This window comes from Diorhabda carinulata, chromosome X (genome assembly GCF_026250575.1).
Source record: "Diorhabda carinulata isolate Delta chromosome X, icDioCari1.1, whole genome shotgun sequence".
NCBI classification, from domain to species: Eukaryota; Metazoa; Arthropoda; class Insecta; order Coleoptera; family Chrysomelidae; genus Diorhabda; species Diorhabda carinulata.
This window is the reverse complement of record NC_079472.1, coordinates 25,998,279-26,114,582: the sequence shown is the minus strand read 5'-3', so window position 1 is coordinate 26,114,582 and position 116,304 is coordinate 25,998,279. Positions and strand designations below refer to the sequence as shown.

The 116,304-nt window shown below is 31.0% G+C and overlaps 11 protein-coding genes across 15 annotated transcripts; 4 read left to right on the top strand and 7 right to left on the bottom strand.

The window, feature by feature from the left end:
* Positions 1-5,389: 5,389 nt before the first annotated feature.
* Positions 5,390-17,294, top strand: LOC130901935 (V-type proton ATPase subunit G-like). The gene is made up of 3 exons (XM_057813641.1): positions 5,390-5,579; positions 16,268-16,467; positions 16,952-17,294. The coding sequence occupies exons 1-3, from the start codon at positions 5,498-5,500 to the stop codon at positions 17,039-17,041; spliced, it is 372 nt and encodes a 123-aa protein (XP_057669624.1). The 5' UTR covers positions 5,390-5,497; the 3' UTR covers positions 17,042-17,294.
* A 3,377-nt stretch (positions 17,295-20,671) lies between these two features.
* LOC130901931 (probable enoyl-CoA hydratase, mitochondrial) lies at positions 20,672-23,526 on the bottom strand. The gene is made up of 4 exons (XM_057813632.1): positions 23,228-23,526; positions 22,114-22,436; positions 21,589-21,757; positions 20,672-21,045 (listed from the first exon to the last, which is right to left on the bottom strand). The coding sequence occupies exons 1-4, from the start codon at positions 23,346-23,348 to the stop codon at positions 20,756-20,758; spliced, it is 903 nt and encodes a 300-aa protein (XP_057669615.1). The 5' UTR covers positions 23,349-23,526; the 3' UTR covers positions 20,672-20,755.
* A 718-nt stretch (positions 23,527-24,244) lies between these two features.
* On the bottom strand, positions 24,245-27,426 carry LOC130901934 (uncharacterized). The gene is made up of 2 exons (XM_057813640.1): positions 27,126-27,426; positions 24,245-24,592 (listed from the first exon to the last, which is right to left on the bottom strand). Exons 1-2 carry the CDS (start codon positions 27,259-27,261, stop codon positions 24,348-24,350), a joined length of 381 nt encoding a protein of 126 aa, XP_057669623.1. The 5' UTR covers positions 27,262-27,426; the 3' UTR covers positions 24,245-24,347.
* A 3,899-nt stretch (positions 27,427-31,325) lies between these two features.
* Positions 31,326-43,597, bottom strand: LOC130901925 (pickpocket protein 28-like). 2 transcript variants are annotated; one of them, XM_057813624.1, is made up of 10 exons: positions 43,051-43,597; positions 39,039-39,272; positions 38,311-38,410; positions 37,010-37,161; positions 36,311-36,503; positions 35,478-35,748; positions 33,399-33,458; positions 31,861-32,029; positions 31,565-31,792; positions 31,326-31,489 (listed from the first exon to the last, which is right to left on the bottom strand). In XM_057813624.1, exons 1-9 carry the CDS (start codon positions 43,248-43,250, stop codon positions 31,567-31,569), a joined length of 1,605 nt encoding a protein of 534 aa, XP_057669607.1. In that variant the 5' UTR covers positions 43,251-43,597; the 3' UTR covers positions 31,326-31,489; positions 31,565-31,566. The 2 variants fall into 2 exon arrangements, with proteins under 2 accessions (XP_057669607.1, XP_057669606.1); XM_057813623.1 differs by having other exon boundaries at positions 31,326-31,792; positions 43,051-43,388.
* Positions 43,598-48,855: 5,258 nt separating this feature from the next.
* LOC130901927 (platelet-activating factor acetylhydrolase-like) lies at positions 48,856-62,462 on the bottom strand. Its single transcript, XM_057813627.1, has 7 exons — positions 62,233-62,462; positions 61,809-61,909; positions 60,593-60,707; positions 57,002-57,164; positions 54,164-54,517; positions 51,707-51,877; positions 48,856-49,176 (listed from the first exon to the last, which is right to left on the bottom strand). Exons 1-7 carry the CDS (start codon positions 62,258-62,260, stop codon positions 48,948-48,950), a joined length of 1,161 nt encoding a protein of 386 aa, XP_057669610.1. The 5' UTR covers positions 62,261-62,462; the 3' UTR covers positions 48,856-48,947.
* LOC130901930 (deoxynucleoside kinase-like) lies at positions 62,085-65,149 on the top strand. 2 transcript variants are annotated; one of them, XM_057813630.1, is made up of 5 exons: positions 62,085-62,244; positions 63,369-63,621; positions 63,718-64,024; positions 64,163-64,393; positions 64,869-65,149. In XM_057813630.1, exons 1-5 carry the CDS (start codon positions 62,180-62,182, stop codon positions 64,937-64,939), a joined length of 927 nt encoding a protein of 308 aa, XP_057669613.1. In that variant the 5' UTR covers positions 62,085-62,179; the 3' UTR covers positions 64,940-65,149. The 2 variants fall into 2 exon arrangements, with proteins under 2 accessions (XP_057669613.1, XP_057669614.1); XM_057813631.1 differs by lacking the exon at positions 62,085-62,244 and adding an exon at positions 62,541-62,676 and having other exon boundaries at positions 64,869-65,108.
* An 824-nt stretch (positions 65,150-65,973) lies between these two features.
* LOC130901924 (poly(A)-specific ribonuclease PARN-like) lies at positions 65,974-79,457 on the top strand. 2 transcript variants are annotated; one of them, XM_057813621.1, is made up of 12 exons: positions 65,974-66,189; positions 66,241-66,433; positions 66,491-66,814; positions 67,265-67,547; positions 67,601-67,722; positions 68,419-68,537; positions 69,612-69,722; positions 69,816-69,885; positions 70,959-71,014; positions 71,070-71,156; positions 74,755-75,004; positions 75,770-79,457. In XM_057813621.1, the coding sequence occupies exons 1-12, from the start codon at positions 66,171-66,173 to the stop codon at positions 75,864-75,866; spliced, it is 1,731 nt and encodes a 576-aa protein (XP_057669604.1). In that variant the 5' UTR covers positions 65,974-66,170; the 3' UTR covers positions 75,867-79,457. The 2 variants fall into 2 exon arrangements, with proteins under 2 accessions (XP_057669604.1, XP_057669605.1); XM_057813622.1 differs by having other exon boundaries at positions 65,991-66,189; positions 74,755-75,008; positions 75,770-75,972.
* On the bottom strand, positions 78,470-79,060 carry LOC130902416 (zinc finger MYM-type protein 1-like). Its single transcript, XM_057814556.1, has one exon. It carries the CDS (start codon positions 79,058-79,060, stop codon positions 78,470-78,472), a length of 591 nt encoding a protein of 196 aa, XP_057670539.1.
* Positions 79,345-87,079, bottom strand: LOC130901926 (autophagy-related protein 13). Its single transcript, XM_057813626.1, has 5 exons — positions 86,447-87,079; positions 86,056-86,380; positions 82,020-82,254; positions 80,122-80,503; positions 79,345-79,596 (listed from the first exon to the last, which is right to left on the bottom strand). Exons 1-5 carry the CDS (start codon positions 86,588-86,590, stop codon positions 79,402-79,404), a joined length of 1,281 nt encoding a protein of 426 aa, XP_057669609.1. The 5' UTR covers positions 86,591-87,079; the 3' UTR covers positions 79,345-79,401.
* A 1,148-nt stretch (positions 87,080-88,227) lies between these two features.
* Positions 88,228-90,778, top strand: LOC130901928 (uncharacterized). Its single transcript, XM_057813628.1, has 5 exons — positions 88,228-88,606; positions 88,707-88,840; positions 88,893-88,984; positions 89,235-89,451; positions 90,332-90,778. The coding sequence occupies exons 1-5, from the start codon at positions 88,470-88,472 to the stop codon at positions 90,736-90,738; spliced, it is 987 nt and encodes a 328-aa protein (XP_057669611.1). The 5' UTR covers positions 88,228-88,469; the 3' UTR covers positions 90,739-90,778.
* Positions 90,779-93,999: 3,221 nt separating this feature from the next.
* On the bottom strand, positions 94,000-116,052 carry LOC130901923 (sodium-dependent nutrient amino acid transporter 1-like). Of its 2 annotated transcripts, none has more exons than XM_057813619.1 (11): positions 115,976-116,052; positions 108,375-108,642; positions 108,068-108,305; positions 104,992-105,262; positions 103,402-103,505; positions 100,115-100,307; positions 99,534-99,710; positions 97,495-97,594; positions 97,267-97,446; positions 95,633-95,727; positions 94,000-94,210 (listed from the first exon to the last, which is right to left on the bottom strand). In XM_057813619.1, the coding sequence occupies exons 1-11, from the start codon at positions 116,021-116,023 to the stop codon at positions 94,055-94,057; spliced, it is 1,830 nt and encodes a 609-aa protein (XP_057669602.1). In that variant the 5' UTR covers positions 116,024-116,052; the 3' UTR covers positions 94,000-94,054. The 2 variants fall into 2 exon arrangements, with proteins under 2 accessions (XP_057669602.1, XP_057669603.1); XM_057813620.1 differs by lacking the exon at positions 115,976-116,052 and adding an exon at positions 114,130-114,217.
* Positions 116,053-116,304: the final 252 nt, after the last annotated feature.

Below are 116,304 nucleotides of genomic sequence, written 5' to 3'. Positions count from 1 at the left end.
TAACTATCTCTGTTTGAATTTCTAAATATTTGTTATTAAATTCATACACTCTGCAATTTCATTGTCTTCATTGAATGAGAAATTGAATTACTAATGTCAGGTAAGAATTATCTATTACCAAAATAATGAGTTTCCACTTTAGATGCATCCAATTTATCATTTTGTTTGCTCAAATTTTTATTATTAATATATTTCTTTGTCCCTATCCTTCAACTTTATAACTAATTTAAAAAGCTAGTTATTATTAGCCGGCAAGCACTAAAATAAAATTCCTCCTATTCAGAAATTTATACAAATGTTACTGATATTGTCGGAATCATCTCTTGGGTTTTGACAACAACATGGCATGTCAGTCGTTCCGAATATTCTGCTCGACTGCCTTTTATTAGTAATGAAATTATATGTCAACAATGTGAATGTTTGTATCAAGAGAATTTCGGAACTGAAAAATTTAGGCAATGGAATGTGTCACTTCTGGTTAACAAATAGTATAATAATAAAATAAAAGAAATTTTCTGAGTAACGTTATAAAAAATGTATCAGATGGAAAATATGCTGGGAAGTTTATTGATTATACAATTATTCGGTGGCAATATGATTGACTTAAAAGTAATTTTCTTCGGCACTAATATTCCAGTCGCAGAGCGATAGATCTGACGAATGGGGTGGCTGTGGTAAAACAGAAATCTACCTGGAAGTTAACACACTCAATTCGTTATGACAGAGTGCATTTTGGAAGCACCCAATAGTTTCAGATGTCTGTTGGCCTTTCGAAGTATTTATAATCCACCCTGCGATTGTCAAAAGAGCAGATCAGCTTCATTTTAACTTTCGCCTTACTCTTGCGAGCTTGATTAGATCCTGTGTCATTTTGTGATCTGTTGACTCTGCTGTTTGGTTTTGGCACGTATTGAAAAAACTAACTTTCTTCGCCCACAATAATGCGATTAAGCTGAATTAAATTGCTTGATGATTGACTGAATTTTGACGTTTCGACTGTTCTTTAAGTCTTTATCAAAATATGATATTGACACTGACAATTTGCTTATTTATATTGTCAGTGTCAATATCATATTTTGATAAAGACTTAAAGAACAGTCGAAACGTCAAAATTTATTTTTCTTTCAAAAACTATCAAAAAAAACTAATTTTGAAACAGAAGAGACCTAAAATCAAGAACATTTAGATGCATTAATATATCAAAATATATCAAATATATATATATATATATATATATATATATATATATATATATATATATATATATATATATTTATATAATTATCAAAGGTATCGATTACTTTCTTATTATAATTAAAGCATAAAATTACATAATTGCAAATGTTCATAAAGCTCTAAAGTGTTTACTGCTTAAAAATATATGTGATACAAATTTCTGATACCTATAAAATCCTTGAAATTTGTGTTCTCATAATGAACTATCAACTTGTCAGGTGAAAGATATTCTAACAGCTGAATCTAGTTCATCAAACGATTCTAATATAAGACATAACAGGTGTAGCAGTTAGAAATTAGTTAGAGTATCACTAAACTTTTTCAATTTAATATAATGTATAAGATATTGTTGCCAACTAAAACCTTAAATTAAAATGAACATGATTATTTTTTTATATTCACGATGAGTAAATATGGAATTTGTCTTGAATTTGAATCGTATTATATTACATATAAATAGGTAAGACCGACCATACATGAGCGACTAAAACGTGAAACCATGGGGCAAATATTTGAAAAGTTGAATCATGAATGAAATATTTCTGCTCTAGGATCTATTTTCTTGGGAAAAATATATTTTTGACATATCTTCACCCAAGATTTTTCCGTTCTGTAACCATATAATTTGCTTTTATGGTACACTTCTATTTTCATTCACTTAATAGAAAACATTAACGTCATAGGGCTTTCACTATAATATTTCAAACGTCTGCGACTGTTCAAAACCTTTAAGGTAAACTGCAAACTTGTGACTTGTGGATCACTTATACGGGGAACAATCAATAGTTCATAAATACTCACAGCACTCATAACAAATTAACTAACAAACCGTCAGACCACGTGGACCCATCATCTCCACTGTTTACTAATAGAAACATCGAATCCTAAACATAAATGCATTTCTATTGGCCGAAGCTGTCGATATACAATTTCTTCGAAATATTCCTGCCAGAAAGTCTGCGATAGGCATAGGCGTGGCTTGATGACATTAATTTAATTTAAAAACTTCTTTAAATAAATAGGAATAGGGCGATTTCGATTTTTATTATACTGAACAGAGCAACCACGGAAAGTTGTGTAAGATCGCTCTTATTACAGTCAAACTCTTTGATCAAAAGCATGTGAGAGATTCAGTGATCTCAAGATTTGATGGAAGATTTACTTTAGTATGCTTAAAGCGGCTTCAAATGACTGTCGCTTGAAAAAGTTCTTATTGAAAGTCGTTTTAAAATAGTAATCGCCGCAATTATTTCTCGCGAATCAGTTTTAAACTTCACACACTTCATGTTTTAACCTTCAAAAATAATATCTACCATTTCGATTTCATTTGATATAAAATATAAAAAAGTATTGATATGATTTGATAGCTTAAGATACATTATTCTCATAGTACCTTCTATTAACCTAACTTCAAAGTTACTTCACTTCAGAACAAAGTTGATTCTCTTGTAGATATAATATAAATGAAAGAGAATATTTTTATCTCTTCATTTTTAAAATACACTTCCAATCTTGTGAAACATATCAGTTGGCTCGTTTTCCATTGGTAATCTAATTTCATACGCAATCCCTGTGTTACATAATACAGCGGGGAAGAGCTAGCGTGACATTGTGTAATAAATGAATCCAAAGAGACAGATGTAATCTTTGGCTGAGTTATTTGGTTGTACTATTTTATAAATATACATACAAACAGAACGATATTTGTTGAATCAAAATTTTAGATGTACTTCTTTGAAACAAAATGCAGTCAATACTTGTGTAATATACAGTAGCATAGTTATTGTTTGAAAATTTTAATAAATTTTAGAGATTATGTATGTCATCAAATCGTGTTCCTTTTGTAAATTTATTGTAAAATGTCTCTTATTAACGTATCCATTGAATAAAATGGATACAGTTAATCGCAATTGATAACTAAGAGCTTTTAAACATTAACAGTCAACCGCCAGTTTGTTCAAAAATATTTATGGCTGCAAATTGAATATGGGTATCGAATCTAGTGACTTAATGGACAAAACGCGAAGGGCTCACCGCTATTGTTCTTATGAATCCCTTTACAACGTCAGTGGAAATTCAAATATTGCAAAGATATTAAGGCCAACTGGAGATAGAATATCGGTGCTTTTTGATAAGATTGATTGAGTTGTACTTGTTCGAAATGATAATTTAGTGTATACTCTTTTTTCTTTCCTCAATTCTTTTGGAACTTTCTCAAGTTTAACGTAATACTTAGATATATAGTCTTCTACTACTGCATAAAGAACATAACACATTAATAACCGATTAGAGCTAAGTAACCATTGCACAATATCTAGATCACTTTTGAAGGAACTTGATTACTTAAATACACACGTTTTTGAAAAATAATCATAGATGCGTTATTATATGACATCGTATTATAACAAAACAAGTTTCAACTTCACTAAATCTATATATTTTTCCTATACTTTTGTTGCTCAGAAAAAATCAATTTAGTACTGATTTAATACTAAAGTTTATTGTTATATAGTGCAATGAAAAATTTGAGGCAAATTTCTTCTTGAACAGGTTTTTATTCTAAAAGCTGGAATAACTGAAAAAATAAGGGACAGTAAATAAACTAAAGAACAGATATCGTCGCTCACACTCAGTGCGGGTAAAAAAGACTGTTGTTCCAGCTTAGAGACAAAGAGAATTTACATGAACGCTTTCAAAGAACTTTTAAATGCCTCTTACATTACTAAGCGTCTGACTTAAATTAAAATTCCTTCTTTCATTGGCCTCTTTGGTAAGATTAGATATTATTATATTCTCTCTATTTGGATAATGAACGGTATCATAATGTATATATGTATTTCTTGTTCATATGTATGTGCTATTGTTCAGATAAAAGTAAACTTTGATTGGTTGACTCTTAAATATAATCATTTCACAGAATCAATGAATTAAGAGCCACTTGGTGGCATAAAAGAGGGTTAGACCGACCAAACATGAGCGAAAGATTTTCCTATATATATATGACCATTTGAAAAGTTGAATCATAAATGAAATATTTCTACTCTAGGACCTATTTTTTGGGCTAAATATGTTTTTGACATATCTTACCCAGGTTTTTCCTGTTCTGTAACTATATAATATGCTTTTATGATACACATTTATTTTCTTAGATTACACTTATTGAGAACGTTAGTCATCGTGCTTGCACTACAATATTTCAACTTTGGTTGGTTCTCTTCAACATCATCATAACGCAGGAAATTTCTATCAATAAATTAAGAGCCCCTTGGTGTTGATTCATATTTAGATAATAAACTGTTCCACTGCCCTGCTTATTCCAATTTAATGTAGTGGAAAATTGAAGATATTCAATTCAATATATTTAATGCCTCTGGTCTATTTCTTGGGGGCCCATGTTATGGCTAATGTCTTCGGGGATAAGCCAGCAAAGATTGACGCACTGGGCTATCTAAAGCGGAGCGGCGGCCAACATGAAATCATCTTCAAACATTAAATTATAGTGATTGTTCTATCGATTCCAATAGAAGTTTTATCAATTTTTTAAAATTTTTTGTGGTTTTTTCAAAATCAAATACTATACCTCGTAAAATATCACTGATTACAAATAAAATTCAAAGGCACTGGAATGTGATTATTGACGTTGAAGATCTACGAAATATATTAGCAAATGACGGAAAATGGCAGATATATAACGAATACGGAGAAGAAAATGACGAAATTATATGACATACTAAACAAGACTATACTAGGACCTAGAGATATGGAAGTGGAAGTGAAACTGAAGATTCATATTACAGTAAAGATACAAGTAATAAAGCAATCAAAAGAGAATACTTGAAAAAAATAGGAAAGAAAACAAATGGGATAAATTAGGAATGAAGAGATAAGAATAATAACAGTACAAGAAATAAAAAAATAAAGAAACAACGGGTAAATTAGTGTAAACATATCTACAGAATTGAAACCTGAAATTCGCGTCCAACATCTGGAGAATAAGAAGAATAGAAGAAGAGTTTTGGTTAGTTTATTATTCTATTGCTCGTGTCTGAAATTTCGTGATACAGTTGGGCATTGATATAACTTTCGTATTTGAACTTCTGTGAATTATGCAACTAGCATTACGTTTCAAATTGGTCTATTTTAAAATTAAATATCCGTGGCGCGTTGTGACCGCGCTTTTTCACAACAATTTAGAGCAATTGAAACCATTTTTCATTAATTTAGTATCAAGAAGTACCTACTTAGGTTAACGCATCTTATTATGGCCAGTCAAAGTCAGGGTATACAGCAATTATTAGTTGCTGAAAAAAGGGCGGCAGAAAAAGTTTCCGAGGCTAGAAAACGTAAGTATAATATTTTTAAAGTAACTTTGCGTTAAATTTAGATTGCTAAGTGGTATTTCTGGAATTGAATTTTTTTGGGGACTTTTTAAAATAATTAGTTTTGTGTAGGCGAGTTAAATTATAATAGTTTTGTTTAAATACATTGACAATTTGTATAATGTAGACTATATGTTTAAGGATTACTTGGAAAATTACTGAATATTTGCCAAAAATTTTTATTTATAGAAATATATTGGTGCCAGAATAGCTTTGTTCGATAAAAAATAATCTTTTTACTTCCGTGACAACAAAATGTCTCCATTTTCAAATGTTTGTTGTATACTTCGTTTCATTTTTGTGAGTACGGACAAAACTCACGTGATACTTATTAACGATTAATTAGGTATATAGATATGATTAATTCAATTATTTGGAAAAAAAACTGAAACTATCATTATTACTAAAAAAGTGCTAAATATGACATGTTGACATAAAAAGTCATCACAATATAAATATCTTTGCAGACATTTCATCATAAAATATTAGTTCAGGATGCAACTGTAGTTGGAATAATTGCGTGAAGTTAGTTAGTTAGAAGTTTCTAAACCATTATTAGTGAATACGGGGGGTCGCCACTTAAGTTTTGAGATATGACAACTTAGATGTGAATATATCAAATTTCACATTTCCATCATAAATTTTGATGTTTTAAATAGAGAATGTACTCAGAACGTGTTGTCTACGAGTGCTATTTGAGTTAGTTACAGAGACTTTTATCCATCTTTGTCAAAAAATGGAATAAAATCGTGCAAAGATTTTCTATGACTTTCGACGAGGATTAAACCAACAGCAGTATGCCAATCAACTCGCTTCAACATTTTGTGATGAAGCGCCATCTCGAGCCACCGTGTTAAGCTGGTTTTACGAATTCAATTGTGATCGCACTTCGCTACAGGTTTTCCAAAATCGGATGTTGTGCCAGAAAACATCGATGCTTTGCGTAAACTGATATTGCTAGATCGTCATGTAACATACCATTAGATTGAGACATACTTAGACATTAGTTCTACTCACATACATTCAACATTTTTCTGTCAAAAAGATTTGTTTGTGTTGAGTACCGTATAATTTGACAATCGCTCAAAAAAAGCCGTTTGGTGCAAAGAAATGCGGAAAAAATTTAATCGGGGTGCTTCAAAAAACATCTATACGATCGGAAGAGGTGATAAATATGCATATTAACCTGAAACTTAGCAACAATCGATTGTATGGGTCTTTCAAGACGAGCCAAATCCATCAAAAGTTGTTCACACACGAAACATTTTGAAGCAAATGGTCGCCTGTTTTTTTGGCCACCGTTCCATCAGAGCAACGTAGAATGGTACATAAACATTTGATCTTCAGAAGCGGTCGAAAAGGGAAACCAATAGCAGAAGACGAATCATCCTCCACCACGACAATGCGATCAGTTCAAACAAAAACATTTTTTAACAATAAAAATAAAAAGTGATGGGTTATTCGCCGTACAACCTTATTTGGCACCCAATGATTCCTCCTTATTCCCGCAGATTAAAAATAAAAAAATAGACGTTGATGCGTTCAAATAACATTTTTTGGAAGTACCTCAATCGGAATGGGAAAAATGCTTCGACAATTAGTTCAAACGCATGCAAAAGTGAATTGTTTTTAATGGGTAATATTCTGAAAAAGAATAAAGCCATAACGAATTAAAAATATTTGTTTTTATTTTTATCAACTCAAAACTAAAGTGGCAATCCTCGTAAACTACAGGTTATATATTATACAGATTTATATTTGTGTGACACTTCAAGCTCTATATAAGAACTTTCTCTTTTGTAACTCAAAAACACTTTTGCATTCAAATTCACCTCACAAAAATATAGATAATCTAAAAATAATATGTGTCAAAAAGCTCAGTATGCTGAAGTACAATGCAAATCTAATCATTAAATGATATAACGATTCACGTCAAAACAGTTGTTGAAAATGATTGATTACAGAACTTCATCACTTTCACTTTAGCGATGGTAAGTTCAGTTAAAGATGCGGAAGACCAGTGAGAATTCAATCATAATTGAAGGCTTCCTAATACTTTCCATCACTATATGCAGTATGTTTCATGCAACATTTCTATTTACAAGGCAAATATAGAATATATTGCTTGTGTAATGTTTTTTTACTTTACTTTCTTCATTTTTTTGTTTGTGAGTGGATCCGCAATCTCCAGACATAATTTCGATTTGAATTTTGATGTAATTTTTTCTAGTTTTTAGTTTTAGTCACATATAATCAATTAAAATAAAAAAGCAGTATTTTTTGCACAAGAACATTACATACTTTTAAGGCTTAGTATTAAGTCTTTTATATTTGGCACTTGACATTATGTTTAGAAACAATTTTACATCCTTTTCCACTAAATTTAATTGATTTCCTTTTTACTACGAAAACGAACCGAAGTAGTTTGTTAATTTTTATATTGAATGTAATTGAATATAATTGCATGCTTATTACCTGATATTATTCTATGGATAGGAGATTAATTACTTTAACTGTCATTCTGTGTATACCGTTACCATGAGTTTCTGTTTAATAATTCAGAATTATCACTAAATATTCTACGAAAAAGGCGATCTTAATTCATTCAATTAACATATTAAAAGAGAAGAAATTTTTCAAAAATTTCTTTTTATATGATGTTATGATACAAAAAATAGTGAAATGAAGTACTATGAACAAAATGAATGAGATATCAGGGATTCTCGAGTTATGTTGGGCAAGATACCTGTTTTTCAAAATGATCTAATTCTATTTCTGCTTAACATGATGCAATAGAACGTGTAATGCAATGCAAAGAACAATATTCTTGATAAAAAGCAAACGCAGATGAAGTTCAGCTGATTGTTTCATGCAAGATCTTGCACTTGCAACATTATCAGATTGGTATCATGTTTATTGCGTGCTAGCTGTAATTCTAGGGAGAGATCTAGTTATTTTTTGCTTAGCAGCCAACATGTCAATCAGGCTCCAAAAGCAATGACCACTTTTTTTGTTTACTTTACTCGGCTATCTTATTTTCATTTTTAAACCGGTCACAAACTATTAAATAAAATTGTAGCTTAGGAATCTGTTTAATTTTACTAATGAAATTTTTGTGGTGTAGTGGCAGTAATGATGCAATAGCAAGAGACTCGCATAATGTCAAGCGACGTCTAATATTTTGACCTTGCATGAAATTACATACAATTTGTCTTACACCATGTCAAACGGCTTTAATTTGCTCGTATAAATACTAATCATTTTTAGTTTTAAGCTACAAATTTTTTCCTGATTTAGGTTTAAGAAACGCACGTAATTTCAAATCATTCTCGATGTTGAATCTAATATTTATGTTCAATATGCTTCTTTTAAAGACAGATGAAATTATAAAAGAAACTAATTTTAAATTAGAAAAGAACATTTAGCAGCATAAACATACAAAAGGTATAAGAAATAAGAAATTAATGAAATATCCTAGAAGTACATTATTTTCAAAGAATGACTAAATTTGATCTAGTGATTATTTTTATTTTTTTATGGGCATGTTCACAAGCAAAATCGTTACTGGACCGATGAGAATCCACTATTTTTAGAAGTCATACACCTTATGCAAAGAAAGTGAAAGTTTGGGCTGATAGTTTAAGAAATATTCGTTCATTCATTGAAAATAATGTAGCTATTGACTACTACTTTGATTTAGTCCAAGAACTCCAACTGGTGTGGAAAGTCAAATTGATGCGACGTACAATATGATTTTGCGTGACTATATTCACTTCCATCAAGATAGACTCACGCTATATTACTTTCTTTTAATTATAAAATGATAGATATTCTGGCAAAAGAATTGATTGAAAAAGAGCAAAAGAATGATCACTAAGATCTCTCAAGCCTTTAGATGCTTCATATAATAATTTATCGAAATGTTAGAAAGCAAAGTTTTTATCTATTTTGAGTTTGATGTACAACCTTTCAAAAATTTTTTGAGTATAAATTATAAAAATATAGAGATAACTCAATATTCTGTTCTTAAAAAATTACAAGTTATATTGTGTTTCTGTAGTGTTATTATATCTCATGTTATTCGTTTAAAATCAGTCCAAATTACAAGCAGATTGATATAGAAAAAATGGAAAGATGTTATGAAACGTTAATTGGATATTATATAATACCTGCTCGAAGTTCATCGGATTCAAATGTTTGGAATTACTACTAAGTAGTAAACAATTTTTCATATATTAAGAGTCGATAATCTCCAATACGAAAATAGTAGTATATCTAATATTCCTTAAAGCTCTTCCACCCTTCATATTGTCAGATGTCACCCACATCACTAAATCATATCATACACATTTTCCGGTTCATTGTCATTCTATTACTTTCATCGATTATTATTCCGCTTGTATTTTCCTGCACAAATATATCTGTCGTGTATATTAATATGCCTATAAAAGGTTTATTTTGCTATATATTGTTTCAGAATTGTCTGTTTGATCTAAAACGATGCGATTCAAATCATATATTTACAAACTTTTTCTGATATTGGTTTCCTTTTCTCGATTTTTTCTTATTTTACTTTGTTCATTTCCATTTGACCAAACATTGAAAATGTTTGTTTTCTATTACCAAATTCCTCACATTATCTACTCTTGAATGAGGACCTACACTTGAAGTAACTACAGATATTTGAGAAGAAATATTAAATTTTTTTCAGTCCTCAATCCACCTACTGAATACACTGTTTACACCCCCACTAAACCCACACTAACAATTATACTGTCTGAAGGTTTTGATAACCAAGTTATCGTCTTCAGAGACTGAAGATGAATAGTGTACCTTCAGTTTCTGGAGACGATAACTTGGATATCGAAACGCGGGTCATACAGTGTAATTGTGAGTGTTGTTGTAGTGGTGGTGTAAACAGTGTATTCGGTTTATCGGTCGGTGTATCACCAACGGTTCCAGAAATTCCAACTCACTCAATCCACAATTTCTCAATTACTTTTTAGAATCTACAGTCTTGTATAATGCTGATATATGTGTAACTATTATTCTATATTCAGAAAATCGACTAGCTTGATGGTATTCATGATCGAGTAGTTTTTTACGTTTATTTTCATCTTTTCGAATAATTTTAATTATAATTTTATCACACACCAGAGGACAAGGTTGTAAACTAAACGGATTCCTGTCCTCAGTAGCACGAAACAACTCCTCGAAGCCAAATTCTTCCATTCCACGCTCCTTCTACCCATGTAGAAATCGAAACAGGTGCCCTACATATAAACAGTGAAATTTGTCATCAATTTATTTTTAACACACCTTGGTTAGTCATTCTGGATGTCCGGGAAAAAAACCTCAGTTTTTTTGTTCTTTCACCCTTTGATGTCCAAGACCGAAGCATAGCAAGTCATGAATCGCAGTGTGGAAGACAAATCGAAGTTATAAATAAAATAAATATACATGTATGTACGAGAGTTGCCACTTAAGTTTAGAGATATGGCAACACTGATGTGAATAAATCAAATCCAGATTATGTAAGACTCTTGATAATCGGTATATGAATAAGGACTTCAACATTACTTATTATACGTTGAGCCTAGTGCGAATCATGAATTGATCATGCTTATTTCAATTCATAGACATACTTGATTATGATAATGATTACCCGTTTTTAGAATTTGGGAATCAGTTTATGTTGAAAATATTCTATTATATATTGCTTACCTGATACTAATCAGAATTAGTTTGAAAATCAAACAGATTTTGATGAATATTTAACTATATTGGAATGCAATTTGCTAATAAAGTCATGAATGATCATATTTTGGCGAAAAATACGTTGGATAATCATAGAGTTATATTTAAATACACGATTGCATTACGAAACAAAGAAAATGTGTGAAAAGGATGTTTCTTAGGCAAACATTGTATTATTTTAACATCAATAATTATTGTAATGTTTGTAATATTGTAATGTATGTATGTATAATATTTAATTACCGCGATCAGTTCTATCTTCACACCCGCTCTCCTCAGTACTTCTTCATTCGCCATGTGCGCAACAGCCACATTTCCATTGCTTTTATTCTGTTTAAGGATCTCACTTTCAGGGACCACGTCTCGACACAATACAAAAAGATTGGCCAAATAAAATATTTTATTACCCTCACTCTAAGGCTTAGGGGGACTTCTTGGCGGATTTGGAACTTATTAAACTCTTGCAAAAGTTGATTTTGCAATTGCTATCCAAGTTTTAACTTTCTCGTCACAAGGTATTTAATTTTATTGACTCTCTCTCTCTATGTTATTTCCATTGACAAGTAATTGAGCTTCGCCGTGTTGTTGTCTGATTATGACCATTGGTGTTATGTGCATTTATTGTGAGTCCGTATTTCCGTTTTAGATCCGTTTTAGATCTAAATTGTCAAAAACCTGTTTTTTGTTTGCGCCGCTCTTTGAAGTCAAATTTCTAATACAGATGAATGGACGTTGCAAACTATAAATCGTTATGTAGAGGACAAATCCAAGTTATAGAGAAATATTGACCTGTATGTCAAGGAAGAAAATCATTTCATTTTTATTGTTTCATGTATCTATTGGTCCTTACTTAATTCAGACCTATAACGTTACCTAAATATTTATACTTATTTTCTCTTCCGGCTGTTATTTATGTATTGTCCTCGGCCGCTCATGAAGATGGAGTAAAAATGTTATTTTGTCATTACTGAATTTTTTCAGTTTTGACTAGTCTCTGTATGTTTTTAGAAGCAAATAATACTCTTCTACCAGTGCATTCTTCGATCATTTAAAATATTTATAAATTAATGCACTAACATAGAGTTTTGAAGGATAAAATAATGTTTCTTAACAAGGTTTTATGTGACATTCTTAATTAACATTCATTCTAAGTAGTTTTGTGCCAAATTACAATTACAGACGCCTTGTCTTCGAAAAACTAACAAGCTACTTATTTATTGAAGAAAAACTGCAAATATTTACTTAGTTATTTAATTACTCGTTATGTGAGTAATTTACTTCAATCCTAGAATATTATGCATTATTTAACGAGTGGTAATGTCCTACTATTACCACAAGTTGAATATAATACTAAGAAGCAAGTAGGTACAGAAATTTATACAGGGTGTTTCGGAACAGCACTCCAATATCTCGGAAAATAATTCTATAGGTAAATATGAGAAAAAAAGTTGGTACAACAAAACTTCCAAAAACGCATTGTAAGCCAGTTATAGTGAGCGATAGATTTCGCCTGGATTCCTGATCCACCAATAATAGGAAGCCATATCGAATGTCTCAGATCTGAAATTTTTGGTCTATACGTAATTTGATCTGAAAAATTGAATAGAATAGTTCTCAGATCTGTAACTATTATAGTTTTTACGTTAATTGACGTTAAATACAAAAAACTCAACTCCAAAATACACTTTTTTACGTTTGGAATAAAATAACTTCGTTAATAGACTATTCAATGCAGAAAACTTTCAAATAAAACTTACAGAAAATTTAATTCTAAAGAGAATGATGTATATAATCTCAATAAAAAGTGAATGCTAGTTAAAAATATCTTCATTTGACTGAATGAAAATCAAAACAAAAATAAGCAAATTGTCTTAGTAACCTTACATTTAACGATATTGTTCTATGTGGCCATCATCTTGTTAAATACAGCATTTAGCACGACGATTCCATGCTTTTCTAACTCTTCTTAATATGTCGAGATTATTTCTGAGAGTTGCTCCAGCTTCAATAATTCGATTTTGTAGCTCCTCTTGTGTGTTTATTTGTGATGAATAAACCAAACTCTTCTTCATTTCAACTTTTTATTAAGTTTGTACACATATAGACCAAACAAATTTACATGACAATTTCAGACCCGAGACATTCGATATGGCTTCCCATTATTGGTATCAGGAATCCGGCAGAAATCTATCGCTTACTATAACTTGGTTACGAAGCGTTTTTGGAAGTTTATTATACCAATTTTTTTCCTTATATTTACCTATAGAATCATTTTCCGAGAATTTGGAGTGCTATTTCGAAACACCCTGTATAATTCATATACAAATTTTTATAATGCTAAGATCATTTTTTGGTTGTAATTACTATAAAATTTGAACAACCAGTAAACTGATTATTTAGGATTGAAATATGCAAGTTAATTGTTTCATTTTGTGTTTATTGAAATATTGTTGATGCACTAACTGGTTGAGGTCAGAACTTTATAATTCATTTGCAGTGTCTGTCTTAATATTTTCGAATCCCTTTTTTCGAATTTCAAAAGTTGATCGTCAACTGCAATGGTGTTTCAACGCAGGCATCTACTAATAAAGTTGCCGATTGTGATGGGAATATATAAATTACAGTTTAGAGATTTTAAAAACGTAGCAATGTCTTTTCCAATTGTCCTAAATTTATTAATGTCAATATTTTTGATTTACTTATATTGGTAGGACGAAAATTCAAATATTCTCAACTATATTTGTGTATCTGGTGCAGTAACCATAAAAATGAACATTTGATATTTTAAACCTATGATTTAACACAATGGAATTCTGCTTTATGACAAGCACCCATAATACTCGTTATTAAAGACACCTTAAATATGACTGGATGATAAAAGTGGTTGAATATTGTGGGATTTATCAGCTTTGTCGCCAGATATTATTCATCAGGAGCTTCGTTTTTAAAATTATTAAAACGCTATTTTACAAGTGAAACTTAAACTTCAATTTAAATCATAAATATGGACCGTTTCACGTTTTGTAGATGACGTTTACCGACAAACTTCATTTTAGACTTTACGACGGTCTCGAGGAAGTTTAACCATTAGTTTAAGACGAAACTGAGCTTTTTCAGATTGTTTACTTTTTTACTATAATACCTTAAGCAAAGAGTTTCAGTTTTCCTAAAATGACTGAAGATAAGCACTTGGTATTTATATGACTCACATCTATTTCCAATCTCTCACTGACCCAATGACCTCTTTGATATCCATTTCTATCGCAGTAATAAGGGAGAGACAAGGTGGTCCTATACCAATTTTATCAAAAATTGTAGTTTACAATTGGGAAATTTTTACAATTGTCCCACTTATTTGCTCAAATTGGTTCTGGTCATGTCGAAGACATTATATTATATTTTTATTCCCATAATTAAATCCTCTTCCCAGTTTCTCCCAATCGTTATCCTTTTCCTCCCAAGCTACAGCTTGAAATTTGTGAAAACCAATAACCAAGAAAAAGTTTGAGTTAAACTGTGATTTGTAAAATAGAGCAACTTTATTTATTAATAGATTTTAATCCATAGTTTAAACTTCAGTTTAATTTCCAGTTTTACCGAAAGTTGTAAAATTGTGCCTAGGTAAGTGCCTAAGGGCGGGTTGTAATACGCTAATTTAGCGAAGTGGTGTTAAAACCAGTGGTTAACTACAGAACTGTAACTCATCTCTTCTCACGATCTTATAAACGTCTTTTGAATTTGAAAGATTGAATGCGTGTTAGTAGAACTAATGCCTAAGTATGCATCAATAACACGTTATATCACATGACGATCTTGCAATATCAGATTACGCACAGCATCGATGTTTTCTGGCACAACAATCGATTTTGGATGACCTTAATCAAATTCATTCTGTAGCGAAGTGCGACCACGATTGAATTCTAAAAACCAACGAAACACGGTTGATCGTAGGTTCACCATTAAAAATGTCAATTTTTATAATGGCATTGTAAGATTTGACATATTCACATCAGTGTTGCCATATCTCAAAACTTCTCCTGGAATTATAAAATTGATGTGAACAAACAAACTTACTTCTGTTACGAAATCAATTTCTAGTATCAGGTTTTTTATTCGCTGGTTGAAACAGTAATATTATTCACCTAGGATACTAACGTTATGCCGATGGTCCTGCGCAATTCTCTAGTTCTCAAGAACGATTTGAAGTAAATAACAATATCCTATAATAGAGCTTTTTTGGTTTTGGAAATTGTGTGTAACTTTATAAATAATAAGAGGTTTTGTTAATATTGATACGTAGATTTTGAAATGAAAGATAAGCAATTACCACATGAAAATTCACTCACCGCCAAAAATGTTTATATTTATGATTTTACCAAAAAATACATTAGTTATATTGTTTCCCTGTTCACTTTTCTGTGGCAATAAAGTTTGGATTTAATCTTCAAAAGCCATATTTATACCATCATCGAATATGCGATATTAGGATCAATCAATATTATATTTTAGTTTAGATTTTGTTTATTGGTTAAATATATAGAGGTATAATAAATTGTGACGATAAATAAATATACAATGACAAAAATTATTAATTGTATTAAATTTTGGGGGGCATTTGAAGTGGCTCTCCACGGACATGATGGAAGTGAAACTTTTACATATTTCTTCCGGCACTTTTTTACAACAATATCACATGTTGAGCTGTATATAAATTAGGCCTCTTAAGTAGTAAGCAAATTCCAAAATGGACCTATCAATGGCCTCAACATAAAAATAAATTATACTTAGACAACATAGCTCTATTGAACGTTAATTTTGATATGCATAATTACTTTATGAGAAAAACATTCTCCATCGAAGTAGAAAGTTTTATTAGCGATTGTCATTCATTATAGGAAAAACAAGAAGAATAAAGCAAGCTAGAGAAGAAGCAGCAGCTGAGATAGAACTCTACAGAAAAGAAAGGGAAAGACAATTTAGAGAATATGAAATCAAATATATGGGTTCTAAAGAAGACGCAGCTGCTAAAATTGAGAAAGATACTGAACGTTATATGTTTCAGTTAGATGAGAGTGTCAAGCATAATAAGGAAGCTGTAAGTATTGAGAAAATAACAAAAATTTGGATAGGCAAACATAAATTTCATATAATTCAGTTTAGCAGTTTCTGTGCTTTTATTTTTTTTTTCTCTGAAATTTGTGATTTGATGGGATATGTTTTCTATAATCTCATTATTTACGGCTTATTAAGACAAATTTATATTGGGGTATCATATTTTTTTTAATAAAACAGAGGTAATTTGAGAAAACACAGAACTTTTATTGTGTATAGGTCAAGCAGTTACAAAGCAAACAGATACAAGATTTGGAGGAAAGTTTGTATAAAATTGAAAACCAATCATTCATTTATTACTTCAATTTTTCTTCTGCGTTATTGTTGTTATTGAAACCATTATAGTGACGATTGAAACGAAAAAATAAATATATATGACATTGTGAAATATATCAGCGAAATTTATGTATCTCTTGAATATTTAGACCTCAAATTATTTTACAGATATGGATAATTATTTTTTTCAGCTTATTTTGGATTTAATTGGTTTGGCCATTGACGTGAAGCCCGAGGTTCATCGTAATTATGCCATCATGAAAACATTCAACAAAATATAATCAGCTATTAAGTTGAACATTGTTATTTTTACTCTAATATATTATTGTGGAGTTCCAGTAGTTTGTAGGAATAAAATGTTATGTAGGTGCAGTTGATATATCGTTAAAAGAAACATATTACCATTTTTAAAACTCAATAGGTTAAGAAAATTTTTAGTTGATTACACAAAATAAGATGTCATAATTACTGTAATCTTATCTGAGACGTAAACGTCCTAATGTTACGTGCAAGTAAAAGATGGTTTTTTGGTTTTGTTTTATGTATCCTGTTAAATTCATAACGTGAGTCATACCTGAAACCTTTGAATCTTAAAATCAAATTTTGAGCAGGCACTGCCCATAATAACTGTAGAAAAAATTTTATTATATATATATATATATTAAATATTTACTTTACTTAAACAACAATCCTTATACGTATTTACTATCTACCTTTCAATTTCTTTTGGTCTATGGTTTATGGTAGTACCCCATGTAATTTCTTCCCTCTGTTCTCTATCGCTTTGTTGATTTCATCTTTCCAGATCTTCCTTGGTATTCCTTGTTTCTCGCTCTTACTGTTTTGGCTTCTTCTTGTAATCTTTTCCTTACTTATCCTTTTCAAATGTACGACCTATCTTGAATAAGCAAATTGTCAGTGTCAATATCATATTTTGATAAAAACTTAAAGAAAAGTCGAAACGTCAAAATTTATCTTTATACAACTGTCAATGCCGGATAATTTTACATTAAATAGTTCCAATATTTCAGTCATTTGAAATTAAAATTATTAAAAAAATATTTTTAATTGTCATTAGTGAAATCTATTTATTGTCATTAGAGACTTTAAACATTTAACTAATTACCGAACAGGAAATAATAACGATTCTTATGAGGAGAGGTTAAGGTAATCATAAAAGAACTTACAACTTATGATACGTATCCGAATCACAAACAAAATACTAAATCGACAGAATGAAAGGATTTTTCACTTTTTAAAGAAGAACAAAAAATTTCCCTAAAATAGGCCAACCAAATAATTGGAAATAATTTTATAGAAAATTATTTCACATGTATTCGGAAATCTTCCTTACAACAAGACATTAGAATAGAATTTTGGGAAAACATAATGCAAAAAGTATGAAATAGGGATAGGGTGATTATTCGTTTATTGGTAAGAGGTGATCCGATTCCGTGGTGCCAATCTGTCCAATCCATGTAAGGAATCACCGCTTTTTCTTGGTTGATTCCAAGGTCTCAATCTGCCTACTCCTTAGAATTTCACCGAGAAAATGAAAATCTGAAACAAAAATATAAAATGATTGAAATAGAAAATAAAAATATAATGCTTACCATTAAGAACACTAACACACTCACTGCTGGTCTTGAGCTAACTGGGGACCTAGTCGCCTATACCTTGTAATTATAGGGGACCTATAGGCGAGTTTTGGAGATTTGGCGTGATTGGGAAGTATATTATTGGCGGCAGATCGGCTTCCCGAGAGGTTTTAGAGGAAATGTTATTGTTGGCCGAAGTGGTATTGGAGCGAAGTGGATGAAGAAGGTGTTTCCAAGTTGCCGGCAATCTCTGGCTATCTCGCGTCTCTTGTATTCAGACAGTCTGGAAGTTTCTCTATTTCAATAGCTTCTCGATTAATCCTGGGCTTGAAGGAGCCGAGTGGGGGCGACAGTTTTGGTTCTATTGAAATCGATTGTATGTCCGGTATGAGCACGATGTTGGGCAAGGGTGGCGAAAACATCAGATTAGTGACAGACAACAGGTGTTCCTTGACTCTGACGGAGATACGCCGATCTAAGCAATGAGACTTCATACACTTTATGGTGTTTATTGGATATATTTTGTTTTTGACGAATCTGATTGGGTGAGGGAGTTTTTGATTGGGTTTGAAGATTGTGCGAATACCGTGGGGTTTGAAGATTCTGCAAATTTTGTCTGTTACACCTTTGATGTAAGAAAGGGATACCCTCAGTTGATCTTTAAAACCAGTGGAGGAGGATGGAGGAGTTCGAGATGAAAATTTCTGGATGCTCCTAGAAATTTGGGTTTCTTTGTAACCATTCCGTATAAATGTTTGTCTCAAAAAATTGATTTCAGATGATTCGTCAAAGAGATCGATCGTGATACGAGTGTATCAATGACAGAGTTAAATTCACCTCCATCATGAACTGTCTATAAGGATGTAAGCTATTCATACGGAGCCAACAATTTGGTCGGAGAGGGAGGAGGATAGTGCTTTATTTTCAAAATGTTACATTGCCAGTAGAAATTTCTTTGGAATATGAAGTAGGTGTTGAACAAATAATGTTTGATGAGCGATGGGTGGTAACTAGTGTCTAAGACAGGCAAAGTTTCATCGATGGGGATGTTGGTAAATAAAGAGATAATATCAAAACTGACAAGAATATCTGTGGTATTAATATGGAAAGATTTGAGTAGGTTCTAATTGCATATATGAAGGTAGGTAGTACAATGCTACTATACAGGGTCTTTATTGAGTTGAGAGCTGATATACCCGCTGGGTTTATATTTCTAAGAGTTGCTCCTTGGATAGTCTCGCTGTTTTAGGTTGTTTAGAAATATTCCATTGAATGTGAAGATGGTTCCCAAATATTCATAAGTATTCTAGAGCTCAATAGCAGCTTCTTTATAACGAAATTGTAGCTCAAGCCCCACACAAGCATTCCTAGGGAAAACTACTATTTTAGTTTTGCTGGGATTTACTTAATTTTCCACAGTAGGACTCTAAAATCTCCAGGTTTCTTTACAGCTCTATCTAAGACTGCAAATAAGACCATATCATCGACATAAAGTAGCATATTAATATTTTCATTGTAATCCAACATTACTCCTTTAGCACCATGATTTTGAAAGTAGGCTTCAAAGTCTAAGATGAAGAGAAAATAACAAAAGACTCAGGGTATCTCCTTTAAGAACACCTCAAGTTATTTTAATTTTTTTGGAGATTTCATCTTCTTGCTCAATGAACAATGAGGCCGAGTCATCGGTAAGTTTTACTATCCTAATAATTTTTTGCATATGTAGGTTGTATATTTGGGTCCTTTCTTATATCTATATTTGTTATTTTATCTTTTTCGTCACTCTTTCTTAGCTATTTCATTTGTGTCAACTGAATTTTACTTTTTTGTCGTTCTGTCAATACCAAATATTCACAACCGAATATTAGACTTGATCTATATATTTTTTTGAATATCCTTAGTTTGGTATCTCTGGATATTTCGTTTTTATTTATGAATTTAGTGTTCATGGCATAATATAGTTCATTGGTTTTTGGCAATAAATATGTTATTTATATATGCATCTTGTGTCCGGTTTTCGTCTATTATTGTTTCTAGGTATTTCCAGTATTTCTGTATCGATTCTTTCATTTATTTTGGTCTCTTCTTCCCTTATTACCAGTAATTTTGTTCTTGTTCATTTTCATACCAATCTCTATTACTGCTTTTTTCCACACCTCAATATTTTCTTGAAACTCTTTTTCATTCTTTGCTAATGTTCCTTCACTGATATTGATTCTTTGTAGTTGTGAATAGGTACTTATTCAACTTGTAATCAATTTACAAAAATTTCTTAAGCATTAGGCTGCTATATGATTCAAGAAATAATTGACGTTTCTATAGCATATATTTTTATTAAAGATATAAAATTCTCAATCATAAAAAATCTAACAAACAATTACTGAACAACATTAAACTTCATTCATGTTGGAAATTTGGCTTCCTTTTTTCAATAAACGCTTTCATTCCTTCCTTCTGGTCCTTGGTGGCAAAACAAGAATGGAAAAATCTCTTCTCAAAGTGCAGTCCTTCTTGTAAAGTTGTTTCCAATGCAGTGTTAACTGACTCCTTAGCAATAGCATTAGCTACTTGTGAATTATTTGCTATTTTCTCTGCAAGTTTTACAGTTTCGCTGAGCAATTGGTCTGCTGGTACAACTTTGCTTACTAAACCTATCTGATGAGCTTCTTGAGCAGTTATTTGATCGCCTACAAATTACAATTAGATTGAAGATTTGCACATTTAAATATCCAATTCGACTACATCTATGTCACTCATATTACAAATGCCAAAGATCTACCCCAGTGCTTTTTTTAATTTAACATTGAAAAATGCAAGTAGTAAGTGTAACTGAAATTTCTTTATTAAAACCTCTCATTTCATTTCATATCTTGGCAATAATTAACTTTTTATTGTAAACTGAAGCCTTATCAATGACCTTGCTGTGGTTTATACAGGTATAGTAGTTATGTTACAAAATTTTCAATTCCATCAAAGTCACATATGGGTTTACATCATGATCTAAGGCAATTTATATTTCTCCTGGCCAGGAAAATGGTTAAGGTAGGTAAACCAAGAAAAGCAGAAAGGAAAAAGATGAAAAGAACACAGTCTCAATACAATGCCGGAAGCGGAATAAGGATAAAACAAAAGGATTTTTGAAAATCAAGTACAATTACCCCATTTTATAAAACTGGAAATTATTAGAAATTGCTTAATTATAAAAAGTTTTTTTTTCAATATATGCTTACCAGTTAGAACAATTTCCATTGCTTTGGACTTTCCAACTGATCGTATAAGTCTTTGAGTGCCACCAGCTCCAGGAATGATTCCAATAAGGATTTCTGGCTGACCAAATTTAGCTTTGTCGCCGGCGTATATAATATCGCACATCATTGCTAATTCACAGCCTCCACCAAGCTAAATAAACAAAAGTAACTTATAATATAAAATAATTTTTGAGAAAGTATTAAAGAGGAAACTATATGCCACAGAATAAATTTTTAACACTTCAAATATGAAAACTTCTTAATTGAATACTGACTTTACAGAATGCATCTTTCTCTTCACAATGATTATAATAAACGGAAATATTAAAAAACAATAAGAGATATCAGATGCATAGAATTGCAAGGTGGATAGTCCAACTACATCACAATTCTAAGAAATATTAAAAAGCTATGTATTGTTATATCATATCTAAAGAAGTGTAAGAATGTGTATGATTGAAACCCCAAAAGTGAAAAATGCCAAAAGTAGTTGATAGTACCACTTACAGCATATCCATTCACTGCTGCTATCACAGGTTTCCTAACTCTTGATATTGAAGTCCAATTTCCAAGAAAGTCTTCAGTAATACACTGAGTAAATGTATTGTTAACCATTTCCTTTATATCAGCACCTGCAGCAAAGGCTTTTTCATTACCAGTCAAGATAATGGCACCTACTGATTTATCATTGTCAAAGGACTTCAGTGCTGTTCCAACTTCATTCATTAAATCTGTGCAAAGAGCGTTCAAAGCTTTTGGTCGATTAAGTTGAACGAGTCCAACATTTTGTTTTTCTCCAACTTTGGATACTTTGACAAATTCAAATGTTTCTGAAAATCAAAAGAAATTTTTAACACAAGCTAAGTTGTAATGAAAATTATCAATATCCATTAGAATCCAGCCTGCTTAGCTCATCTTTGTTCTATTCTACACAACACCTGCAAAGATACAAGAACAGGCATCATATCTCGAGACTAATGTAGTGAATAAACTAGAGCCTCTCTTGTTACAGACATTTGTTAGACCAAATAAGAAGAATAAGCTGAGTTACATGATTCTTTCAAGATATTATGAACACGTTCAAATTTAAAACAAATTTCATTTACTCATATTTACAAAATTAGAAAAAATAATAGAAATTTTCTGTGTAATTATCTTCAAATATTGTTCTGATAAGAAAAAAATTAAAATGAGTTTACCAAAGGTCAATATATATGTGATATGAAAGATAATTAACCTTGAATCCAACAGTGTTGCCAATTTATTGGAAACAGAATAGCATTAAAGGTTAAATATAATGTGTAACAGTATAACCCTTTCTGTTAGAAAAAAATGTGTTCTCAAAAAACAAAAGATTTGTTCATGTCTAAAACATTGTGAAATAGGTATGAGTTTTATTTCTTTTCATGAAAATATATACAAAAAACATCACATTATTGTGCGATGAGGGTATCTCATATTACATACTTTACTTGAAACTTAGCAACGCTGTCATGCACCAGATAAAAAGAATATTAATGAGAATGTTTAATACTTCTTGTTGGTAAAATATTTTAAATGCTTATTTGTAAGGAAACTATTCTTATAAATCATCTCAGTTGAAGATTCCGTAGGTACTTACCTTTTGCAGCTGCAGCTAAACTATATAACCTCACATTTTTAACAGCTTTATTACATTTTAAAGCGGAATTGTTAGTTAACAATTTCGAAACTATTAATCGGCTTATATTGGTGGCACTCATTCTTTCAAATTAAATATTTCGGGACAAATAGTAAGGTTCAATTAACGATAAAATAATGTGGAGCTGAATTAACAACACTAAAATATAGCCAAAGTAAATATGATAATAATATAGAGGTGAATAGTTGTAATACAAAATAACTGTTGCATTTGTTGCGCAGAGCTATGTGGTATCTTTCAATTTGAATGCATCACCTTTAAGATGGACTTTCATCCATTAAAAGTCAAGCCGGTTCACTACAGGGTCGGCTTAAATTATTTACAATTTACCTTAATCTATTATTATACTTTCTATTTGCTAAAATAACAAGAACAGTTTTCTTGGGATGGTTGCCCATTTCATTTTCGGAGAGGTCTTTCTTTCTGTACAATCAGTTGTTCAAATGCATAATTTTTCTCAATCAATGAGATTTTTCCATAGTTGTTTAAAAATATACAAAGTGGATTTTATTGGCATATAAAAATAGCTCTCTTATTGGAAATTTTATGTATTGTGATTTTTCAGACTGCTTTTTTCCAAAGTGAATCGGTTGGGTTCCCATTTCTGTTTTAGGAATATACATAACAGAAAAGGGTCCACCGAAATAAGGAAAATTCTCAAGTGGTCTGCAAAGAAAAAAGTTGGAGGACCTCTGCTTCAGAGGAATGTTGAAGGTGAAAATATGCAGATAAGGTAATTAAAGAAGATATCTGGAAACAAATTTGTATAATTTTCGTCACGAACATTTAAAAGGGATCATGATTACACAACAAAAACTTGAGATGATTTCAGAAATATTGAGTTATTTTATGGATTAGTATCTTAAAATCTAGTTCTTCTGTTAGTATCTAAGGTTAAAAGTGGAATAAAATTACAAATAATCAGTGTATCTTTTTCTGCATAAGTAATAAATCAGATCATTAATTAATCTTTATTTATTATTATGTTTTGATATATAACCAATATTCATAAAATATTGATAATATCTAACATTGTGAAAAGCATCTGCCACAAGATATCTTATAATCTAGAAAATCCTAGTCCTTTTATATTTGTTGGCTTACTTCTTGGGAACAAGAACCAGTAAGCAGGATGAAAGAATTTGCATACTTTATACGTAGTATGCAAAATCAGTAGAATTGCCCAGGGAAGAGGTAGAAACTGTAAAACAATTATTGCATCCATAACCATTGCTATAAAATCTCTTCTATTTAGGTCTCCTGGTAAACGAACCATAGCATTCATTTGATCAAACATGGAACGATCTGAAATAATAATAACAACATAATTTTGGTGATATTGAGAATTATTTTCGATGACCGGTCTTTTGCTTGTTATTTACTAACAGAGTAAGGTATTGTTAGTTGCATATAGTAGTTAGAGGAATACATATTCTGTTTTAAAAATTTTGAATTTGTACGTTTTATATTGAACTGATATTAGATATTCATGTGCCAAGATACACCTAGACATAACGATCAAGATAAATGAAATACATAAACTTACTAAACTAGGAAAAAGATGTAGGACACCATGGAATTACATCGAAAATTGTGAAAGAAACGTAGAGTTAAATGAAATGGAATAGCTCTTTTACTTAATAAAATTTGCAATGGAAGAAGATTACCAATTAATGGGAATTATAAGGAAATCTTTGAAATGATGTTTAAAAATGAAAAGACCCTTCGGAAAATATAACTCGATTCAGGTAGATCACCTATCAGTTGATTGAGGATCATTTTCAAATCTAAAACATTATCAACAAGAACTTTTGATTTCTATTACTTTTTGTGTTTTTTTTGTTAATTCTTTCAAGATATTTATTGCTATCGAGCAGTTATCAACGATTTACCCCCTCGAACGGATTTTGCACTTACGTTTAATACTAATAAACTATTTTTATGCTGAAATGCCGAAAAGTATGAAGCCGTAAACCTCATTAATCTATCAATGAAGCTGCTCAGGAGAATTAATAGTATACATCCATTAAAGGGGTTGATGTATACTATAAAGTATAAATAATATAATAATTATCAAAGTTCAAAAAACCATAGACAAATGAATCAACTCGTCAGCTGATGTTTACTACTATATATATATATATATATATATATATATATATATATATATATATATATATATATATATATATATATATATGGATATATGGACAGTGGGTATGGGAAAAACATCTCTAAGTTATAGTTATGGTGCCGACAATATTCATTTTCTATCTCGTTCGAGACATTTTATTTATACTGCGCATGCTTGAGAATGCACAGAACCGAGCTGGAACCTCGGAGGATGAAGAAATCTTTGCCATTCTATCTTCCTTTGTCGGAACAGTTTCCACTTACAGAAACTGTCCATATAGAAGAATTACATACATGATCAGATCATATAATATGACTACAACCCTATTAACTCGATCAGTCTCCCAATAACAATGAACGTAATCCGGATTAGTTTCATAGTCGGATTAAATTGATAATATTTTCCGAAAAGTCCTAAAATACGACATCAACACGAAGAATTATTGAATGTTTTACATAATAGTAGTCAAGATAACATTACAGTTTGGTACGGTATACAGAATATATAAAATAAACTACGAGGAATTATTCAACAACCCGAAACCTATAAATTGAAACCCTGTTCAATGTGATAAAAGACGATATTATTTAAAAGGTAGAAGATCTGGTAGACAAAAATGATTGTCAATGTTGCTTTTTTTCTGTAACCTGGTGAACCAATTCACCAGCCAAATGGCCGACGGTTGGTAATAATACAGCCGCAGTTGTGCCTGAACTTACTTAAATAGAAAAAGAATATATCACATTCTAAAAAAATCTAGTCAAACCACTTTTTTGCCACTAGTCCTTACAGTTTTTTATATCTCTCTCGCACTGATAGGAGGACAGGTGTACATTGAAGCGATACCACACCAAAAGAAACCTCTCCTAGAAACCACTACAATACCTGCCCTGCTACAATTATCTGGGCAATTCCAAAAATGATCCTCCATCAAAGTTTTCCTACTTTCCTAATAAAAACATCTTCACAATACTCTCTCTCTCTCTCTCTCGTAGACAAAAGACTGTGGGTTATGGGATCATGTAACTTGGAGAGATCTCTGAATGCGCATTTGCTGATGACGTATTGGAAGGAAAAATATCTACACACCTAGAAATGTGCTTTTGATAGTAAAAGACTAAAAATAAATGTAGTGGAAACGACAGCAATGCTAGTAGAACAGGAAAGCAGAAACTTTGAAATAAATTAATTATTAGGAAGGGAAAAGTTACTTGGCAGCTAATGAACCCATTAGAAGTGTCCTTGATCTGTATTAAATTTAAATTACTTTAATAAAATAAACCTTAAAGAAAATAAAAATGACTCATTGAGACATGGCACTGGGCTATTACAAGAGAGAAAAAGATAAAGCATTCAAGATGAGATATCTAATTACAGTATTGGGAAACACAATAAGAGAGAAAAACAGCTACAACCCAGAACCTCAACGAAGGAGTATAGAAAGGAATCAATTTAAATGGTATGACCACTTAGTACGCATGAAAAATAATTACAAAATCCAAAAAATTTTGGCGAAAAAAACATGTGGAAAGTGATCGAGAGGCGACTGCGAAAAAAAAACCTTGATAAAGAAGAAATCTAGAAAGAAGGTTGACTAAATTGACAGAATATAAAGTTAATGACTTGAAATAAACGGGCTGAATTAATTTTATTAAAAACAACACTTTTTTGTATCTTGTAGTTAATATAACTTGAAACACTTACCTTCAATTGGTAATTTTCCATGTTCGAATAAATTGTCGTTCAAATTTTGTTGTGATAGTATATATCCTTCAACGCAACGTTTTTGAAGTAAGATCGAAAATAGAACAATTGAAAAATAAACTGTTCTAGCTACCATTTTATAAAAAATGCTATAGCCTAGAACTTAACAATAATACTGAGAAAGTTCTAGTTCCTCTATTAGTTTCAATTTTACTATAGATAATTTTAATGGTTACCTATATCAGTTGGATTGCAATTTAATACGTCATATTATTTAGTTCCAAACAACAAAATTTTAAGGTTTTCTTGGTAGAAAGAAAAGTGGTTTAAAGCATGCGTATCTCTAGAACTAACGTATCACAAAAATATGAAATTAGTATGAATAAATAATTAGTTTTTTAATTTATATTCGATATCTAAAATAATTGACGCTACTCATTTTTCAGTATGTGAATAATATAACCCGGTAGGTTATATAACGAAAGGTAAATGTTCAATGGGAAAAGGTAAATGTTTATTCATAACTTGATAATACATTTTGGGTTCCCAACTTTTTCATAATTACTGTATTATTAAGTCTCAAAAAGCATTCCAATTTGTGTGAGTTTTGAATTATTTATAATACGAGGGTTATCTGCAAAGTTTTCGATTTAACAAAAACCATACAGATTGGCAATTACAGGAATAAATGTAAAATAGCTTCGCCCATCAATGCGCCTTGTATGGATGATTTTGGTATGGGTTAGTATGGTCTCTCAAGCAGTACGCTTAACAACTATTGTCAGTTCTATTGTTCTGTTAGATAGTGAAGAGGTCTACGTGGGTACCTACTAACATTGTTTTTACTGGATACCGAGAAAAATATTTATTGGTGCAAAATAAAGATATTATTATTCTTACAGTCATATAAAATGGAATTCAAATCTTCAACATTTTCTACTCCAAACAAAAAAAGAAAAATTTTATATTTTTAGACGAAACGTATAAATATCTATTGTTTTGATTAATTTAGTGAATAAATATTTTATCTGTTTTAATGCTTTCGAAGGATTTGAATCCCTGTTTGACATACATCCTTGTATTGTTCTAACAGATATTAATCAATATATTATTAAACAGTAATAAATACTATAAATACCTTCATTTACGTCTCCTGAATAATTAAAGAATGTTACTTAATATATATTTTATTCTGGGGTAGAGAATTTAGTACTTTGATTATTTACCTCACTAATTCACCAAGCGCACATTTCTCGACATTCACTCCTGTATTTGCCAAACTATAATCATTTCTAGTTTTCAACATGGTCTCCTTTTAAATCTCCAGCGATGCTCTTTTATATTTATTTTAGCCCGTCCAAATAATAGTTGTCGTATTTCTTCTAAAAATAGGCGATAACATATACGATAACGTCTCTACTGCAAGTGTAGTGAAGTTTTCAAACAGGAAAAAGTCGCTCGGGAGAAGATCTGGTGAAAACGGTGGGTGCTCAACCCATTCGGAGTGAAATTTTTGAGTTTTAGGCAAGACAATCACTGCAGCGTTATACTGTTAACTTTCGTAAGCTAGTGTTTGTGTTAAAGATATTCAGTATGGTTAGGTTAGGTCATATTTTATATAATTTGTACTTAAATTAGTATTCTTATTAACCTACCATACTGATTTTATAATAATAATGTAAGTTATCAGCATTAAAAAAAATTATAAAAACACATATATATTACTCTGCCCAAAATGCGATAGGAATAACTCATAAAGCACGGTCAATTTTATTATTTCATTTGTTTTTATCACTTTGCCTACAATTTTTTAAAGTCTTAAATTATGAATAGAGCCCTATCTTAGTCCACATTATATCCATTGTTGCATTTTAGCTTTTTCACTACTTGAACTGGAAATACACAAACACGTACCAAATTATTAATAAGTCGTAAACGAAGCCTACCTTTGTCTCTTACTTTATAACACATAGCTGCGCCGCAGGCTCTCAAATTGTGAGGTTTTTGTGTACAAATAATGTAGCTGGTTAATTCCATTTTTAGTTTATTAGATTTTAATTTATCTGTGTAGATAATTTATCTATTTATTTAATTTCTATTTAATTATCTATTTATTTATATTTATTTAATTTATCTTTTTCGTAGATAATCATTTAGCGCGTAATTATCAAAAAAAAAAATTCATCAATTGCTTCCTATTATTTTAAATCCACCGGACAGACTTTGTCCTGTCTTAACGATGGATATTGAATTCGAATTGGTTTAGGAATCGATCGGTCAACTGATTTAAAATTTATTCCAAATAAACCACATTCTAGACAAACTTTTTTTGCGATTTCTCAAAATCTACCGGCCAAATCGGTCCAAATTGTAATTAAAATCTTATTTCGTTATAAACAGATCTGGTGGGCCATAATGACGTACATACGACATAGCATCCTGAGCATATTCATGCATATGTCGCGGACTTCTGACATAAGTTTCTGTACGAATAGTTGTTCTACCTACATTCTGTACGTTTCCATCAGCATTGATGTCATTCCGTAGATGAATGTATTCTTCAGAACACAGTTTTGCCTGGTTCAACCTGATAAATGTCAATCGCTCAGTTTCAACTTTCACGTACATTTCCACAGCATATCGGTGGAAGAGACGCCGACATTTTAAGATATGATTGTCCTCATTTTCCCAAACCATCAGTCTATTTGAATAATAATTTATTGAAGTAATTTTTTTGTTAGTTTCGGAACCTGTAACAGGACTTATCATCTTCAATTAAAAATGATATCCATCGTGTTTCGGATACACGCTGCAGTTGATTGGTACGCCAATGTAAAACAATCTATCGGTTTTCTAAATTTTCAACCACGACGACAATAGTGATTTCGTCAATTGTTGGCGCATTAAAACATCCCGCGTGTTCTCCTAATCGCGTCTTATCAGCTTTGATGACAATTTTTTGATTTTTAGACGGCATGCGGTCCAAAGCGGTCAATAATAATGCAACCAATTCGTTGTTGATGAAAAAACGTTTGGAGTTGTCCTGCTGAATCGACCATAAAATAACTTTTGTTGTGTTATGTTTTGTTATTTGTAGTCACTATTCGGTGTTGGCAATAAGCAACCTGTTAAATGATATATTTGACCGCGAATCTTGATAAAATTTTCTTAAATAACTTTTGTTGCACCAAATTACGTCATTTGAGAACAATTATTGTATTGCTGCATATGAGTCAAACAATGTTTCTGGACCATTTCCGGAAACCAATGAATGCAATGGTTCTGGTAGCGGTACCAATGGCGTCAATTTGACTTGATAGCTCGCGCAACACAATCCATGAGCTCCATTATTAAACTTAAATACTTTGCAATATTGGCATACAACGTTCATTGGTCCAATAGCAACGATTTGCTATGAACTGTACTCGATTTCCACGTTATAATTGAATGCAGCTAGATAGCTTCATATAACTTCATTCCAAGCTTCGCGTTGCTCGTCAGTTTGAATTTTATTCTACTTTTTAACCGAGTATAGGACTTGTTTTGTTAGTAACGTTCATGTTAGTCTATCCAAACTTACCAAAACTCCATATTAAAATGAACTTTTTGATATTAGGTGTAATTGCTCTCAACTAACCGTGATGTACACTAAGAAATTCTAAGTTTTCTTACATCCTTTTTGTGGGAAATAATATATTAATTATTTTACATGTATTTTTTATCAATAAAATCGAAGCATTTGTTTTAAACGACATTCACTTTTTTTACATCCTCTTTGATGATATTTGCAGCACACATTCTGTCAATTATATGTTGAACGTCAAAAAAGTTTTATTTCCCAAAGCGCTAAGGTTAGATTAGAAATTAGTATTCTTTAAAAAGTATTCTTGAATTTTTTAATTTTCTGCACCATTTTTTAAATTTTTTCTTTTTAAGAACCTTCGTCTGACAATAATCAACAGAAAAAAAATAGGGAAATCGGTCCAGCCATTCACTCGTAATGGTGTAACCAAGACAAATAGGGATTCATTTTCATATATATATATATATATATATATATATATATATATATATATATATATATATATATATTTATATAAATATATATATATATATATATATATATATATATAAAAAATTATGTGGAACTCCTATACCATGAAGATAAATGCTGGTCAGTTTTCTTTTCCCACATTACAATTTTTTTCTTCATTTAATTTGATTTATTGAAGATTTAACATTCATTTGTATTCACAACCACATAAAAAAATTTACTTGTAGTGAAATCTGTAGTGAAGTATTATTTGCTTCTGGTATAGTCAATCTTACCAGTTTGTCTTCTGGAATGTAATGCCTCAAGCAACCTGAAAAGAAAATGTCAATCATAGTTATCATTTAAATAATTGATAATATTCAATGTAATCCTTTTAGTAAATTACTTTCAGTTTTCAGGACCAGTCCATCTTCGAAATAACCGGAAATTACAAAAGAGCCTAATTGATAGGAAATACACAATTTCTGCTGCTGACAATAGAGAAAATCCTGTAAATAATCCCAAAAGTCCTCCAAAATTTGCCAGAAAATCGGTAGGGCCATACAATTCATTCCTTTCTGAAGTTAAGAATGAATCTTGTTTGAAATATATATTGAGCCTCGCATAATGTGTCCTGAAACAATAATATATAAATAATTTACTTGTTATGCTCTAATGAAGAAAATTTTCATATACTCATACCTATTAAAATAAGGACTGTTTGTTGTAGTGGGCTTCGTTTCATGATACCAAGGTGATTGAGATGGTTCAACTTGGTAAGTTATATCAGTACAAAGTGGTTTGCAATCGCAAAAGAAATCCATTCCTTCTTGAAATATCTGAATTTCAAGCTGTTGCTCTTTAAGAGCCACTGTAATTATAAATCCGATAATAAGTAACGTTACCTGTATAAAATTCTCGATTCTATTTTTATTTTTTGAGGTTAAGCCCTGCTTGACAATTTTTAACCTAATTTGAGTTTTTAAAAAACAGTGGTGCTTGCAAACTTTACATAAAATCAATTTTTTTTGACGTTTAAGTCGCAAACCTCGTAACTCCTTAGTCCCAAATTTTACAGAAGACGAAAAAGTTAACGATGAAAAAAATTGAATGAAGACATGACCTGATTTTTTTTAATAAAGGTTTGATAAACAGTTACAAGTAATTTAACAGGTGTGCTATTTGTTATAAACAAAATGGCGGTCTAGAGTTGAGAAGTTTTCTATTTAGACATTTAAATTGTGACGGATTTTTTGAGCCTTTACGAATTTTTCTGTTAGATGCGTTCAGAAATTATCTATGTAATGGTAACAAAATGTTGATATAGAGGGTAAAGTTGTTCAGATTCAGCATTTAGACGAATATATCAAATTTTAAAAATTAGTCAACTATAATTTTCATTTTCATCATTTTAATTCACTAAATATTGTCAGATTTACATCTCTCAATAAGTCGTGTGACTGACACACGAATGCCATTGTCAAATCCATATGACGTTTAGAAGTGTGTTAATTTATCATTACTTCTTGATGAAAAAATACTGTACACGCTCAGCAATGAATCACATTTTTTGTATCAATATCACTTCATTCCGAAATTAAAACGATAATAATCTGAGTGGACTGCAGTGGACAGTGAACCACGTCAGAAGAGTCCAAAGGCATAACAGTCAGCTGGGAAGGTTACAGCTTCAGTATTTTGGGATACGCATGGAATATTGTTCAACGACTATCTCCAAAAGGGAGAGACAAACAATAGCGACTAATACATAGAGTTGCTGAATCGTTTGAATGCAAAAATCAAGGAAAAACGACCTCATATGTCGAGGAAAAAACCACTGTTATACCAAGACCAAGCACCGATTCACAACTATTAAACGGAATTAACTTCGAATTGCTTCTTCATCCCCCGTTCAGTCCAGATCTGGGCCCCTAGAGACTATTGGCTATTCGCTGATCTCAAATGAAGAAGCAATTGCTGAAACTGAAGCCTATTTTGAAGCAAGACAAATCCTTCTACAAGCACGGCATCGCGAAGTTAGAGAAGCGGTGGAATGATTGTATTGCTCTTGAAGGAGATTTCATTGATGAATAAAATCGATTTTTGTCAAAAAAATGTGTTTTTCTTAGATAGTCACACAACTTATTAAGTGATGTGGTAGAATTATGAGGAATAATTATACTGAGACAAAATCATGTATATTCTGGAATAATTTTCAATTAATGAAATATTATACTCACATTCTGCTTTTTTAACACACCCTAATTTAGCGTTACCACATATTCGGGTGCCATTTTCCCCTAAAAATAAAAACGTTTGCTAAATTCTGATTGTTCCATTTTCACAGATTTCATGTAGAACATATAAATATTATTCATGGAATATGAGGTATATGTTTTGTTCAGGAGTCAGATTTTGTGGCACCAACTTCGCACAGACTTTTGTCATGTAAAATTTTTCTATCCGTTTCTTTATCGGCGTTTACAGCCTCGGATTCTCATTAGATATCTGTACGCATAATTTGGTTGATTTTGTTCACTGTTTTCGAAGTTGAAACAGTCACAGGGCGACCTGGGCGCTGGTGTCTTCAGTGCTCTCTCGGCTCTCACTAAAAAATACACGCACGAGATAAAGAATTGTCCCCATAGTCCTCTTGCAACAATTTTAAGCACTCAGTCGGACTTTTTTCAACTTAACGAGAAATTTGAAATTGGTGCGTTGCTCCTGCTTTTCGGCAAGGGAAAACACGTTCGGTTCAAACTACTACTGCACAAATACTATAATAGTGACGGAAACTTCGTCGTCGTTTTTTACCCCAGCCGTCTAGGGCGCCCTCTAGGGGCACAGTCTCGTTATTTAATAGCCAGACCTCGTATTATGATAAAGCTTCCGGAACGAGTAATTTCGATACATACTTTATATTACACTCACAGTTTAACAGCATACAAATATGTTTTCTTAATTATCCATTGGTAATACAGTTTAAACTGAATTATAAAAATATTTCAATACAAAGAATCATGAATTATATCATCACATAAAATCTTGTTTATTAGGTCTGGCTCTATACATAAAAGAGCCAAAGCATTTGATATTTCTGTAGAAATTACAAAACTCGTCTTTCCGTGTAATTTTGTGAGTCGAAAAAAAAAGTCTGCCGCCATAGGCTACAGCCTACTCAGCCTGCTGGTAAATCCACCAATGGCGTGAGCGAAGTTATCGAATTTTCAGTGATCAGTGATTAGTAGAGATTCCATAGCGAGAGCACAGAGTAAACTTACGGTTTTACTTAAGCTTCCACAGATATCCACATCATTTTTCATAGTGCACTTGATCATGTCTTTCTATCAACTGTCTCACCCATCTTCTGATCATTGAATCACTCACAGAAGATTCGCGAATTTCGCAGATTTGTCGATACATTTCATTTGGTTTCACATTCTTTGCAGGCGGCGGCTTTTTCAATTAAGGCTGGCATAAAGAAGCACTACAAAGAACACGTGGAAAGCAGCTATCTGAAAATGGATACATTTTTTCTACTTCCGCGCAAGCCTGGAACTGGGATCGCAGCGCTACTGCTGATAAAAATAGAATCGAAACTTCATAGATATACCTCGGATTTCAGTATCCATCAGATTCAAAAAAGACATAATACATATATTTTCGATCTAATAAGGACTAACCAATCGTTAAAATATCACACATCTTATATATTAAAAAAATTGATGATTTCCATTCCGAGTCCGTTCAGGCGTTCTCCCCAACCAATTTGCTAAATTGTTTTTTTCAATGAAAGGTATTGATGCTCAGATCAGCCATCAACCATCGGATTTCATCCAATTTTAACCATTCTCAAATTATACTCAAATGCGATTTCCCCCTGTACATAACTTATGGGAGTTTTTCACATACACACGTTCTATCCTCAATATCTCAGGTTCTATTCTAGATAGAGACTTCGTTTTGGTTTAAGAACACTCGCTGAAACATTCTCTTTCTTTTGAGTTTTTAAACACTTAAATCGATTGAGTTGGAGAGGAGCTAGGCGCGTTTTTGGCAATTTTTCTACATTCAAAGATCTATATCTCAGGTTCTAATATAGCTACAGAGTTCGTTCTTTTCTATTATAATGATTTCTGATACTTATTTAATGGATTCGATGCGAATGAAAGCCGCGGGTAAAAGCTAGTTAATTAATAAAATTAGGGTCTACCAATTTTTTAATTTCAATCAGTCTCGATTATCAATAATATACTATGAACAATATTTTTAGTGGTACAAATCTTTTGTTCGAAATAAGAATGGATCCTAATACTTACTGGGCATATGAAAACTGACACATCCACAATATTTTAATGTGAAATTGGTTATACACTCCAATTTACAATTTCTTGGAGCATAAATTTGAAAATATTTTAAATGTTTTTCTGTGGAAAAATAACATTCTCGCGCTTTAGGACTGTATTGTTTCACTTTTGCCGAAGTAGACATAACCACAGGAGATACCACTGCATTCATAACTGTATCAAAAGGCACCGTGAAGTACTGTTGTCTCACTTGAGGAATGGAAAAAGGGGCGTGAACGGTTACCTGAAAATTTTAGAACTATGAGATTAATCAAAATTTTTGTTCACACTAAAGTGAACGACAGATAATGAATATTTAGGAATTAATGGAAAGGGAAATAAATCCCAAAAAATCAGTTGTATATTCAAAGTTTCATCGGTTCTTATAAATGAATAAAATAGTTTACACCGCGTCGACTTTGCTCTAGTTTACCAAGCTTGGAACAACCTAAATTCGAGCACAAATAAACCATGCCAGAGTAGTTGACCGACTAGAACACTTTGGCCTCATCTAATGCTACATTTATACGCTTACTGAAGCCTGAAGTCTAAAAGCCTTTAGAAGCGTGAAGTCGTCTCGTCTTTAGCGTTTTCATTGACATATTACTATGAGAAATTTGAACAAAAACAAAAGTTCAACAAAGAGAATGGTTTAAACAAAGTGTCCGCTACTTTCCTTTTATCTTTGTGCTTTACGTCCTCCGGATACCTTATGCACGATTCACTTTGATATGCCTCGAGAAAGGCCACAATAGTAGTGGTTTAACCAACTACTATTATTTCGTGAAAATAGTATTATTACTCACACTAAAGCCTTGAACATGTTTGGCACATAAGTGATCCAAATCACTATAACTGTTGTGAAGAATAACATCAAGAGAATTTTCAGCTCCAGCTAAATACGCTCGAAAAGGTCGGATGATGCCATTTCCGCCTGAATAGCCTTTTTCAACAGTCCAATTGGTTTCGTAGGCAATAAACTCATCATAAAATTGAACTCTGAAAATAAAACAAGCTAGAGTCTGTTTCGTAGTATGTTAATTTATATCTTTATAAAGCGTCTTTATAAAGTAAAAAAAGAGAGGCTCTGGTTGATACAAGAAGAATAATTTTATTTTTGGACATTTTTGTAACATGGAGGGATTGGTTGAGGAAAATACGTTTGTTTAATATTGATAATGGAATAGTACCAATTACAAGAGTTTTCTTGTTTAAAAATTACAATTCATTCATCACTTTATTAACCTATTAACTACCATGAAAATCAAAAAAAATTTCGTCTAGAACCAATATAATTAGCTAAGAAGGAATCGATTGGTGTTTTGTATAAAAGATTAGCAAAAAATAAGACAGTAATTTTCAAGTGCAAGTGTAGTTAATTGTACGTAAATAATTAGATGTTTCAATATTAAAACAGTAATGTAGTCTGTTGAGATGGCTCCAAAAAGAGATGTAGAGAAAAAGAGAAAATTTATTGCTTGAAATGGATATACTGTTATACTTACACGTTATTCCTATAAATATGTTGACGCTCTAGCATGTTGAAGGTAAAACAAATACTTTGATCTAGAATTATTGGTGAAAAAAACCAACTGCACTGACCAGGAGATTCCATGAATGAACAATTTTCCATAAATTGATCAACAGGGATCTTAATCTGAAATTTAATGAGTGATTTTGGAAAATAGAGTTTAAATTATTAGGGAAATACTTAGAACCGATATTGGGATCAAGGAAAGATTTGATACAACCAGTGTCTATGAGAAGTTTAAGAGGAGGGTTTGATAAATGCTATGTACAAACTTTCTGTTTGTACATAGCATTTATTTCAGCCCTTCTCATACGGCTCGTAGAATTGTATTTCTAGATATTAATCGTTGTAAGTAGTTTCATCTTCGAATCCGTTAATATCATAATCATAGCTTTGTTTGCATATTTGATGTTGAATCATTCTTCGGCTGCAAATCTTGGTAGGTTTTGTTGTTATTGAGGTCTCTAAAATATGGGAAATTTGGAACTCATGTAAAATTAAGTCATAGTTAATTCTCCATTAATAATTACTTCTTCTGGCAAGAAGAAGAAGTAGAGGGGTGGCTAGTTAATTAGATATCGAAGACAGTAAATTCTCGTTATTGATTAGTTCCCAACCTCTTTCCAAATATATTACTAGTTGTTTTCCAAGTATTCACGTTTAAAAAATCTGGAGTTTGCAATTTGTAGAAATACTGATATTCTTAATGAAAACTATCTAAAATTATTCGAGAAACACCACTTCTGTATAAATTCCAGCTGCTAACATTTTTTGGTATATTTTTATGAAAAAGAAAAAATAATATTAACTGCTATTACAACAATTAGAAAGTGAAGTGTTTTGTTGAAAAGTGAAAGAGTATTTTAAACAATTCCATTTTAATTCATCGGGATTAATATTGCAAGTGTTTCAACTGAAACGTGATCTTCAGGTCTCTCAAAGGAATTAAAATTATGTTTTTTTTTTTGGTTAGATACTGATATACAAACATCGATGATTTAATCTGCAAAATGGTATCCGATGAATTCATAACCAAATATATGAAGCATATTCAGACAAATCGAAAATTATAATTCATTGAATATGGATAAATTAACTCAATGAAACACATTTTTCAAATTAATTTTCATTTCAAGTGAAACTGAATACCGTCCTATGTAAAACGAATATTTGATTTGGGTTTAATATGGAATCGAAGGTTTGGCATTGCAAAATGAATAATCGCTTTTGAAAACGTGCACAAATGACATAATCAACCATCAGAAATTTTATTACCTCATCTAATGCTTCATAGATATCATCCGTGAAATATGTTTCATTTTTGAACAGTTTATTAGAACCACAAACATAGGACATGTACTTGCCATATCGTTTCCTTAAACATAAAAAATAAGTTATATTATCCTTCATATATCGTATGAAAATTTTTTATTGTGAAATAATCATGCTCATGCAACAATCACATGAGTCGAATAAAGTGCTTTATATACGAATTGCATGATTTATTAAATTTACCCACTCTCCTCTTTGGAATGTATAACTGCCACCTAAAAATAATTATTACTAAATAAGTAGAAAAATAAGAAATGGCATCAACGCGACTTGAACCTGGGACCTCCCGCATGTGAGCCTCGTACTCTAGCCACTACACGGAGACCTCAATAATACGTTTTTTTCACTCACTACTGCTCAAAGTATGTTTCTTTAAGCACCAGGACGTAAAGTTTTACGCATTCGAAAGTGTGTCTGAAGTATGTACTTTATGCACGGTAGTAGAAAAATTTATTTATTTTTCACTGGCTTCCTGCAGCACTCAAAAACATCTCAGAATTATAATTTTCAGAATTATTTAGATACTTGTAGTAGTGAAAATCCTTTAAACCAACAACCCAATATTTATTAAGCGAATATCAGAAATTTATGAATAGACAATTTAGAAATATTAAAAATATACCACTAATTATTTTTGATATGTATTGTTAAGTTTTTGCGTATATACTCACTCTTGTTCAGTTCGATTGTGAGGTCTCGTCAAGAAGTCGGTATAATTAAATAAACTTTTTTTTGCTTTTGTTATAGGACAAATTGTAATAGCAGGAAAGGGAATAGTATAGATGGGAGATTCCTTAGTTGCAAAGGAAACAATGATCGGACTTTCATTATATTTTGCATAAATTTTACTAATCATGTAACCACATGAGCACAAAGCACATGTTATCACTATCAACCATAATAATCTGCAAAAAAAATAGATTCATTTATCTACTACAGAAATTATAAAGCGTAGAATAATAAATTTGGTATTACAGTGAATCTGCAAACAGATTCCAATCCAACGTTATAATGCGCATATATCTTTACATTGTTTGTTTTTTTTTTATTAGTTTTCATAAAGTTATTTAGATTTTAATGCATTTCTTGCATACTATTTTTTTATCATTCCAAACTATTAACTTTCGTGCAAAGGATAAAACGACAAATCTTTCGCGAGCATGGATACGGAAATGGAGAAAAGTGATAATAAAATTATAAAAATGGGAGATATATGGGGTATTCCGAGAGTTGATGCAAAAAGTTCGAGAGTGAATAGATGACGTGAAAATAATGCTGTGACATAAAAAAATTTTCTCATACGAATTCTCGTTTTTGAGTTATAGGCTTGTAAAGCTCCGAAATCAGAACTTATCTTAAGTATTTTCTTTTTCTAAATTATACATTCGAACATTATTAGTTTTTATTGGATATTTATTTATTTATCTATTAGTTCTCCAAGAAATGTTGTATTTAATACCTCTTGTAAGTACTTTCAATAAATATTAAAAATTTATGATCGTTTTCTTTAGAATGCATCTGTATGGAGAACAATTTCCATGGCTTGTAGAACAATCTGAAAATCTACATATCTCCCAAACCATAAATTTTACATTACGGTTTGTTAATTATTGGGCATTAGCCGCCCCTGTACTTCAGATAGTAGTTCGTAATATAATTCATAATAATCGAATGTATAATTTAGAAAATATGCTTAAATATAAGTTCTGATTTCACAACTTTGAAGGCCTATAACTCAGAAACGAGAGGTCGTATGAGAAAATTCTTCTTCATGTCGCAGTTATCTACTTACACCCGAATTTTTTGCATCAATTCTCGTAACACTCTGTATAAAATAACGAGGGAAATTAAAAGAAGAGAGAGAAGTAATAAACTTGGAATATAGCATATAAAAATAAAAAAGAAGTAACCAACATAAAAATAGTAAATAACAAAATATAATGCTATAAGTGACAAAACCACATAGTCTGCTAACAATTTTAAGAAATGACGTTGAGAATACATATATGAAAATATTTTAAAGGAGAAGTCTAAAAAGCTGCGAAAAATGCAGGGGGGTCACAGAAATATAGGATCAAAGCACTGGTGGACAGATATATAGAATATATATATATATATATATATATATATATATATATATATATATATATATATATATAGAAATAATATATATATATATATATATATATATATATATAGAAATAATAGGAATACATGTAAAAGATATTTAAATAAGAGAGACAAGGAAAACTTAGGAAAATACAAGTTAGAAGAACAAAGATCAAAAAACTGATTAGGAAAAGAAGTATATTCAGAAAGACATCGGACCGAAACTGACAACAATAAACAGAGATAATCGAAAGTTTCTCCATGATGAAGAAATAACTGGAACGAGAAAAACATAGCCCTGAAGAATATAAAAGCATTAAGGCAGAGCTATCACGAAGGAAGACTTATTTATGGAAATCTGATGAGAATACTTCAAAGAACTAATGATTGTACAAGACGAAATTGAAAAAAAGAGAAAAGGGCGAACAAACGAAAAAGGAAATCACACTAAAACAGATACAAAATGAAATTGGTTAAGCCAAGTATGGAAAGGAACGAGGACATGACAGTCGACAAAAGAAATGATAAAAGCGCTACTCAAAAGGCTATGAAGTACTTACAACATCTTATGAATAATATAATGGAAACCACGACAGCCCCCAAAGACTGGCAAATAGGAATCTCTTAACCAATATACAAAAAATGGATAGCTAGGAATATAACAACAAATTAAATTAAAAGATTAAGGGAAAAATGAACTCTAGGAAACATTCGACCCAATAGTAGGACACAAGACGCCACAGTTATAATGAAACAAACTTCGGAAAAAACAAGAAAACGAAGTTTATATATGTCAGCATCTCATTATTACGACTTTTACTTCCTCTAAATAGTCAAGTTTGGTCATCTTTACGAAGCATCGGCGACTCCGAAACACCACCGCGCTCATTCTGAAGACCTGACTAAATCATTCAATCTTATAACTCACGCTTCCTGGGAATTCCTCGTTCATGGGGAACAATTGCAAGCCCCAATACCTATCACGAAGGAGGTTCAGAGGGTTACCCGGATCGCTCTCCAGGGAGGACACGCAAATTATTTCAATGTAGCGCGCGTGCGGCTCTGAACATCTAATGGCATCACAAACCTGTTATTGCTCAATCTCATGCAGCTAGAAGCCGCCTGTCCCTCTAAGAAGAATTATTTGTACGCCGACAGTAAAAACCGCGAACGGCAAGATCCGAAACTCAATACCTATGGGACTTTGGGATGTCGAAATACTCCTAGTTAGCAGGTTAGAGTCTCGTTCGTTATCGGAATTAATCAGACAAATCGCTCCACCAACTAAGAATGGCCATGCACCACCACTCACCGAATCAAGAAAGAGCTCTCAATCTATCAATCCTTCCGGTATCCAAGCCTGGTGAGGTTTCCCGTGTTGGGCAGCAACAAAAATTACGTATAAACGCAATACGAAACGTTAATAAGATTTTAAACAAACGAAGGAGTGATACAAGGTTGCATATTAAGTCCATTACTATGCACAGCAATATTAGATGTACTCATAAAAGAAACAAAGAACAGATTAAAAAGTTACAATAACGGAAATATGCTATGTTTATGATATAGTCATATTCGCAGAAAACGAAGGAACCCTAAATCTCACACTCAAACTGCACAAAGAAACACTGAAAAAATACACCATAAACATAAACATAAACAGAAATAAAACCAAGGCGATCATCATAAGCACAGAAACCCATGGTTCCGAAATTTGGACAACTACCGAAAAACATAAGAAAAAGGTACAAAAATTTAAATACGCAAAAACGGAGAGGAATACAGAAAATTATTGAATACGTAACCTGCAGAAGAACACACAGAAGAAAATCAACAAAGACATATGAAATCAAGGAAAACCTGGATAAACGATATCAACACATCTACTTCGAATAGTGGAAAGAAATTAGTACCGCAAACAAAGGATCAAACTAAAAGAAGAAAAGAAAGAGACGCAATCTCCACGACTTAACCCATAATGGTAGAAAGAGAGAAGGATGGAGTAATCAAATTTTATGCAACGAACTTTATTCTAGAATCCTTCATAAATTACTCACTATTGTATCACTATTATTATTTCTTATTATCGGTTTCTCAGCTTAACTAACCCAACTAACCATAACATTCTCGAAATCAGTTTCCAAGTCAGTGAAATCGGGCATTTCAGAATTATCGGATGAATAAAAATTATTTTACTCAAAAATGTTAACAATAAAAAAATGATTTTTATCGTAAACAGACAACCTTCAGAGAACAAACATGATTGTTAATAGTGATGAAGAAAAAGTGAATATGAAATGAAAGAATAACTAACAGATCAAAAAGAGCAATAAAAGATAGAATGGAGAATAGAAAATTATAGAATAATTTAAATTAATAAAGATATATTATTTAAATACGAAGTTTTTGTCAGTTACCTGTATTAATTACAGAATAAATAAATACTCTGTATACAATTTAATACTACATTTAGGTTTATAAGTAACCCTGTCAATATTTAGCGATATCTTCACAAGACAATTTGTTTGTTAAAATTAGAACTGAAAATATTAACAATAAAATGTTTATACGTACCGTTCTCCTAATGAACGTTTTTCCGCCAAATATTTAAATCCATGAATACTAGTACTATCACAATATTCATCAAAGTATTTCTCACATCCATTTTGACATGTACACTTTTTATTCTTTGTATTTCTAGATCCTCTCGACATTCCCATGTTCATTTTGGCAACTTTCAATTCCGTTTGAAGCGGGAGAAATATTTTTAGCATTAACTGGGTTACTAATTGTTATATTTGCATTCTATCGTGTGTGTGTGTCCGTTCAAATGCTTGTGATAATTTGTCAAAGATATTGTTTTTAGTCCAGTCTTTTTGTGAAAGTTTAATTTTTCTGAAAAAAAAACTGCGGCAATTTGCATTTCATTGTAGTAGACAAGTGAATTATTTTTTAACAACGATTGATGCTTTCTATATTCACACTTTGCACATATAAAGTCTTTTAAAATCTTATCAGTAGTTTATAATAACAAAAAAACAAAATTACAAAAAGCTTCAATACCAATGACTGATAACTAAGTTCAAAACGAGCTACTGATCATTCACCAACACATAATAATGATAATCGTGTTGGGAATGCCAGGAATTGTTGATATAGGTATACCAGTTCAAACTCATTTAGGTAATTGATTCATGTGAAAATGTATAAACAGAATCCCATTTGAGAAATTGCTTCAGCTAGATCAAATATTCACTCTTCAAAGACACGTATAATAAAATTAATGGAAAAAATATATATAAATTGATATCAATATTTCATATCAAAATAAAATATTTCCCACTTCCATGCAAATAAAATTTATTTGCAATTTGATGTTTTTAATTTAATCAATTCCGTTTTAAATTAGTTAGCCTCTATATACCAAATCAAGTTAAACAAACTCAGAAGATCTTAATTGAAAATGGGGGTAGTAATACCGTTAGAGGTCCATGGCAAATTAATCGCATGGGGCTCTTTTATTCAATTGAAATCACAATTTTTGTTTTAGTACGCAATTTTTATTATTAAATTTCCTTTCCTCGGGATTTATGTTCAGCAAAACTGTTAATGACATCATGAAAGTTCAAATTTCGGGCAATGGAATGTTCAACGAATAGGATAGCTAAGTTGCGTAACCTTTTTTGTCCCGTAGAACTTCTTAAATAAGTTTTTATCAATTTCGGTTTTGAAAATAATCGCTCGGCACTAGTCGTAGTCACAGGAATGGTTAAAAATAACAAAAATTCAGTGCATACTTCAGAAGATGTTTTTATTTCGTATCTAAAAGCGGATTGAAAACTGAGAATTTCCTTGGCAAAAGAGATAGATATGTTTTTTTATATAAATCATCAAATAATAAAGCCTTTTTTAATAAATCGGTCTCATATAAATTTTCCAAAATGGTAGGTTGCGAGATACTGAAATTGGAAACAATTTCATTTATTCCAAGAAAAGGAAATGCAATCTGAGTTGGTTAATGCTGAAGTATAATACACGATAAAATATGTCCACTTAAAACAATTTTTCAGAATCTTGGAGACGTTCATCCTCACAAATTCCATCAAAATGACTCTGACGAGTTTTAGGAAATTCGGGAGGCGATTTTTTTGCTATTTTAAATTCCCTCCAAATTAATTTCAATATCTTGCAAAGTCGTCCAAACAGGCTTACAAGTGCTTTTGAGGCATATATTTTCTTTAAATATCAAATATTTGAACTTTCTTCTTAGTATTTTTGAAGATATCGAGAGAACTCGTGAGGATATTTTATGTATTAAGTATTTTGCAATTTAATTTAAAAAATTTCTAAAAAGTAAATTCTGGAAATATGATTCATTATTCAAAAATCAGTGATTAAGTGTGCTCTTAATCTCCTCTCTAGCTTTTCGTCTGATGATCTCTACACACAACTGCTATTCTTCTCTTCGGTAAATAATCAATTTTAAATTACCTCAAAGGAATAAATCTAAAACCACTGAAAACATGAATTTGGTAACCATCAACTATAATGGTCCAATAGTACTAGCCCCAAACATTCACTTCTAGGTGTGAAAACTTTGTCTGACTTTCCATACAGGTCTACTTGACATGCTACACTGCGAAGTGATGTGAAAAGTTCCCCCTCCTTAGCCTCTTTTTTTAGTATCCCTTTTAGTATTTCAGAAGATTTTAACTGCGTAATTTTCCTTTGAGATAAATTTTAACCATTTTTTTTTGTTTGTAAGTGACAATCAAATTTATTACCACTATTTTTTAACTTATTCCTGGTAATTGATATATTTAATGCTTAGTATAATAACAGACCAAATTATAGCTTTGACATTTTATTTAATGATTCTAGAAATCGGATTGTGGCTACTCCTGAGCTGCTTCATCCAAAACATGGCCATTATTTCTTTTTCTGTTCGCAATAGATCGTACTTTCATATTCTTAACAATCATTACCAAGATGTAGTTTTGAAGTTATTATTCATATATGTTTCCTTAAATATTTTTGACGTTCTTTTAGCGACATGAAGTAGCATCGGTAGTGATGAATCAAGAAAGCTATACCTTTGTCTTTTGCTCTATATTATAACCTGTACGACTACAAAGGGCACTAATTTAAGTAAAAGAATGTTTATTTTACCAAAACTTGTTGTTATGACTTACTGATTAGAAATTTAGAGATATTCTTGAACAAACCAAAACCAGGAATTAGTTTTCTCAGTGTCAAGTGAATGAGATGGCTGATACTTTTCTTGGTATAATTCTTGTTTTTCATCACTTATTTTTGGATCATTGAAGCTCTAATCCAAGTACATAGCTAATGAACTACAATAATTTCTCTTCATATTTGCGTTTGGAAAAATGTGACATTATTTATTAATGTCTTTCGGAGTCGATAGTTACATTCTTTTGTTTCTCATCCAACTCTCGTAATTTTAGAATAATACTAATGTTTAACAATAGTACCTTGTCTTCAAACCATTTTTGTCTTGTTAATCATAATCTTAAATAATTACTTTAAATCCTTACGAGACACTTCAATTGTGACATACTTATATAATATGTGCTTGTTCTGTCCTTAAGGTTAAGAATCATTAAGATGGTTGGAATTACCTCAGAAGATAAACATGTTATTTCACAATAAATCAGATTACTAACTATAATTACAACTTGTATGCAATTAAATAGATTTTACGTGAATCTATCCACCGATATTCGTCAACGCATGCTTGTAATCTACACATATTGCCCCATTTCAAAAAGATTTAATAAATTTTACTTGTTTGGATTCTATCAAATCTCAAGTCTACATAGGATGGAACAAGACGTGTATAATAATTGCATTAACTGTTGAGTATGATGAATGTTGCACGTTTTTTGATATTATACAAGACCATTGTCATTGGTGCTATATGGCGGCAACCAACCCATACCAAAACTTCGAAATTGAAAGTTAATAATATAACTGGCAGCAGAAGCAGATACGAAGGTCCAACAATAAGGTTAGACTTACCACAAAAAACGAAACAGTTGGTTTTACAGAAGTGCTCCAATCATTCAACTCATCTAGCTGCTATTTGGTCGGTTGTCGAACAAAAAAGATATTCACCCCTACAATCTTTGTCATCAGTATCAATATTGAATTCCCAAACTTAGAATTCGTTTAAAATGTTTAAAAGGAGATTACATCTTTTTGAGTACTAGTTCATCTATGTATTGAATATACGAATCCTCTATTTGCATATACGAGATCTGGCTGTTAAATAACGAGACTTAGCTTAGAGGGCGCCCTAGACAGGTAGGGTAATAAACGAGTAGTGCGTTGGGTATCTAGATATCTTGTCTATTATAGTATTTGAGCAGTAGTGGTTTGAAACTAACGTGTTTTTTTTTCGTGCTGAAAACCATGTGTGACGAAAAACAGTATCACTCTCAAATTTCTCGTTAAATTGAAAGAAACTACGACTGAGTGCTATAAATTGTTGCAAGAATCCTATGGGGACAATTCTTAATTTCGTGCGCCTGTTTTTGAGTGGTGTAAGAGCTTTAGTGAGAGTCGAAAGATAAAATCAAAATTCAAGGCAATGTTGATTGTTTTTTTCGACATTAATGGTATCGTGATGACTGAATGGGCTCCAGAGAGTCAGACTGTCGACCAGACTTACTATTTATCAGTTTTGGCAACACTGCGAAAACGAGTTCGTAAAAAACGGCCCGAGTTGTGGAAGAACAACTCATGGATTTTGCACCAGGACAACGCACCTGCCCATAACGCGCTATCTGTGAAGGAGTATTTGGCCAGTAAGCGCACTGCAGTGCTCAAACACCCGGCGTACTCATCAGATTAGGCACCGTGCCATTTTTTTGTTTCCGAGGAGAAAATCTGCTTTGAAAGGGACTAGATTTTAGTCGTTGGAAGCGGTGAAGCAAAACACGGCAGAGCTCCTAAAGGCACTCACCAAAGAAAACTTCCAGCACTGTTTGGATCAATGGAAAAAATGTATAGAATTATAATAAGACCCTTTTTGGTAACCCGTCTCGTTATTTAATAGCCAGACTTCGTAAATACGATTTGTAATTAACTTTAAAGATAATTTGATATTATTTTAATAAAAAGGCAATTTTCTAATTGCTTGCGTTTCTCATTCTAGTTTTATCAATGAGATTATAGAATTTCAGTAATATTAAATTTAACAGTCTCTTGAGACCTGGTAACATTTTTTTAGGTCGTAATAGATGTTATCTTTGGTTTTACACGCACATACATCACTACTATATCGATTTAGAATAAAAAGAGAGCATAAAATCAAGTATGATTAATTTTCATTCGAATGTGTTTTCTTCATCATTATTGTGTAGTAAAATTATGAAAGTTTAGTGGTTGAAATTACATTTCACCTTATATATTTTATATATTTAACTATGTATCCTAATAAATTTGAGATGGAATTATAAAACTTCTAATAATCGTCATACGGTGTAATTTCCTCCTACGAGAATTTCGAACTAAATAGAATTTCAAGAATTGTTGGTGATATTTATACCGTATGTAAACACTATTTACTACGATTACTTCATCTACACTCCCCATTCGACTGTTAAAAAAGTAGTTTTTCTGTGATGCCTATAAAAACCATGAAAGCTGCTTTGTAGAAGAAAAATCATCATCGTCATCATCAGTCCAAAATAAAAATTTCATCAAATACGAGGGTTGCTACTTAAGTTTTGATAAAGACAAATAAAAATATTTATAATTTGAATATGGTATTCGAACCAATAATCGAAGCATTCTGCCATTCCGATTGAGGTACCTCCAAAACTTATAATTTGACATCAACCGCTTCTTCAGGTGTAGAAAAACGTTGACTTCGCCATTTATTTTTGATCTGCGGGAATAAGAAGCAATCATTGGGTGCTAAACAAGGACCGTACGGCGAATGACCCATCGAGTCGCTGTTGACTGTTCAAAAACGTTTTTATTTGAACTGGTGTGAGAGAGCCTGCATTATTGTTGCTTGTAGTAGATTCACTTAAATGGCTTTCACTTTTTTCTGATTAATCGAAATGTCATGAAGTTTAACACATAGTCTTTTGAAAGCTGGTGCTTCATAAACGTCATATGGATTCGACAATGGCAGCGACATCTGTGTGTCAGTCACTTGACTTTTTTTCTTGCAAAAAAAGAAAAAGTTTATAATTGAATTAAACTATTATTGATAATAAAAACATGATAAAGTGTGAACAGAGTTGTATCAAGAAATGATATATCGTAAAGTTCGTATAGATTACTTTTATTTCAGATAATTCCCTCACTACAATTAGGCCACTATTTTTGAAATTAAAGATTATATACATTAAGAAAATTTATTCAAATGAATAATAAACCTTTACAATAGTTCTAGCACCTTTAAAATATTCCAATAATCAAATAAAAAATCTCAATTAACACCAAGCTTTTGTCAACCCCTCTTCAAAATTTTTCTTACTTATTGTCAAGATTTCTTCATATTTTTCTATATTATTCGGTAATCCTATATATTTATGCAAAAATTTTATAATCAAAGCATTGTTAATGTTAATGGCTTCAACTGGATCTAGTTTCTTCATAAAAATATTCAACCAATAACCGACAATGAGAGGACTATCTGTTTGATTCTCATGCGTAGTTTGCCTATAAAATAACAATAATAAAATTTTACGAATCCAATTATTCGCCTCAAATCAAAACAGTTTTAGTTGCTTATTCATTACCTATGATCAAGTAAGTACAGTCGCCAATAACATCCCAAGCCAATATTCATGGCAAATACTGAATATATCTATGTTTTTAAATCGTTTTGATTTTAGGTGTCTTCTGATTTAAAATTAGTTTTTTTATAATTTTTAAAAGACATAAAATTTGACGTTTCGACCTACGTTTTAAAATGACAATGTACATATTTATTTTATTAATAGATCACCTACATCATGAAAAACAAATTATATCAAAACAAATACTACATCAAAAGATTTCAAATAAAAAATTAAAAATATAAAAATTAAAAAAATATCATTAGATGTAGTTTCTTTATATACAAATAGTTCTATTACAATTGTGAAAGATATATTTATACAAAATGGAACAGAATTAAAGAATATACAGAAATACCTCTAAACGAATTTACATAAAAACAATGGGACTTGAGATTACAACAGCATACTTCAAATATGAAAAAAATGAAATATACAAATAAATTGATGTTGTACAACGAGAGCTTCCATATCAAATGTGATAGCACAATTAATAATGGTAGATCTTGAGGAATCTGTCATGAGTTGGCTTTATATAAATATTCCATTCTTTTTCCGAATTATGTAGATGATTGCATTACTGCCGTACCAAAGAATCAAGTTTAAAACATAAATGAAAAATTCAATTTCTATCATAAAAAACTTATTCACTATTAATTATCAATCGAAAAAGAACAAATTAATAAAATCAATTTTCTTTATGTCACATTATATAAAATTAACAACAACATACGAACAGAATGGTATTCGAAACTAACTTAGTCCTCAAGATATTTGAACTTCTATTCATGTCATCCTTTGTCACAAAAAAGAAAAAATGATAAACAACATAATCAAGAAAAGGATAACAGAAACTAAACATCAAAATATGTAACATTTTTCCCTACCATATGTACAAGGACAACTCTCGAATTATTTCAATAAATATATTAGTATAAGTCTAAAAGGACATAATACATTATCCAAATGTTCCACTAAATTAAAATCTAAAATACCCAAAAACAAAAGAAGTAATATTATATACCTTGTAATTATTGTGTCGCTGTCTACACAGGGCAGATATCACAGTATTTAGAAAATAAACTAAGAGGTCATCAATTCGATGAAAAAAATAAAACAGCATTAACGAAACACGAAATATCAAAAAAACATAAATTCAATTACAAAGATTCAAAACTTCAAATACACGAAAAAAAGAGAATTGTTAGAAATGGTTTACATTCATGAGAACGAGAAAGCTATCATTGATAAAAAAGAACTAAATAATTTAAGTAACTTATCTTAACTAATTATTTCTAAGACGAAAAGCTCGGAATATATCAAAATAAGTACACTTTGGTGTTTAATTTTGCCACATCCCAATACGAAAAAAAAAATATATACCCAATCTATTGGTTTATAAATCACTCTACTATTTTGACACGAAACTTTCAACAAAATAGTAAACATTGATTGCTCACTTTATTTTTAAGCAAAGATAAATTTAAAACCGCTTGTACATTTCAAGATGTGGTAACTTTCTATATATTTAACTTGATCGAGTTTTCAAATAATACCCAGCTGAATAAATGCGATGCTTTCAAGACTTTGATTTGCATTTTTTCCTACAGAATTAACGTCTAAAATTATAATAATGTTTATTCAATTTATCAAAAGCTTGTAAATTATATATTGATTTGGAAAAAGTAGATACAAAATATAGAATTCATAACGTTTTCGACGAACCCAAAACCTCACCATTCAATATCAAACTATTTTGAGAATGGGTTTGTGACAACGCCATTTGTCATCAAATTAATATATTTAGATTGGTATATAATATATATTTAATTTACCATACTTCGACACAATAAATTAATCAAACGGATTATTTAATGTGTGACTGCAACTTTTATTTTTTAACAAGAAAGTTATGTAATATTTTGGTTACAAAACTATAAAACACACTGAAATTGGAAAAGTGGATTATACGAAATATAATAACAAAGAAAATAAATACAATAAGCAGTGTTCACAATTTTTAGAAATAAATATGCATCCGCCATTTATCTTCATAATCACGTGTAGCGTGGGAAGATATAACTGCTCTAATACAGTGTGTGTTGTCTAGGGTATTATTAATTATAAAACAGTAGGTAGGTTATATGAAAAGTTTATATCGCAAAAAAGAAAGCAAAGAAACAATGGAAATCTAAAAGAAACGAAAGAAAAAAATTGTTTATCTGCACATCTAAGTCTCACATTCAAACGATCTATCCTATTTATGTGAGACAAAGAAAAACTATAACTAAGTGAAAAAGAAACGAAACAAGTACTCTCGAGCCAAACCAATTGAAGTAGTAGAATTAATTTAAGAATAAGTGAATATCAAAAACATATCATTCGTACATTTTTATTCTCAAAATACTTACCGAATAGTATACATTTCTAATTTGTCCTTCGTTATAAATTTAGTCATAGCATTAACGTTTGTTTTTATATGAAAAGTTTGCGTGTTTATGAAAAGTAAAGGTTTATCTATCTTTTGATCCAGATTGTCATCTTTAATTGGATACATCCATGGGTCCAAAGCAATACATTGTCTAAAAGTATATAGAAATATATATTTTCAATTTTTAAAAACAGTGTGTGCTAAGGAGAGTTACTGGTGAACATCGGAGAAACTCCTGGCAGGTCTTGTTGTTTCTATAAGGAAAAAAAGGGAACCGCCAAACACCGCCTTTGTGAGTGCGAGGCCTTCCATAGACAAAAACTTTTTAAAGCCAGAAGATGTATGCAGCATAGCCCCCAGGCAGCTCACTTTGCAATGTCGTTGCTACCTGACAGGTAAACAATCCAGTACACAATAGATCAATGAGTCAAAGTGTTAGCGAGGTAGATTTACACCCTAGCTCAACTAACCTAATCTAACGTTAAGAAAAAACAGTTATTCTAGATGAAAAGTGTTACATGGTGTAAACCCTAATTACATTACAACCATCAGTTAACCCATTAATTTAAAAAAGAATTCTGCAGGTGTATTTTCAAAATTTAAATATTTGTTTTACATTACAAACAATATTCAACAAATCTAAATTGTTTTGGCATAAAAAGCAATAAAAGCAAAAAAATTATTTGGGAAAGTTGACAGCAATAGTAGTTGCACTGAAAATGGAAAAATTGAGTATAGAGCTAGTATGCGCTATTATTAGATATCCAAAGTAAAAAGGAGTTACACAATGTGTACTGTAACTTACACCATCATTCCCAATGGTAAAATTTTCACCAGCTAAATTCAAACGTGGCCATATTAGCTTGACTACCGACGAGCGCTCTTGACAACCAAAAACATTACCAAATGGTACTAAAGAACGTCAGATTGAATTAGAGAGATAGAAGAAACCATCGGGATATTAAAAGAACTCATTTGTCATATACTGAATGAAGAAACATGCATGCGTAAGCAATCAGCGAAATGGGTGCCACGATAGCTAACTTTGACCAAAAGCGCATTTTAATAAACAACCCATAGGCCTTATGAACGCGGTTTAAGCAGAAAACAATCAAGACAGTGGATTGCAAGAGGATAAACCTGCACTTAAAATCGCAAAGACGGGTTCATCGGACGAACGAGAGATTTTGGGGATTTTGTTCGTCTTCAAAAAGGTAACAGTATCACACACTATTGCTTGATAAGTTAAAGCAAGAAATTGCAAAAAAAGATCGCATTTGAAGATAAAGTAAGTACTTTTCCATCAGGACAACGCACTCTCACTATTAAATTATCGTCGTGGCGAAAATTCCTGAATTGTTCTACGAATTGGTTACCTACCCACCGTATTCATCAAATCTGGCCCCTAGCGACTTTTTTCCTGTATCCTAACCTCAAACTTTCACTTGCAGGAGAGGGATTTTCATCAGACGAGGACGTTATCGCATTCGTAAACGCCTATTTTGAGGAAAAAGATGGTAACTATTACTTGGAAGGGTTAAAAACGTTGGAAAATCGCTGAATAAGTATAGATTTAGAGGACGCCATAAAAATGTATATATTTTTCTGAGATCGGAAATAGTTCAAAACTCAATCAAATTGGAATGTTTTTGTTGATGTAGGCACTTGTAGATATGCGCCCTGATCGTCTGCGTTACGTCATCAACATAAAAAACGTGCCATATTAGATTGACGTGTAGTATACAAGGATGTGGAAAATTCTTCGTTTTCAACATATAAAAGCGATGTCACTGGGCAGAGGACAATCAGAATCAAAACGATGAACAACCCCTTCACAGTCCAAAGATCGCTGTCTGCTAAATGCTCAAGCAGTACTTATCTTTATGAAGGTCGATGGGGTCAGCCACTTAAGTAAATAGTGACAGTATTTGCGATATGTTTCGAGATTTTTTGAGCAGAGTTGCGGGAGTTTCAAGGTTTTAACTTAAGAACGTGTTAACGAATTATTCTCTAAGGTCATTTCACGTGAAGTAACATCAACTGACCTCCCAGAAGCCTCGAACTTAGCCCACTTAATATTTCGAATTGGGATAATTTTAAAGTAATATTTATGACAATAAACCTTCAAACCTAACGCAATTGAAATAAAAATCAGTGGTAGCAATGACGAAGGCTACGTCTCAGGTTGTTATCACCAATCTTCGTATCAGATTAGAGAAATATTAGAAGCGTAATGGTGACATTATCTTTTTTGAAAATGGAATAATTTCTAAATTCTTACTCTAATAATTATCATCAGTTTTTATTTATTAAACTAAAAAATTCCTTGTGGTTCATAATTATGTTAGTCCTCTTAGTATAATCTATTGTTAGATAATGAGTTCGAAACTTATATATAATTAAATACGCAGCAATTTGGAAATGCACAAAAACTTACTTTACGTTTGGAGTTTTGGGGGTAGTTGCCAACACGGTAGCTGCACCGAACGAATGTCCTATAACCGTAAAATTGTCGACATCTATTATCCCAACTAAATCTTTCAAACGAAATTCGTTATTTTTGTTTTCTGGAATATCGTCCAAAATATTCTTTGGTACTATCCCATCATTGATTTTTTTAAACGTGTCTATTAACTGCAAACACTCAGTTGATCGCACCTTTATCTGTTCTTTGCGTATTTTTAAGTGATCTCCTCCAAATGGAACGTGTTGAAATTCTACATGAGTCCTTTTATCATTTAATACGTTTTCTTTACTTTCATAATAGTAAGTATACGCACATGATTTATCCCTACAAATATTTTCTAAATTCAAAATACTAAAATATGTGTCACTATATATATAAAACTCGAAAAAAAAACATAAAAGCTTCACATTATGTATCATATTAGGCATCAACTCCGGTTTCGCAAGAATAGCAGAACATGTTTTGCTTGTCCTAGGGTCGCATCAGCTTGATGCGTCAAACATGTGGGTTATATTTAGAAAGTCGCCTTATCGCTGTGAGAAACGAGCTAGAATTTATTTTTGCTTGCATTAATTTTTTGCGATAATCCTAAAATAACCATTTAATATTTATATGGTTTAAAGATTATATTAACGTACATGAAATACTTAATGTAACTAACATGTTCAAGTTGATAAAAATGAATTTTCAATTACAAAATTGTACGTGACCATTTTTTTTAGAGAATGAGTAGATATAATAAGTTATCCTCAAAAGACGGATACGTTACATCCTGAAATTGTTGAACAGATATAAGTTAACGTGCATGCAACTTCATTGCATAGATGAACGTTGCACGTCGCTTGGCATTATTCTAGTCTCTTGTCATTGCATTATTTCCACTAACGAAAATTTCAGTAAACAGTAAAAGTAAAAGTTCCTAGCCTCAATTTTTGTTCAATATTTTGTGGCCAGTTTAAAAATGAGGATAAAAAACTAGTAACTAACGAAGTAAAAAAATTGGTCAAGGGATTACTGTCATCTGCTGATGTCTTGCGACTGGAGCCTGATGGTCAGGTTGGCTCTTGAGCCCAAAGTAACTAGATGCATCATGTCAAGCTGGCTTTAGAGTTTTCCATGAAAGTTCCCGGACGGTTGGAATTTTTGAGACTTATACCAATTAATGTCATAGTTTAACCATTTCACATCAACCTTCACCAATTAGATTTCTTTATTTAGAATGGTGGCGAAAATATTTGTAATATCTACCAGAACCTCCTCATTTACTGTACCTAACAAGCTTTTTCAATACATACAAAACACAAAAGGAATAATTAAAACATACAATTAGTAGCCTTGAACTATTATATGCATTATATGCTAAATTTTGGTACACAAATAATTGTTGTAAATTTATTCCATTGTTTTCATACAGATACAATCGATCAATAAATCTCCAATATTGTCAACAGAAAAAGTTTCATTTATCAATATTTATAGTTTTCTCCAAGTATGATACAATGAATCCACACTTTTATGTTATCGATATAGAAACATTGAAAAAATGTTTTCAGCGATGATGATGAATATTTCTATCCTAGGAGCATTTTTCCTACCTAAAGACAGTCAGTATCTAGATCTGGCCTATATGGTCGGCGCAGATGCATTTTCATCCGCACTTTAATCAAGTTTACCTTTGTTTTCAGCGTAACACACATATAAGAAAGTTTGTAATTTCTTACTCCAGTAATTTATTGTAATAATCACTGTTAATCGTTTTTCCGTTGTATATCCCAAGCTATAAACCATAATCATTAATGAGGTTTGAAAGATTATTCTTATTACTATAACATAGAAATTGATAATTATTGAAATCAGATTCTTAGTCAGTTTGGAGACATCGTCTTGGTTATAATTTGCAATCCATAATGATCCAACTAATATTATTAGATATGATAATGATGATTATTAGATTGTATATGACGCGTGGGTGAATTTAAGATGAAACAGCCTCAATAATAAACACTTGCAGTCATTTTCTGAGTACCATCTTTCGGTGATTTGGGACCTTCTTCAAATAGGGATGCGGGTTGATCAAAATTGAGTAATCTTTATCATCCTTCATATTGTTACTCTAATTTAAGTCTTCTAGTTGAGAAATTCCTCGTCCTAAGAACTTTTTTACTAATTTTTTAGTGCATTTTTTACAAAAAAAGCATTTAGCGAGCTCGGGCTTTTTGTATTTAATTCATGTAAGGCTGTAGATGTGTCGGCTCGAAAGAAGTTTTATGTGTTATAAGGAAAACATTGATCAAAATAACAAAAATGTTATTTTTCCCATACAACCCACGAATTTGCACATTTTTTAATAGCAACATATAACATCGATTTCATATATTAAAGACAAGCTACAACAAACATAAACACAAAAGTGAACATTTTTTATGAATCGTATTTTTCATTTAATAAACAAAAATTGTCAAGAAATAAATTAATAATTAATAGATAAATTTTCTTTATTTTTCATGGAAACTTTTATAAATTAAGATTTTTGTTAATATTTACTGATTGCTAAAGGTAAAAAAATACCCTATACTCAGTAAGTTGGGTAAAGAACCGTACGATATGTGACAATAAATCCAAATTAATTTCTTCAAATTATTCGGATGAGCAAATTGATTAATAAGAAGCCTGTCCGAAACGGATGTATGGGACACTGGCCTAAAGCTTATCTTTAAAAAGCTTGTTTACCGAAATTATAGTGAATTATTGATACTATAATGACAAATAATCAAGTTCTTGGTTTTTTAAGTACATAAATTAAAATACCTGTGCTCTAAACAAGCTACTAGAAAACCATGTGATGCTAAATCGTAGCATATTTTTGAATAAATATCTCGATGTCCACCCAATCCATGGGAAAAAACTAAACATTTCATATTCTCAATAGTTTTAACTTTTTCTCCATATAAAACTGGTACCAGAGGATTACCTTGAATGTAAATTTGCATATTAGTTTACAAATATGAGACAAATGTCGCAATCAATAAACTAACGAAAAAAATTACGTTTAGGCAATTAAACAAAAATTCCTATTAATAGCAATATATTTAATATACTTTGATTCTAATTACACTTTCGCAACAAAAACAATAATCTTGAAGAGTGTAATGAATTCATTAGATATACAGGGTGTTTCTATATTCGACCGACAATGCTCTACCACAGAGAGATCTCAATAAATGATTTTGTTATAGGAATACGAACCCTAACGGGGCCTAGTTGCTGAGATATAGGGTGTTCAAAATTATGAATCGAAATCAAAAATTTGCCATAAATCAAGAACGCCTTTCAATTTTTTTTCAACTTTGGTGACCAATATGCTCCTTAATAAAGTAATATTTTGACAATAACAAACTTTGGAAAAATTTAACCAGTGGCGTGCTGTCAGGGTTAGTTATTACTTTCATACCCTTATTTTTTACGCCATTGGAGCAAATTCTTTTTTGAATTTTATTGTAAATTGCCTGATTATTTTTAGTTAGAAAACCTTTTATGGAGCTAACATGAACGGTGTGGTATGTTGTAGAAATTCGCCTCTAAACAAAAGTCTGAAAGCACGTAAGTAATTCACAAATTAATTTATTATTCATTTAATTTCGAATAATGATTAAGCGTAAGTAGTTCAAAATAAATAAAAATTTTTCATAATCTCAATTTCAAACAAAAATGTATTACAATAATATCAAAATTGGCAATGAAAATAAAAATAATAATAGCACAACAAACGGTAGGTCGCTAACTTTAATACACTTATTACACAGTTTTGTCGTTGAAAAAAGTGTCTTTGAGAATAAATCTGGATGGGATTGAATGATTTCTGCCGCAGCTTGAATTCTAGCTATTAGGTCTTGTTCAGATTCGATGATTGTTCTATACAGTAAGGACTTCATATAGCCCCATATAAAAAAATCTATAGGATTCAAGTCAGGTGATCTTGAAGGCCAACAATTGAGTCCCCCCCCCGACCAATAGATTTTTCTCTAAAACGTCTGTTTTAGTTTATTTCTTGCCGCTGGAACAAAATAAACTGATGCCCCATCGCGTTGAAGCCACATGTGTTGCCTAATATTTAACAGCACATTCTCCAACAATTCATACAACATTACAAAAAATATGACACGTGGCTACTAGATTATAATTTAGAAATATTGAGTAGTATTTAATTATCTGCAGAGTTTTGTTCAGAGGCAAATTTCTGCAACACTGTTAATTTTAGCTCCATAAAAGGTTATTAGTTTTTTAACTAAAAATAATCAGGCAATTTAAAATAAAATTAAAAAAAGAATTTGCTCCAGTGGCATAAAAAATAGGGGGATAAAAGTGATAACTAACACTGGTTAAATTTTGGTCACCAAATTTGAAAAAAAAGGCATTCTTAATTTACGGTAAATTTTTGAATTTGATTTGAAATTTGGAACACTCTGTATCTCAGCAACTAGGCCCCGTAAGGATTCGTATTCCTACCTATATCAGAATGAATCATTTATTGAAATCTCTCTGTGATAGAGCATTGTCAGTTGGATATAGAAACACCTTGTATGTATATGGATATTCTAAAAATTGAAATTTATAATTTAGTATTATAATCGTTTCACTAATACCGGTTTCGATCTTACTTAGTAGTAGAGTAGACCATTGTAAATTATTCAATTATCGCCCCATACAGTCACCAATATTAAATTTGTATCACTATACAAAACACCTTGTTTACCATGACATTCAGGTGAAATTACTGAAAAGTGAGTTAAGGCTTATAATAGCTGTGTAATTCTTACAACAAAATAATTATATCAAAACAATCTCAGAGGATATGACGAAATATAATGTTAAGAAATTTTTAATTGACTGAGAGGATTTTTTCTTAAAATTAAAAATCAGGATCGTCTTCATCTAAAAACCTAGAGCCAGGAATGTTTGGATCCGGAATTGGAATCAAGCGAGTAAAAAATTTTTCAAAAAGAATGTAAATTATTCTATAAAGAGGAGTTGTTTTTAAATAAAGGTTGGTTGATGCGTTTTGAGGAAATTATGACTCGTCAAGATTCTATAAAAGCCAATTACGATCGGTTTCATAATACATTTAAAGGAAGCTATAAATTTAAAGTTTCCATCAAATGAAGTCGCGCGTTTCATAATTGCCATTTGACTCTTTTTAATGTTTGGTTTATGGCATAATGGCTAGATATTGTGCTACATTAAGTTCGAGCTCAAGCTCAGTATTTTTTCGAACGATTTCCGTATTATTAAGCTCACATTTGCAGCATTATTAAATAAAATTCGGGATGAATCGAATAGCCAACTTCCTGTATATATATATATATATATATATATATATATATATATATATATATATATATATATATATATAAGGCTTTTTTGCATTACATCTACAAATTATGTCCGATGTTCAGCTTCGTATTCGTAACATTAGGTTTATTCTTGGTAGCGTAGCTGCACTGACTGAACTAGTTAAGGAAGTATATACTAAAGCATTCTTTGTAGCAGAACCAGCGCTAGTGTCTCTGTTCTTAGTAGTTCTGGGTCTAGAGTCAGTTAAGTCAGTGCAGTTCAAAACAGTGCAATAAGTGTAATCTGGAAACGGTGGCATTATATGTTAGTCATCGGAAGAATGTAAAATATCAAAAAGTACTAAATCCTTTTCTATTATTGTTAATTCTACAAAGTCTGTATCACATCAAAAACTTCAAATAAAACAATCAACAAAAGCTCCATTGATCTCTGCACTACATCGTTCTTTGAATACGATCGAACTAATTATATACACTCATGAACTAGCCTAGGTTCAGTTCAGTACAGTTCCAGTGCAACTACCAAGAGCAAACCTATTGTAGCTTGTTGGTCAGGTTCCGTTCACGACTAGACAATATTTAATAACAATGCTTTGAGATGACAGTTTAAGGAAGGACGTTTTGAAAAATTGTGTAGCATCATGTGAAACCTTTAATAATTAAAAATGATAAAAATAATCATTGAATCGAATAAGTAAAATAAAAAATTGAATTTAAGAATACAAAACACAACAGCTCGCCAGCGGAGATTAAGCCAAATGAAATGTTACCTACAAAATAAAACACTCTTCAACACTCACTTCTACGTTTCATTTTGTTTCTTCTTGTAACGACACATTGGAAAAGTAAAAAATATTTTCAACCTCCTTTTAACGACTTGAAGGAGCCTTTATTTGAGAGACCATTACAAATCGATTATAGGACCACTTCACTTTAACAACGAAAGGACCCTTTAATCTAAAGGAACCTTGAGTTAAAGTGTCAGTTTAACGAGTATTCAATTCTAATTTTAATTGCATTAGTTATTTTCATGAATATAGTTACTTACCGTTCCACCAAAATACTAGGCGTAATATATAGTAGGGAATTTTCAATACTTTTGAGTAACCCAGTAAAGTGTTAATATCTGTTGGGATCCAATGATATCTTTTTTTCGAATTCAGCTGTGAAAAATTTACAAAAATAAGTTTATATGAAGTTATATTTTTTATGTAATATAAGAAGAAGATATGGTTTAAAGCACATTACTGGAAACTTTTTGTATTGACTATGGAGGGTAAAGAGATGAACAGTTATCTGTTATTAGGGAAATCTCGAAAAAGTATCCAGCTATATATGATAAATAAGAAGTTGAAAAATCTTTCAGAATGGCGCTGATGTATACTAACCAGTGCAGATGTAAAAAATGTAATTTCATTTCTGACTCGAGCAGTCCATTATTTCTAAAAACTTACATTTTACTGAATAATGTAGTAGATATAATTTAAAAAAAATTCACCCTGATGCTATGTGGCGCCACCCTTATTAAATGAGTTTAGCTGGACATTTGTCTTTTACACAAATTGTTCTCCTTCTCTCTACCCTTCATAGTATTGACAAACATATATAAATGTATTCAAACATGAAAATTTTCTGTCTATAATAATTGGAATTTAGATTTTCATACACTGCAGAAGCCATTAAAGATTTGAATAATTTATAGATACATAAGTGGAATTATATATTTTGTTCCAATTGTTTCGGTCTTTTTTAACATTAATACCTTTCTCACTTTTATTTATATTACAAAAGCTTCATAATATTATTTGAAATCAATTTTAGTTTCATATTTACTCAAATAATTTGATAGCTAGTACGGCGAAGATATAATAATGTTCTATGTTTGTTGGGCTGTTTACATTAAGTATTTAAATTTTTTCAACTTTATTCGTTAAATGTCGCATTTTATTTCTTCGAGATAATAATATTCTAACTTAAGTTTCTGCTTTTTCAATAACTGTGTATCTAAATTCAGACACACAGTATTTATCAGATTAAATATATTGAGGGACAAGTTAATACTGTATTTTACTATTGATTTTATTTCATTATTTTGTGTCATCTCGATTGTAGACTAAAATTTCATATAACTAGAAATAAATATTTTCTATTTCATATGAGTGCAATCATCTACATAATGTAGTTCATTGAGTTATAATTGAGTAATCACAGTTTTTTCATAATATGAAAAAATCAAAAATTTGTAATGTACATATTTCGCCTACCTCGGCATCTTTTGGAGCGTCAGTTGGATAATATAATCTGAAAAAGAGACCATTCTTCTCATAATCCAGCATTATATCTGAGCATCCTGGGACAAAGGGTCCTAAAAGTATAATGTATATTTTAAAATAGGGTATACGGCTCAATTATATGAACCATCTAAATTGAGATTTATTTATTGTTATTATTCTGAAATTTAAAACTTTTTATGAGTCCGTCCCTGTTGATTTAACTAAACTACCCGTTTTTCAGTTGAAGTTTTCCAGAAGAAGAAAGTTTGGACAGCTAACTTCATTTCGTTGGTGTAGTAAACATTGAATTTATTAAATTGTATAATGTGAATTAGAAATGGAAACTTAACCTGTTTGTGTTGATGAATGTGAATGGATATTTCTGGAAAAAAATATCTGTAATCAGTAAACTTACCATTTGCAGGAGGTAAGATCCTAGACATCCTGTTAAATCACTTCTCGAATAAATAAATTTAGTTTGTTCAATTTAGTTTTAATTCTTGCAATTAATGGCGCGAGAAGTGTAACTATTGCAAAACTGGTTTGACCCCTATGGATATTTTTTTGTTACTAAGGAGGTCATAAGTGCCATCGTAATTTTCATGTACAATTAAAGTAATCTCTTTGCTATGATTGGTTAAAAAGCTCCCCATACATCTAAATTATCAATTGTATTACTGGCTCAAATGAATATTTATAAATGACCACACGTTTTTGTTTTTTTTAGTTGTCCCCAGATACAACTTAATAATTATTATTTAATCATATCGATTGGATTTATATGATTTCCTAGCAAAATGTATAATTAAATAATTATTTGCACTGTTTTGGGGCGAAGAATTAATTATTCTGGAAAAAGGTCATTGTACTTCTCATTTTTTGATAACTTTTTGATACAATACATAGAAAATTAAATCATCATACAAATGTCATTTAACATTTTCAATATTGTCCAAAGAAAATAAAATAGTAAAATGAGGTTAGAGAGGAGTTAATTTTTTTTTTAATTGATGAGAAAACAAATTTATATTATCTAGGGATATTACATTTACCTATTTTTCTAAAACCAGTTGCTTTGGATAATAAACAACATTAATAAATTTCATAATAAACTGAATAAAAGGAATGTATTAAGAGCATGATTCTTATTGAATATTCAGTACTTAATTTGTCTTGAACATTAATATTGTACCTCTAATTTCATTTTTAGAACTACGAATAACATCAATTAAATAAATAATCTACTTGTTACAGTTTTAGAGTGTTAGGAAATGGATTTCAAATCAACTATTCATTATATTTTTAAATGAATCCTTTATAAGAAATAGAAAATGTTTAAAAACTATTTAGCTGTGTGGGTATTGACAAACTAATACAAATTAAATGAATAGTAGATTAATTAAAGTTCCTAACAAAAAAATTTTTCCTTTTATGGATAGAACATTCAAATGAAATATACATATTTTGAACATTTTCGTCATTTACTGATAAGTTCTTTTAAATTTCATTCATTAAAAGATTATCACATCCCATAATTTCCAATTATTCTAGTGCAACGTCAAACAGAACAGTCATGGAGGGTATTATGACAACAGTAGGTGGTCAGAAAAGACCAGCAGCAGCTATAGATCCATCACCAACCAAAAAAACCAATTTCGTTGGACTGTCTCCAATGCGAGAATTGACAAATGTGAAAACCCCAACAGATAGACCTTTTAGAGTATCTATAGAAGGAAATATTGGTGCAGGAAAATCAACACTTATTAAATACTTTCAGAATATGCCTGGAATTGAAACTTATTTAGTGAGATATTTTTATATTTACACAACTCATTATTTTGTTCAAATTAAAGAAAAAAACTTCCTTCATGATTTATGCTAAAAAATATTCTGTTTTCAGGAACCTCTTGAATGGTGGAGAAATCTTAATGGACATAATCTGCTTGCTTTAATGTATTCTGATGTGCATGAATGGTTGCGAGTGTTTCAGAATTATGTTCAATTTACTCGATTACAAATTCAAACTTCTAAACCATCTTCACCATCCACTACAGTTCAGATGTTTGAACGATCCATACAAAATAATAGGTATTGTTTCATGGAACATGCTTACAGAAGTGGACTGATACATGGTGCTGATTATGCAGTTCTGGATCAGTGGTATAGGTGGTTGAAATGCAATGAAGATATAGCTTTGGATTTGATAGGTTAGATTTTTGTTGTAGCCAGTATATACATTAAACAATTCAATTTATGAATTTTTTATAAATGCTTTTTTCAAAGCCTCATGATTTCTGTTTTGTTCATATTTCTTCAGTTTACATAGTAAATAATGCAATTTTTAGTTTATTTAAGGAGTACTCCTGAAAAGGTGTTTGAGAGAGTCAAAGCTCGAAAAAGACCAGAGGAAAATGGGCTTTCTTTACAATACCTTAAAGAATTACATGAAAGTCATGAGAGGTGGCTGATGTCAGATGATGAAAGATTTAATACAATACCTGTATTAGTTCTAGATGCTGATAAAACTTTGGACCAAGTAATTGAACAATATAAACAAAATGAGCACAAAATAATGGGTGGGTTACCATTGTTTGTCTATTAATGTGTGTTTTCTATGTCAAGATTATATCTAATGAAAAAAATCTAATTTCTAAGGACAAAGTCCTCCTCATGTCATCTGTTTGTTCGTAAACTTTAATTAACAGATTTTCATGCAATTTTCTCCAGTAGATAATAGACTTATTAATGTGGAAGGTATTGGTATAGGTTTTGATAAGTTTTTGTATGAATTGAGTGAAATATCTAAGTCAATTATTATTGCAATAACACTTTCTCAGGTGTAAGTCAACATGTGGAAATGTAGATGTAGAAAATTAAATTTGCAGCAAGGTACAAATCATAACTTCTCAGTCTCCAAATTTGTAGCTACAATTCAATACTTTTTTCATTGAGTTGTTTACATCATACATGGCTCAAATCATTCTCTTCAGTATTCTTTAGTAACAGTTTCAATGGCTAATTGAAGATAATTGACATCCTTTTTTATTTTAGGTCATGAAAAACGCAAGAAGTTCAAAGTGGAAGATGTTGATAAGAATAAAGTAAAGAAAACACTGTTTTAATAACAGAAATGTATGGTTAACGATCCATCATTGAATTTCAGATAATATATACAAAAAACTACGTTTACTAGTAATTTAAACCACAAAAATTGTTAGAATATACATTTTACAATATTAATATAATTTTGATAATATATATTGTTAAATAGAAACAGAATAAAATAAATTATAAGAATAAAGTAAAGAAACATTGTGTTTCAGTAACTGAAATGTGTTTTTTATGATCCAGTTTTTAGTTTCAGATAATATATACAAAAAATAAATTTGTAGGTATGTAAAATCAGTTCACATAATCAAATTACTGAACCTTTTAGGAATTTTTTAACATTTTCAAAATTTATGACATTTTGCTATGTTGCGTCTTTGGGCTGATATTTTATATAGAGATAATGACTATGAAGATGAATGTGAATCAATTTTTTTCCAAGAAGACAATTATGCTTTCCAGGCAAATTCTATATAAACATATAGTTTGTAAGTGCTCACATACATTGCAGGTTTTGTAAGTTTTGAATTAGGAAACAAGTTAAAAATGTGAATATTATGTTTTTCAACTATATAAAGAGAAAACTTTTTAAAATAATTTATTTACCTAAAGTCGAGGCAGTGTTTTACATATCCAAGCGAAAATATAATTTATACATATGTGCCATTGCTGAATAATTTCAACAATTTCAAAAAGATTCATAAATACAAAATACTAATTAAAGTTATAAATCAATTTAAAACAAACAAATTTTTCCAACTATGATGCCATATAACATTACTTCATTAGAAAATCCTAATAATCTTCTATTTAAAAGCGTTATTGAAATTTTTTTAAACATTAGATTAAGTTTTATTTATAAAACTATGATCAGTTCATATTGTATTAGGGCTACATCAACAAAAATAATTATATTTAGAGGACAATAAAATTTTTATTTCTAAATTTTGTTATTTTATTTTTTTATATAGTTATGAATATAAATAATTTTTATATAGCATGTCTATGGTATAACGGATATTGCCGACCGCCATATGCAATATTCCTTCCTTTACGTTAAATTCAATGAGCGGAACACACTACCTAGTGTCCCTGTCGATAGTGACATTTGTCTTAGTCTAAATAATGTTTGTAAGCCTTCTTTTGAACAATCAAAACATGCTCATGTTGTTATTTACAGTATTTACTCACTGTTAAATTAGAAAAGATAACTTGATAATAAGCCTAAAAATATAGATACTTACGATGGAAGTTACAAATTCAAGTAAGTACTATACGATTTGAGTTTTCATGAAAAATCATAAACATTTTTTAGATTTTGATTCACTTTTACCAGAAATAGAAAATGCAATCAATCACAGTTTATTTATTAGTATTGACTGTGAGCTTTCCGGCCTTACTGTTGTTAGGAATATCAATACATTTGATAGTCCCAAAGAATATTATGAAAAAATGCGAAACAATTGTAAGGATTTTTTAGTAATGCAATATGGCATTAGTATTTTTAGGTATATTTCAGATTTGATTATACCAACAATTTCATCTTTAATCTCATTCTCTTTTAGATATGACGAATCTGAACACAATTTCAAGCAAAGAACTTATAATTTTTTTATATTTCGCCGACCTGTTAATAAAAATGTACCTGATCAGCGTTTCCTATGTCAATCATCAAGTATAGATTTTTTAATTGGTAATGGTTTCGATTTCAACAAACTCTTTAAAGAAGGTATTTCTTACCTGACTGAAGAAGAAGCCGAAAGATACAAAGCTAATGTGGATCAAGCATATCAGAAAGCTTTAGAACTAATTGAATCAAAACAGAGTGATGAAGGCCATGATAGCATTCAAATATCTGATAATTCAGTACAATTTGTTGAAGATATTAAGTAAGTTATAAATAATCAAAGTTTGGGTACAATATTTATATGTATCCAATAAAATCAAATTTATATTAACTTCTGGTTGGAACTGCATATGATATTTAGTATACTCCATGAGAAATCCATGGACTGTTAATTAAATGCAATAATTTTTTCTACCTGCTACTTACATCAACAGTTACTGAACTTGTACTCATAAGAAATATTTAAGTGATAAGGTAGGTATATATGAATATAGAACCATGCTGAGGCTCCTAGTTTCTAGCATAGCTCTTGAAGCAAGCAGGATTTGTAACATTTTATAGAGTTTGTAATAGGAAATGTAGATAGAATTGTGAGAGAACATTTATTTAAACAAATAAGTTTTGGGGATTACCAATAGTATTTTAAATATATGTGGAATTCAAAGGTAACTAAAATAATTGTATCAGTGCATACCTACTTATTATTTTGCAGATCAAAAATAGACAATTTCCTTGAAAGTGGTGATAAGGAGTTACAACTCCCAAAGTGCAATGCCTATTTTAGAAAGTTGATTTATCAAACTCAAAGAGAATTATATTTTGATCGAATTTCTTTAGAGACAAGACAAATAGAGAAAGATAGAATACTCTTTGTTACTAAGCTTAAGACTGCAGAAGAAGAAGCACATCTTGCAAAGAAAAAATATGATGAACACTTAAGAGAAATAGAAAATTTTAGGGGTTTTACAAAAGTTATGAAGTTCATTATCAAATCTGTAAGTTAAAAACACATTCTGTAAATTATTGTGTATTAGATATTCCTTTTTAGGGAAAGTTAGTTGTTGGTCACAATGCATGTTTGGATTTCTTTCATACTATTGATAAATTTTTGATTGAACTTCCAGTATCTTATGAAGATTTTAAAGAAATTAGTCATTCCCTATTTTCCAGGTAGGCTTACTGATTATTTATTTATTATTGATAGTATGAGTAACGTAATATGCATCTACTGAGCGCAATATGTATTTGTGAGCATAGATATTCTTTTGGGAGGTCATAAAAAATGTAGGTATGTGCAATAGATGGATCAAAGCTTTGAGATAATGACTGTATCCTAGAACAGTGTAATTGAAAGCACCATATCAATACTGATAAAAGTGTAAAATAGAAAACTATATCAGTATTAGAAATAATAAAATAGCATCAATAGTGTAAAAACAATGTGTAAGAGAAAAAGTTGAAGAACTCATTATCTAACATTTATACCAGTTTAAAAAACTGCATTTTTTAGTTCCTCATCAAATATTGGTTCATCTGCCATTACTTCTCCACTCTTCATCCTCCAAAGCATCCATTGTATTATCAATTACTCACTGATATGATTTAGTGATTCTTCACAAATATTCCCAATTCCCTTTTTATGTTTTAATTAATCTATCAATATTGATCAATTATTGGTCATTTTCACAACAAATGGAATTTATTTAATATGCAAAATCCTAGTTCTCAATATTTTCACAAGAGTCTCTGATCTCTGCTTCCATTTCTCAAGGTTTTAATATATTTTATAAATAGTTTTTAATTGTTACTTTATTTCCCTCCTTATCAATCTGCATATTTTCAATAATTTTTTCTGGTTGATTCTAGAGTATTGGATACCAAATATATGTCAAGCAGAGAACCTTTCAGAGATCTTATTCAATCAACAGTATTGAAACAGTTGTTTGTTACTTTATCTGAAAAACCATTTGGACTTCCAGAAGTAGGTATGTAAATTTATTTTATTATGAAACCACAGAAACAGCTACAACCACAAAAAGTTGGCGACAGGGTTGTCCTTATGCATAGGCACAGAACTTAGGCCCAAGGCTCTGCAGGGGGCCCTTTAATAATAATAATTTAGGGAATGAATTTCTTTATAAAATATATAAGATGGTTCGGCAAAATCGATTATAATATCATTAAAACATTTTTTATCTAAAAAATCAGGCTAAATATATCAATAAAAAATTGTTTCGATAGGAAATACTGCACAAATTTCTTTTTTACATGAATGAAACATAGCATAAATTTCTTTTTTACATGAATGAAACATTGCATAAATTTCTTTTTTATGTGAAACTATACATTACTTAATGAAGCTAACGAATTTATTTGTTTCCGAATACCTGCTTTTAGAAAAGGACCCCACTCTATGTTTGACCCTAGTTAAGGTAGTAGGGCATATGATAAAAAATATGATCCATTACTTGTCTTTGTCTTTGTTATATATTATAAATTTTTAATTTATAACAAAACCTGGAGCTGAATCATGAGCTTTTTCAAAGTTTTCATACTCTTCTGTTTAAAAATAATATTTATTTTGAAATTTGCATATCTTTATATACATATTCAATACATATTTCTCACTCCCATCACCATTACCAAACAACAAGTCAATTTGAGCTGGCATATATATTTAAATTCTCCATTTTGCATTTTATTTTTGAGAAACTTTTTTTTACTTGCTCTCAATATAATTCAAATTAAAATATCATATACATCCCTTACATTGAAGAATCCTTCTTTGGTTATTTATTTATTTTACTAGTAGATGGATTCTTTTATTTTCATAACTTATTTCTGCTGTTGATGCTCTTTCTTTGGAGGCCCTTGATATATCTTTTTGATAACTGAGTTTAAGTTTATATTATGCTCAATTTCCTCTATTAGGATTACTCAAGTTTTTTTGTTTATTCATATTCTTTTCACATTTCTTTTACTCTTTACTATTGATGTTCAGATAATAATTTAATGTCTAATGATTATTAATGTATTATCTTTTGTTTGTTGTATTTTAGTAGTGGAAGAACCTGGAAGAGGATATGATGTAAATGATAATAAGGAACATGAAGCTGGATATGATGCATACATAACTGGACTCTGCTTTTTGGGAATGTGGAAACATCTAGGTTAGTGTCTCTTGGTTCAATCACATTCACTACTACTTCACTTTTGGTTTGTTCACCAGCTGGTATTTTAAGGATAATCTATTTTTATTTTAGGTTTACTGAATAACAGAAGCGATCAAAAAACATTCCATAGCATGGATCTTTTGGAACCTTTTATGAACAAGTGAGTACACATATTTACAAGTTGTTGAATATGAACAGATTGCTTGTAATATGTATTAACATTTAATATAATCGATCAAAGCTGATTATAAAAAATAACAATTTGTTGTTCTAAGGAGAATTTGTTACGTTTTCATCATTCAAAAATAACGACCACTAATAATTTTAATTCATATATTTATATTTTAACAGATTTCACAGATATACAAGGTGTTACATATTTATTTACATTTACATATTTTACTTTTAACCTAAAAAATAGAGAAGATACAACCATATGAAGTAGTGAATTAAGAACCTTATTTTTAGGAGTTATTATTAGACATGAGGATAATTAATTACATGTTCCCATATGAATGCAAGGAAATTCATTGTAGGGTCAGTGGGGGTTATTTTGTAACAAAAAATCCAAGGAAACATCTCTTTTTTTCTATGATATTAAAGATCAATAAACGTGTGACATAAAATTACCATCACTTACCTTTCAAAACTACCTTTTATGGTAATATTAATAAACTCCAAAATATGCACATAAATAAAACCGCTTGACATATATTTGAAAGTAGTGTCTTTCTTATTATTCAGTGTGAAAACAAAGGATACCTCTATATTTATGCAAACTACCAGATCTGTAAATTGATGAGGGTGTGGTGTATGGTTATATTGAATGAAAACGATGTACGTTTCATGCCGACTCCAGTGATTAATGTAAATAACGACTTACCACAATCGGAAATACAGGGTGGAAAATGAACGACATCTAAATTACTGGGTTTTTTTAATCAAAAAACAATTTACAGTCAAATTCAATACGTATAAATATATTAGTTATAACTAACAACTATATACATTCATATTTTTATATGACTAATTATAGACCTTGTTTGTTTAGTACATTCCTAAATGTACCATAGCTAACTTTTAAATGTTTAACAATATTATGTACATGATTTTGGTTTCTATTAACCTTGTCCTCAACTCAGTTTATATTGGTTTTTTTGATCTTCGGTTTTAATAACTACCGCAAGAGTAATTATGGATCACCTTATATATGTATTTTCATAATGCTTTTAGGTTATTTTTAATGACATTGACTGATAATCAGTATATCAATTTGGCTGGAGAAGACAGTAAGCCTAATATAGATAAATATTGATAAACTATTTATATATTATTATTTTTTAGTGGCAGTTTCTAAAGACCACGTATTTTATCTAAAATTTCCAGAAGATTGGAAATTGAATAATATTCAACAACTGTTCAGCCCATTTGGTAAGTTATATCTCATCGAATTCATATTTTTCATTTATTTATGTGTCATATTGTGTTAGTACAATATATTTTGTAATTTATAGTACTAAACGATAAACTACTTTTGTTTACTTTGCATATGATTTTATTGGGATATTCCCTTGCAATCTTGTGAATAATTTTTATAGAAGATCTAAACAGTAATACTTGATGGAAAGGCCATTGAACACGTTATTCGATAACATTAATACGAATCTAGTGCTCTATTACAAGTTTAATTAATGAAGGAAATTCTGAAAATGTCAGTATTATTTATTACCCTTTGTACTCTGTTGTCGCTTCATTTGCGATACGCTTATTTATCTCAGTAAGCTTAAATTCTTAAATAATTAAAAGTGTACGTTTGCGTTCCAATGTGTGTGATTTGCATTTTATGTTTATACAATGGTAAGTGTTTCCTATTCTTATAATTATTACATTATAACCCCTCGTGTAGTGAAGATGAAAGCCGAAAATTTTGATGATAGTTGTGAAATAAGTAATGTGGAAGATGAACTAGATTTTGTGTTACATGGAGATGATTTGAGTGAAATATTACTAGATGACTTTGGGACAGATCGTGACGTTATAATAGTGAGAAAAAAAAAGAAATCAAATTATTGAATCGGATTCAGAGGAAGAAGATGCACCACCGGCAGACACCAATACATGGAGTGATATTCCCTTCCCACGACTAAACTTATCAACGGGAAATAAAGTTCAAGGGCCATAAATATTTAATATTAATGAACCTGTAGAATTTTTTAAGTTGTATTTTACAGGGGAGTTGGTGGACGAAATTGTATCAGAGACGAGTACAAACCTCACCAACAAATTATGAAAAATGAAAAAAAACTCTGATCAAAATTTAATATGGCATTCATGGTGCTACACTAACACGCAGGAATTTTGGGCTTTTATCAAAGTAATCTTTAATATGGGTTGGTCAAATTTGCAAAATTACTTGTCAACAATTAACAATACAAAAATACCTTTCTTTTCAAATGTGTTTACCAGGAATTATTCCATCAATTGTTCTGGATGCTGCATTTATAACCGTAGATCAGCAAAGGAGAGATGTAAGAACTGGTATTCAACGAGTGAGTAATTTTTTGGAATATCTAAATGCAAAATTCGCAGAATATTTTATACTATGGCAAAATATAACATACTCTCCCAATAAGCTAACTAAATGGGGAATATGGATATACGTTTTGGTAGATTCAGAAACTGGATTATAACATTCTTCCATATTAGAGCAGTATCACAACAAATTATCTATTGAACAACGTACCAGGTGCTGAAGGATATCACATGTAAACAGACATACTAGCATTGTGCTGGCGGAGGAATTCCTAAAAATGAAATGCCAAACAACAGGTACTATCAAAATCTAAGATTTGGTGTAAATAAATAGATTGCTTACAAAAAGGAACAACAATGATATTGCCCTGGATGGATTAAAGAGTCGTGATGTTGTTAAGCTCCACTGGATTCATCACAAAAATAAGATGTTTAAGAGGTGGTAAGCAACAAAATGTTGAAAATCCTAAAGTAGTTGTTAACTACACGGGGTCAATGGGTGGTGTCGATCGTAGGGATCAGTATGCATAAATCTATTGTTTTCTTAGAAAATCACTCAAAAGGTGGAGGAAATATTTTTTTAGAGCATGCAGATGTCCCATTTGAAGTTTGTCAAGTGTTTAGTCGATCAACTCAGTGGAGTTCCGAGAAGATCGATCCACCTGAAATCAAGAAGCTAGGCTTGACAAAAGACTTCACATATTACGTAAGAGTAAAAAAAGGATATGAATAGTTGGTTTCAACAGGCAAGAACGAGGCCAGAGACGAAAAACTGGAATTTTCTGATACTTTTCCCGATAAACCTCGAATGATTTGAAAAATACCATACTTTGTGAAATTTTGAGCCTCAAGTTTGTTCTTTTAGCCTCAGATATAAGCCACAAATGATTTATTACATTATATTTTTTTTGTTCAACCCTTATTAGCAATCAAAACCATAACGCTTCTATAATGTAGTAGGTTGGCTCAGGGGCCTGTGGATCTTCTTAGGGTCATAAGGTCTTTTCCAGTCATAAAACCTCTTTTATCATATGTTACATCAGCTGACCAGTTCTTTTGGAGTTTTCTATAAGCAAGGGGTTCTAAGAGGGGATGGAGTAAGGGATTACTGTGTCTACTAACCCTTTATGGTGTTTTGTGCTGTGCCCTGCAATTACGTCTTTTATAAAGCAGATTCTTAGGTCTTCATGTAGAGTCTGGTATCATGGAGTATCAGCTATCATTCGTAGTATTTTGAATTGGCTTCTTTGTCTTAAGGTAGTATTCGTCTTACTCGCACATTCCCAAAATTGGATGCCATAAGTCCAAATAGGTTTTATGACAGCTTTGTATATGAGTATTTTGTTTTCCAAAGAGAGTTTAAATTTTTTATCAATTAGCCAGTGTAGATTTTATATTCTTAGGTTAATTTGTTTTCGCTTTTTGAAAATATGTTGTTTCCATGTAAGTTTTGAATTAAGGTGTATTCCTAGGTATTAACTACTAGTGGATTGTGAAATTTGAACGTTATTAAGCGTAACTGGAGGATATTGGCCTTTTTTTAAGGTAAATGTTACTTGGACGGATTTTGCTTCATTTGTTTTGATTCTCCACTTGTGTAACTAGGTCTGAACGTTGTTTAGTTGTGTCTGAAGACGCTGTAACTGGATTTTCCTGGATTGTAAGTTTAGCTGTATCATCTGCAAATGTTTCAGTGATGATTTCGTCATTAGTCGGTAGGTCTGCTGTAAATAGCACATATGGTAGTGTTCCCAATAAATTGATCCGCATTTTTCTCAAATATAAATACATGCACTTTTTACTAATATAACTCTGGAGTTACTGGTTTCTACTATTGCTTCTAAGGCTGGAGTGCAAAGGGTTAATTAGTTAGTAATTTCAAACTTTTCGTTCAATTTATTACAACGTTACAATGATACTGATCTCATTTTAAGACAAAAATTGGTGTTATTCTCATTTTTGTTCGAAAAACTAGAAGGAAAACTTGGATTCAATCGATATACTCCAATATTTAGGACAACAATTTAGATTTAAAACAACAATTCCACGTTTTTTAATGAGTCTGCATTTGTAATATTTTTTTGAAAAATTGTATAAATGACTTTCGGTTTTATCCTTTGTATTTTATTCAATATTTAGAATCTACTTTAAATGTGATCATAACTTTCAAAACATCATTTGACTAAAGGGTTAAAATTTTCATGTATAATAAACTTAGTGATTAATAATTCATTGTTGAAAACAATCGAGTTCAAGATTACCAGCATTGTCATATATAAGGTCTATAACTTTCCAAATTGTGCAAATTATTTTTTCAAACCCCTTTTTTTCTAAACCTCGATGAATTCCACACTAAAAAATAGGGGGCGTTCATGCTTACAACCCTATACTTAATTTAAACGGTTTTCGTACAAAAATTTGTAAAAACTTAAACTTATTTATTAAATATATCTGATTTTATTTTAAAGAATCTCATATTTTATTTCGATTTTTTAAGGTAACATATTTGTCTCATGGCTCGATGACACATCGGCGTATATAGGGTTGTATAAAAAAGATCAGGCCAAAATTTGCTACAAAACTCTTAAGGGGGGCAACGGATACACAATCCAAACATTCGAAAACAGAAAAAAACAATTGTCGGATAGTAAACTGCCGTCAATAACATCATTGCCAATAACTTCAAAGAAGAGAAAAAGCTCAGAATCTCCGGCACCTAAAAATAAGAAAAGGGATCATCCTGGAATGTAAGTAAGTAGATTAAGTGTTGAACAACGGTCACATATAAGTTCTTAACTTCGTAAAAATTCAGTTGTTATTGCGTGTGTGTGTGTGTGTATAACGTAAGTAGAAGTTTTCAAAAGTCTTCATATTCTGATTAGAAAGTGAGTATCTATAATTTATTTCGAGACTTCTTCCAATCTACTAGTGTAAATTTTAATAAAACACAATGTTAAATGTTTGTACTCAATTACACGTAATTGAGGAGCACGGGCCTCTCCATTTAGTTTAAGTTATTAACTTCGTTCATTATGGCAGATAAGAAAAGTTCCTTAAAAGATACTTGTTACAAAATTGGTTAAATATTTTGTACAAAAATTATCGGGACAAACCTACGTGAAATTTTCATTTTGATTCCCCATTATAATTTCACAAAATTCCATTGTTTGATATTGTACTTTATATTTCGTGGTTATTTGTATTATGAAGCAATTTTTGGTAATGGTGTTGATCTATATGTATAAGTACAAGTAAAACAAAAGCTAACCACAGACAGATCCCCACCCTAGCTTGTACTGATGCTTAGTGATAATTCTATTGAAATTTATACAAATAGATTGAAAGTAAATAGGGTATAGATCACACATTGATATTCTTATGTTGCTTAAAAGATTTTTTAATACTGCGGATGTGTTGATAGTATGTAAAATGGGACTTTAATTTATTTAACTACTTATTGATAAGAATGAATATTTGAAAAATCATTTTTATATACTGTTATTTTTTTTCAGAAATAAAGCGTTGAAAAAAATGACGATTGAACCTGAATCAATGGTCGTTGAGAAATCTACGAATAAAACATTCAAAGAAGATGACAATTGGACGTGATTTAATTATCAAATATTTTTATTCATAAATATTTACGGTGTTCCTTAACCCGATTTAAATGAAAATTACTTGAACATCTTCGATCTATATACACTTAAATTTGAGCACAAATGCAATGTTTTAAGTCTTTTGAGAAAATCGGTTTCCCGAGCTCTTGGAAAATAATAGGGGTTTGAATTGTTTTTTCGAAAATTTCTTTCCAATTTCACTTTTAAACAAGTATCAACGACTTCATTGACACTTTGAAATACTTCAACAAATCAATGAGTCTCTTGATGTCTATTTTATTTAGAAATACTTTGCATGAATTTCCCTTGAAATCTGGAGAGCCATGCGTGATCTCACTACTTGTACTTGTCCACTTTGAAGCATCTGGTTGAAACTCTCGAAGCATGTGTGTGAATAATATATTTACAACACCTAAAAGTAGGTGAAGCTCAGGAGGTGAATCATGTCGAGAAATAGTCTATATTTATAAAATTCTGAGCTTTTTTTATCTGCTCCTGCTTCAATCCAGTCTAGATAATTTTTTGTTTCTCCAATTGTTCTATGAGGGCCTAGTTCGTGAAGTTCATCTTTTTTAGCATAACACCACGTACAAGGATAGCAACTTGCGTGTATCACAATGCCGACTAGAATATTTGCCAACTTTAGATCTGTAGCAATCGTTCCATTCCACAAAAATTATTGATCCACAATTTTAACCACAACATCAAAGCATTTGTATAAGTTTCTCGCTGCTATAGTTGAGATGAATAACTACTTCACACCAGAAGCTTTAAATTTTTTCGATGTTATTTCTTCACTATACTTCCGACGTGAGTTTGTTTGTGCTGATTTATTTATCTCTGAAGACTGGATGGACACACATAGTTTCACAAATCTACCTCTACCATCTATGCCGAACTTCAAATGAGTTTTTGGCATTTGTCGTTTAGATTCAACAGTAGCTATGAAATATTCAATGTTATGACAGTAAAATATTGTTTCTTCAGATATTTTTCACCGTTGTTCGAATGTATACTCGAGAAATCTACTTTTTCAACAACAATTTATCGACGTCATGATTATGATGCAAAAGTTCTCTTTCAAATTATGTTTAATAATTTCACTATTTTTAAAAGCGTTAGCTATTGCGCAAGTTGATCTCAGGCTAAGATTTAATGTTTTTATTTTTTTAAAAACCTTCAATACTAAGTAAATATTGATTGAAAAATGTGTTTGGTACTTTTATTAAAATATATTTTCACTGGTTTACCCCTCATCTGAGAAAGTGATATGATTGAATCGTTTTTTTCGACAGAAATTCATTGTTTATCAGCTATAACATGTTTTATTAATGAAGAAATTTGTTTTTTACAGTTCAAAGTACAAGATTCATTCACAGCTTTTTAAAAATTGGTTACAAGAGATCAGGGACGTATTTATACCTTTTCAATGGGGGGGGGGGGGTTTAACCACTGATTTTTGTTTTGCTCCCCATAGGCTAAAGTGAGCTAACCGTATTTTGGTTTTGGAGTACCTATTAAAAAAAAAAGTCATGCCAAAAAATTTATTAAAACTTAAGGTACTCATTGTTACAAAATTAAGTTCATTCTTTTTCTTCTTTCAGCTAACTTATTTATAATTTCGGAGGCATTTAATTTTATCGCGATATTTCGATGCACACTCATAAGCGCGAGGCCTGTAAGCCTCTCGTCTCCCATTCTATTTCTTAAGTACGTTTTTAGCCTCTTAAGAGTGGAAAAATTGCGTTCAGGCGTGGCAGTTGACACTGGAAGTGTCGCTAAGATTTGAAGAAGCTTCTTAACCGTTGGGAAAAAGAGTTCGTCACACCCGTCCATAGCTTCTAATACGGTAGAGGGTTTTTCCTGATTAGACCAATGATTGTGCCAGAGCTCATACTCGCTTACCAAACCTTTTATTTCCACTTCACTAAGAAATGTTGCTCCTATCCCTACTATACATTTCTTTGCTGCTTCAGTATTTTGAGTCTGGTTAGGCAGAAGCAACTGAATTCCTGAAATTGCTTCTTCGTGAGACTTAAAGCGAGCATCAAGCTCGGTGGTTACGTGTTCGATAAACGGGTAGAACACATTTCGTCGATAATAAACTTCTGCAGTTTGACCTGGTATATTACTGCGATTTATTTGTGTACCACTTACTCTTGGAGCACTTATATCAGTGGAACTCAACTTTCTTGCTTCCTCAAAAAGATTTGAGAATTCCTGTTCATTACGTAGGTTCTGCAAGGTGGTTTTAATTGTTGTCACATAATTGCAAGTATTAGCTAAGTCAATATTGACTTTTTGCAGGACACGGTTCAAATTTGATGTATAAAAGAAAATTTTCTTTAAAACTATCATTGACACTATAAACTGGCTATTTTCCATTGCGACTTGCAACTGGTAAGCTTGGGTTGCTACTTCCCTTTCCGACTCTTGGAGAGCTTGAAGTGTAGCAAGTACCACGGGAAACATCTCGGAAAACCTTTCAACGGCTGTGTGTTTCTCCGTCCAGCGTGTCTCACAAAGCGAGATAAGGGTTGAATGGGGTGCTCCAATCTCGTCCGCAGTTTTTTTTAGAAGGCCATCTCGGATTGCTTATTGTCTAAAGAAGTTAATTATGCTTTTAATAGTCCCGATACAGTTTCTGATTGCAGGGATCTGGCAAGAATGAGCCAAAACTAAGTTCAAAGTATGAGCTGCACAGTGTACGAACTGTGCTCGGGGATATTTATTCGTAATTATGGTTCTTACGCCTTTCAACCGTCCGCTCATCACAGCGGCTCCATCATAGCCCTGACCAACTAAATTCTTCAAATCTATTCCGAATGATTTTAGCCTTTGCATGATCGTCGAAGCTAAAGCTGCAGCTGTAACGTCACTAACATGAACAAATTCAAGAAAGTCTTCTCGAATAAGAGCCTTTCCAGAAGAGCAGTCAACATAGCGAAGGCAAAGTGACAGCTGTTCATGACGTGACACATCCTGAGTTTCGTCGGCAAGTACAGCAAAGAAACCTGACTGTTTGACTCTACCTATTAGTTCCTCTTGAATAGCACTTCCACATAATTCAATTATTTCATTTTGAATAACGGACGATGTGTACATAGCCCTAGTATGAGTACTTTGAGTAAGTAAGTGATTTTTAAGAACTTCATCACCAGATCGTGCTCGAAAACGAAGTAGCATCTCTTGAAGAGATGCTTTGGAGCATGAATGTTTGATTCCTCGTTTAGTTAAATAGAAGCATTTACCATACCACCACGGAAAAACAATTCAAACCCCTATTATTTCCCAAGAGCTCGGAAACCGATTTTCTGAATAGGTTTAAAACATTGCTTTTGTGCTCTAGTTTAAATGTATAGGTAGATCGAAGACGTTCAAGTAATTTTCATTTAAGTCTAGTTAAAGAACACCGTTTATTATCTATCTAGATCTGCATCTATGTAGATGCACAAGAAAGAAAAGACATATTCTGTTAAAATTTTTATTGTAAAATACAAATAAAATCTCAATAATATACTTTCACATTATTTACTGTCCGACTGAGAAAATTTTTCTAGTATTGCATCAAATTCTGGCGCACGAGATTCCCAATAATCCAGTGTACTTTGAAGTTCTTCAGCAGTAGGCACTCTTGGATTGATAGAGGGTGGATTTTTAACCATATGATAGAATCGTCCCCACTGAATCATAAAACTATTGCCACTACAAAAAGGTGGTTCCTGAAAAAAAGTTTCAATTATAATTTAGTTAACACAAAAAAATCAGAATAATGGGCTAGTATAAAAGTTCATTATGGTTCTCTATTTTACCTTTTCGATCCCCTTTCTGGTTCACAAACCCTTCTAACAGTAGATATTGGAACTAGAGAATTTATACAGTATTGAATACTTTTATCAAAGCATCTTGAGAATTCTTCTCTATTATACTTTTTTTGATAGATATTGGCCTAACATCTATTAACATTGCGGTCAAAGAAGTCATGATTTATTTATTTTGATCTGATTCAGTGAAAAAATTTTTTACACAAAACTAAAAATTTACTTAAGGGTATTAATATAGGAATCCATATTAAGAGCTAGTAGCATCATAGTCATTCTATCATTTACAGGTCTTTTCTCCAAAAATGGAAGGCATGGATTAAGATCAATTTTGAACATATCTTCAATAAATTATTTAATAGAATCTGATATTACTTTGGGTCTGGGAAGACTTTTGCAAATAATCATAATATGAATAACAATTACCCATTCTGTGTAATCAAATGGATCTGGTGGTTCTACTGATAGATTATTCAATTTTGCTGCCAATTCAGTCACTGAGTTTCCGTTAGCTTCTTGTTGACCATTATCGTCATTTTTATCTCCTATATTTTTGGTTTCCACTTCTGTTGTACTGGTTTCTATATCAGTCATCTTATTTTCCACTTCTGTTGTTTTGTCTTTTTCGATCTTGGCATGTCTTTTTTTTCTTTTATACACCCCAATGGATTTCCAAATGTCCTTTTCTGCTTTACGGGTTTTATAATCAGGGAAATCGGAGGCTCTGAATTCTCTCGTTGTAGCAAAAGGAAAACGATCGTTGCGTCTCTCGACTTTTCTTTTCAGTCTTGCATAATATTGCTCCTCACTAAAAATAAACAATTTGGTTCCGAATGTTTGACTGAGTTATAAATATTTAACATTAAACATTTGCAACTTGAGAAATAAAAAGTATAATTTTTTTAATTAAATCAGATTTTTCAAAGTTTAAACTTATTTTCTACTTCTCATTGCCAAACTGGTATGATAAACATTCATCATCATTGAAAACAATTTCACAATAAATTACTTAATAATCGATAGTAAACAAACTCTTATAAACAGTGTAATTGTTATTGACAATTTTACTTGATTTTTAGTAGTTTTTTCTTCTTCAATATATCAGTCACCTTCACAACTTATTTACTGATAGTATTTTAAAATAGAGTAATAGACTTTTCATTAATTTTGGTTATCAGTGAAATTTAGTTCATGGCTAATTTATTTATAAAATTAGTGGAAAATTTATTAGAACTGCATATTCCTTATGCATTTATCATATTTAGTTAAATATTGACACATTAAGTTAAAATAAATGGCGTTTAAAAAATTTTATTCATTCATATTTAATGTTAATTTGTAGTAACATTTGAACTGATTATAATTTATCAAAATAAAAGGAAGATAAATGCTATAAGAATAGGGAAGTGGCAATAATTTTAGTAAGATTTAAACAGAGTGAGGTCACTATTAAAACAGGGCACATGATAAAGATTTGGGGCCTTGTATACACTGCGACCCAAAGGATCTGTTGGGTCCCCCTTTCTTGCTGTGATACTGTAGAACCCAGTGTTCACTGCTCATCCATTAATCCCACTCCTTTTAAAAATTCTAGAATGTGTGATGGCTTTAATTGCCAGAGATCTTCATCTTCTATTTCATACGCACCCAGGTGTAGTGCTCTGGGGCTCCTTAGGAAATCATAAATGAATATGACTTTGAGAAGATAGTTGACACTGAATAAATAAATTTTGGTATATTGTTGATTTCTTGTGATATTGAAAAAAAAATTTATCAAAATCCAATTTTTAATCTTTCTTTGAAAAAAAAATGAATAGATGTTGATGATAGTAAAATAAATAAAGAAAATTATTGAAAAAATGGAGTTGAAAATTAATCAAGAAACCGACATTCCAGAACTTATTTTGCCAGCTATTTATAAGAAATTCAGAAATTTGCCTTTACAATTAGTTGAATAAAATTTGAAAATTCTTTAAGAAAAATATGCATGAATCAACTAAACAAAATCGAATGGTTGATCCTGAAATTACTTGATAGGAGCAATAAATGAAAACTTTTAGATAGATATATACATAAATAAAAAGATCTAAAGATTCGTTTCATATAAGTCTAAAGTCCCCATATCTTCATTCCACTTATCTTACACTCATCCAATCCTAAACAACTAAATTTTACATTTTCAACTTTTAGCAATATTGAAAAAACTCTTTGATCCTTTGTTTTTGTTAACATATGAGAACCTTACCTCTGATATAAAACAATAAAGTATATTCAATGTCTTATAAAAAAATTTAGTGAACTATTGTAACTTGAATACAACTTACTCTTCACTGCTTGCACTTTCCGAGGTTGAATGATGATAAGAATAATCACTATTTACATCAGATTCTTCAAGTTCTTCTTGTGTCTGTTTCTGTGTCTGTGTTTGTGCCTGTGTAGGTGAGATGGTCATTTTCGTGCGATATGCAACTGAGAGACTTAATGTACCAATCGGGGTACATATTTGACCAATTTGAACTTGGTTAAAATCATCACCTAGGCACTGAATCAAAGGTTCAGCTATAAAATAAGAAGAAAAATTGATTTATTTTCATATAATAACAATTATGATTTATTATGTTGCACTATTCTATGTAAGAAAATTTGACTAGAAATTACATGATCATAATATATTTACAGTGCTTTTCAATTTTATTTTTTTCAACAAAATCTGCTAAAAATTTTGTTTATTTCTCGATAAATTCAATATGGAAGAATTGTAAGGGGCTTGTTACTTGAGTATAAATATTTATAAAAAGAATATGGCTTTGTTGTTTTTTAAAATATTCTCCATTATGATCAATACAATTTTGCATGCATTTAAACAAATTGTCAAAGCATTTTTCTCCATTCCGATTGAGGTACCTCCAAAACATGTGATTTGAATGAATTTTCAGGTGTACAAAAACGTTGCCCTTGCAATTTATTTTTGATCTGCAGGAATAAGAAATCATTGGGTGCCAAACAAGGGCTGTACAGTGGATGGCCTATCAATTTGATGTTGTAACTGTTAAAAAAATTTTTGTTTCAACTCAACTCATTGTCGTGGTGGAGAATGATTTGTCTTCTGCGATTGGTTGTCCTGATTTTTTAAACACTTCTGACAAACAAATGGTAGTGTACCAATCAGAATTGACCGTTCTACGTTGCTCTAATGGAACGGTGGAGACATGTTCAATTATTTCGAAGATTTGGAAAGACAGACTTTTGTTCAGTTTTGGAGTCACATTCATAGATTCATTTTTCAGCGTTTCTTTGCACCAATTATCACGAATATTGAAAGTATCTGAGTGAAACTAATGCCCAAGTAGGCCTCAATTTCACGGTATGTCACATGACGCTCTTGCAATATTAGTTTACGTACAGCATCGATGTTTTCTGGCATATTCACATATCTCAAAATTTAAGTAGCAACCTTCGTATGTGAAGTAATAAAAGTACATATTTTGAGCAATTACTTTTATAGTTCAAAAATTAATAGAAATTTTAAATTATCAAAATGAATTAAGTGAATTAGTAAATTTTATGCACTCAAATTAAATTTTAACATTATTTTTTCACTAACTTTGGCTACAGAAGATTCATGATGAAAACTATTTTATTATCTAAAAACTTGAAATAGCAAGTAAAATATCTCACATTTTCAGAGTAATGGTAGGAAAAAAGTAATTGAAATTGACTGTGTAAATTGTTACATGATAATGTTTCTCAACTTAAAAAAAATAGAGAACATAATATAATTTTTGTTCCTGGCAGATTATAAAAATAATATCCATCTTAAAGTAACCTCTCATCTTCATAAGTATTTATCAAATTTGGAGTTAATATTTTTTAGACATTCTTTTACCTAGACTATATTTTTTAAAAGTACCTACAAAATATTTGAATAATTATGAATGAGATATAATTATTATAAACAAACAATTTTCCTTGACTTTTGTCGACCATACAACTGAAGGTCACATTCCTATTCTTTTCAATACTATAGGCTTTTTCCGTTAAAGCTATTACTTCCTTCTAATTTACATATATCCTATAAGAAAGTAGTTATACTTAAGACAAATGGGCAACCTTGTTGTTCAAGGTAAATTATTGCTGTAGAATAGTAATTTTAATGCTATGATGGAATATGGTCGCTAGAAATTACATTTAACCATGTTTTGCGATAATAAAAACTTTCATTGATGTACAAGAAGTGACAGTAACAGTTACTTTGCATTTTGCATAATTTTCTACTAGGCCAAACAGGATTACAAAATATTTGTTGTCTATGGAGAAATGTGATAAAAAATATTGATAAACTTGCCAAGAAACTATTAAGCGGTGGTCGGAACATCCCATTAGGATTTAAGCATAAAAGAGGAGAAAGGTGTATAGTACCATTTTAACTATTCTGTGACAGATTAATATTGGAATAAAAGTAATTGTTATAGATTTTTCTTATTAAAAGGTTGTTATTCAAATTATGACGGATGTTTACATGTATTTTGTGAAATTAATTTAAAAAATTATGTAAATTCATTTAAAAAATGGATGTGTTACGTCAATACTTGGTATTAAACATTAACTTCCTTTCACATGAATTAATGTGACTATTTTTATTTAAATTATCAAGCCTGCAATACATTTAAATAGTGTAAATATGAATTAAATTTTTAATATTTGGAGAATTTCCTGCATGTGTGCAACTTTTGCAACCCAATTTTCATATTTATGATATCTAGTATAGTTCTTTGAATCAGACAATCTATATACATTAGGGACAAAGTTTCATAAGTATATTATATATATATATATATATATATATATATATATATATATATGTATTATTTGCACTCAATATCTCAATTTATATATGTTTAAAAAATTGAATAAAGAGATTTTTAATGTAACTTGATTATAACTTGTATCTATTTAGATAGAAAACATTCCACATAAACAGACTATTATAAAAATTTGTTATTATGCAAGAGATTATTTCCAGTAGTTTTCAATAGTTATTAATCATTATCACAAGCATTCCATCTATAATTTCTAGAATTGATTATAAGTTGACAAAGAGAGCTGATAGCGAGTTCATATAATATTATAATAGCTATACAGGAGGTATAATATTAAAACTGCATTCCTCAACAAAAAGGAGAAAGTTTACAAATATTTTAGTGAATAAAATATATGTAGGATTACATAAAGAGAAAATGTATAAAAGTATGCAACAAATAAAATTTTCAGGAGATGTAAGCACAGTCAGATTATGTCATGTTCAATACTTCAGATATTGATACAGTTTTGCATACAATCCAATCTGAAGCACAGCAGACCAAATTTTTACATTAAAAACAATTCAGAGCATTAATCAAGACCAAAATCCAAAACTACATCTACTATTCATGGATTATAAACAAGTTTAAGATACAATAGAGAGGGCAAAGTTGTATGAGGCTTTAGGGTTTTTTGGTGACCCCAGAAAACTTACAAGAATGGTGAAACTGACTTTGAATAGAACTGAAATCAAAGTATCATCTGAAGGAAAGCAATCAGAAAGTTTTCAAGGAAAAAGAGGGCTGAAGCAGGGGGACCCTTTATCCACTTTTTAACCTCACATTAGAGGTAAAGAAAAGTCTAAAAACAGACACAAGATTTGATCTATCACCGGAAGCACAAATTTCAGCAAAAGCAGACGATATTGTGTTATTAGCCAGATCCCAGAAGGAATTTGAAAAATATTTGGCATCAGGATCAATGGTGAAAGAAATAAATACGTGGAAATGCACTGGCAAAGGAAGAATCAGGTAGAAAATAGACCTTTCAGGATGGAAAACGAGAAATATCATTTGGAAAAGTTAGTCCTTCGACTATTTAGGTGTGCCCCACCATAGATTAATTTAGTAAATAAAATATTTTGTCTAATATGGTAATTTTCTATCAAATAAGTACTGAGATATTATATATGCATAAGAGTTATTGAAGAATTATTTAATTTAAAATATTTCAATTTGTACATGAATAAAAATTTATGAATAATGATTTTTTTGCTTTGTTAATCATTTAATTTTGTTTATTGTTTTTTTTTGGTGGAAGATGAAAACTCCAAAGAGCCTCACATCCAGAGTTGATGAGAATACTCCAGTTTTGTTTACTTGTAGCCTCTAGTGAACGAGAGTTTAGTTTACAATACCTTATTAATTTAGTAGCTTAGAAAGTCTTCTGAAAAATTTCCTAGATAACCTACAACTCTATATGAAAGTAAAAATATTGGTGTAAGATAGTGTAGATGTTGTGTGAAAACATTTGTTTTAACTTAGTGTTAAATATACTAACCTAAAAAGACACGATAACAAATAACGAAGGAATCAGGACCTTGTCTTCGAGAAAGTTTATAAGCAGGAACAGCTCGTGTAATAGATACAAGTGTTTTGAGTAATGTACCCATACGATTATATATTGTATGCACTATTCTTGTAGTAGGATCACATTGCTCAGGTAACATACTCAAACACCAATTTTCTAAAACCATGCGATCCCCTTCTGAAGTGCGTAATGAAATTTCTACACACAGGGGTAACTTTGATGACAGAATTTCACCATTCAAAACTCTTTTTGTTTCTGCAAGAACATCTGGTAGATCACTAATATTCAAATTGAACTGGAACAAATAAAAATATTATGATGAGTAGAATAACATACCGAAGGGCGGATTTTCGAATATTACCCAGTCTGTGCCTGTTGTTTGGGGCCTACAGTTTGTTGATACTTTTTCTCCAAGTCGTGACTGTACTATAATTTGGGTACACTTGAGTGCCAAAAACTTTGTGAATTTATCTAATTCTCGTTTTTCTAAGATGCTCAACTTCATTGTTACAAATATTTTTCAGGTTTATTTATTACACAAGCACATTTCAATTGGAATCTTTATTAACACTTTACATGTCAATGCTTTTTATGCCACAACATTTCTATCACTCCCACGTCAAATTCCGCACATAACATATAACGCGAAATAGAGAACAAGAACGCCTTCTTTCTCACATATATGTACAAATTCGTACTATTCTAATTGACGTAATTTTTGTTTTGAAACTTCTCACAGATCATGCAATTAGTATTGAACCGAGACAACGGAGTTCATAGAACTTTGACTTCGGAGGAAGGTTACGATATTGTCATTTTTTATGTCAATTTTGAAATTGTCATATTATTTTTACACAAGAAACTTCTTTATGTTTCAAATCGATATGTGAAAAAACTTATAAGCAGTTACCTCGTTGATGTTTGATGCAATTTTCCACATGTTTTGGTGCGATTATCTTATTTATAGGGGAGTTTTGTATTCGGTTGATTGATGTTAAGTACGAGTACGTTAGTCGTGAATTTATCAGAGTTTTGTGTTCCGTGTAAGTCTGATAAAAATCGAAAGAGTTTTATAAATCTTTGATCGCACACTTTTTTGTTTTATGTGTCATGTTACTTTATGACAAATATATTTTTAAAATAGAGGGTATTTTCGTTTCTTTTATTGATTTATCAAGTGTCATAAAAAATGGTAAATGTGGAGGTACTTTGTCTAGTTCCTTTTCAAAGAATTACAAGGTGTATTCATCACTCACCCACTTTTATATGTATATAAAAATTGTCATTATAATTCAAAACAAAAGTATAGAGAATAATTCATGCAGTTCCAATTCATTTTTCTTATCTTCATAAACGAATTCAATTACTTTTCTTCTAATAAATGTTACAGCTTGACACTTGATCACAGAACACAGTCGATTTAACAAATTTCACTTCCGCTACCGCTAATAAGCCATATATGTAATACTCCTATATGGACAGTTCTTATGGGAAAAACGTCTACTACTACTTCTTTTTTCTCAGCAAAAGGAAAGTGGCACAACTTTTATTAGAAATAACACTGATCAGATGGGATTTTCGATTCGAGTACAGGAATTCAGTTTTTCGAAAACCGATTACAATTCAAATTAATAATCAATTTCTTGAAAAACTGGAAACGCTTCCTTTGGAGTTACTAAAAACAGCCAAACGAATATAGAATCTTTGATACTTCTGCAATAACGTTTTGATTCAACTGTATGGTCAGCGTTGCCACAGGTGGTTCGAAAGCAACTTACTTCCTGTCTCCTTTTTATGAAATCTGACTCATTGTTTATGATTTCTTTCTTTATACTTCCAGGGATTTGAGTTTGATTTTCTTCTAGGTATCGCCTATTGCAAATACATAACTAATTAGATATCTTCTATGTTTGCAAGGTTCGCACATACAAACCTTGGTCCGTTGATGAGTTATACCTTAGAATCTCTAGAATCTTTTCCCTAATCTAAGAATTATAAAGATAATATAACTACAATAAATTCAGTTTTTGTGCTCTTTTTTTGAATAACCGATTTGACTTTTTTTGGATCTGACTCGTTCTTGTTACCAGCTCCACCTCTATATAAAACAAGCTGGTGGCAACACTGTGAATTGTCTAACATGAAGTTTTACACAAATGATCACAGATCACGTTTGTGGAAATTATGCAATATATTCAAAATTCAAACGTCAGAAATACCTTCAAGCCCAATAGCAATATGTCATAACAAGGAAATATATACGTAAGAGGTCAACAAAAATTGAACTCAAAATTCAAGGTCTACTTTTAATAATAAATGTTATATTTCAAAGTGTAATTAAATATAATACAAACTAGTAATAAAATGAAAAAAATACAGTTTACATGTCTTATGTATTAAGTTTTGTTACCTCGATAGGGAGCAGATCAAAGTTTCCTTTAAACAGATTATGCTCCATTGTTATTAAACATATTCATGGACCTTGGAAAACTAATGAGGTAGATGTAGATATATCTAAAAAGTAAGTTTCATATATAAATTATGCAATGATAACATGAAAAGAGTTAATGTAACCTAGAACTATCATAAGAAACATTAATAAACTCAACATTTTAATTAAGATTTTCAAGAAATGTGATGGCTTCTTCAAATACAAACCTTTTTAACGGAAAATTGGATAGATTCAAAGGAATCACTATCGATTCACAAACTGAACAATGCATTAATAGTCAAGAATTTTCTCAGAAATTACAAGGTAGGATATTTTCATATCTTCTCTTCGATTACCATATGTTTTACAATTTAAGGTTCTCTTTTAAATTGGAGAGAAAGTGGTCATAGAGGAATTTGGTTTAAAGTGCATCTAAATCAATCAGATTGGATTCCAGTGTTGGTCAAAGTTAGTATTATTTTTGTTATAGTATTTGTATAGTTCATAGAATGTATGAAAACTTTGTGAAGTAATATGTTTTATAAATTCAATTATATAAATTCAATCTAAATATCTGTGAATAATTTGAGTCCTTATTCCTTTTGTATGTTTAAAAATAAATAGATGAAAATAATTAATATATGTATAATTTTAAATAACAATTTTGTATACTTGGTGATTTACTAAATTTTTTAGTATACGTAGTAATTGCTTTTAGAATGGATTTAAATTTCATCATGCCAAAGAAGAATATGTAATGATGGTGTTATGGTTATCTACAACTGAAACAAGTAATATTCCTAATTATGCCCATACCATGTTAGGTGTTGGTGCTGTTGTTAGTAATGACAATAACCAAGTACTAGTTGTCAAGGAAAAATATTATCCAGGGAATATGCCACACTATAAACTGCCAGGAGGATACGTAGAACCTGGTAGGATTTTTTTTAATTCAAATAAAAATACGAATTGATATTCATCTTATTTTTAATGTTATTAATAAAAAATGATAGATTTTTTTATTTTGTAATATTGAATATTATCTTCAAGTCAAATTTAAAACAAATATCCATTGCAAACATTTATCATTTATGATTGCTTCAGTAATATTCTCACTTTTTTAAACCATAAATTTGAAAGTTTTACTCAAATTTTAAGAAAAAAATTGGACAGTACTTGAGTTAAGGACAAAAATAATATTTTTTCAAATAAATTCAAGCTACTAATAATTTTACTTATACTGGAATTGTGGTTACTTACTTGATTTAAAATGACTGTTAATATTTCAAATTAATTCTTCATATTATTAGGGTTTTGGGAACGTGTATTAAGATGTTACTGTTATAACAATCTTTGATCAGCACTGGCATGGGATTGACTCAGTTTAGGGCTGTATTCATTCTGGTTTTCCGTAGATTAGCTCCACTGCTTGTCTTTAATGTAAATAAGTCTGAGTTGTTTTCAGTTTATAACTGCTTTATATATACTTTAACTGAATACCACTCTCTGAGGAAGAATATCAAGCCAAGGAAGAGTGTCTAGTAGGGGAAGTTAAGCTTACAATTGGATTATTTTCCTTTTAATTACTCAACCCAGAATGTATTAAAAATAGGTTTGTCCTTCAATAAATAAAAGAAGGGCTACATTTGAAACAAATATTCAGAAGATAATGTATAAAACACTTTAGTATACTTATTGGATATAATAGAAACAACATTTAGAAAGGGGGACATATGTAACTAGTAAAAAGTTAGGATTGTGAATATTTTTTCACATATTACTTTCAAATATTATAAATTATAATTATTATTTCAGGGGAAAATATTGTTGACGCTGCTGTACGTGAAGTATATGAAGAGACTAATATCAGAGGTGAATTCCAGTCAGTTTTGACTCTTCGGCATACCCACAAGGGCATGTTTGGTTGTTCAGATATTTATACAATAGTTCATTTGAAGGCACTTACTAATGAAATAAAAAAATGTGACCGAGAAATTGTTGAATCGAAGTGGATGGACATTTCAGAATATATGGTTCATCCTCATATTCACGAACTGAATAAATTTTTTCTTCAAAAATATTTAGATTATAACACAAAAAGAATTAAAATTGACTGTTTCCATGGTTATCATCCTGTAATCAACAAACCTTATACAATATATTCTGTAACTAGCAAAGATCGAGATCAAAATAATGAAACCATTGTTGTATCGAAAGATTAAAAAATGTCATCTTGAAAAATAAACTGTGATTGTTTCAAAATTAGATTGATTTATTCAAATTTATAAATAATTTATAACTGTTATTATTATTACAAATTGAATTTGTTGAGAAATTGATACATAATAATATTGTTTCTATTTGTTTAAGGCTATTTTTAAATAAAATTTATTGCAGTTGAAATAATAATTGAAAAAAAATATTAACAAAAATAAATCCCAAATGTCCAAATAACTAAAAAATGTTTATCCCGTCCTGGTACTTTGAAGTGATAATTTGAGTCTCGAGGAAGAAAAAGTTTACCAGAGCCATATTAGGAGACGACTGTGTTTTTTCAGATGTATTCTTTTAGTGATAAATTATCATTTTCAGTTAGCGATTACTAACTAGAGTAAAAAAAATTTTCACTATATCTACTTCGCTTTTGGGTGCACTGTACCATTTAGAACGTTTTAGTTATGATGAAAAGGTGTCAGCATCAGGGATATTCCAAAATAGTAACACATCAAAAACACAACATGTACATCAAAACTTTGAGATTCACATACTCAACAAAATTTCAAAATTGGAGAGGGAAGTTAATGGTGTCTGTATTTTTCTAGTGCTCAGAGTTGAAACTAGTAATTCTTTTAAATAGATGGTTATGACCTGGGGATTAACATGAAGTATAGAACATGTAGAAGTAGATTTGTCATATTTTCTAGTGGAGATTAACAAAGATACGACAAAGACTAATATTTGTGTTTTAAAATAGACTGAAAATGACTCAAAAATCCATTACTATTGATCTAAGGAACTCATTAAGTCTTCAAGAGCAATTGATAAGAAGATGATGCTAAATGTTTGCAAGTTGTGCATACTTTTTAGGTGTAAAATTGAGCATTCTCAAAATTCGAAATTTCTATTTAAAAAACTAAAAACATGTTTCGCTGAGTAGTTAAGAGTAGTACATTTATGTTTGTGAGCTTGTGTATCGTTGTACTGAGAGCGCATGATCTCTTGTATGTGTGGAAGAGTTCACGCGCACGACATGTGCCTTGACTGGCTCCAGCTCTATGTAAGATGTTTTATTGTACAGATGTGCCTTTTATTGTTCTTATTATATTATAAAGACTACTGTAGTCTTTACATCATAATAATGAATCTATACTGAACGATGTAATAACATACAAAACAAAATCATATTTTACTATAATCATCTATTTTACATAAAATTTAAACAAAATGATTATAACGGTTGAAGCAGCATGGCATACACATTGCAGGTCTCGTAGGGCACAAATTACAAAAGTCTCTAGTATCCCATCTGATGTTATTTGGCGAACATAACACATCTTCTTTGTGGACGCTGACGACAACGAGTAGGTGGAAATGTTCAACAACAGGTTCATGATGATCTTCAATTTGTTGCCTTCGACGTCGTCTAGAAAGTGGCTCATTTGCATCCAATCTTTCTTTCTCTTCTGAACGCCCTTCCACGGAAGAGACAATTACAAAATTTGAGTAGGTCAATAATGTCATATTTCGGTCATACACAATGTGAATTCAATATTGCACGTTGAACAAAATGTATTTCTAATTTCTTGAACAAGGTGTATAATTTACGGCAACAATTATAGGTATGTAATAATTGATCGGTTTCATCGACGCCTCGCATACACTGATTGTATTGTTGAATTACTGCGGGTTCAAAAATATTCTCGCTGACCAACTATAATATATCTCCCTCTTTCAGCAAGCTCCGCACTAAATTCTGCCGAAAGAACGTACATGTCTCTTTTGTCAAAATATTTTTAAATATTGGTTATTCTTCTGTTTTAAAATTAGTTCTTCTAAATAATTTTTTAAAAGAAGTAAGTTTCTATCAAAATGAACTACCATTCTTTCTGGAAGCGATTATCTAGCATTATTAACGTCTTCAGGAAGAGGAAACTAATGCTGACCTTGTCCAGTATAAATTTAAAAGCTGTACATATATCCATCAGAGATGCATGGACTAAAAATTTTTACTCCGCGTCTGGAGCGATGTAACTTTATATATTGTCGAAAATGCCAGCGCCCTTTGTAACATCAACGATTCATCAACAGCAACATTCTTATTTGGTTGATAGTTATGTTGAAAAATTCTCTCATGCGTTCTAAAAATGGTCTAATACGGCATAATCTATCATTTGCTTGTAGAGCATTTGGGTCAGCAAATCTTAAGAACTTTAAAATTGATAAAAATCTGTTTCGGCTCAGACCTTTCTCTCGAAACCATGAAGTATTTAGATTAACCCGTACTCCAATACTTTGAAATTTGTAGTTTCTTATGTAGGTCTATATTTAGTAGATATCAAAAATATTTTAATGTCGTTTCTGGTAACATCGCACCATTGTAGACAATGAATTTTAAAATCTATATGTGGTTGATTTGCAAAATATAATTAAGCTTTCGTAATCGTACATTGCACAATAAAATTAAACAATTCATCTAACAAAAAGGTAACTACACATCTTGTAAAAGATACGTGTTCATTAGGAAATATCTCAAGATTTGGAACTGCAATTCCAAGGAATTCTGGTACATTATCAGGTCGAGTATCCCCTAATGGATCGCCCATCATAATCCATGCATGTGGATCGTCATCAACAAATGAAGTGTTACTAAGGTCTGATAAAATTTCATCACTACTAGTAAAATTTTCACTTTCACTCTCGGATGTAATATTGTCGAACAAAAAATCTGAGTCTCAATTACTGTCACTCATGATTAGAGGAGAATTTATTACAGATATTTGCATAAATAATTTAACGAAGACTGTACTTCAAATCAAAATTTGAAACTATAATTCTTGAAAATCCGAATTTTAATTATAAATAAAATTAAAAACCATTGCCTTTGCTAGTTAGGCTGAAACCGGCCGCTTATTGGACCAATCATTTATAGCTTTAAACTATATTTAGGTATCAGAACGGGTATCAGGTGACTCCTACTAACCTAACACAGGGGTGGTGTTCATTACGGCTTTTTATAATATAATTTTAACTTGAACATAGAAATACTAAGAGAAAAATTTATTTTTATTGAATAATAGTTTAAGTTCAACGATTCATGGTTACTGCTGACCCTTTTGCAATAATTCATATTCATTCACACTCATACAATCTATAAATTGTTAATTTTCCTACTGCAATTTTGGTAAGTTACTAGTATTTTGCAAAAATCTTTGTCGAACGTCTTGAACGTGAAGTTTTCAAATTACGAAAAAATACAAAACTGCTACTCTTATAGTATGTAATAATTATAATACAAAAATTAATCGAACATTGAATTAGTTACTTTCCTAATAATATTTTCAATTTCCTCTTGATCAATGAATCGTTTACAGCTTTCTGTTGTAATTTTTTCTCCTGTTTAAACTCCTTCCATGCATTAGTTCGCTCTACACCATCAGGTCCATAAGTTTCCGTCGAAAATGTTTTCGTAAATTTCTAAAATCATATTTTTAGGAAAACAAAAACTTCTCTGATGTTAAAATTTAAATAAAAAGTGGTATATATACAATGATTGCATAAAGTTAAAATTTTATTGAACAAAATCCTCACTGTGACTGACAAACGGTGCCAACATGTATAATCCAAAGTATGTACTTGTTTCCTACCAAGTTTATCATGTGCACATGTGCATTTTATAATGCCTGTGTTCTACGTTAGTGAAACGGGAATTTCAGCAAGCGTGAAGGCCGCTTGACATGATGCAAGACATGAAAGAAATTGCATGCGAATCCTTGCAAGATTATTATGCATTATGCAAGTCTCTTACTATTGCATTATGGTTGCCAGTAATCAGAATTCTAAAAGTGAAAGTAAACAATTTCCTAGCCTCGAACACTGGCAATAATTATATCTGCCTCTGCCTTGCTTTTGGAGTTTGATGGACAGTTTAGCTAGAGAATTAGACGAGAAAACATAAAAAAATTAGTTTAAAATAGATGAAGAAACATATAAAAAACTCCCGAGGAAAATAAAACGTAATATAAGTAGTATAGAAACTTATTTCTCTATAAAATTGAAACTTTGACTCTATAAAAATGACACTTAATCGATAAAATTGCAAGTGCGAAATCTGGCATGAAAAAATTAGCTGAACCTCATCTGCGCATGCTTTTGATCAAGAAATATTGCGTCTTGCATTGCATTGCACGTTGTCTTCCATCATATCAAGCGGCCTCAAGTCAAATGAACAAGAAGAAAGTGGTCAGTGAATAACTGGCAATAATGATATCTGTTGCTGTCTAGCTTTTGGAGCCTGATGGACAGAATTGCAGCTTGCACGCAAAAAATGGCGCCAAATCGATAATCGAGATTTTGAGAAATATTGCGTCTTGCATTGCATTGCACGTTGTCTTCCATCATATCAAGCGGCCTCAAGTCAAATGAACAAGAAGAAAGTGGTCAGTGAATAACTGGCAATAATGATATCTGTTGCTGTCTAGCTTTTGGAGCATGATGGACAGAATTGCAGCTTGCACGCAAAAAATGGCGCCAAATCGATAATCGAGATTTTGAGAAATATTGCGTCTTGCATTGCATTGCACGTTGTCTTCCATCATATCAAGCGGCCTCAAGTCAAATGAACAAGAAGAAAGTGGTCAGTGAATAACTGGCAATAATGATATCTGTTGCTGTCTAGCTTTTGGAGCCTGATGGACAGAATTGCAGCTTGCACGCAAAAAATGGCGCCAAATCGATAATCGAGATTTTGAGAAATATTGCGTCTTGCATTGCATTGCATGTTGTCTTGCATCATGTCAAGCGGCCTTGAGAGTGAGCATTTCAGGTGTTAAGTGGAATATACCACTTATAATAATATGAAAGGTACATTTCGTATAAACAATAATCACAAAAAATTACCTGTATTCCTGGATATTTCCAATTTTTATACAGGTAATAGAGTAAATATCCAATCATTTGTACTACCATGACAGTCACTATGCCCCAACCAAATACTATAAAAATAATAAAAATTAGTTACGCCAATGGCGAACATTGAGTTATTAACCTAATTTAGAATGAAAAGCCATAAATAAAAAACCTGGGATTATGTTTCAATACATTCTCCCTCTATTTCACACTTTTCAGAACGTCTAACTAAAGCTTCTATGCCACTATCAAAATTTGATGCATCTTTAGAGTTAAAATGTTCGTACACATCCTGTTTAATGTAATTGTCGCTGTTAAATCTTTTACCGCTTAACTCCGCCTTCACCTTTGCAAACATAAAACAGTCGGACGATCAGATCAGGGCTATATGGTTAGTGTTCAATCTCTGAGAGGCCACGGGCGTGTACAGTAGCTTTGGAAAGCAAAGCAGTATGGATTGGAGCATTGTCATAAAGCAAGCGCGCAACTCTGCAGGTTTTGCCGCGGTATACATCGGTTTCTAAAGACGATAACTTGGTAATTGAAACACGCTTGAGATAGTGTTATTGTGAGTGTTGGTATGGTAGTAGTGTAATCAGTAAGGATATCACTAACGGTTCCAAAAATTTCAACTTATTTTTGATAATTTTTTGACACAACTGCGTTAGTAAGTCAGAATCATATGGACGATTACGGTTGGATTTGATTCCTTAAAGTGAATCGAAAGGATACCCTCGCAGTATAAACACATTGTAGCCATCATTTTTTTGGTACTTTTCGTCACCTTGATCTTTTTTGAAACGGGCTTTTCTTTCCGATGCTACTCCATAAAGTCTATTTTAGATATCGCATCATAGTAAAAGACCATAGTTTTATCACCCGGTACAATTGATTGGATTTTATTTTCTTGTTCCTCGCGACAAAACTCTAAAAATCGCTTACAACATTCTACTCGGCGTTGCTTTTCCACTGTGCTGAGAATTCGAGGTACCCACCTTGTACTAATTTTGGTCATATTTAAATGCTCACGTACGATCCTTAGAACACTTTTTTTGGAAAGGCTGGTCTTGTTTAGTCAAAAATTTAGAGCTATATACATAAGTATTCGAACTTCCTTCTTAAAACAAACCGTACCATAAGATACACTTTTTCATTTCAACCTTCAAAGAGTACAACTACACATGATTGATGAAATATTTGAATTTATTGAAGTTATTAATTAAGCTGTTATTCAGTCATTCACAGAGGTTTGTAAATAAACATGTGAGTGACTATCAGTTTTAATTCACTTCACCTTCATCAGAAGACAAATCGAAGTTAAGGTGTATTCATAAATTAAAGCGCTAGAAAGCGCTCATTACTTAAAGTGTTTAAAACTTACAAAATAGTCAAAATTCTCATATTTAAGAAGTAAGTGTTGCATTTTATTAAAGTATATTTAGGTTATCTGTTAAAAAATATCTAAGAATTCAGTTTTACTTTAATAAATCTGCTTAAACAAGACAGTGATAAATTTGCCAATGAATAATCTTTCAGTAGGTGATCTGAGAATTTCTTAACCGCCTCCCATATATTTCATGATCTAATTCCGAGTAATTTTTTCTCTTTATTCTATGAATACTTACCTTTGAGTCCTATGGGAACAGGTAAACTATCAATACCATAAACTAGAGGTTCTAACGTAACCACAAAATAAACAAAAATTATGAGAAGCAAAATTGGTATAACTAGCCAAGTTATCCTCCAGTATAGCCCCGCTATTCTCTTCGTCATAAATTCCAAATCAATACATAGATTTTCTACACCTAGAAATTATTTAGGTCATATTTGCTGTTTGCAATATTTCAGCTCACCATAAAGATATAAAATCACGAAAATTTCACAGAGAGCTCCTGTGAATATGACGAAAGTTCCTCCAAAAAAATCGGCTAGGTCTAAAACATATTGTCCACCCTGTAATAGAAATAGAAATAATATCTAATTAACCCAAAATGATGTAAAAAGATAAATACGATTTTCAACTTATGCTTCTGAATCGTCTTAATTTTAGGCATCTTCCGTTTTAAAATAAGTTTTTTTCATAATTTTTGTGAGACGATAAAAATTTTGACATTTCGATTACTTTCAATCTTTATCAAAATATATCAAGCGTCAATTTGAATATTGGATTTTGAAATCCATGAATTTAATGTTTTTAGAAGAAATAACATAATTTGAAACCGCCGAATTTTAACTGATTATTGTTGTATATTTTTATATTGTACTTAACCATAATTTCAGTAGCGGACGTTGGAAACATAAGTATCCGAAAGATCGGAATATATTAATGTTAATTTTGCCACATTCCCAATAAAAAAATGCTCTTCAGATAAGTTGTAATTCAATCTTTGTCGAATCATTAGCCAAAAAAAAAGTTGTGTCTTTTTAATATATATTCCAAGCTTTCGAATACTATATATCCATCATCAGGGAATTAATCGAGAAATTACGGTAATACAACAATATTAAATATCGAAATTTTGAAAATTGTTTTTTGAATTAGATGAATTTAATATTTCCTAGAAAATTTGTAATACCGCAATTCTCGATTAATAAATTCCCTGATTATGAATACATAGTTTTTCGAAAGTCTGGAATATATACCTAGAAGAGTACATTTTCGTTCTTCATTGCCACAATTCCACAATAATCACGTTCATAAATTAGTTGGCGAAGACTTCGTTCCAATCCATATACGTCTTTATATTATTGGTTGACTATTTAGGAATTAATTTTCTACTTTCTTATTTTTTTATCAAAAAGTTTTTGTAATTTTTTGTAGATACGAGGTTGACTTTTAAGTTTTTACAATCGAACAATAGGTAGCGCTATCGAATTGTGACACTACTGTATTTGTGACTTGTTATTGTCAAACATGAACAAAAAAGTTGCATCATTCTTCATCAAGACAATATCTTCTCCTATAAAGCACGTCAAACAACTGAATGTTTGTGGGAAAAAACATCGAACTGATTTATCATTACCCTTATTCACCCGATTTATCACTTACTAACTTTTTCTCGTTCTCCAGTATCAAGCAAAAGATGTGCGGACAGCAATTTTCATCACCACAAGAAGCTTTTGAAGACTTTCAACACCATGTTTCTAAGATACCCAGTTACACAGAGAAAAGAATGTTTCTAGATTTAGTTTGAGCGTAGCAAAAATGGAGCTTGTTCGCTTCTGTTCCACTTTTTGTGAGAACTTAAAAGTAAACCCTTGTACAACTGACTCTAAAGTATGGCACTTACTTTAGTTTTTCTGACTTCGGGCCCAATATCATTGATATATAAAAAAAAATACGCTCGAATTTCTAATGTTGGAAAAATCTAGTTAGTTCATTCTCTTAATGTCAATTATATAATATTTATGAACTTTTTTCAATTGAAAGTATTCAATGAAAACTGAATTTTAATTATACATTGAAAAAATGTCACTTTTGATTTCAATACTAGACATTTTTTCTAGATTAATTTGTAATATTGGCTTGCATCTCCTATTTTGATAAAGAAATTTCTGCTTAATACTTTTATTATGGTAGAAAAAGTTTATGTACATCAATTCATAGAAGAAATCTTGAACGAATCTTGATTCTTCTCCGGCATGACTGTGAAAAACGCTACATTAAAATAATTTAATTAAAATATTATCTTTATCTTTAAATTTGAAAACAACAAAATAGAGGGTTAAACTACTCTTTATTCTGATACTTCCTGACAAAAGTTACTAACAATTCTAGTAAAAAGTGTGCTGACCCTCGTATCTCTATTACTTTAAAAAAATTCACAAAATTTTTTATTTCATTTTGAATAGAGCCAAAGAAATACTAAATTGTTGATATTGCAATACTCACCGGTGTGGTATAGATAAGACCAACAAGAAAGAGGCAGAGAGCAGTACAACCTGATATCTTCCAATCTGCTACATTTGGAAAGGCGTCTTTGAATAGGCTGTTCAAATTTACGTGCAAGGCTGCCAAACTTCCAATACCCAAAACGAAAAGCATGACGAAAAAAGCAATAGCAAACAACTAAAATAAATATGGTAATAAACATTAATATTGTTTAATAAAGAAATACATTGTATATGTTGGAAATCAATATCTATAAGGTTTGTCTAGACGTTATTTATAGGCGATAATATTTTTCTCCATGAATATTATTCAAACATACACAGTGGTATTTGAAAAGCCATAAAATATAATTTGTTACAATGCTTTGCAGTAACTAATTATGTTAATAGAACTATTATTGTTTTATTGTAAACACTTTAGCTGGTCGTGTTGTCTTTTGTCTCAATTTATTGATTGTTTCTATCCTTAATTGGTAATCATTCTTAGAAAAAAATAGGTGAAATATCAATAACCAGCAAATGATTGTACAGGAACTAATAGATAGTGAGTCTATACTAACTATAAAAGTCATTTTTACGTACCCAAGGTGCAAATGTGAACTTGGAGAGAGCATCTGGGTAAGATATGAAAGCTATACCGGCACCTCCACCAGGAGAAACCACTTCACTTGGAGGAATACCCAATTCAAGAGCTAGATTTCCCAGAATACCAAAAATAGTGATACCAGAAAATAAAGAAGTAAATGTATCCAGAGTTGTTACAATGAGAGCATCACTAAATAAAATCAGATGATTACATTATTCTATATGATTTATATGGAAATAGATTTGTTGATTATTCAAAACCGATCCGTCCTCCCCTTATTTCATAAGCAGTGGTGGATTCACCAGCAGGCTGATTAGGCTGTAGCCTTTTCGATTCACAAAATAAAAAAAAATTGTTCACACGGAGAAGATGAGACAGAAATAAATGTAAATCAATACTACAAATTGATATATAATATTATATATTATGCGGTATACTAAATAATAAAACGTCTCTACACGAACACATGATGCAAGACAAAGTGACGGAATATTTCTTGATTGAAAGCATGTACAGATGAAGTTCAGTTTTTTATTGTGTGCAAGCTGCATTTCTAGGATATTACCTAGTTACTTTTGGCTAAGGAAACAAACTTTTCATCAGGCTTCAAAAAACAAGGTAGCCGCAGATATAATTATTGCCAGTGATCCACTGACCACTTATTTCCTATTTACTTTACTCATCTTTTTTAGGTTAATTTTAACCAATCATAAAATATTAAATGAAATTTGAAGTTAGAAATTAGTTTAGATTACAAGAGATATGTATGGTGTCAAACGACGTGGAATATTTATTCAGGCAATATTTAGATCTTGATCAAGAAATTGCATGCAATGTCTTGCACCATATTGAGCGCCCCCCTTTTGATAACAATTTTTTAGAATATTGCAACAGCGATCTGATATTATAATTGAAATTTAATTATTTTCACAAATTATTTAGTTATAATTTTTCATTGATAATAATATTATCGGTGGTATAATTAGTAAATTATCAAATCAATTTCATAATTTTTTTTATCAATGCAAAAAAATAATCTAACAATTTTTTGCCGTTAAAATAATCAAGGATCTTCCACAAACCTCAGTTCTCAAATTATAAAGTAGAAATGTTATTGCTAGACAGTTTGTCATGGTGTAAGACAACGGCCTTAAAAAATGTTATTAAAAAAATAGGGTTTTGAGAACAAAATAGTTTTGGATAGTTTATACAGAACTTTTTTTAAATTTTTGATCAATATTTATAGAGAAAAAAATTATTGAAAATTCAAAAATTTTCTAGGTAGTTTAAATATTTCAGTAAGGCCACCGTATTGCGTAATGTCATAGGGATAAAATAAACTCTGAACAAAAATAAATACTTATTAAAAAAAAACAAGAAACCTATTATGAACTAAGCTATCGAAATTTAGAAGTTGTAGAGGTGGCAAAAGATGAATAGCCTAGAGGCAGAAAATCTGTAAATCCACCACTGCTCATAAGTAGCCAAATATGAAAAAACAGGACATAGTGAAGGAATCTACTTTTTAACAATTGTCTTCATAATAAATTTCGTTTGAATCTATGATTAAGGATCGAGACTCAACTACGGTTTAAATATCAACAACAACAAATATAAATAATTATTTGATGAGATATCCAAAATAATCTTTATCAACATCAAGTCATGTCTGTCAAAAAGTAATTCCTTCAATACAGATAAATCGAGGATAATTTTTTCATTTTCAAGATTCCATTAGTATGCTTTTGTTAAATAAGAAAAGGCGTAACTCTTTTATAAACATAATCGTCCCTTATCCTGCCTCAAGTGTCAACGACACGGACCAACGTTTAGCTCTTTCTAAGGTGGCATGCGAGAAATCAGACATAAAATAGGAATATTGTAATTTTAAGAACTCTGAATCAGTATTCAATGATTGTATTAAAAAAAAAATGAAAAGTTGAAATATAAAATTTAAATTTATTTCTTTCGAAGTACTGTGCTTGGAGAGTCCAATTGCAGAATAATGCATTTTCGGAATACTTCTTTCCGAATGGCTTTCATCTGATCTCTTTTGTTTTTTTTTTAACATCAGAACTTGTGTTGCAACGTTTCCCTTTTAAAACATTTATTTTTCAGTGGGACCCAGAGACGCATGGAAGACTTTTGGCGGCCGAAAACAGGCAATTTGTGGCACAGATAGTTATCATGATGAAGAAGAAAGTCGTTTCGAGATATTGTCGTTTTAAGACTACCTTGTAATATTTAGGGTTTATAGTTGTTTCTGTTGATACCCGGATCGCACTATGCCCCTACAATCGAAAACAAAAACAATAACCATATTTTTATTTGTTTTGTTGGGGAATAGTTTTTTTCATTTTTACACATCTTTATCTGTTTTAAATAACTTCCTCGTCCTTAAATGATTCACAACCACTTTCAAATCATTTCATTCACTTTCTAAACTAAACAATTTCCAAGGTTACTATATTATATTTAAGCATTAGTAGATTTCAATTTACATGAGCTTTTATTTAACCTTTTTCAACTAGAAACAAAATCCCATGTTGATGTATCGTATATGATTCATTTACTGGAAAAAAGATAAAATCATCGCAGCAGCAACTTCTTTTGTTTTTGTCCATTGCTTCCATTTGAAAATGAAGCCACTTATGTAACAGTCTGTAACGAGCACGTCAAATATTTTATGATACAAATTTCAATTTTTTTCCTTTATTCCCATGAGTCTTGCCACACAAAATAGCTTCCACTCAAGTTACATGTGCCACAAATAGTGAAATATTAAGCATTCAGCTAATGTCTAATGGTTACAATAAATTTACTTAATTGTCACTATGTCTGGAATCGAAAGTATTACTAGAAAATTAAATGAAAGTTCTTCCTTTTTCTAATGCCTAACGACTTCTTTTATCTATTTATCATATTTTTTAGCAATCAGACACTGAGACATTGATACTTTTTTGGAATTTAAAATTATTTTAGAAGATTCAAAATGGTGAGGGCCTTAAATGAAAACCTATTTTAGTACCAGGTGTGGCGTAACGTTGTAAATATAGTTAACAGATTTGGTACTTCAAAATTTGAAGGTGAAATATGTGTTTTTAGTTGACAAATGTATTAAGTATGTCAAATTGTACTTTCAGTCTTCACTTCACTTGAACAAAAATTGTACTTATCTAATGTGTCACACCAGCGATATTAATTTTTTTCCAATTCTGGCACATATGTATTGTCGAAATACTTATCTATAGAGCAAAAATTAATAACTTTTATTTGTACTCACCGATTTATGTTATGATTGAATTTATTATAAGATGCAAGAGTAATTATGTTCCCAAATCCAATATTTAATGAAAAGAAACACTGAGTGACTGCTGCATACCAAACCTAGACCAATATAAAGTTATTCTATTAGATGCATTTTCAAACTTCTTTTACATCTGTGATTAAAAAGGCGCCAATCAATTGGTTTGCATTGTTTTAAGCCGATGAATATGAGAAGTTACGCGATCATATAACTTTACACCAGTTCTTCATTTTCACTACAAAATGGTAACGACTTACTCTTTCGAATTCTGCATGTTGTATTTGTTACCATTTGTGTTCAAGAAGCTAATAGTTGTTTGGCAAAAATAACTCTGGAATAGATGTATTACCCTCCTTTTAAGTTTTACTGTTATACTGTGAATGAGACAACATGATTGTCATAGCTCAGGGAGATTCTTATTGCGTAAAACAGGACATTTCTTAGACAGTTTGGATATCTCCACGTCTGGTTTCAATTAAAACCTTTAGCATCTACTTCACAAGAGTAAAAATCTTCAAAATAATTAGAAATACCATAGTCTTAACCTGGAAGTTTTTTTATTCCACAACCATAAAGACTACATAGAACTTAAAGATGAGAACCAGGGTTTGTCCAGTTTGTTCATTTCAAAATCGAAATATTCGGAATATTTTTTATGTTATAGTATGATAAGATGAGTTATTCTTATGTTTACTCTTTCTTCGCGACTGCTGGTTTAAAAGACAAGATAAATTTATTGGAATTAACATCTACTAAGTGAAACAGTATTAATACGTCAACTTATCCAGGTCCAGGTAAATTACTTCAATATTGTGAACTAGCTGAGATCTCAGCTATTATGAATTGTAAAAGCGGATTCACACCAATGGGCACAGTCAGATCAGGTTATGGTCATCGCTGCACGGTACGGTAGTGTCCGCCAGTGAGAACACTCTTATTGAGATCTCGAGGCAGCGATCTTGACTTGACTGTCTCTGACCGTGACCTGATCTGACTGTTCCCGTTGGTGTGAATCCGCCTTAAGGGTTTTGAGAGTGGGGATCACGTGATGTGTATATGCACGCAAAAGTGTGCAGAAGCCTAATCATAACTGGAAAAATAAAGTTTATTATAATAAACGCCGATAAACTCTACTCAGATAGGAAAAAATCACAAAAATAAGAGCACGTTTAGTAGTTTCATGAATGTATTAATAATATGGGTAACAGCTTATTAACCTATCAATAAAAGAGGAACAGAAAATAAAAAACAAAAACAAAAGTTGACCGCCGATGAGACGAATAACATTGGGAAAAAGACAAATGAATAGCAGAGCATACACATTGACAGAATTAGTGTGGACAGATTTGCACGCATATTCATGTAAAAATAAACAGCAGAAGACTAACTAGACTATTAAAATAACGGATGAATGAAAATTTATAGTTTAGAACAAAAACTGATTAAAATGCAAATTAACAAGAATGTTCCTATTAGTAGAAGAAGAATTGTTATAGCATGTTGTCGCTAGTCCAATAGAGTCATGAATACTCAAGACAATATTGTGTTCTAATTGTAGTTACTTACTTTAGCCTCCAGCAATTTTGAAAAATCAGTTTCTATAAAATATAACATTCCGTCCAATGCTCCAGGTAAAGTTACAGCTCTGACTAATAGGGTTAACATAATTATATAAGGAAAGATAGCCAAGAAGTAGGCAGCTTTACCCGAACTTCTCACACCTCTAGATGATATTAAAAATGTAACGAACCAGGATAATAATAGGAATAAAGTTAATTTCCAATCAGGGAAACCAATACCATCACTTATATCATCTTTCTGTTTTAGAATTTCTCTCCTAAAACAAAAAAAATTAAACAAACTTAAAACTCTCAATAATATTTATCAAATTTTTTTTGTTGTAACATAAAATTGATTAGCATACCGTAATACAATGAATCTATCTAAAAACGAAAATGGTCAAAAAATAGCTGTAACACGTAAGGTTGTTTATTACGTTTAATATTTATTTTGTAAAATGACTTTACAACTTTTTAAACATTTCGTATCGACTGTACTTGTATAATTGATATTAAACTAATAAAACAAATGAAATATATGTATTTGTAATACATTTCCTTTTTCATCATGGCCGGATCCTATCGCCTTTAATAACGAATTTTTATTATTCTGATATTTTGGTGAAACCTTTCACTCTACTCATCACTTTCATAGGAGTAATCACCTCCTGAATTTTGTCGCATAAGCTCATTAATTAGCAGTTCGTAGTTTCAAATGATTTAAAATAAAAAATAATTTAAATAATTGCAAATATCAATTTTTAACTTGGCGTCACTTAGTTGGGAGAAGGACATTTTTTGGTCTACAAGAAGCACATAAATTTTGAGATTTTGGTTGAAACTCGAAACTTTCCAGCTAAATATGCCTCATATAGTGTTCATTGACTTCTCGACTATGCAGCAAATAAAGAAAACAATAATAACATTTCGTTAATCCTCCCTAAAGTCCCACTAAAATTGCAATAACTTTTAAATTACCACATATATATATTTCACTTGTAGTGGTTGTAGTTCATTTTTTTTAAGAGGATTATTTTCACTGAATGGGCAAATGATATAGATTCTTTCAAATTATCATTATATAATAACACAGCTTTTGAACTATATTGCGATGATTCTATAAACAAGCTCCATTCATAAGAAGAAAATGCTAGATATCGAGTTACTGCATTGAACTATTGATATCAGTATAGGCGAATAACGAACTATCCATATTATAAAATGTGGTAAATACGGAATATTTTCTTCAAAAAGTTGTAATTTTCGTTTCTACTCCTTTAAACGGAAACCAAGAAGTTCCGATAACGTAACTGGCATCAGTGTGGTACACTGTTCCTTGAAGCCTGAAAAATCGTTATTATTTCTATTATTTTCCAAAACAGGTGAGGTGAAGGTAAGAAACAGGTTTTATAGTAGATTGCAAATTTGGATATTCGATGTTGTGTTTTTCATTTTTGGAATATCCTCTAATGTTACTAATATATTTGATGGGTGATGATGCCATACCATTGGAACTACAAAAAGAATACTTCTTCTCTTCCCTTCCATCCAGTGAACCAATGTCAAGCTGTTTGTTTTGATTTCAGATAAGAAAAGTAGAATTGTCTTTTTCAGAGAATGGTCAAAAAATAGTTATTTTCCTAACAAGTTCGGAAAGTGATACTTTCCCGCACGCGACTGCAGTTGTCCCGAACGACGCGGAGCGGAGTTCGGGCAAGCGGTCAAGTGCGGGAAAGACACTTTAAGCATGCGTTAGGAACATTATTTTTTCTACGACCGTATATACAAAAAAGTATACCAACCCATTTTTCTAAAATTATTTTCTTCCAACAAACATAATAATATACACAACTTTAACTAAAAACTACTAATTATTATAAATATTAATATTGAAAACACAATTTGTTGCATTCTGTAGACTAGTAAGAATTGCCGGTCCAGTGGAGTTATTTGGTTTTAACTGGTAGATGACGTCGATGAGGATGGTATCGATTGCAGGTCGCATAAAGATGATGGTGACGGCAATGGTTTTAAGTCATTTGGCAGGTAACAGCTCGGAATTAGTTTCATTTGCAGCCTTCAAAATGGCTTCGGGAAGTTCTTCGTCGGATAAATCCATTAATATTATTGTATCGGATTCGGTTTAATGTGGTTTAATTTAGAAGAAGATTGCACTTTGGTCACTTTGGTCACTTTGGTCACTTCGTAAATTTCTATTTATTTACCTGTAGTAACATGTGCGGGAAAGTGACACTTTCAAAACTAAAATGCGTGCGGGAAAGCGGGTTAAAACGCACGGTCGTAGAAAAAAGTTTTTTTTTAAACTTCTAAGACACAATTGCCATTTTTATCGTTTCCTTGACTACACGGAATATTCACTTTAAAACTTAAGAAATTGAAGAATAAAAAACCCACACCACAAAATCTTTCTGCTTAGGAATACAACCCAATGTGATATCGCTTCAAAAATTTTACTACCTGGAAATAAAAGAGGATCTGAGGAACATATTATTGAAAAGTTGCCAGTATTAGGACTTTTTGAACATTTTCTTTATTATTCGGAAGACATTAGCTTTATAAAAATAATTGTTTGACATGTGTTATTAATCAGAATTGAAAGCTATTAAAAAGATGCTCATGTATCATTCGTGACATTTATGATCAATAATAACAAAGCTCATGTCAAAACTCTTATCGGAAATACAATTGTCTTGTAATTTGACGTAGTTTTATTTTCGTGTAAACATGAAAAATTGTAGTCTGGGAACTATCCAACAAATCCTTAACGACACACTACAAGCTATAGCCTTTAAACCCCTACTCAAACCCAGGATATAATTAAGTATTTGGTTTATTGTAGCCCAGGCTTCTGTTAAAAGATGTGTTTGGTTGCTGTGGTTTATTGACTGATACCCAGGTTATGTAACTATTCAAGAGATATGGATGATGTAACGCAAAATTATGCAGACAACTTCTTTTCTAGAATTGTTATTGCATTGATTTTTAGCACACATTGCTCCTTGTACCTAATTAAATTAATTCATTTTTATCTTATTTTGTATAGGGTAATAATATCTTTTTACCGATAATATAATTCCGATGAGCTGATAGTGTTCCTTCCTGAATGATTTGATAATGTACTCTTAGTATCGACGCATGTCAAATTTCGTTGTCTTAAATATTCATCCCAATCTGAAGAGCATGTTGCCCATGGGAAGTTACTTGTGAAGGAGTTGATCAAATAACATAATGTGATTGCCATCAGGATGCAATAGTATGAGGCAACACAAGTTGATCCTATGATATGAGTAATACCTATGCCTGAAAAGTATTAAAATAAATAGTTTATTTCTATTATTTCTATAAAATTTATCAATTTGTAAAGATTACCTTTAAGTACAGGTGACAGTTTGGAATACGTTTTAACTGGTCCTCTACTTGTGAACTGTCCTACAGTCATTTCCATATAGTACATGGGTCTTGCAATTACCGTCAAAACGATAATATACGGTATAAGGAAAGCTCCACCTCCATTCTCATTAGCTATAAATGGAAATCGCCAAACATTTCCAAGTCCTACCGACATTGCTATGCATGACATCAAGAATTCCAGCTCGTTACCCCATTGAGACCTTTCAGTTAATTTATTATCATCATCCTAAATAAATATAAAGATATATAGATAAATCGTTTGTTCAAGTTAATGAATTATTTTTTCCATGTAATTTTCAACTAATTAAAACATTCAATTCAGTTAAGTTACCTTGTATAATTTAGATTATATAATTAATGATAAAATTAGCAAACAGAGCTTACAAATTGGTCATAGTGAAGGCGTATTGATAAGCGATACGGTTTAAGTATCTTGGTTTTCCCGTGTGTCTAGCAATGTGTGTGGTGATAATTACCACTTTTTCAAGTTTCTTAATAAGTAAAAAAACGTCTTAAAATCGTAATGAATTGCTTCGGAATAACTTTCATTCCAGAAATTAGCGAAAAAATTCGATCTTGATCGTCTCTGAACAGTATAAAAATACCGAAATGCATTTAGAAGCAGTTTTTGGACAGTTTGCGATACCTCGAATGAAGCTAGGCTTCATTTATTATAAGGAGAGAGCTGTGGAAATAATCTGGTATATTTCCGCGAAGCTTTTGAAGTCTCAATCGAAAACAGATTCATTTAAAGAAACAGACACGCACGTACAATCAAAAGAAAAAAGCTTCAAGCACTTCTAGAGGAAAGAAAATACAATTCTGCATTATTGATAGCTAAAGTGATCCGTAATATTGTGAAAATTGTGAAAAAAAAATTAGAGAAAAACTCACTGGATACTTTAAAAAAAATTCTACCAAAACATCTGCAGTCGAGCTCATGTGACGTGCAAATGAAGTAACCAACTAAGAATGGAGTAGACTTTTATGGCTAATTTACAGGCCTTTTTAATATAACATCACTTTTTCCAAAACTGCACTGCACAGGGCGGAGGAAACTCTACCGTTGCATTTAAATAAAACCACATAAGATGTTAATCTAAGAAACACTATATATGAAAAAGAATCGATTGTTTTCTACTTAAAATTTGGATTGGAAGGTATAACAGGTATAACAATTGTCTAGTAGATATTAACTAACTTCAGTAAATGAACACGTCGAGATGCGAAAACTACGAAACATACTAAGTATATTCAACATAAGAGGGCTTCATACGTCCTCGATCCAATTTTATTTTTCATTAAGGCTAACACATTTTCTCAACGACGAAGAAAGACTCTTCAACTTCATTATCCGAAGGAAATCGATTACCACGCAACTGTTTTTAAATTTTGGAAAAGCAGGTAATCACTGGAAGTAAATCTGGAAAGTATGGCGGATGCTCCAATAACTCGCAGCCTACCTAATTTATCACGGTTGTTGCAATGGCAGACCTGTGCCTAAGTGCGTGAATCTGATGCAAGATAGCACCATCGACCAACTCTCCTCGGCGTTTTTCTTTTATTGCCTCACGTACTTTTGGATCTCCATTGGATTGATGAGCACCTGTAATTGTGGATCCTAAAATTATTCTACTAACATTACGCCTAACCGTATTCCCAAAATACTGTTAGCACGACTTTCTCTGCTGAAAGCTGCATATTAAATTTTTTTGGTGATGGTGAACATCATAGTGATTGCTCCATGACTCATGACTCATCCATTGTTACTAATCATAACGAAATCTTCCTTTTCCTGCATCTATTAACATTTGTTGTACCCATCGTGCAGATAATTTGTTCTTGTTCAGTCCTGCAGTGATTAAATTAGGTACCACACGGTAAGAAGCGTTAACGATTTTCAACTCTTCGCCTCATAAGCACACATGAATCTTGCAATACAAAATGGACTTTTTGTTTAAATTTGTATGTGTGTTACCGATTGGAGCTGTATATGATACTGCAGATTACCTCAATGTATTCACCAATTCTTTGTGGATTTAAGATGAATAACTTTCCTCACAGCGATTGCCAAATAAACGATTTTATAGGCTATAAAATTCTTGTATATTTCTATGTTTATTCTGTAGAAAGGTTGACTTTATTATTTGATGGTATTAACTTTTAGAAACAAGTCCTAGGTGGAGAATTACACTTGACTCACACACTACCCTTATTTATCAAAATTTTTTATTCTTATTGGTTGTTTCAACAATATTTATGATTTGGTGAATGGAAATACATTTTTGATTCGTATTCTGGAAATGGTAGACGACTCTAATTTCTCAAAGTCTGAACAATTTAAAGCGCTATCAGTATATAAACTTCATATATCTATTATTTCAATTATTAATTTCATTTGAAGTTGTGATATTACATGTATGCCAGGAGTTTGGCATACATGTTTTCTGAAATTCTTCTCTTATTTTCTAAATAACTCTCAACATAGCCTTCGGCTGATATACTGTTGGATTTCCATCCTCCATGCTGTTTTATTTTCAGAATGTCCGCTTCTGAGTCTGCCAGGAGACACGATGACGAGCGTCTGAAACAATGTCCCGAGTATCCTTTAACATTAGGTATACCCAGGTACTGAGCAATCTTTGTTGGTAATTTTCCAATGGTATTCATGTCCACGGATTGTATGCCACATTTTCCATTATAATATCGCACAAAAAATCTGTTGTGTTTTACAGCAGGTGGTCTAATATTTCTATACTTTTGAGAGGCCAACAAGATTGGCACCAGCAATATTTCCAGCAGTGACCACAAATTCGCGAATAACGAGTGGTTTGCTTTCTGAAATTGTAATTTTCAAAAAGGTGCCTTCATCAAATACGTCTTCTCGTAGGAATATAAGTTCAGCGTTTCTGAAGGTACCGCAATCCTTACTATCATTGTGACCTAAGGAATAGATTTATTTATTAATAAATTATAAATATAACGTAAATTGAGTCGTACTTTTGCAAATAGAAATATTTCGTCTTTAGCCTCTTTTACAAATCCTTCTACATTCTCTTTCATCAAAATCGCCAATTTTCTTGCATGGTATTCTGTTTATCGTTTCTTAAGCCAAGACAAAAGCACAGTGTACTTCTTGTTATCGACAATTTTTCGCACGATGAGTTAAAATCTCAACATTGAATATGTAGTCCACAAAGTCGACGCTTTTATTGTTTTTAAATTTTCAAAATAGGCAAGAGTACCTTTTCGTTGATGTTCTTTTTTGATAGACCAGGGTGTATCTAGTTCTTGATTTTCAGGTATTAAACTACCCATTGCACCATTTACAGACTCTCTTACTTCATATGGAATGTCTGATTCGCTATCTGAAGATATTTCAAGTAATTACTTCTGTCTTGTTTTGACTTATTCTGACAATTCTTTATTTGCTTCCATAGTGACAATACTTCTAACACCATTTGAGTCCACAACATTATTTTCATTGTAATTGAAGATTTTATTAAATATTATAAAAGCCTGGAATTAGATCAATCGTTGTACGTAAACACGTTATGCGATAATGTTAAACTCGCTGGCGCTCGTTTTGGCAAATACTACGCTTGTTAAACAATATCAGTCTTTTTATAACTAGTTACGTAAATAACTACTTTTACACTATTTATGAAAAAAAAGTGCTTCATGTGTTAATAGCATTGAAAAATATTTTAACATTATTTTATTACTCCTACATCTGAAAAAAAACATATGATGTAAAGGGATTAAATAAAGTTTTACTCTTTACTAAATAAATATAAATAAACTGTTTATTGATTGTGATAAAATGATATAATGATATATGCCTATAATCCCTTTGCTAGATCCATAAATTAGAAAAATAAACTTTCCAGTTATGACAGATATGTTTATCAGAATGATGTTAAAAGTTGTTTTTCTCTCAATCCTCATCTACTGAAAATTGACAAAACTCCTTTAAACTCTCTGTTTTCAATTTTAGTACACTATACACTGTAACAGTGAACCGTAAGCTGAACTTCGCCCTATTTGATGAATATGTGAATGGCTGTTAATATTTCGATGCACTGAAACTGACATTTCCAAGTCGCTTAATAAGGAGTAGTGATACTTTACTGTGGGGTTGTTTGAATTGAGAATGAAATCAAGAAACAACAGGAAATAACAATAACAGTTACTGAAATCTTCATCAAAAAAATTCAATAATGTATCTATTAATACATCAAATATTTTGATTTTGCTACTTAGTTCTTTAAGTTTCTATTGAAAGAAATAAGTATAGAAAATTTACCAATTTTCTTCTTTAGTTGTCAAATCCATATTACTTTCTACTCATACTTTAATAATTTTTTGTGAAACATGGAAACAATCCACAAACAAGGTTTCTCCCATCGCACACACAAGGTCATATTTGAAAAGGCTTAATTTAAAAAAAGTAATAAGAAGTAAACTAAATAAAAAAAATAAATTAGAAATGAACAAGAAATCTCATCAAACGGTACATGGACGGTACCAAAGCGACAGAATTTGAATAGAAGTGTACAGGCCCAGACCCAAATACTCTGAAAGCTTCAGAAGTACAACAAACATTTTTCAAGGAAAAATATATGCTATCGAAAAAAGTGTTCAGTTCAATTAGAAAAAGAATTATCACAACCAAGAGATGAGAATTTTGTCATGCAGTCATTAGGGATCTAAGTTCCAATGTCAAAAAATGGTTAGGGAATGTCTAGAAGAGATCAACGAGCTAGATAAAAAGAACGGAGTTATTCTACAATGAGTTCCGGTATACATCGAAATGAAGGAAGAAGATATAGCAAACAATAGGGAGGATGAACCCTTTATAAGACCTGAGATTTATTGAATCGGGCTCTATCTGCATTTCCTCAAAGTCTGCGAGACTACGAAGCTCCAGAGCATTAAATCTGGAGACGTATGAAATAGAAAATTAAGACATTTGATAGCTAGAACCAACACATCTTCTCGAAAGGAGTGGGATTAACAGATCAGCTGGAAATAAGAAGCACCTTTCAAAGCAAAGAAAGAGATACAATAGATAATGTAAATGATAAATTAAGATATACATACGTCATCATATTTTTGAAATATACGAATAAAAATGAATTCAAACCATTTGCTTAAAAATTTAACATGTTCCGATCTGGATCTACAATCTTTTCAATAGAAACATTTTTAGAATATATTCTATCTGAATATTTGACGCGCTCGAGTAAATTTCACTCCCTACAAGGAAGGTCATAGTTTATTTTATCATTTCTATCATCAATGGTTCGAAATCCAATAGGATGTCATGACTAGCGAGCAAGTAAAAAAAACGATGGTTCTTGAGGAATTTTTGATTTTTGTACACACAACTTTATTAGCACTAATGATTATTTTTTTATGATTTAGAGGCTTGTGGTTTACATCACTATCCTCGATAAGTGCAAGTCATGAGAATAAATAAAAAGTGGCTTAAATGCCGAACGAATCTCAAAGTTTTTACGAAACACATAAATTATATTGTGAATAATTGCAGTCTTACTGGAAGAGCTCATAAAAGCTGAGGAAGTAATCCGATGAATTCCGTACATAAGACCACGGTCAAAAAAGAAACCACCATAATTTAATACAGATAATCACCTTATGAATTTTTTAGTATATATGTACAGTGTCAATGGAATTCAATTGTACTTACTGTAGCTTTATTATCCATTTCTATAATTGTATCACCAAATTCGTCACTGAACTGGTTGAATAGTGGTTGCAGATTAAAATGAATTTTATTGCTGTATAGTGGGGGGTAAATTAACGTTTATCTGCGTGTAATTACATGTCTAGATTAAAAAATTTACCTAATACACTTAATACACATATTAAATATTTGGTAAGAACATATAATTTCGCTCATACTAAAAATTTAACATCTTATTAAACTTGATAAATAATCGTTTGAAATCTACGAGTTCAATTTATTTTTTTGCATTCAAGTAAACTGAATGAAGCAACACATTATTTTATTATACAGTCTAATAAACAAATAGTATTTAAATCATTTTGTCACAGTATACGGAACATTTCAGCTGATGCAAACTCTGTACTACTTCACAATTTATTCGGAATGCACACCTTTCTACAGTGACGTAATTAACAAAATAATTACTACTTCTTTAAGAAAATTCCTAGGGGGGACTGTTGTACTTTGGACATCGTATACCTTGAAACGATTTAAATTTAAAACCAGTGCCTCCATCTATCAATCCATAAATGATTTAATTGGCAACTCTATTTAATCTTCATAGCTGTATTCTGCAGTAAATCGGCTGCGCTTTGTAGCAGTAATGTGAAAAAGTGTCTTAAAAGTGAATATTTTGATATTCATATATTTAATTGAGATTTTTTTTGCATTTTGAACATAACCTCTAAGCTATGAAATTAATTGATTGGACAAATGTTCGTTTTTTTTGCAAGACTGGTAAGAAGAGAGATCCAGTAAATCCTAGTACCTTAAAAGAAGCCTTAGATGCTGTTTGTAATAAAGATCCAGCAAAAAGATGAACAGTTGAATAGTTGCACCATTTGGAGTTAAGCCGCAGGAAATATTTTTAAATCATGACTTTATGGGTTCTTACGTAAATCGCGATTTGGTAAATAACGTACCACAGCCCAACCTTCCTACTACTCATAAACAGACTCAGTCTTTATTTTCTTCTTCTTCTTTATTTCGACAGAAGACAGCTGTTTCCAAAAGCACTAGCCAGGAAAACACAAGGAGAGGAAGAAAGACTGGAAAAACAATGATAGCAACCGACATCCCAGAGAAGGATGAAATCAGAAGAAATAAGAGCAAAAAAATAAAATCGGTAACAAAAGACCTGAATGTGGGAAAACATTTAACTCCAAAAGTTTTGCCGTTCAAATAAATTGAACCAAAAGCTGCAAAAAAATATCAGTTAGTGGAGACCTCTTCCGAAAGTGAAAATAGTGTTTCCTATGTGTCAATAGATGACGAAGATAGTGCAGATTATAAGTGCTATTTTTGCGGAAGTGTGAGTGTGAATTTTGTTTGAAAAAATAAGGTTTTTATGATTTAGAACAGATTTTTTATAAAAGAAAAAATTTTGTTTTGATATAGAGTTTTTACAATTCTTAAGTTCTTAATAAACTCGTCTTTTAAATCGGTTATTTTCTTTACTGTGCGTTTTAAGGTACAAGAGAGTTGTTCTAAGGTACATAAGTGATTTATTCAAATTTTTTCTGTGTGGAAATTCCTAAGAAATGTTTCAAAGTATAACAGGCTCCCCTATATATAGAGAGGACGGTAAACTGTTAATAGATGTAACAATAATTGTAGAATCAAATGTAATTTTAAATAAATATGGATATAATGACACTGCTCCTCTAATGAAATTTGTGTTTGTTCCATTTATTTAAAAATTGAAACACAGGGTAGCTTCTTCTTTCTCCTAGATGACGCTAATTACAACGTACCAAACAGTTTTGAACATAAATTTTTTAGTCGTAATTTTGCTCGAAAAACTTACTTCAAAATTATCACTTTCCGTAACTGAACAATTATTTTGCGTCCTCATAATTATCTTTCTTGATACTGTAACGCTGCATGAATATAATAATAATAGCATTTCGAATATTACTATAGAATCATAAAGCTTATTTACTTTGAATGAATGGAGACATAAAGCTGTATTTGTAATTAATAAAACTGAATTCTTATGCTAAAAGGATTACGGTTCAAGTCATTGCTTTGTTTTAAATCCTAAAGCGATTTCTATTGAGAACTAAATATTATATAGTTTGTTGATTTTATGTATTACACTTATAAAACTCGTCATGAATCTACAAATATTACATT

Excerpts from the sequence above, each read along its gene's own strand:
- LOC130901935 (XM_057813641.1), top strand. The coding sequence starts at position 5,498 with ATGGCCAGTCAAAGTCAGGGTATACAGCAATTATTAGTTGCTGAAAAA. Across the intron at positions 5,580-16,267 it reads AGTTTCCGAGGCTAGAAAAC|GAAAAACAAGAAGAATAAAG; the intron begins GTAAGTATAATA and ends CATTCATTATAG. Across the intron at positions 16,468-16,951 it reads TCAAGCATAATAAGGAAGCT|CTTATTTTGGATTTAATTGG; the intron begins GTAAGTATTGAG and ends TATTTTTTTCAG.
- LOC130901931 (XM_057813632.1), bottom strand. The coding sequence starts at position 23,348 with ATGAGTGCCACCAATATAAGCCGATTAATAGTTTCGAAATTGTTAACT. Across the intron at positions 22,437-23,227 it reads TTTAGCTGCAGCTGCAAAAG|AAACATTTGAATTTGTCAAA; the intron begins GTAAGTACCTAC and ends TTTGATTTTCAG. Across the intron at positions 21,046-21,588 it reads AATGGAAATTGTTCTAACTG|GCGATCAAATAACTGCTCAA; the intron begins GTAAGCATATAT and ends TGTAATTTGTAG.
- LOC130901934 (XM_057813640.1), bottom strand. The coding sequence starts at position 27,261 with ATGGTAGCTAGAACAGTTTATTTTTCAATTGTTCTATTTTCGATCTTA. Across the intron at positions 24,593-27,125 it reads TGGAAAATTACCAATTGAAG|ATCGTTCCATGTTTGATCAA; the intron begins GTAAGTGTTTCA and ends TTATTATTTCAG.
- LOC130901925 (XM_057813624.1), bottom strand. The coding sequence starts at position 43,250 with ATGCTAAAAATATTTCTCCCGCTTCAAACGGAATTGAAAGTTGCCAAA. Across the intron at positions 37,162-38,310 it reads TCTATGAAGCATTAGATGAG|ATTAAGATCCCTGTTGATCA; the intron begins GTAATAAAATTT and ends ATTAAATTTCAG. Across the intron at positions 36,504-37,009 it reads CATATTTATAGGAATAACGT|AGTTCAATTTTATGATGAGT; the intron begins GTAAGTATAACA and ends TTTTATTTTCAG.
- LOC130901930 (XM_057813630.1), top strand. The coding sequence starts at position 62,180 with ATGAATGTGAATGGATATTTCTGGAAAAAAATATCTGTAATCAGTAAA. Across the intron at positions 63,622-63,717 it reads CTGGAATTGAAACTTATTTA|GAACCTCTTGAATGGTGGAG; the intron begins GTGAGATATTTT and ends TTCTGTTTTCAG. Across the intron at positions 64,025-64,162 it reads TATAGCTTTGGATTTGATAG|TTTATTTAAGGAGTACTCCT; the intron begins GTTAGATTTTTG and ends TGCAATTTTTAG.
- LOC130901927 (XM_057813627.1), bottom strand. The coding sequence starts at position 62,260 with ATGTCTAGGATCTTACCTCCTGCAAATG. Across the intron at positions 61,910-62,232 it reads GATCTTACCTCCTGCAAATG|GACCCTTTGTCCCAGGATGC; the intron begins GTAAGTTTACTG and ends TTATACTTTTAG. Across the intron at positions 51,878-54,163 it reads CCCAAAACTCCAAACGTAAA|ACAATGTATTGCTTTGGACC; the intron begins GTAAGTTTTTGT and ends ATATACTTTTAG.
- LOC130901924 (XM_057813621.1), top strand. Across the intron at positions 67,723-68,418 it reads AGTCATTCCCTATTTTCCAG|AGTATTGGATACCAAATATA; the intron begins GTAGGCTTACTG and ends GGTTGATTCTAG. Across the intron at positions 75,005-75,769 it reads AAAAGGGATCATCCTGGAAT|AAATAAAGCGTTGAAAAAAA; the intron begins GTAAGTAAGTAG and ends ATTTTTTTTCAG.
- LOC130902416 (XM_057814556.1), bottom strand. The coding sequence starts at position 79,060 with ATGCTACTTCGTTTTCGAGCACGATCTGGTGATGAAGTTCTTAAAAAT.
- LOC130901926 (XM_057813626.1), bottom strand. The coding sequence starts at position 86,590 with ATGAAGTTGAGCATCTTAGAAAAACGAGAATTAGATAAATTCACAAAG. Across the intron at positions 80,504-82,019 it reads GAAAGTGCAAGCAGTGAAGA|TGAGGAGCAATATTATGCAA; the intron begins GTAAGTTGTATT and ends GTTTATTTTTAG. Across the intron at positions 79,597-80,121 it reads CATTTGATTACACAGAATGG|GAACCACCTTTTTGTAGTGG; the intron begins GTAATTGTTATT and ends ACTTTTTTTCAG.
- LOC130901928 (XM_057813628.1), top strand. The coding sequence starts at position 88,470 with ATGTCTTATGTATTAAGTTTTGTTACCTCGATAGGGAGCAGATCAAAG. Across the intron at positions 88,841-88,892 it reads ATTTTCTCAGAAATTACAAG|GTTCTCTTTTAAATTGGAGA; the intron begins GTAGGATATTTT and ends TTACAATTTAAG. Across the intron at positions 89,452-90,331 it reads AGGAGGATACGTAGAACCTG|GGGAAAATATTGTTGACGCT; the intron begins GTAGGATTTTTT and ends TTATTATTTCAG.
- LOC130901923 (XM_057813619.1), bottom strand. The coding sequence starts at position 116,023 with ATGAGGACGCAAAATAATTGTTCAGTTACGGAAAGTGATAATTTTGAA. Across the intron at positions 99,711-100,114 it reads AGTTCACATTTGCACCTTGG|TTGTTTGCTATTGCTTTTTT; the intron begins GTACGTAAAAAT and ends TATTTATTTTAG. Across the intron at positions 97,447-97,494 it reads CGTGATTTTATATCTTTATG|GTGTAGAAAATCTATGTATT; the intron begins GTGAGCTGAAAT and ends AATAATTTCTAG.